Genomic DNA, 144,179 nt, shown 5'->3' on the forward strand with positions numbered 1-144,179 from the left:
AAAACCTAAATCCTATGATGGCGGGGCTCATATTTGTAAACAACGTCCATGATAGCGATTCGGTTCTGGGCCGAACCAGGGCCATGTAAGTGAAATATTCAAAATGGTTCCAGCAAAAGTTTCCCAATTATGACGGGTGATGGCGCTGATCGTCAAGATTTTTGGACGGGGATTTTGCTTACCGACAATACGACGTGAGCTACGACCGGGCCATGACCAATCAGAACGATCAGTCTTTCTTGGACATTTGCCGCGGAAGTGTGTGTTAATTTCTGTTGTGAAAAGTGTGGTTGTGTTTGCAGTTTGATTTTTCGGTTTTGATATTATGTTAAAATTAATTTTGAAGTATTGTATCACCTGTTTTTATGTAATAGTACTTTTTTTAGTTCTATGATCTGATATGTTATGATTTGTTAATGCTTGTTTAACAATGTTATACCAAAGAGGTTATTCTTAATATATCAATTTGCATAGCCTACCTATTTTTATCAATAAACTTTGTAGATTTTCAGATTATTTAATTCCTTTTGTTTCCGTTTGTAATTTTATTTTTAAGACATATTATGTGATTGTTTCAGATAATATGTTTTAAAAATAAAATAGCGAATAAAAATAATTAAAATAAAAAAGTGTATTTTACAATTCCCCCCGGCCCCGCACCCCTTTGGCTAACCTGCAAATGTCAGCTTTGTCGAGAGATGGCGTTACGAAAATGGAACCGATTTATTACAAGGAACTTGGGCTTCTTTTTCGATAGTATTTTCTGTGGGCCGAACGATACCGCGTAAACAGCATAGGATATCGCAAATCCGTTTGGTAAATATCATCCGTGATTCCAAATTTTAACTGCGTTGACTCTTCTTATAAACACCAGACGATATCGCGAAATTTATTAATGGGTTGCTCGTTGCTCGTAATCAGCATTCAGGATCGCAAATTTTGTTTTTCAACACGAATTAAACGAGCTAAAAATAAAAAAAGGTTTCAAGCGGCCACCCCTTCCAATAACAACCACGCATATTGCTGCTTAACTTTGGTGATCGTACGAAAAAATACACGTGATTGTTGATTTACAAATATTTCAATTATTATAGAGGACTATAAAGTAAAACTAGTAAATATTGTGTCGAGAAATCAACAGAAAATAGATTCCCAGATGACACTATTTTGTGTTTAACCAACTTACATACGTATGCAAATTACTTAAAATAAAATAGAGATATAATATATTTTCCACAGAACTCAATATAAATTTTTAATACCTATCTTTTCTTAAAAAAAGATGTGTCCTTAACTATAAAAAATATTCAAGAAGGAACTAAGTTACAATCTTCTTGATCTTCTTGTACTAGAAAAAATCAAATTTTACCTGCAAAGAAACCACACAAACTGGTCAAAGTGGCTGTTTAAAAGAGGAGTTAAGTTAGTTAAAATTTGGAATCACGGATGCTATTTACTAGACGGGTTTGCGATATCGTATGCTGTTTACGCGGCATCGTTCGGCCTAGAACTGAATCGCGATCATGGAAGTTGTTTACAAATATGCTGGCGGGACCAGGTCTAAGGGATGCGTGGTTAGATAGAACACTAGCCTTTACTGGTCTCAATTAGTGTTTTTAACACAGCCATGGCACTCTAGATTGAAATTGTCTTAAGCGAAAATGTCAAAAGTTGACATATAATATGTCATTATATTCAGAGTGTCATTTTCTACCGAATAAAGTAAAAAAAATACCGATGGTGCCATATAAAAATAAAAAGTTGTAGTCATTTCCGTTGAAACAGGAAGTGACAAAAAACTATTGAATACGTCAAATTTAAATTTAAACTACGCGACGCTAAATTGATTTACGTGGTGGATAGAAACTTCTTCTATTGGTTAGTATGAAATAAATGAACGAATCGCGAAAGCACTTCTCATGCTTGCGTAGTTTAAAGTTGTTGAATGAAAAGGACCGACTTATGTGGATTTTGTATGCTCCATCTCAAAGAATTGGCTTCAATTTCTTTTCCTTACTAGCAATATAATCTTATAATATATATTTGGTTGGCAACAATGAATTTAAAAATCGCGCCCCCGATTACGTCACTAAAAGTTTAATTGATATCAAATATAGTTATAGCATTGTTATAGATAAGGAAATACTAGGATATAATGGGTGGTTTGGTTGCAAGAGTTTTGGGTGGACAACAGAAGACGTCGACTGTAACTTGGGGACATCTATTGATAGAACTTCAAGAAAAAAAATATTAAGAGATATCTGTCAAGATAAATTCCTGTAAATTATTTTTGTAAGTTAGAAAGTTGAGCGCTATGGGGAGTAATAGTAACACAAAATCGATAACATCATTTGTTTTAATTTTCCTAATTGAAGTCTCTATATATTCTCTCGTCACTCTGATCATTTACAGATAAGTTCAATACGTAATTTCGGAGATCAAATGATTCATGTCTTATTTTTTTTCCAGTACGTAGTAACGATGCATATTAACGCTCCCGAAATTTCCATGAAACGCAATAATGAATGGATGTGACATTGGGTTCAAGTGCGTATTACGCATAATCATTTGAATACAGATCCGGCTGTTGTTTATCAAACCACATTGATTATGAAATCCAATGTGGTTTGACTTTTATATTATAATGAAAATACGCACCGGGTAACAATAGTTCTCAAGATTAGGTACATATCGATCTGTTTGAACATCAAAACAAAATTTATTTCTATTTTTTTATAGATCAGTAAAATCAGAAAATGGCTTTAAAGGTGTAATCAAATTTAATGAAATAGAACTGGAAAATTTGGTTTCATGGTAAATTCGACTTGCTTTCGAGCCCGTTTTAAAATATATAAAATAGGAAAGGTGGGAGCTGAACTTTAAAAAAGTCTAAAAAGTATATTATTTGTAAATTAACTTACGTTTTAATCAAATTTTCCTTTAAATTAAAAAAACTGAAAAATTGGTAAAATAATAAACGTCTTGTAGTTAATACAAATATTGTGTTAAGGAGATTCCGTGGGTTCTCTAATCCAAAAAAACACGATAAAGAACTATTTACGAATTTACGAACGAATTTATTTTCTAGAATTAGAAATATTCTAACTGTACAATAGAATAATTATCTAGGAACTTCGCCAATTTGTCACAATTTACTATTACAAAACTCCATTCAAAAACTAAACTGAACTGCCGAGCGCGAGGAGCAAATCATACGCAGTTGATCGTGGTAATTTCTATTCTAAAACTCTGTTGTATTTTTTTTGTGTCCAGAAAGTTCTTCAAAGCATCCGGGATTTCCCAAGTATAAGAGATGGCGCGTTACTCAATTCCCGAAAGATGTCGCCACGCTTCTTGACAATATAAACACCAATGACTAAAGAATACAAGGATACATTATAACACCCGAGACCAAACTGTGACCATTCTTCCCAACAGTCCCATGGCACATATTTTTCTTAACATAGCCGCTTGAAGCGATATTTATATTTTTGATAAATGTTTTGACTACGCCTATGGTATATGCGGTGGTATGATACTAATTAATTTAGTTTTACGAAAAAAACGTATTAAAATGTTAACAAAAGGTACAAAAACAGTATCGACATATAGCACATATTAAGTACATATTAGTGATGGGAAAAACCGATTAATTTCAATAATCGAGTACCCGAGTACTCGAGTTTCAAGCAATTGCAATAACCGAGTGATCGCTCGAGCGAAATATCACTCGTATTTAAAAATACGGGTTTTCACCCGTCGCTTGTGGTAAGTACTCGTTAACGCCAAGCGTCAAGCTGTAAGTTCCGTGCGCAGTGATGAATGGCAGGTAGCAAGCGGCGAGCGATTTGCTTGATCGCTTGGCTTGATTTAGTTTATTTCAAAGCATTGTCGATGTAGGTCGTAAAATTTTGTCACTCCGATACGCAATAGATACGGATAAATATATATACGTGTCGTATAAATTTGCTACCTGCAATGTATGTAGAAAATTCGCTTTTTATCGAGTATGTCACATTAAAATCGGATTTCAATTTATTTCATTCCAGGATCGCTTGCGTTCGTCGCTCGTAACTCGTCACTTGCATCGCTCGTTCATAATCGAGCAATGTCGGTTATTCAATAATCGAGTACTCGAGCGAATTTTCGCTCGAGTTATCCCATCACTAGTACATATAATATCAGAAAAATAATTATTATCGAATTCAATAAAAAAAGTCTAAAAAAGTGGAGTGGACTGTTTATTTACCTCTAAAACGTAACTCCTGGCTCTTTTTTTTATCATTGCACCTTATACACTTGGAAGCTGAACAAATTACCATTGTAATATAGTTTATACAAAGTTCACTACCACACAACCAACTCTTAAAAATTACTAAAATTGTCGTTGATGACCTTGAAAGCTGAACAACTAATCACCATTGTAATAAAGTTTATACAAAGTTCACTACACACAAACTATTAAAAATCGCTAAAATGGTCGCTGGTGACCAACTGATGACTCATTCGTTACTTCCAAAAAAATGGCGTCTAAGATCACAAATTCTGCTGCAGCCGTAATATGGGCGTTATATATGTCCTTGTATTTTTAAGTCTTTGATAGTGTGTTTTCGCTCTTCCGACAGATGTCGCCATACACCTTGACAGAATATATATTTCTGTACTTTTTTTCCGAAATACAATTTATGAGACATGATGATTTTAGAATATCTGACATATGTCTGAAAATCACATTTAATCACATAGTCATCAAATATGTAGATACGTACATAGTTTTTGGTTAATCATAACCCTAAATCATTTTTGGAAATAATAATTTCAAATTCTATTAGTCCTAGAGCTGGGAGTAAAATGAACTGCCTGATAATTCAAACCTTTGCGGTACCTTATCTTATTTTTTTGTTACTTTGGTTACCGGAATTGCAATAGCGTACTTACCATTTCCTATTATAAAACCGCTCGTCTGCCGAGTCTTCGCGGTCACCGTTGCTAGATACAGCTGTCAAAATTTTGAAAAAATTGATATTAACTTACCACATTATTACCAACGTTGGATGGTGTTTGCTACATCGTGTGGGACCGGTTTAAGCATAAGACATAACAAAATGATTTTCTACTTCGCTGATTAACTTGAATGCTCAGGATTGCTTGAATGCCTGATTAACTTGAATGCTCTGGAGTCAGAATAGGAAATATGAGAATCAAGATTCCTTTAAGTATCCTCACTTTGAAGAATGGAAAATAAGCGGACCAACATTTTTGAATGTTCAAATGATAATCGAAGAAGTTTGAGCAACGCCTGCAGTTTGCGAATAATCGTTAAGTCAAGTAATAAAAGTAAAACAAGTTAAGTCAAGTAATAATATAGGCTTGTTTACCTCTTTTTTGAAAATTGTTGCAAATATACCTGGAAAACTGTTATGTGCTTAAATAAGCACATTAAAATTAACAAGAAGGAGCTCGGTGGCGTAGAGGTACAGGCTCTCGTCTACCAATCTGAAGGTAGTGGGTTCGATTCCCACACCCGGCATTTCATCAGCCGACTATTTTTATTAAAATAAAAATAGTTTGGGTACCTAGGTCGACTCAGCCTTAAATGAGTACTTGGGATTCACAATCCCGAGGTAATAATAGGCGGTTGAAGCGTAGTGCTAGCCACATTACCTTCCTTGTATACCGAACGGCTCTAGTATGGCAAGCTGTACCTTGCTACTCCCAAGGCGTTAAACGCTATGTACGGGAGCTATTATTATTAAAATTAACAAGAATGAAGAATGCAATCTATTAAGTAGTAATTTTCATTTAAGATACATTTCAACATTTTGAATAACTCATACTCCAATTAATTGAACAAAAGGAAGCAACCAAAAATATCCGGAGACATGAGTAATCATTAATCAAACCGGTGGTTAGATGAACATTAATCACTCTTCTTCTAATGACAAACGTAACATCAAACCTGCGTCTGTGACATTGTCGACATTTACTTTACTTTACAGTATTGTCAACGTGTCGAAGTCGACAATAAAAGTGGACGCTTTGACGGCGAACTCTAAATTCACTGCTAAGTATTTTGTTTGGACCATAGACTTAAAATAAAATATTTGAACTCTAAATGAGTAATGTTTTTATTTTTTGGCTTTCTTCAGTTGCAAAATATCCAAATAGTTTCCAGAAATAATCCTGCCATAACTGTACATTTATATTTTTTATTGCCATTATTCTTAAAACTCTAATTTATTTATTTGTTTATTCATTCATTTCTATTTGACATGGTTACATGTATTGGAGTTGTCATATAAAAATTAAAGTAAAAATAGAATAAAATAAAATAAAGCCAAGCAGAATTATAAAAATAAAAAACAAAAAATATAAAATAAAACATAATATAAACATAAAATAATTTTAAAACAAACTTGTTAAATACTTTTACGTTAATGTAAACATATACGTTCAGCATGCTGATTATGTGATTGTGACTTAAATTAAAAAAAAAACGTTTTATTGACGGACCATAATTCCAAGAAACAATTTTCAAAAAAAAGTATTAAGTGCCCATTTTTAATTTTCAAATAATATTTCAACGAAGTATGCCTGAGAATATTACCCAGCGCATTCGTCATTTTATTTATTTTATATTTTGTGGAGGTAGGTTAGGTGACAGACTATAAGCGTTAACGTTAGTTTGTGGTAGGAGAGCTGGCCACTGTGGAGCCGTCTCAGATACTGGCTTTTGATAAAGCCCTGACACTGTATAATGAGTTATAACTCGTTATAACTCAAGAAAGGGGAGCACACAATAGATATCTGTAAGGTCGCGGTGATTAATTCCCCTTCTAAACATTCTACATTCTAGTTTGTGGTAATAACCTAGGATTATAATAACTGACCAGGAAGAAACCAAAAAATGCAATGCTATACAGGGTCCTCAAGTCAGCTTCACACTCATCCACTCATATTTTATTTGAGAAACATCCTGAGCAAGTGAACATATGTTCCTGAGATACGCTTTAGTACATAGCATAGGTACTCACGTAAAACTGTGTGTACACAGTTACAATAATTTTAAGGTGAATAGTTTGGAACAATCATATAAATTAAAGAACTTCATGTATAAAATAGAAGAATTGACATACATACACATTATTCTATGGTATATAATAATGTGTTTGTATGTAGTTGCTAAATAATTTTCTAACTATCCCATAACCCTATTCTATACACATTATAGCATAGATAGATACCTAACATAAAATATGTTTCCTGTGTATAAAAAAATGGAACAAATGAAAAAAAAATGGTAAGAATAATAAAACACCAATTGAAATATCTTTATTTTAATAGTCATATGAACATTTTTACATGTAAAAGGTTTAACAAAAATAGATCCGATTCAACTATGAACAAATAAAATAGCCTATCACTGGTTACTCAACAATTGAATAGTTTTAAGAAGTGTTCCTAATTAAATGCAACTGTTAAGGATTTTATTTAAAATCAAATAGAAAATTACTTAGCCATCATTATAAACAAGACAAAAAATAAGATTCAAAATTAACATTTGTACACAGTACATACTAAAATAAATAACAATGACAGTATACCGGTTTTTTGTCAACTAGGGGAGAAGTAAAAATTTAGTGTAAAAATGATTTATAACTATTAAACCCCACAACGCAGATTGGAAAAAATAATACCCACCACGGAATTACATGTCAGAGCTTTCATAGATATATGTATGTTTAAATAAATATTAGAGTTGCTTGCTACAGCGATAAATACCGAATTTGCAAAAACACTAGATGTTTTAACTAAAATTTATACTTAAAATCCAAGAATCCTTTTTGTAGTTTATTTTTATGTAAATGTTGTACAGGAATAGAAAAATGATGTGAATTTATTTTGGTTCCATTAAACTTCACTAAACATCAAGTGTTTTTGCATACGCAGTATGTGATGTGTAGAATGTTTTACCAATCTTCCTATTCTAGGCAACAAAACGAAAACAGATCGTTCACAGTTTGAGAATAAATAATCTTATATACAACGGGCAAGTTTTTTTGAAAAAAATATACAATTTACAAAAATTTACAGCGCTTTCATGTGTAGGTACCCGAACGAAAATATTTACAAAAATATAAACTATACAAAAATATAATTTGAGTAAAATTAATATTTAAAATAGATTTGAACCCATCTAATACTGTTTTATAGAACAGAAAACCTTCCAGTTGTGATATATTGCCTATGTATAGATAGAGTGTATTAATTTTTAATTTTTTAGCAAAATTAATTTAGGATGAAGACGTGAAATAATTTATATAAAAATATTTAGCCAGAACTGCGGCAAAATTATAGGCGTTTTATGTTTATCACACAACAAAATATAAGTATTTTATGCTTAAATTACAGACAACTACTCCAAATAAATTAGGAATACAATGATTAAAGTTACCGAATTGTTGTTTATTGTAATATCACTATAATAATGTCGATAGCTATACTTTTATACTGAGTGCGAGTACACATATAAAGTTATTTTTCACAAGCCTCTGTATTGTTTTTAAAATGTAAAGTTATATGTTCCTTAGAAAGATACACATCAAACCTATTTGGTAGGTACAAAATCTGCTAGAAATTTTCAAAAGTAGGATTATATCAAGTCTTAATTCTAAAACATTTAAATTTAACCAAACGAAAAGCCTAGACACAAGTTTAAAATATGAATCCAAGTCAATGGTTACTTAATATTGCTTTTCAGATATTCAGTCTAAAAGTGAAAAATTCGGCTACATTTTAAAATAAAGCTATCACCTAAACATAAATACTAAAAATAAATTAAACTAATCAACAAGTAATGAGTATCTTAAAGTATATCAGTTCGATTCACGGTGAAGACAGCCATCTTAAAATGTTTTACAAAATAGTCACCAAATTGTCACAACATTGTACACACAGATGCAAAAACAAAACGCAATGGAGAATTTTTTCGTTAAGTTTAAAGTGTAATATTTTTTTTTATTTTTAGCCATATTTTCATGATTTTTTTAGCAAACTATATATAAATCTATCAACTTTAATTTACAAACTCAGTTTTTTATTAATTTCAGTATTTGGTTTATTATACAGGGATAATTGAAGGGTTGTTTTTTACTTTAACTTTAAAATATCCTGTGCAATAATTTCGTAAGTAACCTTTCCTAAAACATTATTTTTTGATCAGAGCAACGTCTCCTGAGCATTTTTTTTTGGCTCATGTCAACACATGCCTTGGTTAATTTTTAAGAGCGAAATAAACTTGCCACCAACAATTTGCATTTTTTTTTCAACTGTCATTACTTTATGATGTTATTTCTATTTTTCTATATTAATTTCTATTATTCTCTTTTTATTTAAAGTCGATATATTTATATACAGTTTGCTAAAAAATCAAGGAAATAGAGATAAGAATAAAAAAAATACATTTTAAATTAGGCCAATACTTTTTCCGTTGCGCTTTTTGCATCTCAGTGTAGTTTCTTTTTGGTACTGACCTTTATCTTTATAAGTGTGTGTTATTTAATTTTTTAACTTATTTTTATGATTTTTTCTACAAGAAAAACAATAATTGTAACCTAATGCTATTAATTAATAATTAATGAATTTTAGTATATTTCTTGCAAAATAAAATAATACCTTCATTGATATGGAGCAAACATGAAACTAATATTTAAAACTTCATTTCACAATAATTGTTCAACTAAATTTGATGATTATTTTGAAACTTGAAACAGCGGCTGTAGCAATCCATCGTGAATTTGTTTGAAAAAAAAAACATTAAATAAACTTACAAAAACTTAACAGTATAGCAAACTAAGTTTCCGAAGATCAAAAGCCATTCATACTTTTCATTTCTCTCCAATGTTTCAATTACCGCGTACATTTTTAAACATGTTTCTATTTATCAATTTAAATTGTCATGTTCAATCTTCGGCCACTTAGTTACAGAAGATAATGAGCAGAAAATATCTTAGGTACATTCAATGATGTGGGGTTGAGATGATTCAATGACGCTGGGTCGCGTCTCCTTGCCAGGATGAATGCTTTGGGATGGTCTTTGGGTGGTGTTCTGGATGAATCCAGGGGATATTTGTCGACTTATGGCCCCCATAGACTGTGGAGGTGCCGCGTGGCTTATCGTTGGGTGGCCCATGTCGTATGAATCTTTCAATTCGTCGTGACCATCTTTCATTTCGATCGATCCTGAAAGTCGAATCACATTTTAAATAAATTTAATTTGTAAATAACAGAACTTAAAAGTTATTTCTGATCGAAAAAATGATAGATTACAATAAAAATGTTATTCAAAGACCTTGAATCATAATTAATAGATAATAATAAGTATCTAATGGCAGTTCAAAAAAGACTAAGAAAGTAGTCCAGTACTATTTTTTGTATACTATTGGCACAAATTTGAAACCTCTTGTTTTATCAGTTTTGTATGACAAGTTTGGTGCGCTTTTTTGTGTTCATTTTATAATGCTTATTTTGTTTTAATTGGTTTTATGCAAAGGGTAAAAATCTGGACTTCAATTACAATGATTAGGTATTGTGAATCATAAAAAAGTCATGACAGTCGAGATTCAAATTTAAAATAGAATTTGTTTTTGAGTGACTATGTCAAAAATTGACATATAATATGTCATTCGATTCAGAGTGTCGATTTCTATCGAATAAAGTAAAAAAAATACCGAGGGTGCCATTTAAAAATCAAAAGTTGTAGACATTTCCGGTGAAACCGGAAGTGACCGAAAACAATTGAGTACGTCAATCAATCCCAATTTATGTCATATACTAACATACCAAATCTAGTTGTTTTATCCGAAACAATAAAAAAGTTATAGAGGTGAGCCACTTTTGAGACGCACCTGGTATATACAACGGTATCTATCAATTTTAATTATCAACTAGAAAATTAAAAAGTGTACCTAATTTAATATTTTAACATCGAATGCTACTGAAAATAGGAAATCAAATCAGTCATATATCGAATGTTTCTCAAAAGGGGCACATTTTTAGTTTTTTTAGATAAAAAAAACATATTTGGTGTGTTTGAATATGACATAAATTAGGATTGATTGATGTATTCAATTGTTTTCGGTCACTTCCTGTTTCGCCGGAAATGATTACAACTACAACTTTTGATTTTTAAATGACACCCGTGGTATTTTTTACTTTATTTGATAGAAAATGATAATCTGAATAGAATGGCTCAACTATTGACATTTCAATCAATTAAAAAAAAATAGCATTTTAAATTTTAATTTAGGGTGCCCTGGCTATAAATATAATAGTAACGACAATTTGACATAAAATACTAAGTGTGTGGTACAAAATTGTTCGTAAAAACATGTTTTTCCAAATATGCCAACGAGTCATCCTCGTTCCATTTGAAAAAAAATGAGTTGTGATTAAAAATACGACTTGGACATCTTCTATCCAGCCAGGACAAGACACGAAAAACATTAGACGATCAAATATGTTTTTCCAAGGCTACTTGAATAACAATTAATGTTTTTGACATAGCCAGGACAATCTAGATTGAAATTTAACATACGATTTTTTTAAGCGAGAATGTCAAAAGTTGATATTATGATTGTCATTCATATTATGATTGTCATGTTGATATTATGATTGTATTGTATGTATTCTATTCTATTCTGAGTGTCATTTTCTATGGAATAAATAAAAAATATTGAAGGTGCCAATTCTGATTTATGTCAGATACCAACGTACCAAATCCGTTTTATTTATCTGAAAACTTTGGAAAACGAGTTTTGGGAAACACCCTGTAGAAATTATTTTACAGTACCACCAATTTTCTTGGTGTACTACTTACTTAATCATTTTTTAATATATGTAATATCAAATAAAATCTTACCCATGCTGCCATCTGATGGATATTCATAATATCCATTGGGTGATGTTTCGCCATGAAGCTCATCTTCAATGTTATTTGGTTTGCAGCTGGTGGTCTTCCAATGCGTCCTTAATCCAGATGCACTGATGTAGTTCTTCCCGCATTCCTGGCAAATATACGGTCGCTCGTTTGTATGAAGTCGTTTGTGTAGCTTCAAATGGACGAATTGCGTAAACTTAGCCGGGCAAAAATCACAAGCGTACGGTTTTTGCCCGCTATGCAGCCTAAGGTGCGTTTTCAGATTAGACGTCGACGAGAATCGTTTTTTGCATATTCCGCATTCGTGAGGTCGTTCGCCAGTATGCACTAGGTGGTGTTTTTGAAGATGAGCAAGTTGGGTAAAAGATTTAGTGCATACGTTGCATTTAAAGGGTCTTTCGCCACTGTGAGTGCGTAGATGAACTTTAAGATTGGACAACTGTCCAAACGTTTTACAGCACACGTTGCATTCGTAGTGCATTTTACCATCTTTTTTCTTTAGCGGATACGGTAAGCTCCTGTATCCTCTAGATTGTCCTGTTGGACTTGCGGGATTACTTGAAATCACGTTCATGTCGTATTTCATATCAGATCCTTTCGAATTGGGTGATCTATTTCCGCAATTCGTTTGAAGAGGGGTCAAAGGAGTCAGTAGATGATGGGTAATGTTCGAGTTGATTACATGACTTGTTGGTACGATTATACTCGACGGGTTTGAGTTATTATTATTGACATGATGGTTCCCACTAAAGGTAGTAATAGGAGGGCTGTAACTGTGAGTAGCAGTAGACGTAATTGTATTTTGAGCGATACTATTTGTAGGGGAATAAATATTGTAATAGTTCGGTTGTTGAAAGTTATCTGGCATATAGAGGTTTGCAATATGCCCGGGACTACTAGAATCGCCGCCAATCTTCATTGAAGGTGTAGGACTCGGTGGTAAAATATTCATTTGTACGTTAGAACTGGAATCTGGACTGCAAGGAACTGTTCCATATCTGTGACTCTTTTTATAAGAATATGCCATTTCAGTTGGAGAGCACGGTGGCGGTGTAGCGGCATTAGCTTGCCTTTGATTACTGTCGTTGTTGTTGTTGTTATCAATTCTGTTTCGTAAAAGAATGTTCTCCAGGATGCTTGACGATGGTGGTGTGTAGCGGGGAATCAAATGTGTTTGTTTGACATCGGATTCGTAAAAGGGTTTATTAGGAACTTCTTGAGGTGGAGAATCCATCACAATAACCGTCGACGGTGGGGATATTATCCTAGGGGTTAATGAATTTATTTCAGGTACTGCAGTATCCAGGGGTGGTGAGTCTTTACCCGTTTCAGGGTCACTGTCACCTAAAAGAAAAAAAATGATTAAATCTGAGGTATTCTAGAGTTAATTGAAATATGTTTTACTGTTTGCGATAAAAATTACCTGTAAATTTTTCAGTCATTAAATAAAGATTGGTTGATATTAATATATGTATAAATATTTTTTATGCAGATTTCTTTAACTGACTATATTATGTAACAGATCTTACCTTTCAGCGGCTTATAATTATAGGCTTTGGAGATCTTGATCTTCACTTTCCTGTATTCGTTTTTAGGGGTCTGCTGCACCACCGACTGAATTACAGGTATCTCTTTTGAGTTTTGTTTCTTACTGAAATCGAGAACGTAGTTATTTTCACTGTCGGAATCGCTGGAATCCTCTGGCGGTGTGAACGCGTCATCGTGGTATCCGTTACTATGGTAACCTTGATCCGACGCTTCCGATCTGACGCTTCCTTCTGTTGGTGTTAGCTGGTGTTCATACGGTGCATCTTTTACAGGTTCAGTGGTGGTTACAGTAATGACTTCAGATGATTGTTGTACTTGTTGTCCTAGTGAAAAGAGAGGAAAAATATATTTATTAAAAGATATGCTATATTAATTAATTAAAAATTAATAGCGTGCGAAGATTTTTATTGGGAAAATAAACAAAATATCGGTCTGAAAATAAAGACATATGGATATTTCTTAATATTAGTGGAAATTGTATGTTAGTAAAATAATTAGTAACGCAGTTATTATGTTGGTTTAAAATCCAAATATTAGATAATATATATTCAGAGTTGTGCGTCGTACTGTTATTTATTTTATGTTTTCTCACTGTCATCTGCTTTCTTGTTAAATTTTATATTTTTGTATTACCTAATGTGAAAAAGTACATTTATTTATTAAAATTTAGATAGCTTTAAAAAAACAGATAGCAGACACTACAGTTATTCCAAAACAAGCTATTAAATATTTAGGCGTATGGCTGGACACAAAAAGAACCATTGCCGAGCATATTAATAAAACTATACAAAAGGTCGAGGGCACCACACGTTTATTAAGCCGACTTTTACCAAACACCGGAGGACCAAAATCGTCTAGAGGGTTCTTATGGGTGTGGTGCACTCACAAATTTTGTATGCGGCTCCAGCGTGGCAGAAAGTGACAAAGATTGTGCAAAACCTAAGTAGGATTCAAAGAACTGCATGCATCGGAGTTGCATGTGCGTATCGGTCAATATCGAGAGAGGCCGTAAATATAATATGAAAAATTCCCCCCATAGAACTGCAAATAATAGTGAAGTTTATGAGAGTATTGCAAAAGGTGAAGCCCGAAAGAACTTAGTGAAACGCTGGCAGCAAAAATGGGACAACGGAAAGTACGGACGCTGGACATACAAGCTTATCCCAGACATTGAGACATGGTTAAACTCGAAAGGTGAAGTGGATTATTATTTAACGCAAGTACTTTCAGGAGACGGGTGTTTTAGACAGTATCTCTACAAACGGAAAAGATCTAGTACTGATCTGTGTAAATATTGTGGAACAGTGGACGACGTTGAACATACCCTATACTACTGTTTTCGATAGAGTCAACAAAGGCATCAATTCCAAATACGCACAGAACTTACATTTAATATTTCTAACATGATGGAAAGTCTAGTCAAGAGCGCATAATCTTGGAAAGGCGCCATATAGGAGTACCAGAGAAATAATAGAGACCAAAGAAAAAGAAGATGTTCTTTAGAAAACCTAATGCACTGAAGAAATGCGAGAGCGGTTACCGGTGCATAGAAGGCAAAACGATTGGAGAGGGTTTTTTAGTCGATAAGAATCCGAGACTACCAAATATCATACAACATCTTTGATATTGAAGGTGTCTATGGAAGATCTTTTCCCACCTCATCAAAAAAAAACAGCTTTAAAACAAACTATCTAGCTAGAAAAGAAGCGAACACTCCACTAACTGGACTAGAAACAAACTTAAAGCGGAATTCAAGAACCTAAAAGACTCTATCCATAGTCTGGAATGGAAATCCTACAACGATCTAAGATACTCGAAGAAATTTCTCAGAACTTCAAAATTTTCCTTGATATAAGTAAGAACAATCTTCGGATTGTCCCCATAAGTTTTTTGACAGAACACTGTCTCCTCAACGAAATTGTAGTAGATTGAAGCTTAGAAACAACGGCGAATGCAGTTCTGTGGGGAAAATGGGAAAATGTTAGAACCGAGGAATATAGAGTGCACCGGGACGACAACCATTCGTGCCATAAACTTTGGTTCAGCTGATATCGAAGATGGAAAGCTGGCCTCTGTGGAACCGTCTCAGATACTGGCTTTTGTCAAAGCCCTGAGACTGTATGACGAGTTACAAGAGTTATAGAAATCTTCTCAATCAAACATCCCAGTAGATTGAAGTTAAGAAACAACGGCGATTGCAGATTCTGTGGGGAAAATGGGGAAACACCAGAATACCTCATCACTGAGTGAGCCGAGACGACAAACATTCGAGCTATCAACTTTGGTACTACTAATATCAATACTGGGGAACTACCCTCTGTAAAACCGTCTCAGTATCGGCTTTCATTTTTTTATTGTTAAAAACATATAAAAAACACGATAATCAGTAATATTTGCTTGACATACGAATAAGTAAACCGTGTTGTTTTTGGTAAAACTTTTACAAACAAAAAATGTACCATAGAATGCATACTTGTGTCTAATATACAGGGACTGGTCAAAATATTTATTTTAAATATCGACAAAAAGCCGAAATTATTTTAGAGTGATATTACAGCAAATGAGATTTTTTTATACAACCAGTAGTATAAAAACTGAAGCTAAATAACTTCTTCGAGGTTAAATAACGGAAAATTTCAACACTTAAAAAGTTAAATGTAAAAAATATAACATGCTAAAAATACAGGTAAACCATTTTGGGCAGTAGTGACGGTATACTTATTTTTTTTTTTGTATTTGAGACAAGCAAAACGAACTGCACTACCTAATTTTACCTGTTTCTGAAAACAACAACAATATCACATTTTTAGCAGACATTTTTGACGACACTGTATGCATAAGTTGTCAAAATATTACTTTTTAATTACAATTTAAAAATTTACTTACTTATTCTTTGAAGCATTTGTTCTCCTGTTAGAGGGTAGTTTAGTCGTTCAGCAAATTCTTTACAGTACCATACTAGAAGTTCCTGATTTGGGAGGATAGGCTTGATAGTATAGAAGTAGATGTTCATTTTGTACTGACAAGCGATTAGGTTTTGAGATTCGCTTGAATACGCCGGATTTACGTATCTCATCCAGTTGGCCTTAGATGTATCATATCCGTCGATGTAGTAGAAAAGTTCATTATCTTTGTATATCTATAATAAATATAAAAAAAAGGAAATTAGGCCTGATAAAATCATTAAAACCGCGTTTTTATTTTTGTAAGTACTGCTTATCTAGTTATAAAATTTCCTTAACCCGCGAAAACTATCAGATGTTTTAAATAATATGAATAAGCTATATGCAATTTAAAACTAAATAAATGCATTTTAAGATAGTCAATTGGGCTTAAAATTTTAATATTCGACTTGAATTTTTAAGTAACACAATTCAAGATTCCCATTGACCTTTTTTGAATAAAACTCTTTTTTTGAATAACAAATTGCGAAAAAAATCGCTGCTTATATTTTTTAAGAACATCATGATCATCTTTTTTCTTTATAAATAAGAAAAAGGTAAAGTTGTGCTTTAAAATAACAGCAATAAGCACTGATTAATAATATTGATAATCGAAATTAGCAAAGCCTAAGATAATAAGATCAATAATATAAGATTCCAAGTAAGAAACACGACGTCAAAGTTACCGTTGGAAATGAAGAATGAAAATATATAAAATTATATGGAAAATGTAATCGATGGTCATTTCCAAGCCAACTTGACACCTCGATCATACAATATATACAGGGTGGTCCGAAGTGTATTTGAGACACTTCGGCAGCGTATTCTAAAGATAAAAATAAGTAAAGAAGTATGCCGGGTGTAGAATTTTCATTTTTATTTCGGTTTTTTCAAAATCATTTTTGAACTATAGACAATATTTGGATGAAAAGTGGTGTTTGGGTGTTTTTTCACACAGAAAATTTCGACGTCACTTCACTGAAAAAAATATTGTTCATAATATTAATGAAAATTGATTATTAACTGTTCTTTCATTGGGTACAATGATATTTTTCATTATATTAATGATTTGTTAATCATAGATTGATGCCTGATTTATTAATAGTATGAATCTAATTTCATCAATATAATGAAAATCTGGTTATTAAATTAATGTAAGATTTTCATTAATATAAAGAACGCGTTCATAGTCCAAATGAATGCTTTCTATATTTTAATGCTGAAACTTTAATGAACACATATTCATTATATTAATGTTCATTGATTAATCATTGATTAATGAGTTGTATATTGTGACAATGAACAATGTTATTAATACAAGGAACATACTACATTATATTAATGTACACGGTTATTAATATCAGGAATAAAATATTAGGACTTATATGGTGGCCATCTTGATCATTTACTTTGGCACCTTAATAACGTCTGTGTGGTTGTGTTATTCGGTGAAGCTTTAGTTTCATTAGAGCGGTAAGTGTTCTCTTCAATATTTTAAATATTTTAAATAAAAGTCCTATCGTATTGTAGTTAATTTATTGTGTTGTCACATCAAATTCCGCTGTGTGAGATCTCTGGTGCAGGTATACATTAAAACAGGGGTTTCCAAATATGTTTCAGAAGATAAAAAACAAAAAGAAGAAAAACATTCGAGATATGAAACTGATTATGGTAAATTCCAATGTTCTTTTAATATTCGGCATTTTAATTATTTTGATATACGTCGCTTTTAGAACCGGAACAAGATGCTGAGACCTGCCTTCAAACCCTCAAATTTAACAATTTAACATCGGACCCACTTGATGCAACTTGGAAGGCCTGTTGCAAATTCGTCTAGACGTTATCAAGTCTAACGATACATCTAATATAATGAAGAAATGGTGTTTTTATAGAAATCCCTCAGGATATCAACTGGTAAATTAATTTTCTTATTATAATTTACCCTAAAATTAATAATAGCATTACTATTTTTTCCGCCGATTCGATTTTTTTTTAATTTTTAACTTGTATATGCTATATGAAGTTTGAATAAAAAAAGAATTGAAATTATTTCATTGTATTAATGATACGGTTCATTAATATAAGGATTTAGGTACATTATATTAATGAAATCTGTTCATTGTACCAGTGAATGTGTTCTTTAAATTAATGAACACTGTTCATTGATTTAATGAACTTGAAGTTCATAAAGTTAATGAATTACTTTTCCTTGTGTCAATGAAATAGTTCATCGGCTCAAAATTAATGATTTAATTCATTATATTAATGCATTTTTTCCTTATATTTATGTCGACTTTTGGTTCAGTGTATGACTCCTACTTGTAGGAGGCTTGTGGATTTTAACTGTTTTGAGTAGTAAAAACTTTTCGTTCGTACCTGTATAATACTACTGAGTCAAAAAATATACATTTCCGTTAATTTTTACGTGAAAAAAGTATCTTGGTAAAAATCGCTATGACCAACCGTTTTCAAGATATTTGAAATGATGGAAATAATCGTCGATACATGTAATTATTGACAAAAAATAAATATGTTGACTAGATAGCTATATTTCATATCAATTAAACTTTTAGTTACGTAATCAAGGGCGCGATTTTTAAATTCATTGTTGCCAACCGTGGACATATTCGGCGCCGTGCTGACTAGCTGGAATTTAAATTTCGCGCTGGGTTTTCAGGTGGTAGCTCTGCTGTAAAAAATGTCATGTTATTTATTTATTTCCTGATATTGTCATTCGTTTTGACACTTTAGTATTGTATATTACGAGTTTTTGGTTTTAATAAATAGTGTTGTGATACTTTAGCTTGAAAATATTTACTAGCTAGTCAACAACAAATTCTTTTTTTTTTATAAGTAAATTTTGACAGATTTATTAAATTAAATACATACACTGTGTCAATTTTAAAACTTCTTACCCTTAATATCTTTCTTGCAGTTAAAAATATTAAAAATCGGAAAGACAATTTAAATTAATATTTTTAGCCTTTTTCTTTCAACCCCGTAGGAGGGGTAGATGTCACCCTTACAATCTCAAATGGGAATGGGGGTCAAATGGCACATCGTTTTAAAGGGCTTTTAATTCTCTTTTCAGGGTTCCTACTTTGTTGCCTTTTGTTCCAGAGGTTTCCGAATAATCGCGTTCCAAATTTTTTTGGCTAGTGTGTTTACTCAAAAATTATTGCAATTTCCTTGCAATACAAATGGTATGGTTAGAAGATTAGCTGGTAACATGGTCGTAGCCATTACATTTCTAGGGGGGTCGAAATACTAATAAACAGAAAACATCATAACCATTAACGTTTCTTTTCTCAAATTATTTATTATTTTTCTCAAACCTTCATATTTTTCGAGAAGGACATACACAATATTCCCAAAAGGTTAATGTTTGGGCTGGTGTTTATGGAAATGCTTGAATGGAATTGGTCCTTTCTTTATTGACTTGACTTAACTTGACAGATGATCTGCATCTTAATATGCTTCAAGAGACTATTGATCCTTTTATCACCCAAGTGCTAGCAACTCAAATTGATGCAGAGGGTAATCCAGTTTTACAGAAGAGAGGATTTGTTAACATTCCAGAAGGACGGTGCACCACCTCATTTTTTTCCGGTCCGACAGTGGTTAAATGAGAGGTTTCCGGGTACATGGATTGGCCGAAGTGGACCATTTAAATGGCCTCCAAGATCACCGGATTTAACACCCTTAGTCTTCTTTCTTTGGGGACATCTTAAATCCAATGTTTATAAAACAGAATCTACTGATATTGATGATCTTAAAAGGCGAATTAGCAGAATGCCGGTCAATTCCCGGTAAAGTTTACCGAAATGTTAGGGAGGAGTTTGAAAACAGACTCTATTATTGTTTACAGAAAAATGGACAACATTTTGAACAACTTATAAGAGTAAGTGATGTAACCTAATATTCTAATCATTTGTACTACAAGGAGATCCATTGCAATCATTTTTGTGTAAACACTGGACTGAAAACCAAAATCTCAATGCAGACATATTTAATTGTCTCTGCAACTTTGAAACACGATTATTCGGAAACCTCTGGAAAAAGAGGCAACAAAGATACCACTAAAAAGAGAATTAAACGCCCTTTAAAACGATGTGTCACTTGACCCCCATTCCCATTTAAGATTGTAAGGGTGAATCTACCCCTCCTAGGGGGTTGACAGAAAAAGGTTAAAAATATTCAATTAAAGTGTCCCCCTCACAAATAAAATTGAGGTGTCTTTCCGATTTTTCATAATTATAACTGCAAGAAAGATATTAAGGGTGGGAAGTTTTAAAATTGACACAGTGTATATATTTTTTTTAATAATATATACAAAAGAAAAGAAACATTTTAGATACAAGACAAGAAAACATGTTAATCCATTAAATTTAATTTATTGCAGAAATAGTCGATTGGACTATTTTTTTCTTGGTTGGACGTTTATTTCTTGGAGGAATATTGTAGCAAAATAAAAAATATTGAATAAAATTTATATAAACTCACCGGCAAAAAAACCGGTCACTAAAAACTAGACCCAATTTCAAAATTGGTTTTCTCGCGAACCACTTATTAGATTTTGATGATTTTTCTTTTAAATTGTAAATTAATTCCTTTTTAACGGATGCTCCGTCAGAAATTTTTATTCCGAATTTATTTTGAGCATATACAGGACACAAAAATAAGACGAAGTTTTTTGCCCGAATTATGTAACACCCTGTAGGGTGCATCAGCGGTATTAGCTATTATTGTTAAGTTAAATTACATTGTAGCCTCATCTTTTGTGAGCATTTTGTTTTTTTTAATCACCACATTATCTCTTTTTGTATTGGAGATATGCTGTTTTAAAACGAACGTCTCGGAAAAATTCAGAATTCATCTCGGAAAAGGCAGAAAGTTTTATGTGTAAATAATCAAGGCAATATAAGCGAAAACGGATTTATAAGTATTTACAATATGAGAAAAATGGTTGTCAAATTAAAAAATGTCATTATCTGTAATGGATATTGCTCTTATTGTGGCTTAAATTGGGGATGTGCCTTGGGTATATTTCGAACAACAGTCCAGGATGCCTGAAATCGGTATATGGAAACGGGAAATTTCACCAGGCGACTGTATACTAGATATTAGTCCCTTAAAATTTATTTATCTTTTTTTTTAATTCTCATACGTCCACGTTCTGACGTTTGATTTGATTTTAAAGCTTTTTTCGAGGCGTTTGTTTTAAAGCAGCGTATCACAATACAAACAGAGACAATGTCGTGATTAAAAAAATAAAATGCTCACAAAAGATGAGGCTACAATGTGATTTGATTTAGTAATAGCTACTATAGCTGCTGCACTCTACAGGGTGTTACAAAGTTTGGGCAAAAAACTTCGTCTTATTGTTGTGCCCTGTATATGCTCAAAATAAATTCGGAATAAAAATTGCCGACGTAGCATCCATTAACAAGGAATTAATTTACAATTTAAAAAAAATCATTAAAATCTAATGAGTGGTTCGCGAGAAATCCAACTTTGAAATTAGGACTAGTTTTTAGTGGCCGGTATTTTTTGCCGGTGAGTGTATAAACAGATTATGCTGCTAAATTAAGCCATCCTGTATATTAACGTACTTTTCTGTAATCATTTTTCTAAAATTAATTACACAAAACTTTCTACATTTAAAGGTTTTTACGCCTAATTTTATGAAAGCAATCCTTCCCCAAAGTCCCCACCTTAGGACAAGTGAAAGTTTTGCATTGAAATAAAATAGGTTTAGCTCTCGCTTTTCGCTCATTACTTTATAAATAACGGAAAGTTTGACAACAGAGTAGTACCTAAGATAATTTTATTTTATATACATATATGCTGCTATAAGTTGTGATAGTTTTGAAAACTTATAAACTTGTTTCTGTTTCCTTGGTATAAACCATTCAGTTAGAAAAACAAATAGTGATTGAAATAGTGAAAGTATTTATCTATGTATTTATAATGTTATAGTGAAGTGAAAATCAATAGTGGTCGTGGATAGTGATTATCAAAGTTATACTAAACGGATAATAAGTGGATAACAGTGTAAAGGTACAATTTAATCAGTTTTTTTTCTAATAACTGTTTTTGGAAGAGCATGATTTTTAAAAATAAATATTTTTTTACTTACAAAATTGATCAATATAAAAATTACAACTATTCAAAAAGCCTAATGAAACAAATAGTTACTGACATGATGAAAACAATTATCTTGTTATGTTGTATTATACAGGGTGTTTAAAAAACATTTATATCAACATAGGTCCGATTCTGTTTTGATTCGTAGCTACAGGGGATTAAAGTCTTATTTTTTTTTCGATTTATTATAATAATCTTCCAAGTGCTTTTAGCGATTCGAATGAAATTTTGAGGAAAAAAGTGATTATAACTGCCACATATTTTAATGCTAAAAAATGTTGACATATATTTACCAGGAACGTTCATTTGGGTGCATAACTTGAATGTTTTAAAAAAAAAAAAACATGTGCGGTACTGACTTTTTTATCTCTTCTTAGCAAAATTATGTAAGCCGTTCAATGCCGATTAAAATATGTCTCTTGATATTTTGTCGAATTCGGGGCCCTTGATGAGATAAACGCAATTTTATTAGTTTGCCTTAATCCAAATCTATAATACATAGTAACTTTGAAAATTTTCTAATGTCATTAATAATTGACTAAAGTATTAAATCAGAACTCATTGATTCCTCATCAAAAAATATGAAAAAGCTCTTATACAGGGTGGTCCGAACTGTATTCCGGAAACTTCGGCAGCATATTGTGCAGATAAAAATAAGTAAAAAAGTTCGTATAAATGTATATCCTAAAATGCTTAGTTTAGGAGATACAGAGTGTAGAAATTTCACTTTTATTTCGATTTTTTCAAATAATTTACGGAGTAACGTCCATAGTTCGATGAAAATTGATGCATGGGAGTTTTTTGACATGAGGAATTTGATTTTTATGTCAACATGACTCCTATTTGTAGGGGCCGCCACTTACATGTATTTTAACTGTTTTGAAGAGTGAAGTTTAATAGTTTGAAGCGAAATAGTTGAAATGTTTTGAAAAGTGAAGAGTAATAACTTTTCGTCCGTACCTGTATAAAACTACTGAGTAAAAAAATATACATTTACGACTTAATAATAAATAAGTAAAAATCGCTACGAGTAAGGGTTCTCGAGATATTTGGAATCGTAATTATCAATATCTGTCATTGACATAAATTAAACATGTTGACTAAATAGTTATTAGACTGAAATGTTTTTGTGCCAAAAGTTCAACTGTTTTAATTTAAAAAACTGTTTTATCATATCATTTTTTCGCAGAAAAATTTATGATTAATTAAAAAATAAAAAATTTCACAAATTTATTGTTTCAGTCAAGTAACTATCTACTCAACGTGTTTATTTTTTGTCAATAATGACATGTATTGACTATTTCCATTCTAAATATCTTGAGAACGGTTGCTTGTAGCGATTTTTACGAAGAGGCATTTTTAACGTAGAAAATCACGAAAATGTAAATTTTTTCACTCAGTTGTTTCATACAGGTACGGACGAAAAGTTATGACACTTCAAAACAGTTAAAACCCGTGTAGGTGGCGCCCTCTACAAGTAGGAGTCATATTGATATCAAAATCAAATTTCTCATGTCAAAAAACTCCCAGACACCAATTTTCATCCAAATATGGACGTTACTTCAGAAATTATTTAGAACAAATTGAAATAAAAATGAAACTTCTACACCCTGTATCTCCGAAACTAAGCATTTTAGGACATACATTTATACGAACTTTTTTACTTATTTTTGTCTGTAGAATATGCTGCCGAAGTTTCCGGAATACAATTCGGACCACCCTGTATACATGCGTACGGAAATTTACGTACGTTTTTTTTAAAGTTACAGGATGTCAAAACTTTTAATAAATTGGTCTATTGTAACTATCTTAAAACCCATATTTTTTGGAATTTGCTGTAGATAGCGCTAAACATCAGTGGTATACATTTTAATAAAATTTAAAAATATATTAGAATAAATAATTAATAAATTTATTAATTTTATTTTTAATTCATTTCTATTAATTGTGATTAATAAAATTACGTTTATTTCATGAAGGAGATCGAAATCGACAAAATTTGAAGATACAACTTATATAATTTTGCTTACAAAAGAAAAAAAGTCAGTGGCGTACATGTTTTTTTGAGAAAAATATTTCAGTGATAACCCATATGTACGTCTCTGGTGAATTTGTCGACACCTTTTAGTATTAAAATATGTCGCACCTTTAGCAACTTTCATCCTCAAAGTGTCATTCGAATTGCGAAAAGCACTTGGAAGGTAATTATAATAAATTGAAAAAAAATATAAGACTTCAGACTCTTGTAGCTACGAAACAAAGCTGAATGGGACCTATATTGATATGAAAAATAACTCTTATTTTTACGCAAAGAATCTCCCCACGAGAGATGGCACATGTTTTTTGAAACACCCTGTAGAGAAGTGAAAATCGATCGAAATATTAAATAAATATTTGAGTAATAAAAACTAACTTTTGCAACTACTAAAAAGCCAAATGATTTTCTCAGATTAAGTAAGAAATAAAGATGTTCTAAAAGTAATTCTATTTTGTTTTATTTTTATCTTATATGTTTTGTTATATTGTGAAAATTAAAGTATTGTGGATATAAAATATTTGAAACTATCGCAAATTCACATCTAACGTTCACTGATGACATTAGAACTGTTATTCATCAAAAGAAAAAAAACAGCTAGCTTAACAATAATTGTTTGAAAAAGTTTATTAACATGAACGCAATAATTATCTGAAAATATGTTCAATTATCCAAACTACTTGCTTCAAAAAAAAATTAAAAAACAATACAGGGTGAGTCTTAAATAAGTGTAAATATTTTTAGGGGTAGTATATTTCGACTTCAGAAACATGATTACGAGGTTGTTTTCGTGAAAAAATAATTTTGAAAATTTGGAATTTTTTGAAAAAAAATTGGATTTTGTAGGTTTTCGTTAAAATCCATAATTTCTTTATAATATGGCAACATAGGTAGTAGATTAAATTTACAAGAAAGAAAACCTACAAAATATCCAGTGGTTCTCAAGATTTAAGCAAAAAAAATTTTTTTTTGGGATATTTTCAAAGTAAGATAACTCAGTTATTTTGGACTTATTTGAAAAAGGGTAAAGAGAATATATGTTTCTTTTATCGGGATCTACCAGTCCTGAAAATATTTGCACTTATTTAAGACTCACCCTATATAAAATGAACAAGTTTATAACATGCCGCAAGTTTGTTTGGACCGAGAGCAAGGTATTCTTTATGAAATTCACGTATAAAAAAATCTTAATTATAACATATTTTTTTTATCAAATTACAGCAGTAAATAAATTATGAATGAAAAATAGGGGATGCAAATTTTATTATTTATACCTTTGAATCCAATGAATTGTGGCGGTAAGACCCTTCCCTAAGTTGAACCTGTACCAAAGAGAAGAAAAAGAAGTTAAGAGTTAACCAAACACCAATTTAGAATAACTGATTTAGTAATAAAATACCTAATATAGGCAAACTTACTGTCATTTTTTATTGTACAGCATTTTACCTTGTTTCACTTTTAACAGACTTTATTTTGTTATTTTTTGAGCAAGAAAATGTTTATCAAATTGTTTAAACGGAGTACTCTGTATATTAAAAGTATATTCAAATTAACATTTCTTCTCATTTAAGAAAATATTGCCTTTCTATTTCACAGTTTTAAAAAAGACAGGTCTGTGTAATACATTTTTGAGGTTGATACATATGTATTGTGACACATATTTTGTCTAATACGCTTTTAATATAACGAGTATTTCTAAAAGTGGCTCACCCTATAACTTTTTATTTTTTCAGACAAAAAAACGAGATTTGGTAAGTTAGTATATACCATAAATCAGGATTGATTGACGTATTCAATTGTTTCCATTCACTTCCTGTTTCACCGGAAATGACAACTTTTGATTTTTAAACGACACCTTCGGTAATTTATAATTTATTAGATAGAAAATGACACTCTGAATAGAATGACTCATACTGAACTTTTTGATAAATGAACATTTGAAATTGTAACATGCGTTTCAAAACGATAATTTGACTCGAAATGCCAAGTGTATGATACCAAATTATTGGTAAAAAATGCTTTTTACAAATATGGTAATGAGCCACCCCCGAGGCCACCCCCGTTCCATTTTTAAAGTTACGATTAGGGCGCCTGTTAACCGGCCAAGAACACATGAAAAACATTAAACGATCAATTCTAATTTTTCAAGGCTCCTTGATTAAAAATTAGTGTTTTTAACACAGCCATGGCACTCCAGATTGAAATTTAAAATACGATTTTTTAAGCAAAAATGTCAAAAGTTGACATATGATATGTCATTCTATTCAGTGTCATTTTCTATCGAATAAAATAAAAATACTGATGGGGCTATTTAAAAAGTTGTAGTCATTTCCGGTGAAACAGGATGTGACCGAAAACAATTGAATACGTCAATCAATCTTAATTTATATTATATACTAACATACAAAATCTGTTTTTTTATCTGAATAAAAAGAAGTTATAGGGATGATCCACTTTTGAGAAACACCAGGTATAGTGTGTCTCATTAAAAAAAAATAGATTAACTGCATAACTGCAAAATGTATCATTGTATGTCATTTTAAGTTAGTCATTTAGAAGCGGGACAAAATAAAATGCCAAAACCATAATATTATTATCATTCATTTTGAAATTTATTTCTGTTTGTACAAAGAAGACTTGGATTTTTCGTACACTTTATATTTTTGTTATATTTTTCTCATTTCCTTTTTGCAAAGTTTATTGTTATTATTAATAATTCATTATTTACCTATGGTGAATAACTTTTATTTTCTTAAAAAATGACAGTAATTATTATTCTAGCATTTTATATAAGAACATTCAATAAATATTTACAAGGAGAATAAATATTTTACAGATAATAATGTTGATTTTAATAATTACAGCAGATGTTATGACGATCAGATCTATCAACAAAAATTAATTTAATACTACGATTTGCAAAATTTGTTTGACTTGTTTGGAAGCTAATTTTTCTAATATTCAAGATACAAAGATTTTCTACTTAGAAATTGCTTTTCTATACTTGAATTCATTGTTTCTTTTCGACATGGTGCCTTATGCTTAAAATAAATGATTAGAAAAAGGATTTTTTTTTTGTGTAATAATTAGAAATTTTGTGTAAATATCAGAATTTTTAAAGATTCACAAAATATGAATCAAATATATACTTTTTTTAAATGGGAGACCATGTATATTATTTTTTTGATTTTATTTGCCTTGTTATGACCTTTCTATAAAATGCTCTATACTAATTTTCATACATAAGACAAAGAATGCATTATTTAATTTTTTAATCAACATAAATTAACCTAGTTTAAAAGAGTATTACTATTTTATTCCATTTAATTTAACCAGATAATTTTGCTTTCTATGTTAACAAAACTGAACTGAAAATTACTTCTGTGCAGCGTTTAGATAACAGGCTGTCAATCACAGATATTTATATTTTTGATACACTTCTGCAATAATTTCACACACAGAAATTAGTGAGGCCAATAACCAAAATTTGACGTCGAATAATTTATTCGATGGTGTTGATTACCTAATTTAAACCGGACGCATATATTAAAAAGTTAAATAATACATTTTTACGTCGTTTATTAAAAGAAGTATAGAGTATGTTATATTTTGAAAAAACTCATAACAAAGCAAATAAATTAAAAAAGCAATATACAGGGTGTCCCGTTAAAAAAAAACGTAAGTTTGCCTCATATTTCAAGAATAACAGTTTCTAGTGAAAAATTAGTTAAGCCACTGATAGCTATATGAAAAACTCTATGAGACTCATCAAATAATACAACAATTTCAAATTTGACCTGTATAAGTCATTACTTTGCTGATTGATGCGATTTTTACATTTTTTTTATTTTTACTTTAGAGCAACACTGCAAAACATACGAAAATAGTGCACGCTGTACATACAGGAGAAAATAAAAATAAAATATAAAAATAAGAGGTGTAATAAATAAAAGCAACATAAACAATCAGAGATTATATCTAGTTAGACATACCAGTATCTTAAAAGCGTTAATAAATGAGCGTATCTTAAATTCAAAAAGCGTCAATTAATAATATTATCAAAACTAATTCTGTTCCACTATACGGGTGACAATAATTTGAAAACGAACAGTATTTAATATTGCCTCTACCCATGATAGTATGAAAATTTGGCGAAACACGTCAGTTTACATATCAAGGGGAACAATTTTTGAGGCATTCGTTGTCGTGGTACTTTCAACCCTTTGACCCCCAGGGTACCTACCCCTAAAATTTAAAGAGCAACCCCTATTTCTTTTACTATTTTTGTGTTTCTTACAGAATTTGAGAATTTTATAAGGAACATAAAAATGGTAAAAGAAATAGGGGTTGCCATTTAAATTTTTAGGGGTAGGTGCCCTGGGGGTCAAAGGGTTGAAAGTAACACGACAATAAATGCCTCAAAAATTGCTCCCCTTGATATGTAAATTGACGTATTTCGCCAAATTTTCATACATATTATTTCAATCAAATTTGATACATATCATCGGCAGAAGTAATATTAAATACTGTTCGTTTTCAAATTGTCACCCTGTATAGTAAATATACAATAATACATTTATTGAGATAGATCTGATTGTTATAAACAGTTAGTATTCTCTATGCTTGTATCTATATACAAAAATAACTAATCTGAGTTTAAAGGCTTACCCTCCAAAAGTATTTCCGATTTGCGGAGCTCGGAACCGCATCTTTGGCGTATATTTCTCCCACGAGGGGGCCAAATCTTGTCCCTCGTGGGATATATCCCGTGCTCCACACTCCTTGTGCCTGCAACATTAAAAAAATATTTAAATATCAGTTACAAAATAGAAATGATTTTTTAAAGTAAAATATTCTTAAAACATATATTTACTCATTAAATTTGTGATAAATAATTTACAGTCTATCTAGTAAATCTACTTTTGACCCTCTGGTACTCGGCACACCTTTGATTTACTTAGATACACCGGGTGCGTCTCAAAAGTGGATCAGATCACACCTATAACTTTTTTAATTTTTTCAGATAACAACAAACGAGATCTGACATCCATACCAAATCTGATTGTGTTATTTGAAAAAATAAAAAGTGGTTGAGTCACTTTTGAGACGCACCCTGTATTGGTGAGAGAATGTCACAATAATTATCTTCCGCCACTTGTATTCTTTAACCGTAGTGTGTAGGTGTGTGTCCTAATAGATAGTCGCAATCACGTCACTAAAATTTAAGAAATACTTCTTTTGGATGTCGAGCAACCAACAATATTTACTAAATATAAGTACAGGGTGTTCCATTTTCGTGTGGTTTATGGGATTTCTCTTTTATGAGTAGAGATACAAAGATGCGGTTTTCAAATCACTGAGGTATTTTTTTTTTGAAACTAAAGATGCTACACACATATTGGGCTTAGACCTCTTAGTTCCTGAAATACAGGAAGAATTTAAAAATGTTGTATTTTTCACCTTTCCTTGTATCTCGGTTATCCTATATAACTTAGAAAAAAGGTGAAAACTGATTTTCATAGAGTTTTTAATGTAGAATCTATCGGCGTAACTGGTTTTTCGCTGAGAGCTGTCATTTTCGAAATATGACTCAAACTTATTTTTTTAAATGGGACACCCTGTATATTACTTTTTTAATTTATTTGGCTTATTATGAGGTTTGTAAAAATATGATACTCTATATACTTATTTTCATAAAGTAAAAATTGCGTTATTTAACTTTTTTTAATATAAACCAATCTAGCTTAAAAGAGTACCTATTATTATTTTATTTAATTTAATTTAACTTCATAATTTTGCTTATCGTCGTGTTTTATTAATAAACTGTTTAGCTAACACCAATTTATCAATCAGAGTTATTGATATTTTTGATGCACTTGTCCCATAATTCTACACACTGAAACTAGCGTGGAATACTCAATAACCAAAATTTTAGGTCATATAAATTATTTGATTGTTTTGATTACCCAATTTAAATCGGACGCCTATGTTACAAAAGTTAAATAATGCTTATTTATGAAAATAAGTATAGAGTATACTATATTTTTAGAAAGCTCATAATAAGACAAATAAAATAAAAAATAATATGTAGGTTATTCCATTTAAAAATACATATATATTCGGGTCATATTTTAAGATTGACAGTTCCCAGCGAAAATTTAGTTACGCCACTGGGTTCTGCGTGAAAAACTACATGGGACCCACAAATTATACGATAACTGACATACGACCGGGGTTAAAAAATGCAACATTTTCAAATTCGCCCTTTATTTCAGAAACCAAGGGGGCTAGGATAAATCTATGTTTAGCTTCTTTAGTTCCTTAAAAAAATAGTACAGTAAGGTAAAAACTGCATCTTTGTATATCTACTTATAGACGAGAAACCCCACAAAACACACGAAAATGGGACACCCTGTATATTATTTGAAAATATTGCATGTACAAAAAAGATCTAAAACTGGCGAAGGAAAGAAAGTAAACTGAATGGATAATATGTAACATCCAACAATACACTCCGTCACTGTTATATATAGTGTCCCAGTGTCCCTGTATATAAGCGATAATAAGAAATATCTCGATTAAACATATTTAATCAAAAAACATATCAAAACATATCGTATTTATTGAATATTTTTGTTGTTATATTCATACACTTTTAATTTTTGTATAGTTCACCTGCGTCTGCTTGCGACAAACTTTATTTTATAATACTTTTCAGATGGAGTAAAATTGATAAGCAATGCCGAGCTTATTTATACTTGGCTTGATCATAAGGACAAGAACTCAAAATTATTTGTATATCAAAAAATGTGTTCTTTATTAGATATTGATGAACCTTCCAGTCAAATGAGACACCACTTGTGCCTGGAAAAGCCAACTATGTTGGAGCGAAACGTCGCATAAAAAAAGTTTCCATCTTTCAATTTATTATAAAACCTCATACCCAAGAAAAGGAAAAAATAATATATGGATATGGTCTATTAAAGAGGTAACTATTAACATCCAAACCCCTCATACCAAGAAAAAGAACAGTAACAAGGCGAAAAAGTAACATATTAGAAAATGATGTACAGAAATATCTTATATGTGAGGATATTTCATCTACCTGTGATTTGGATACTATAAATTTGGAAGATTCTGTCAGCAGTGATTCTTCTGAATCAGAGTAGTTACGATCTATGCATTTTGTTGTCCTAAAGTAAATTTATAGTACCTTAATTTTTTTTTAATTAAATATAGCATTAATGTTTCTTTTTCATTAAAGAAAAACATTTTTATGTTATATTAGGCTTATATTGTAGGAATCATGTTCTAATGTTATTTCAATTCTTTTTTTATCACAGGGATGTATTTAATACTTACACCGTTTTCATACTATAAATTGTTATTTCCTTAGATGGACCACAGCTTCAACATTTTTATTATGTATAAGATTTTTTTTCATAAACGTGGGACTAAGAACCTCATCATTTAGTACAATGAGAGTACTCATCATTTGTGTTCAAATAAACCTAGTTTGAATAAATTGCCTACAATAAAAGAGAAGTTTTGCATTTTTGTCATCTAGAGCCATATGTTCGAAGCACTGTGCGGCAGTTGGTTATAATTATATGGCAGACCAATGACTAAAGAATTCAAGGACAAATAACACCCGAAAGCAAATCGTGACGATGTCACCAAACAGTGCCGTGGCACATATTTTTCTTCACCTAGCTGTTTGAAGAGATATTTATATTTTTTGATAAATGTTTTGACTACGCCTATGATGTATACGGTGGTATCGTACTAATTAATTACGAAAAAAAAAACGTATTAAAATGTTAAACAAATTAAAATGTTAAAAAAAACTAGTATCGACGTATAGCACACATCAAGTACATATAATATCAGAAAAATAATTATCGAATAATAAGAAAACTAAGAAAATTCTAAAAAGGTGGAGCGGACTGTTTTTAGCCTGTTTTATTTACCTGTTTATATTTTATTACTGTTTTCTTTACCTATGAAACGTAACTCCTGGCTCTTTCTTATCGCTGCTGCTTTTACACTTGAAAGCTGAACAACTAATCACCATTGTAATAAAGTTTATACAAAGTTCATTACACACAAACTATTAAAAATCGCTAAAATTGTCGCTGGTGACAAGATGACTCATTCGTTTCCATCAAAAGAAAGGCGTCTAAGATCACAAATTCTGCTGCAGCCCGTATATGGACGTTACATGTCCTTATATTCTTTAGTCATTGTGGCAGACATAGGCTATTGCTCTACTCTTCATTGTCACTGGCAGTCGCTTGGCAGTCAAATTATATTTTACGTTTTTTACCCAAGTGATTGTTATTACACTCCTAAATTTTTTAAAGACAATATTTTGCTACCAAAGCATTTTTTTTCAGAAGGGTTAATTTTAGATATAGACTATTTGATATCTAAATTCTTGAAATTCGTTAGAGAATTAAAATCTATAAAAATGAGATATCCATTTAAAATAAGAAAGCCGTTGATAACTTCTAGTATTTTCTAAAGTATCGCAATATTGAAAAAAATATATTTTTAACCAACCAAGAAATTTAATTAAATACCGATGTGTAAAAAATCCAGTATCCCAAGATATTGTAGTTTTCTTGAAGTTTCTAAAGTACTCACTTAGATATACGCTATACTTTCGCTGAACAAAATATATCCAATATACAGGGTGAGTTTTAAATAAGTGCAAATATTTTTAGGCGCGGTATATTTCGACCCCAGGAACACGTCTACGAGGTTTTTCTAAAGTTGAAAATCGTGTATTTTCTCTTAAATTTTCCTGTATATTTTAGAAAACCTTTTAGAACTGCCCACTCATCGCATTTTTCCGATGGTCAAATTTCTTAATCCCTGATATTACCATGGTTATGGCTTTACTCTTTATTCTATGGTTACGACACTAAAAGTAATGCAAATACAGAAAATAAATCTGGTGGCTCTCCTTTTTTTTAAATAAGTTTATTTCTTTTATCGAGATCTGCCAGCCCTGAAAATGTTTGCACATTTAAGACTCACCCTGTATTATACTCTTCAATAGTAATTAGTTAATAACTTACATCTGAAAGAGCATTAGAAGGTTTTAACACCAGGTTCCTAGGAAGGGTAGATTCCGCCCTGTTGGGGGTACCTTGCCCAACCGGCAGATCTGGCACTATGTAAGTAGTGTGCAGTTCAAATTCCTCCTCAGCTATTGCGCTAGGATCGAAATCGCTAGCGGAGGATACTGCTGCCTCTTCCATGATGTCCTGTAAAGAAACACAAGATTACATGTATTTTATCAAAGTATATAGAGTATGAATCAAGTATTTTTTATTCAAGAATTTTTTGAATAATGACATAAAGAATTCTTTCGGAAAACTGTATCATATTATTAATTTATTAGTATAAAAATGTGCTTAATTTTAAAACTTTTCGATTATCCGCTATAACTTAAAAGTATATAACTAATATTCTACGTTATTTTTCTTCCGGATTAGGTATAAAAATTACTTATTTTATTTTATCCGATAACTTTATACAATAATAATTACAATCGTATATATACAAGGTGTCCCAGAAATAAGTGCAAGTATTTTAAGGGCTGGTAAATCTCGATAAAAGAAACATATTTTGTCTTTATGGTTTTTTAAGTCCAAAATAACGAAGTTATTCTACTTTGAAAATTTCCAAAAAAAATGATTTTTTGCTAAAATTTTGAGAACCATTGGATCTTTTCTGGATTTTCTTTCTTGTAAATTTAATTTACTATCTATGTTGCCATATTATCAAGAAATTATGGTTTTTAAATAGAAACTAAAAACATTTCCAAAATTTTTTTCAAAAAATTCCGAATTTTCAAAATTTTTTTTCGCGAAAAAAACCTCACAGGCGTGTTTCTGGGGTTGAACTATACTACCAGTTAAAATACTTGCACTTGTTTATGGAACTCCTTGTATATACATATACAGGGTGTTTTTACGACTAGTGTCATTTCCCGCTCCTTGACTTCCATAAATTCCGGTCCCACCAGTCGCCATTTATCAGATGTGTTTCAAGCATGGCTTCCTGTATAGGGTGTCCCATTTTTGTTGAAATCATAAGGTATCTCCGTTTTTCGTGAAGATAGAAGGATGCGGTTATTTGGGACACCCACTGTTTGTTAAAGGTATTGAGACGTTGAAAACTGTTTTTTGTAGAATTTTTTTTTTAGAATTTAGAATGAGTGGGAGGGGGGTTAATCACTTCGACCTTACAGATCCATTGTGTCCCCCTTTCTTGAATCATAACTCATCATACAGTCCCAGGGCTTTGACAAAAGCCAGTATCTGGGACGGTTTTATAGAGGGTAGTTCTCCATCTCCAATATCAGTCGTACCAAAATTCATGGCACGAATGGTTGTCGTCTCGGCGCACTCAGTGATGAGGTGTACTGGTGTTTCACCATCTTCCCCACAGAATCTGCATTCGCCGTTTCTTCTTAGTTTCAATCTACTGAGGTGTTCATTGAGGAGACAGTGTCCTGTTAAAAACCCCGTGACAATCCGAAGATTGTTCTTACTCAGACCCAGGAAGATCTGTGATTTTTCTTGATCATAAGCCCTCAGAAACTTCTTCGAGTGTCCTAGACCATTGCTTTTTTTTTGTAGAAAGTTTTACGTAGAATACAGTGGCGTAGTCTGTTATTCTACGAAAAGAATATTTTAAAAAATATGAACTAAAGTTATGTTTTCTTAAATGGAACACCCTGTATATTTATAAATTATGTGATCTGGCTTGCCATAAGCTTCTCAAAAATATATAACACTCTATATTTATTTTCATTATTTAATGCAATATTTAAAAAATATATTAGAAGATCATATTTATTAGTAGGCCATGATTGATAATAAAAGAAACTAAAGAAAAATTAAAAGTAATACTGCTATCTGTCTTGTTTTATTTTGAGAGCCACTAATTAATTCTTTGTATATTAGAGAAACTTAAATCTCTACCGCTATTTGTAAATCTTGGAAGCTATCCTATCGGAACTTTTAAATATTTCATTAGCTAATTTACGTGAAATATACTTTCAGCAAGATGGGACTCCTCCTCAGAACTTAACTTACAACGAAAATATTAGAATTTTGTTAAATTATTATTTCTCAAATCAATGAATTGGAACCAGTGTACTCATATGATAGTCTCCCTGATTCCTGGATTTGTCCGTTCTCGATTTCTGATTTTGGAGATTTTTGAAATATGAAATATATCGTGGCCACTAATATGATGTCGAATACCTGGAAAATGCTTTAATAATGCAATCTTTCAGATATTTGCAAACCCATCCCATTATAATAAATTCCGTTATGTTATAAAAATGAGAAAAATATATTCAGAGGCAAGTAAAAGTAAAATGAAAGTAAAATATATCAATTCCAAATAAAATGTCATAATGTAAAAAAAAATGTAAAATTTTAATATGTGCATGTCCATATTTTAGTAAATATCATTCTGATTTTGTTATTTATCACGGCCTACTAATAAGAAAATGATATATTTAAAATATTGCAGTAAATAGTGAAAATAAATATAGAATAATATACATATTTCAGAAGCTCATAGCAAGGCGGATCATATGATTTACAAATATACAGGGTGTTCAATTTGAAAAATCCTAACTTTACCTAGTTCATATTTTCAAAAATATTTTTTTCGTAAAAAACAGACTATGCTACTGTATTCTAGATAAAACGTTCTATAGGATCAGTTTTCACCTTCTCGATATAATCCATAATAACGGAGATACGGGGGCTGTCCCAAATTGCAAAATTTTCGAACTATGGTATGGATATTGGTTCTGAAACACCCTGTATATTTCAAAATAATTTTAAATTGTGCACATTGTCTCCCCACACATACCCATATAATATTTTGTTTCTACATCTTTCCGTTTTCGTATAATCATCCGAGGCAATGAGGCACCTTGTATAATTCATTTAAAAAAAAAAAAAAAAAAGATCGTTTCAGCCATTCTGAAATACTTTTTAGTCAGACTAACTAGTCTGACGTTCTTCTTAATATTATCAAAATGTAAAATTATAAAATTAATTTCAATATTTTCTTGCGATACAAATGCGCAGTTTTGAAATTTATTTTTATAAACATTTACATTTAGTACTTTAGTAACGGGGTGTCTGAATCCCGTTATTTTATCGCACTTATACAATAATTTTATCAATTTTAAGTCACATGTAAGGAACGATTGTGGCATTCTTAGCACAACTCGTATCATAAAGATACGCCTTTAAAAATAGTTTATCGAAAAATCGAACAATTTTAGCGATAAATTTTCCTTTTATAAGCAAAAACCTTTTGTCCAGTCTTTTCAAGTGAAAGGATGTGGGTCAGTATGCATGTACCCCAACTATTGATTCCCTGCAGTCATCGCACTCCGCTTCGAATCCTTGTGCTGACGTCATAAAAAACGTCATAGTTGCAGTTAGAAAATAGACTTTTTTACCTAACAATTAAGGAAATAATATTTAAAATGTTCTTATTTAGTTCTTTTCTTGCGACGACATCTTATTTAATTAACTATTAGTTAGATATACATGGTGTCCCAGGCTGAGCGTATATTAGAATTTTCTAGAGAACTACAACATCTAGCTCGGAGATCTAGACACACACATAGTTTCACAACGAGATCTATCGATTAAAAATATTTTCTATATGGCGGCACTTCTGGAAATACCGGAAGTTGACAGTAACTTTCTTATTTTAAATGGGTGCCCCCATTTCTTATTACATACTTAAATTCCCTGTAAAATTTTATGAATTTTGATATTAAACACTCTATATCTAACATTGACCGTTTTTGAGAAAAAAAAATATTTGAATGAAAAAAAACTGCCTGTCAAAAATATGTGTATACCCTAAACGTCAAATTGAGTAATTACCACAGCCACTGTGCCATAAAGAGAAAACATGTGGCTATCTAATTCAAAAATTAAATTGTTCGAATGTCATATAATAATGGCTGCAGCTGTCATAGAATTGAGCGATTAAAAAATTATCATAAATCTTAATAATAAATAAATTTTTTCTAATGGAAACCGACTTTTTTTTATTTCGCTAGTGAAAAGGCTTTTCAATTCGTTACTTTTTGATTATACATCTTCCTACACCTAAAATAAATCGTTCTTAAGTTATTTAAGATTTAGTTTTAAAGCGTATATTTTTCTTGATTTTAACCAGTAGCCTATGACTTTAAACGTCAAGTGACGTAAAACAATAGATCTGGCCATATCATATTGTGACACTTTCTTCAAAAAGTAGCATCATTTCCGAGCCAACTTTGCGCCTGTTAATTAATGAATATTATTAATAATATACTATATAACTTTAGAAATCACTAAAGAGCGAAAATACGAGATACACTTTTTAGCAGGCAGGCGATATTTGTAATATAGGAAATTCAAATAGTTCGTTTTCTGACAGATGGAAATAAATTGTCTGACCGTTTGACACTTGTCACAATGTCAAAGGAAGCTAGATAAAATCAAGGAAAATATACGTTTTCAAATTAAATCTTAAATAACTTAAAAACGATTTATTTTAGGTATAGGAACATGTATAGTTGGTTTCCATTTGCAAAAAATGATTTTTGATAATTCTTTAATCGCACAATTCCATGACAGCTACTGTCATTATTATATGACATTTGAGTAATTTAATTATTAAAATAGATAGCCACATGTCTTCTCTTTAGTGGATGTGGTAGTCACTAAATCTGACTTTTAGGCTATACAAATTTTTTTGACAGGTGGTTTTTTTCGTCCAAAAATTTGAAATAACTTTTTCTCAAAAACGGTCAATGTTAGATATAGAGTGTTTAATATCAAAATTCATAAAATTCTACAGAGAATTTAAATATGTAATAAAAAATGGGGGCACCCATTTAAAATAAGAAAGTTGCTGTCAACTTCCGGTATTTTCGGAAGTGCCGCCATATTGAAAATATTTTTAATCGATAGATCTCGTTGTAAAACAATGATATGCAAAAAATCTCCGATCTAGATATTGTGGTTCTCTAGAAACTTGTAATGCACGTTCAGTCTGGGACACCCTGTATGCAGAAATAAATATAATGTAATTATTTTCTTCAAAAAGCATAGTGTTTTTTAAAGAGGGCTTTTTATAAGTTATATTTTTTCTTAAAAATGAAATACAATGGATCAGTTGTTAGAATTTAGAAGTACAGAGAATATATAGAGAAGCTGAATAAATTAGGCAAAGAAAACAAAGTCCTCTTACTCTAGTTGCCTTCTCACCAAGGGATAAAAGGCAATGAAAAAGCAAATGATTTAGCTAGAAAAGGAGACACTCCACTAACTGGACCAGAACCGTTCTGCTTCCCAAGTGGTAACCAACTAAAAGCGGAACTCAAGAACTTGGAAGACCCCATCCGTAACCTGGGAATGTTGCAATGGTCTAAGACACTCGAAGAAGTTTCTGAGGGCTTACGACCAAGAAAAATCAAAGATCTTCCTGAATTTAAGTAAGAACAATCTTCGGATTGTAGCGGGGTTTTTAACAGGACACTGTTTCCTCAATGAACACCTCAGTATATTGAAACTAAGAAGAAACGGCGATTGCGGGAAATTCTGTGGTGAAAATGGGGAAACACCTGAACACCTCATCACTGAGTGCGCCGAGACGACAACCATTCGTGCCATGAACTTTGGTACGACTGATATTGGAGATGGAGAACTACCCTCTGTAAAACCGTCCCAGATACTGGCTTTTGTCAAAGCCCTGGGACTGTTTGATGAGTTATAACTCAAGAAAGGGAGACACAATAGATCTGTAAGGTCGCAGTGATTAACCCCCCTCCCATTCATTCTGAATTCTAATTCTAATCTGTTGTTAACTTCTAAAATGTTTATTTAATTAATGAGAATGAAAATTGCTATATCACAAACCAATTATTAATTACTATCTTTTAGAAAATGATCTTCTAGATATAAAAAAGTGTGCATATATTTATATACTTTATAGTTAATAATATTGATTATGAATAGTGACAAGAAAATGCAAGACAAAGGCCTTCCTTGGTCTTGGTCTTGCGTAAAACTCTTGCAAGTATTGCATTTCTAATATATTTTAAGTAAATGTATTTCTTATTTTTTTATTTTTCAATAAATTATATTGAATCTAACCTGTTCTTTCTTTAAAATTTTATACAATAGGCGGGAAAACACTATTTATAATAAATTAAAAATATAATTATGAGCACTGAAAATAAAACATTCATAAATCAAATATATTTTTAGCATATTACTCCTATTTCTGTTTAAGTTATTTGAAAAATTCCTAAGTTTTGAGATTTTCAATATTCGAATGAGTACAGTAATATTTCTATAGTAGTCTTTTATTTTATTTAGATTTTTGTTTACTCTGCCTTGGATTTTCTTTCCTCAACTATGTTATTTTGTACAGATGATGCGCTATATTAGAAATATTAGTCTATGCACAGCCGAGATAATTTATGGAATTAAAATAAAACACTAGTTCAGCACAATACATCCAAAACAATTTACTTCAAGTCGACGCGTATTTTGCATACTGGGTCTTGGTCTTCGTCTTACGGATCTAACGCTAGTCTTGGCCCTTGGTTGGAATTAATCATGCTCTTGCTTCTTGAGGAAGACTAAAAATCAAGACGGCGAGACTAGAAGGTATAATGTATGCGAGGTTAATCACCGCGACCTTACAGAGTTACTGTGAGTCCCCATTTCTTGAGTAATAATGAGTTATAACTCATCATACAATCTCAGGGCTTTAGCAAAGTATCTAATACGAAACCGTCATACGAAAGGTTAGTTCTCCATCTTCGATATTATCGTACCAAACTTTATGGCACGAATGGTTGTCGTCTCGGTGTACTCGGTGAGAAGGTGTTCTGGTGTTTCACCATTTTTCTCACAGAATCTGCATTCGCCGTTGTTTCTTAGTTTCAATCTACCGAGGTGTTCGTTGAGGAGACAACGTTCTGTTAAAAATAATGAAACAATGACAATCCGAAGATTTTTCTTACTTAAATCAAGGAAAATCTTTGATTAGACTCTTTGGTGTTCCTCAGTCGTAAGATCTGAGAAATTTCTTCGAGTGTCTTAGACCGTTGGGGTATTTCCATTCCAGATTACGGATGGAGTCTTCCACATCCTTGAGTTTAAGTTGGTTACCACGTGGGAAGCAGAATAGTCCTACTCCATTTAGTGGAGTGATCGCTCCTTTTATAGCTGGATTGTTCGCTTTTTCATTGCTTTCTATCCCTTAGTGAACCGGCACTCAGAGTAGAAGGAGTTTATTATCTTTGCCTAATTTGTTCAGTTTCTCTAGACATTCTTTGACCAACTTCGCATAGATGGTTACTGAGTTTATCTCTTTTAATGCTTCATGCCTATCGGTTAAGATGGTTATTTCTTGTTTTTGATAGTTCCTATCTAAGATGAGTTGTACGCATCTTTCGATAGAGTAGATTTCTTCCTGAATAAGGATGCTGGGTTAAGTGCCCATTGGTTCTGAGTATTTAGTTTTCGGCTTAAATACTCCTATCCGTGTCCCTGCTTTGGTTTTGGAAGTATCAGTATACTTTGTTATTGTATGATCTTTTACTTGCTGAACAAACGCTTCTCTCTTCCAATCCTTTTTATTGCTTAATATTATAGTCAGGTGTTTCTCAAAGTTGTACATTCTTGGTATGTCATCCACTGGGAGGTGAAGGAGTGGAATTTTCTTTTTGAGGGGGTTCCAAGCTCTTGAGCTAACAAATTTTCCAGTAGTTCAGTACCGTCAGTGACCATTCTAATTATTGTCGCATAGGCATATCGCAAGACTAAGATCAGTCTCGCTCATCGAAGATATTTGATAATTTTTTTAAATTTTATTATTTGTTCTTAGTAAGATACAGATAGAGATAAGAAGGCATTTCTCGGATCATTCAAAATAAACAGGTTATAGGTTTTTAAATAGAAGAATCTGAACTTTAACATTATCTAATACATAATATGTCTTTTTTTTCAATCCTTAATCTTGATAAACTTACTTATAATTGAATTTGAAGTTTTGGATAAACATCGTTAATGAATATACATAATTGTGATAAATAAAAATTAATGTAACTGAAATAGAAACAAAACCACTAAACAGATCTTTAATGTTTACCTAATAATCATTGCAAATATCCTATTGATATCTATTTACTTTATTAATTGACATAAACCACTTTGTTGTCGAATTTCTCTAAATTATATAGCATTCAAAATTCAACTGATTTAGTTCGAGAATATGTAATGTTTGTTGCGGAAATTTTAGACTGGCTGTAAACAACACATGCAAATAACTTAAACAACTTTTACTTTCTTACCTCTCTCATTTCAGACTGTGACGAGGACCTTAACTTTTGATCAAGGCATTTAAAACCTGAAACAAAAATATCTAAGTTATCAAGTGCCTCAAATTTTATTACAACGCATCCTTAATCCATATCATTATATATTTTTAAACAGTAACTTTTATATTATGCTTTTAATAAAATATGATATTTTAGTATAATAAAATAACAAAAATTTATTGAAAAAAAATATATTCCTAAACTATAATACACATTTTGGTATATCTGTTTGAATAATATTCATATATTTCAATATAATGTAATATACTGAAATATACAATATAATTTGTGTATTGTTGGAAGCTTCCCATCCAGATTATGAAATATACTGATATATAATATTTCTAGAAATTTTCTACCAATATTAAGGTGGAACCAGTGATAAAATAATCTAAATCTTTAAATTATATAGACAAATAAATTTAAATTCGTATGCACTAATATTAGTGCAAGGTTGAATGCAGACTAGATGTGACGTCGTACACGTATATATCTCGTTCTCTATTCTACGTTGCAATTTTGCTAGCTTTCCTTATCCTTAATCATAACCTTGGCTACTGGCTAATTCGTTTGTTCGACTGATCTTGAAATAAATCATGCAATTATTATTCTTAGTAAAATATACAAATATTAAGTAATAACTATTATGCACTGTAGCTTTATTTAAAGTTGCATTAGCATTTAGTCGCAGTTTATTATTTGTAGTTAAAGGTTAAAAATATAACTACTTCATTGCAGTAATAGAAATTTTGATTTTCTTTTAATAAAATGTCTCGTTAAATTTACATGTTATTCTTGATTGTGGTTCTCTATTCTCGTAAACCAGGCTTATATTTGAAGGCTGATATTTAAAAGGAAAAACAGTGGTAGTAGGGTAATATTAATACGTTAGGTTTTCGACAATTATGCATTTTTGTAGTAGATAATGTGGCATAAGATTGTGAGCTATTTGAACTCTGATCTACCGTAAATATTGTTGAAATTAGTTAATTTTAGATTTATCCTCAAGCAGTAATTAACCTTGCCCAACCTTCACTCGCACGGTTCCTATGCAAAAACTAGTTCCAAACACTGAGCTTTTTTTCCAAAAAAACTTTTAAAAGCCGGTAAAGTTCCCGACTATTGTATAAACAAACACTGTTCTAATAATAAACACAGATACTTGCCATTCACCTTGCCGTGAACTTGAAATTCACTTATCTAATTGCACTAACAAAATGCATTTGCTCGATACATAGAATAAATTGTAGCCTTTACCTTCGACAACGTCCTGAGGAAAATAGATGACGAACATGGGCACGTTTTTTATGTGAACTGGAACATTTTTAACAAATTTGGTTGCACATTGTGAAGGGAACCCATTCTTTTTCGGCGCGCATAAAGGTCAGAGTTCAAAAACTGTTGATTTCGGCTTCCTGTCGAAAAAAAGCGTCGGATCACTACATCTTCACTATAACTGAACAAACTTTTACAAGAAATGACCAAATCGGCTCAAATCAACCAATATTTACTTTATTTTGACACACTAAAACTTGTATACCAACGAGGTCGGCATTTTCCGGTCGCCATATTGGATTTTCACTTTTGATGGTATTGAGCGTCGAAAATTTCTCTGATTTTTCACAAGGGAAACGGAAAAATTCGGGAAATATCAATGTTTAACCTAGAATATTAGACGACTAAACTATATTTAGATGTAGGTAATTGCATCTAATGCAGTTATTGCCAATTTGATAGTGAAAACATGCAGGTCTAAAAATAGAACAATCGATAGAGTTTCATTGTCACTTTTATTTTTTTTTTCTTGACTTAAACGTTTTAATTTTATTATTTTAATAAAGGTTTAATTAATATGTGTTTATTTTTAACGTTCTATCTGCATTCGAGGGATAAACCGATTAAAAAAATCAAAGGATTTAAAACGCAGTTATAGCATACATTTAAATAATTAATTGTTCACTGGGTAGTTAAAATATATTTTTTCTACGAAATATACAAGTGTTCTTTGAAATAATCAGATAATACATATATATATATATATATATATATATATATATATATATATATATATATATATATATATATATATATATATATATATATATATATATATATATATATATATATATATATATATATATATATATATACAAAGCGCCATTAGGTTCTTGGCTAGTAAAAAATAACTGATTTCATTAGTGCATAAGTAATAATTCATGTATTCCTTAATTATTTTAACTAACTCAGTTTCTTGTAACAATATACCTAATCAGTATAATAATTGTATTTTATTGTTTGTATAGAAAATAATAGTAAGTTTTCTTTTCGTAAAGGTCAATTTCTAAACGAATTTTATATTTTTCTTCAAATTATTATGACATTAAATGAGAAAAAAATTCGAATTCATAAAATAACTTTAAAATATCATCCTTATTTCACTTTATTTTATTCTAACATTTTGTTAAAGTATGACATCTTAGTTTCACTTATTTGACATTAAACTTAGGCAATTCCTATTAATCTTACTAAGCGTATAAACGACAACTATTTGAAGAAACCTACCAATAAAAAATTATTTTTGACCTAAAATGAATGTTTTGTTACTGAATTCACCCGTTAATAAATTTTGTTAACCACAAAGGTATTTTGCTTTTATTTCAGTTAATTATAGTACTAATCTGAATCATTTATATTAGTATACTAAATCAACAATTATTTAAAGATAAATGCTAATTTGATAATAGTTTGAGACTGTTTAACAGAAACTACATAATTCGACTACAAAAATACATCAAATTGTTTTATTTTCATATTGAGATTTTAGTTATTTTTTTAGTTAATAAACGTGGTTAATAAATGATATGAAATTTGCGCAGTTATGAAGACAAATTAAAAGAAAATCATTAAATTCCAACATGCAATAGGTATATCTTTTAGCATTTCATTTTGTCCCACATTCTAAATGGTTTTGATTAATTTATTTTTTGAACCTGAACATTCATTAAAGGGTTTCTACATATTTTTATCACACTTTCGATAAATTACTATAATTAGGAAGGACATGTGTGATATATTCTTAAAGATAGAACTGAAGTTTATATCAATAACTATAAACGTAGGACAAAACAAAATCCAAACACTGACCAAAGCGGCTCGACATCCGCCTAGAAAGCAAGCTATTCCTTAATTCAAGTTCAATTTCGCGCCATCGAGTCACGCTTGAACGTGCGTGCCACGCACTATACGCACCTCCTTAGGAAACGTGGACGCATCCGGTAACGGGGTGCGTGCGTAAGAAATGCGGCTACGCATCGGGCGCCGAGGAGATTTCGCGCGCTTTTCCGGGGTGGTCGAGACGCGGACGATTTGGGGGTTGCGTGTCGTCGCCGGCCACCGAATTTTCGAGTTGCCGCCGCCGGAAAATGTTGGCCATCCAAACGCCGACCTAGCTCAACGCGCTCTGCTTTGGAGAGGCGGGCTTGGGTGCATCGCGCGAATGCAACTCGGTGGCCCGCCTGCTGGCGGCCCGTTCCACGATATCTCTTGGCTCGTTCGCACACACACATGCAATCTACGCTTGTCGTGTCCTACGTCTATGCGATAACGGCGTATTGCGCAACTAAGTTAAGGGTACACATTTTTTATGTGTTATTATCAATTTTTTACGTTATTTTAACATTACCATTTGGAAGAAACTGTACTGATAATAGTTATTTTTTATACAAGACGATAAAATGGTATTTTATCGTCGACCAAAAAGATTAATTCACGAGCGATGAAATCGCGATTGAATTAATTTCGGGAAACGATAATGCGTTTTTTTCGTCGTGTATAAAACAATATTTTTTTCCATAGCAAGTTTAATAACGTTTTAAAAAATATTCAGAAATTATTATTTCAAGGAATTTATTACGAGTAGAAAAAATATTGTGCTGGGTTGGCGTTGGTTTCTATGTAATTTGACAAATAAATAAAGCTGTCTCTTTAGTTGAATTAGAAATGGCTCAAACCGAAATAAGTAAATTACCAACAGATATTCTGGCTGAGGCGACAAACCCCATATCCAAACTACTTCCATTTAAATCCCGAATAACTTATGAAAAGGAATACAAACATTTTTAAAAATGGAAGCAATTAAAAAACGTGCGTGAAGAAATTAAAGAAAGCGCGAAAGTTTTTAACCTATCCTCGCTGTTAAAGTATCATTTAATCTACCCTTGCGGTTAAAGTACTATTTTATCTACTATTTTTGATAGATATAAGACAATTTTAACAGTTGCTATGGAAACAAAATATATTGTTGAGTCAAAAGTATACAGTTGGTTTTTATGTCAATGTTTTGATATTTCGGTTGCATTTCTCTAACAAAGATAACGCTTATTTAATTTAAAAAAATGCTCTTAAATTGAGCAAAAATAATTTGTGTTCCTAGGTCATAGAGTTAGATTCTCATACTCTTCAAGAGATAAGTATTATAGTAGTAGCGATACAGTTCATACCAAATACACTTTTAGTCACGTGATTAAGCTTGACCGGCACAGCGTTGCCCATTTTTATATATTTTCTTTTAATCAAAATATTTTAGGAAACAAAAATAAATTAATTATAAATATATAAACAGTTATTTAGTTATTTACATCGACAAAATTCACCTTCTTAACAGCACTTAAGGGACATAAAGGCTAAGGCCATTACTACCGCTTTCCCGTTCAAAATATTCTAATAAAGATGCGATGAGTTTTTTACGGCTATTAAAAACTAACCACTTCGCACTAATAGAGGTTCTAAAAAGAACAATGTTCGACTGCAAGGTCTGCTAGTCAACATTTTCAAGCTTAAAGTATCATAACACTATTTATTTAAAGCAAAAACTCGTAATACAAAACTAAAGTGTCAAAACGAATGACAATGTCAGGAAATAAATAAATGCGGCAACTTGACATTTTATACAGCAGAGTTACCACCTGAATCCCCAGCGCGAAATTTAAATTCCAATTGGTCAGCACGAATGGCAACAATGAATTTAAAAATCACGCCCTCGGTTACGTAACTAAAATTTTAATTGATATGAAATATAGATATTAAGTATAGTATGTAGCACCTAAAAATCAAAAGGTGTTTCTATGGTAACAGTAAAATGGTAGAAGTCATATTTTTTTTGTTGTTAATATATCACATGTTCCGATTACTATTATCATCTAATCGAACTAAATAAATGTGTGTTCTGTAACATTTTAAAACAACAAAAAATATGACGTTAATTAAAATTCTTTCAATTATAATCTATCAAAAATGAAAACGAAATTATATTACCATAGACACACCTTTTGATTTCCAGGACTTTAGAAAAAATTAAATTATATTTTCATGTTTTTTTTAATTTTATCTAAACCGGTATGGAAATTTAGAAAATTATAAACGGAATTAACCAAATACAGGGCGAGTCTTAAATAAGTGCAAATACGATTCCAGAAACAGATCTATGAAGCTTTAAGCGCAAAAAAATTGAAATTGTTTAAATTTTATGTTAAAAACATATCTTCAGAATATGAAAACATAGGTAGTAGATTACATTTACAACAGAGAAATCCCAGAAAAGACACAGTGTTTCTCGAAATTTAACCAGAAATTATTTTTTTCTTATATTTTCAAAGTTAAATAACTCACTAATAAAAACAGTAAAGAGATAATATGTTTTTTTATCGAGATCTACCAGCCCTGAAAATATTTGCACTTATTTAAGACGCACCCTGTATAATACAAGCAAACATTTTCATGAAGAATGCATTTTTCTTTTAGGGATCGCTGAAGTGCGAAGTATAAATGAAATCTTTGTTTTTGTTTATTTTAAATTACTCTTTATGTTGGTTCGGTTGAATATGCTCATAATCACCGTTTATATAGCGAAGCCTTATGGAGTTATTGGTCTTTACGACAAACACCATACAAAAAATAGTACTTAGTAATAATGGAAACGAAGAGAGATTTTACGAACTAAAATATTAGTAATATACTTATTTGAAGGATCAAATATATTTAGTTTTGATTCGCCTTGTATGTATCATGAAATATAGAGTGTTTTAACAAGTTAAAAGAGATATACATAAGATAAAATAGGTATATTAATTATTAAGGAAATATGTAAAATATATTGTAAATTATATTTAGTTTTTGGGAATTATTCACAATAAACCAGTTGTATAATGAAAAATAAATTTGCATACAATTATCACTTAGAAATAAATGCATTAAGCATATGTAGCAATCTTAGAAACGAATATCAAAAATTCTTGCCAATTTGGTGAAAGCACATTTCGACGTTGCATAGATATGCACTAAGTTGCATTCATCTTTTTCTAAAATACTACTTTGAAAAATATATTTTATTAAATCTGCTATGTTTAATTATTTTGGAAATATGATTTTAAATTCATACATTATATAAATAATGCAGTAATATAATAAATTAATTATAATATGTAACTAACAATTTATTTTATTATTATTTTTCTTTGACAGTTAAAATTAAATTACGTTAATCTTAATAGAAAAATGGTACATTTTCTATGTATCGCATACTTTAGAATTATTTTAGATATAGGTACATACAGATAAAAAATGTTGCTTTTTTTAGCAAACATGGATGAATTTTTATTAATTTTAAATGAAAATGAATAACAGTTTTTATATATTTTTTATTACCATAAACGCTATTCTACGTAATAGTATAATGTTATAAACTATGGACAAATATTATTATTATTCTTAAATACTGTATAACAAATTTTTATTTTTGAAGGTTGAAGTGGATTTGTTTTTGAACTGGTTTACTGTAAAAGTTTTTGAATTGAAGAAAATCGGTTACGGCTTACGTTATTTAAGATATTCACAAAAAAAATAATTTTTAAGTTTAACATTCTGTGTCTATAAAACTATGCATTTTGATGATCCAAGTTTTTTTCATAATTCTTGATAAAAAAAGCGCCTCCTGAAGTTGCCCGTGTTTTCTCGAACTCACAATTTGCAACAAATTACTTTTTTAACTTCCTAAAATCACTTAAAATCACTTTTGTTGAGGACTATAACTGTCAAGAAATTCTGGATTGAAGACAAGAAAGTCGTAGTTAATATGTAATATCAACGCCATCTGTAATGTTGTTTTCATTTGGTTCCACGACATCTGTTCTGTGGATCACTTATGAAAGTTAAAGTAGTAGTATTTTAGAAAACGCAAAAAAATATGTAATAAATATTTTTATTTATTAAGTAACATTTAGAAGCAAATATCCTTGGAAATTACTCTTTTTGGATATAAAGAAATCGATTCGAAGAAATCTATCTATAATAATATTTTAGGCAGATGAAGCAGGTGTCTTTATATATAAATTCAAATTTTCAAAACAATAATATCATTATAACATCAATAAAAATTTGAAGTTTGTGGCACAAGAAGAAACGTAGAAGTACGAGGGTGGTCTGAAAAGTTTCCGACCTAACAAAGATACAAGACATTTTTTCTGAATATTTTATTTTATTTTTCAACATAGTCCTATTGTAACTCTACACACTTTTCCCAGCGATGCTCCTATCACTGTAACCCGTCCAAATAGTACTCCGCGTTTTTCTCTGCAAAATAGTGGTTCACGAAGGTGATTGCCTCTTCATTTGACGAAAATCTCTGTCCTCCGAGCGCAATTTTTAAATGAGGGAACAAAAAGAAGTCGCTAGAGGCTAGATCTGGTGAGTAAGGCGGATGGTTAAGCAGTTCAAACCGTAATTTGTGGATTTTCGCCATGACAACCGCTGAGGTGTGAGACGGTGCGTTATCTTGGTGAAATAGGATTTTCTTTTCCGTAAGTTCTGCTTTTAGCTTGTCAAGTAATGATACGTAGTATGCTCCTGGGATGGTTTTTTCTTTTTGAAGATAATCAATAATTAAAATAACTCCATGACTATCCCAAAAAACTGTCGCCATCACTTTCCGAGCCGAAACAACAGCTTTTGCTTTTTTTGGAGCCGGTTGCCTCCCTTTGCCGTCCACTGTTTGGACTGTATTTTTATTTCTGGTGTATAGTGGTGTATCCAAGTTTCATCTTCAGTAATTAATCGACGCCAAAACTCGGATTTATTGCGCCTAAACTGCGCTAACATAGCGTTGGAAATGTTCAGACGAACACGCTTTTGGTCTAACGTGAGCAAACGCGCGGACAGCTTTCTCATGCCTAATTCTTGATTTAATATGTGACAAACACGTTCTTTTGATATGTTCATAACCTCTGTTATCTCTCTCACTTTAATTCGGTGGTCGTCTAGCACCATTTGGTGAACTTTGGCGATGCTATCGTCGGTAGTTGCAGTTTTTGAACATCCCGAACGTTCATCGTCTCCCAAGCTCTTATGGCCACGTTTAAATTCAGCTGCCCAAAATTTCACTGTGGTAAATGATGGTGCAGAGTCCCCATACACAGAATCCAACTCATGTTAAATTTGTGTAGGCGTATTGCCTTTCAAAACCAGATATTTAATGACAGCTCGATACTCCATTTTGTCCATTTTCACAAAAATACTGACATCAACTCACTCAAACGACTGTTACATAACTCTTCATTTGACGAAAAAACTGCGATCCAAAATGGCTGAAACTTTGGTAAATAACTGTCAACAGATGAATAATGAAAATTCACTAGCTTTTATTTACGAGTGCTGATCGTGCTATCTTCACGTTGAGGTCGGAAACTTTTCAGACCATCCTCGTACCTTTGTAATACCTTAGATACGTACTAGACGTACCTTAGAATTTTGATGACGGTGAGTGAGTCACTGTCGAAGTTAAAGAAATTTGACAAGCGATAATTCATAAACAATGAGGTATAATTACTAGATAATTTTCGTAATTCACCCAGCTATAGTATGCCCTCATGTTTAGTAAAAATTAGTATTCTTGCTTTAGCCACAACGAAGTTACAGGGTGGTAAAAAGTGCCGCTAATACCTTCGAGAAATGGTACGGCTATGCTCGACTTGGAGATATCAAACATAAAACTATATGACAACTGCTGCGTTGCTTATTTTTAATTGATAAATAAATATTTAAATTATTTGAAAAATAAAATATTAGCTGTCTCGTTAAATCGTTTAGGCCAATTTTGCCTAATCAGTAAGCTTAAATGTAGTTTTACAAATTCTTTTTTGAAATTTCTTTTTTCAAATTTGCTTAATATTACTTTAGAATAACTCCATTATTTAAATTTAATACTATCTTTATCCATACATTTAAATTATATTTTAATAACAACAAATTTTCGAGTTAAAATTCAACATTGTACGAAGTTCAAAATATTTCCAACATTCAAAATAAAAGTGAAACTGGAGAAAATCAATATCAGTTCAACGAACTCGCTATGCACTCTGACCGGAGAATCCCAGATCCCCGGAAAACTATCCTACAGGATGATACCACAAATTGCAGTATGCCATCCATAAGGAAAAATATATACAAATCCAGCTAAATTTATTCCAATTAAATTTCTCGATTAACGATTATAAAATCTTGCTACAGTTAAACAAAACAAGTTTTCAAGATAATCGTATGTTTGTTAATTATACGATAGAAAAAGAAGCGTAAAGTTTGTCTTGAAATGGCGATCGATGATATTTACCATAAAATATATAAGTATATGTTTGTTTTATCAAATAAGAGTAATTCACAACTTTTGAATGTATGATACGCAGGTATTTGTTTCTTATTTCCTATAGAGTAGTGAAAAGATAGGACTGGAGAATGTAACTTAACGATAAAAAGAAGAATACATATATATTCCTGATATATACTGGTATATTCTTGGTATTACACAAAGTATTTACAATGCGGTCGTCGGAAACTCCCTTTATAAAATTAGGGTGTTTTTTCGTCTAAATCTACAGATATATATCCAGATTTTAATTATAAACCCGTTGGGTATTTACTGCGTTTAAGACAGAGTTTATTGTTAATTAGTTCCTCGATAAAGAATGAATAAATATGTATATGAAGTTTAATTTAATATTAATAAAGTATTTTATTACATATGAAACGCGTTTATTTATTTTAAACAAATGGACGGAAAATATGAGAGGTCACTGGAAATACGGTTTATTAACATCTTTATTTGTGCACGTAAAATTTAGATAATTCTAAGAAATCTTAATATTATTTTAATACTCTCTATTATAACTCTTTATAATTAAACTGGTTCGGCTTAATTATCCTATTTTTGAGAATAGTGTGATCCTTTGAATCATTAGATATCATTTTTGAATGACCCAGGGAATTGTACTACGTATTTGGGAAATTCTTTGACGTAGGGTCATTGTAACAAACAAATAATAATATATTTTAATGTATTTTTAACAAATACTCATTTATTGACGATTATTAAATTCGATTTATTTTTAACAATTTCAAAACTTAATGCATAGGTTTTGTAATTATTAGTTTTAATTCTAAATTTCTTTTTTATTTTTTTGTTACAAATGAAAAATAAATATAAATTGGATTAAATAATAATATAAATTGAATTAAACAATCGTATTATATTATTTATATAAATAAGAATTAATTACAGAAATTCAAATTAATAGAAGAATAGTATCAAAGTTAAATAATATAATGTAATGTAAAAAAATTGTACTGTATGAATATAATAACATTTATAGGTAATAATATGCAGATACAGTACGTCTACCCGTTCTGTAGCTACGGGGAATCCGTAAGGGGGGAAACGATATTACTTCGATGTTTTTCGTAAAAAACTGACGACGCGTCCCATCAATAAATAATCGACAAATTTGCAGGTAGCCAGTGAAATAAGTGGGCGGAGTGTTTTGCGGTGACATACTCGTCAAATCCACGTGGACCCGGCCGCTTCTATTTAGGTAGCGATTCACTAATGCTAATACGTCCGGATTAACCTTATTAGCAAAAAGGAGACCGTTGGGTTAAAATACTTTACTTTTCCATATTATAAATTTTATGGTATCATATCATCAAGGAACTTAACTTATCAACCTCTAGAATAGCCTATTATGCTCTTTTTGAGTCACATCTTCGTTATGCCCTTCCGTATTTTCAAATTTCAAAAGAGAGCAGTTCGATATTTATTGGGACTGAACAGTAGAACTCACTGCCAGAATTTCTTTAAAAATTTCAAAATACTGACTCTTCATTCTTTATTCATTTTTGTGAATACGTTTACTTAATCCGCAAGCACATATCTGCTATTCCCGAAAGGCCATCTCACAACTATCCACTTAGGAATGCGGAGCACGATCTTTATCTGCTAACCCCGAGCTCAGAACTAGTTAAAGGCTCAATACCGTACAATGCCAAAAAATGTACAATTATCTGCCTGTGAATCAAGTCGCTTTCATTCTTTGCCGCATTTCGCAAAGCTCTGAAATCATACTTACTGGAGAGAGCCCTATATGCAGTAAACGACTTTTTTGTTGATGTTTAATCATGAACAAATTTGAATTTTAAAATTTTGATCATCTCACACATACTGGTTAAAAGTCTAGTATCTAATATTTTATAACTTTTACATGATTATATCCATTTACAATTTTCCTATACTAAAATTTAATTGATACGCCTTTTTTGTATTCTACAATGCCGATGTATGTTTTATTTGTAAATTTAATGACGTAAATTTTTTTGAATTAATTTGATTGTATGATATTTTTTATTATTTGTATATTTTTTGTGCTTTTGTTTGTTTTGTAAATGCTTTGTCGATGAAGCTACTTTGGCTTTTTGTACAATAAAGCGTTATTTATTTTAACTTCTTTAATCTTCTTTGTGCAATTCCTAAATACCGTATGATCGAAAAAAAATGGCGTCCAGTTGGCTGGGAAATGACGATCGATGACATTTCCCATATAAATTTACATACATATAAAATGACAGCGATCTTCATTTCATAGCCATCGTTGACGCCGTTTTTTCTCGTTCATACGGTACTTTTGGCCATAAAGAAATATATTTTTTTATTACGCACTCTTTTACTGGTTTTAGGAAGATTATGAAACTACACCAATTACGTAGTACAATCTTGAAAAAGAGATTATATTAAGCCTTTGGTCAAATAAAATTTTAAATAAATAATTGCTAGCAAAAAAAATTAAGTTAAAAGTTTCATTTTGGTTCCGTACTATGTGATTTAATCGAAGAAATCATAAATTTAAATTAGATTATAGCCAGCTATTTTTGATGCTTTTTTCCATGTATTATAATTTACACAGAGATGATGTCTTTATATGCAATTAAATATGAACAAAGTAACAATAATTAAAAATTACAAAAAAAGGAAAATTCTTCGAAATGCATATTCTAACAGGAACACAAACGGCTGATGAGAAGCCATTAATATTTTATCGTTCGATATGATATGATTTAATGGCGAAAAACACGCATTTGAGACTAGCTCTAGCGAAACCCGCCTTTTGTTGGTAAACATACGAATTTCAGCGGGGTGAACGACACCGCGAACGTCCGGATTTGACCGCTCATGACCTGCCTAACACTTTCCATGGTAACCCGTACGCAGGTCAGGAATTCGGATCGATTTTCTTCGGGAAGCTCCTCCGAAACGAAACGGAACCATTGGGGAAAACGGCCTAGATCCAGCATCGATCACTGGCTAATTAGAAAGTAAATTGTTTAGGGATGATTTGTCTTTAATAATTTCCAAAATCGAGAAGCTATGGTATGTTATCAGTCTATTAAGATCAGCAGAGCCGCGTTAAGGTGATTTGTTACCCTAGGCACCATTTATTTTGCCGCCCCCTTCAACTAATAAAAATTCAAGTAAAATTCCTTATATCTAATATTGTCAACAAATGGAAATATTTCATGGAATTTTAAAAAAGTTGATGCTTTTTTAAAAAAAATTGACATATGTTAAGAAATAACTGTCATTCAAATTCAAAAAGTCCCCATTAGTCAAATATATTACTATATGTATTTTCATACAGTGTTTTAAAAACTTTGAAACTAGAAATTCATATATATTTTTGAATTTACAGTTAGGGGGGACAGTAAAGTAAAATTACTGCATTAGAATATAATTTATTGAATTCACTTGTGTCATTCATACGAAAAAAAAATTATTTTATTTTCGTAAATTAATTGAAAATGTGTCATTTCTTTGAAACCTCTATATACACTTGATAAATAGATATCAAATCAAATTCTGAACAATTTTTATCTTTCACTTTTTTGGCTATTTAGTAAATCATGATTAGTACATCATTAGATATTTGTAGTACACGACATCTTGATATGATTAATATAATGAAACTAGCGTCTCCAGCGACTTCGTTCGCGTCGAATTAATCATTTGTAATAGTGATGATAAAGCAAAGCAAGAATTTCCATTAACATACAAACTGGATAAAAATCTTCTCACATTAATGTCAGCATGAGAAAATACAATATGGCGATATTATTATATAACTTGGAAATATTTGAGAGGTAGTTTCATCTCGTTGGAATTTGACTTTCGAAAAATCCGTTTGCCAAAAATAAGCTTTTTACGTCAAGCAGTTTAAGCAGAATCGTGGTTAAGAAATTACCCAAGTTTTTGGAAAACTCTGTGTGATTTTTTAAAAAATTTCAAAATATGCTAAAAAAACAAATAAATTATGCTTGTCCAAGCGTTTTCCCGAAAGACTAACCGTCTTTTAAATAACAAATATTGTAATATATGAGGGGCATATTCGCCCTCTTGGAATTTGAGATTCGAGAAACCCCTCTTTATCGAACCTCTACACCCCACAGTTAATCTATTTGCCAAAAATCAGCTTTAAATGTCAAGCAGTTTAAGCAGAATGGTGATTTTAATGGTCATATTTTATGCAACACCCTGCATAAATTTGTAAAAAATTTTAAAATATGTAAAACAACAAAATAAAATATATGTGTTTAAGAGTTTTTCCGAAAAACTCACCGGTTTTTAAATAAAAATATTTTAATATTTGAGAGATAGTTTCACCCCCTTAGAATTCGAGTTTCGAAAAATCCCTTCTTATCGAACCTCTACACCCTAAAGTCAATCTGTTTTCCAAAAATCAGCTTTTTACGTCAAGCGCTTTAAGCAGGATCGTGACTAATCAATGACCAGATTTTTCGAAACACCCTGTATAGCATTTTTAAAAAAATCTTAAAAAATGTAAAAAAACAAAATAAAATATACGTGTTTAAGCGTTTTTTCGGAAACTTGACCGTTTTTTAAATAAAAAATATTGTAATATTTGAGGGGTGGTTTCACCCTCTTGGAACTGGAATTTCGAAAAATCCCTTCTTATCGAACCTCTACACCCTAGAATCAACCTGTATGCCAAAATTGAGCTTCTTACGTTGAGTGGTTTGAGCAGGATCGTGATTAATCAGTATGTCAGTCACTTAAGGATTTTATATATTAGTATAGATTGAACATACTGAAGAAAATCTGTAGAAACAGTTTTTTCAATAACTAAATATAAAATATTTTCCATTTGTTAGGATTTTTTTTACTACCTGTATTTGTATTTTAAAGGGATTAACGCAAACTCCATAAAAACAACTAGCAGCTTGCAGCTAATAATACTTCCAAAAAAATAAAGTGATGTTAACCAAATGTTAACGCTTAGTTTAAAATTGATATTTTTTCATACAACATAGTTTTAGGTCTTTCAATATTAATTAATGATAGCTATCTTCATAAGAAACAATGATAAAATTTTCTTGTGATACTTATTTCATTTTTATTTCTAATTTCTATTACAGAAAATAGATTAAAATTTACTCATATAATTCTAAAATTTTAATATGGATGAACACCTAATAGAATATTAGAATTGAACTCTTCGATAATACTCCAGATTATATCAAAGTCCACAGTTTAAACTGGGTTTTTTTCATTGAGATATAGTGAGTCTTAAATAAGTGCAAATATTATAAAAGAAACATATTTTCTTTTTACCATTTTTCAAATAAGTTCGAAATGATATAGAGATATTTTAATTTGAAATTTAAAAAAAATATATTTTTCAGTTAAAATTGTGAACTGAAACGAGAAACTGGATCTTTTCTGGGTTTTCTTTCTTGTAAATTCAATCTCCTATCTATGTTGCCATGTTATGAAGATATTATATTTTTTAACTAAAAATTAAATAACTTCCAAAACATTTTTCAAAAAATTTCGACAAATAATATGCTTTTAAGTATCTTTAAGGTTGAATTATACTACCCCTAAAATATTTGCACTTATATAACGCTCGTCCTGTATAAACGTCATGAAACAAATGGAATACCCAATAGGTAAAAATAAAGATTTTAAAGTTAAACATAAGCTGCGCAAATTCAAATATTCATATGCAGTTTACTGCAACTTTTGTTTGTGAAACTTAATGTGAAAGTATTTTATTTTTTTATTAACACTAAACTGCCGTTACAAGTACCACAAAGTGCTATCAAGTTGTTTTTTTATAAGCTTGGGGCAGTTCAGTTGATTTTTGATATTTCGACAGAAGCTCTCGATATAGCAGAAATCAAAACTTTTTTTTACACAGTCCCGGTTACTTTTTGTGTTGATCGGATTGAAATGATATTGAAATGGTGGCTCTGATAATTCTTAAGTTTTCTAGAAAAGTTTAAAGAAAATATATTATTCTATTTTTAGATTTTTCTTTCAATGCCGAACTTTTTTCGAACATAATCTTGTTATTTGTTTGTGTCCATATTATGTATGTAGATGTAGGATAACATTTCCACGCAGAATGCAATTATTTTCAGTCCTAATAGGATTAAAGAACTTAATACTTTCAAGTTAGTATGAGAGTACAAAAGACATATGGATAACTACCGTATGATCGAATAAAAACGGCGTCAGCGATGGCTATGAAATGAATATCGCTGTCATTTTATATGTAAAATTATATGGGAAATGTCATCGATCGTCATTTCCAAGCCAACTAGACGCCGTTTTTTTTTCGATCATACGGTATATTATATAAAATATACAAAATGTGATAACAAATCATACCTGTCATTTTATATGTAAATTTATATGGAAAATTTCATTGATTGTCATTTCATAGCCATCGCTGACGCCGTTTTTATTCGATCATACGGTATAATTAAAATGCATCTCTGTACGCTAGAAGCAAATTATGTTAAATCCAAAATCGGCATATTTCAGATATATGCGTCAAGTTACTTAGCTTTTTATATTCTACCATCTGATCTTTCTTGTTTTACATTATCTGTAACAATAAATAGAATAGTCAGTTTAAAATCAAACTAACTCTGATGTCAGCCCTGGGCAAATTAGGTTAAGTCACGGAAACGCAGTTTGGCTCAAACATCTTTGGAAACTTTAGTATGTTATATCCACGGGTCCAGAGTGATGACAATTGATTTTGACAGTTTTGCTATTATAGGGTAGTCATACCGGTTTTACAATTCTCTATTTCCTATTAAATCATTTCTTATTATATCTTTGGGTACATTTAACTTAATTTTGTCTATTTGTTGGTTGGCTCCTTTTAAATACGTAAAATCCATGTGTGTTCCGTAAGTGAAGCACAGAAGGCCGGCCTTTATCTAGTAATATTATTTTATTTGGACTTAAACTGGTTTAGCTTTATTAATTTTTTCATAAATAGGGACTTAAAATAAGTCCTGTAAATGTTTTTTTCTCTAATATACAAATTATGTTAAGGTGCTCAAAAAAAATGTTGGTATTTGTAATTGTATTGGTAACTTATTTAAAAAACTGTTTTGAAATTTGATTTAAGTTCAAAAAAAGTTGTTCATATACCAAATATTACAATCATAAGTTAAAAAATACCTGAGTAATTGGAAAATAACTTCAAAAAAGAACTTTTTTCAAAACTATGTTTTAGTTTTGGTTAAATAAAGTTATTTGTAACAAAACGTTCATGATAATCTTCCAGTAAATTGCAAAGAACTAAGATTTTAAGTTTTAAAATACACCAAAATACATCAGCTTATTGGAAACATAAACTTAAATTTTTTTAGTAAAATTATTAATGTTTTGAGAATGTTTTCTTCATTTGTACCTTTCATTTATTAGCTATAATTATGGCTATAGTACCTACATCTTCTCAAACTGAAGAAACTGTCTAAGACAGAATCTAGTTGAATAGGTAACTTGGTGTCAATAACCTTGTCGCTGTTATGTACTACTGTTAGAAACTGAACACGGTGTGTAGGTCAATACTACGTTTTTAGGTCAAAAGGCCAGCAGGCGTAATCGCCGCATACTAGTGCGAAAGCTCGGCGATTTCTGATTGGCCGCGGCTCAGCGCTGACCTGCTTTAAGTCATTCTCGACGCGAAGTCATTCACCTAGACCGTCTTATACGAAGGAGGTGGTTACTTTGCGCGGTGTACATTTTCTTTTGCCAATTACTTCCTCTGCTATCGTATGACTTAATTTTGGATATAGTTTTGTACTGGAAACACCGTATGATGAGTAGCAAATATGGTTAAGTAAATGCTGACCAAAATAAAATGGCTAACAAATATTTATTTCAGATATTTCTGTATTTGTCCTGAAATGTCAAGCGATGAGGATATTATAATATTATTTCTTCCTACACTTTTGTTTTCATGAATCTTCCGTACAATAAAAATATTTTCTGGCCCGCATGATCATAAAACTTTTTCAATATATTATATTATTCGTCAACATTTTTATGTAAGTTCATTGGGGCTCTTTATTTATAACAAATATCTATCCAATATATATAACCCATTCAACATAGCACTACTTGTTAAGAGTCAATTTCACTAGTCCGGAAAAGTAGCAAAATAAGCGTTCGGCATTTAACGTTTTATATAAAATAAGGTAGGTATTTTTACACAAATGAAGAAGGAAATTAAAGATAAAGGATTATACTATATCCGTATTGTAGCACATTTTTAGAACTTCTTTATTTTTAATATTTTGATGGTCACACACCAACAAAATATTTCTTATGTTTGGACTAAATTTTCTCGAAAATAAAGAAATACTTTAAAATTCCGTTACAATACGGAAATAGATTGAAGTTTTGTGATTAAAGAGATATATAACTTATATGGTTTTGTAACAAAGTGCTTGCTATTTTATGGCAAATGCTGAAGCTCTGCAAATTTTAATCAAGCCTTAATCAAAGCACGTGTGTTTGGAATTTTAGATGTGGTTTAACACGACAGGATCGGGCTCAACCTTAGGCAGATTTCTGAAATATAATATATGTTTCCTTCGGCCACACACCCGCTTTACCCGACCCCTGAGAGCAACCCGAACAGTACAGAGTAATAGACTCTTAAGCAGATGTATTTCCCTTTTCATCAGAATTAAAAAAGGCAAACATATCAAAGCGGGTGTTATACACCGGAGTGAGAGGAAATCAGCAACCAGCAACATGCGATATTATCCCCTATTGACAATGTAATTTTGTCTTCGAACAGACAATATTGCTTTGATGCCGTGCGCAAGACAACATTTGATCTTTAGTAGGTATATGTTGTCAGTAGGCGATAATATCTGCTGATTTCATATAGCCTATTGCCTGTTATTCCAATGTGCAACCTCGTTTACAATTTTAGTAATGAAATAGCTGCAAAGGTATATACAGTATGTCCCCGGATTGTTTTTACAAGAGAAAAAGCTTTTTTATTATTGACATTTTGAAAAAAATGCATCCTTTATAAAAAAAATGTTTATTCTAAAATGGTCAATCCCGTTTATACTCTTTCAAATTTCTAAACCGCTTTAGATAAAATTAAAAAAAAAACATGAAAATGCAGTTGAATTTTTTCCAAGTTCTAAATATTAAAAAGCGTTCCTAGGGTAATATGATTTAGTTTTTATTCTTTGGTAGATTGTTATTGATAGATTTTAAGGAACGTCATATTTTTTGCCGTTTTAAAATGTTAAAGGAACACAAAATATATTTAGTTCAATGCTACGGAAAGGGTGACAATAATTATCGAAAAATGTGATATTGTAACAACAGCAAAAGTATGACGTTAATCAAAATTAATAATAACAAATAATCGTCTATTAAAAAAATATATTAGGTACCATAGAAACGCCATTTGAATTTTAGAACTTACAAAAAATTCAACCATATTTTCATGTTTTTTTTGTAATTTTCTCTAAAACGGTATGGAAATTTCGAAAAGTATAAACGGGGTTGACTATTTTAGAACAAGCAAAAATTTTTATGAAGAATTTATTTTTCTCCAACTTTCAATAACACAAGTTTACAAATTCGGGTCAACTTTTCGACCCGAGCAGATGAGAACGATTCTTAACGTTATTTGATGGCCCTGAACTCGGATCTTCAATCCGTTTGTCAAGATTGGCTCTAGTTTTCGGTGTGGCCGAGTCGTACACACTATGATCCAGAACAACAAAATGTGTCCTCTGTACCACTTCTAAATCCACAGGACGTTTTACTGCCACCTCTGCACATTAAACTTGGCCTTATTAAGAACTTTGTCAAAGCGCTCAATCGCGAAGGACCGGCTTTCCAGTACTTAACCAAGTTGTTTCCAAAACTGCCATACGCAAAAATCAAAGAAGGAATACTTGTCGGACTTGATATTCGAAAACTAATGGCTGACGCAACGTTTACAAAATGTCTAACGCTTGATGAGGGCAGCATGGGCATCGTTTCAAAGTGTTGTTCACAACTTTCTCGGTAATCATAAATCACCGGATTACAAGCAAGTAATCGACAATTTGTTGCAAAATTACCACACGATTGGAGCTCGATTGTCTCTCAAGATACATTTTCTGCATTCACATCTTGATTTTTTTTCCACAAAACTTGGGCGACACGAGCGACGGGCAAGGAGAGCGACTACACCAAGATATAACGAAAATCGAATGGCGATACCAAGGATTTTGGGACGAAGGCATGATGAGCGATTACTGTTGGACCCTAATCCGTGAAACAGATCCCAAGCAGTATAAAAGACTCAGTTCAACCTCTGTTCATTTCTGATTTATATTGTTTAATTCAATAAATGACCGTTAACGGTCAAAAATAGTAAAATAATGAATTTATTGAATATTTCGAAAACTAGAACCAATCTTAAAAAATGGACTGCTAATTTGGATTCAGCTCGAAAAATGATCTCAGAAATTGCTTTTAGTTGATCAGGTCCAAAACCGTGTATACTTGTGTAATTAAAAAGGTTTCCACTTTATACAGACAATCCGGAGACATACTCTAGATGTGTCAACTAATACAATAAACAACAATTTTTATAAACATTCCTCACTTATGACTACATAGAAAGAAAAAATGTTCACTTTCAAGTGAATAACTAATAATAACTAATCTTATAACGAATATTGTACGTTTCTGTATCTAGATCTAGAACATAGTTTTTGTATTCAAGGCATTTTCATTATTAAACGTATATTTTTTGAACTCGATAATAATAGCGAATAAATAGCTACACTATAATAAATATAATATAATTATTCAATTATGTAAAGATTGTAGCTTTGATGTATTATTTTTAACTTAAGACACTTCGACACATAAGACACTTCGAGACACTGTGCGTTTTTTTAGAGAAAAATATATGATATTTTTAATAATTCATTAAAAAAAGCAATTTCTTCGTTATGGTTAGTATTCAAGAAATACGACTTTTGCTATAAAAATATTACCAATTTACTATACAGGGTGAGTCTTAAATAAGTGCAAATATTTTCAGGGCTTGTAGATCTCGATAACAGGAACATATTTTCTCTTAACCGTTTTTCAAATAAACCCAAAATAACCGAGTTGTTTTACTTTGAAAATTCCACACCTGTAATTTTTAACCAATCAAAACGTGTTTTTTGACAAATCACCATGGCAACGGCTAAATTTTAGTGAACATTTTTTCCTTGTGGGCAGCCAACAGCGAATTATACTGGAAATTTTTTGACGTTTATAATGACAGAATATCTTTTTGAGAGTCTGGTTTTTATTTGTTTAATGATAATTTTGATACATTTCAATTACAAAGCTGAGATGAAAGTTTGTAAACTGCTTCCATATGCTTGACTTCGATTTCCTAGTATTCGCGGGTGTCAACTGCTTAATCTCCTGGCGATTTTTTTTTGCTTTCATGACCGAAGCAAAACATTTTTTTTAAGCCGTGACAGCTTCAAAACTGAAATAGTTTTTAGGTTTGGGTGACACTTAGTTGTCATAGTAACTAAATAATCAATTCGACCAAAAATCGAAAAATACATTTTAATTATTTGATTTTCAAACACCACTTGGTGTGGACTTTTCTTACCGAATACCACTCGTTATTTTAAATATATATAATATTATAATACTCGTCTTCGACTCGGGATAATTTTCAAAATATTCATGAGCTCGAAAAAATTTCCGGAAATAATTTGACCTCTAGTGGTATTACTAGTGAAAATTAAAAAATATATATATTTTATGCTTTAATTTTGAGAACCACTGGATCTTTTCTGTTTTTTTTTCTTGTAAATTTAATCTACTACCTATGTTGCCATATTATTAAGAAGTTATGTTTTTAACTTAAAAGTAAAACATTTTCCCAAATTTTTTTCAAAAATTCCAAATTTTAAATTTTTTTTTCGCGAAAAAAACCATATAGACATTTTTCAGGGGACGAAATAAACTACCCCTAAAAATATTTGCACTTATTTAAGACTCACCCTGTATATCTCAAAAAAATAATAGGGTCCAAAAATAAAAATAAACACAAGCACTCATGTCTCATTATAAGATATATTATTATTATTATTTTCTTCTTATTTTTCGATTTTATCGTTGAATATTCTAGAATGAATATTCTTAGAGTTATTGACTGCAAAAATTATATATTAATTTTGAAGCATCCCTTTGAATATGCAAATAATGCTCTAAATTCAAATTATTGTAAAACTAGTAATATAATAATTATAAAATATATAAAGTGTAATTATAGTGGAACATAGAACCATTACTAATCTAAAATTATTTAAAAAAAAACAAACAAAAGCGACAGTCTGCGTAATAAAACAATATACCACGAATATTTTAAATAATTAGAGTTTACCGATAACATCAATTTAAATAAAGTAAATTTAAAATATTATATAAAAAATTAAAATAAACGTCTAAAAAGGACCACTTTTGTTGCAATTTATATCAGCCAATTACTCTTCACTGTAATATTTGTAGTTTTTTTCTAGCAATATCTAGCACCTTTCTTCTTTCGGATTAGTAGCACACTGGGGCAAGTTCAATAAACTCGCAAGTTCAATGCCTGGTAAATGTTATAAACTTGGAGAACAGTATACGCATTGCCGGTTGCGTTTCGTTCTTTCATTTTATTTTAATAGATTGTTTATTATTATTTAAATGTAATCGAATTTTAACCATTTAATAATACGACTTTAATTCTGAAATAAGACGGAATTTTACTTTATCAGAATGCGTTGTGTTGGTCAATGACTTAAGAATATTATATTTGTTTAATTAATTGTTAACAAGTTATTGTAGTATAAAACTATAAGTTATTCTTATAAATATCGTAACTGTAATATACACGGTGGTCCGAACTGTATTCCGGAAATTTTGGCAGCATATTCTGCAGATAAAAATAAGTAAAAAAGTTCGTATAAATGTATGTCCTAAAATGGACGAAATGGAGATGAAGAAGGTGAGCATTAGGGGATGTCGAATGGCGTAATGTATATTGGCATCTGGGAGTTTTTTGACATGAGAAATTTGATTTTTATGTCAATATGACTCCTACTTGTAGAGGGCACCACCTACATATTTTTAAACTGGTTTGAAGAGTTATAACTTTTCGTACGTACCTGTATTAAACTACTGAGTAAAAAATACACATTTGAGACGTTTTTTACGTAAAAAATGTCTGGTAAAAATCGCTACGAGCAACCGTTCTGAAGATATTTAGAATGAAAATAGTCAATACATGTCATTATTGACAAAAAATATGTTGAGAAGATATTTTTTTTTTTATTTTTATCATATTTTTTCACGGAAACATGATGATAAAACAGTTTCTGTTGAACTTTTGATACAAAAACATTTCTACGTTACTTCGAAAATGTATATTTTTTTCCTCAGTAGTTTTATACGGATGAAAGGTTATTAGTCTTCAAACCAGTTAAAAATATGTAGGTGGTACCCTCTACAAGTAAGAGTCATATTGACATCAAAATCAAATTTCTCATGCCAAAAAACTCCCAGATACCAATTTTCATCCAAATATTGACGTTACTTGGAAAATATCGAAATAAAAATGAAACTTACAATCCATATCTCTGAAACTAAGCATTTTAGGACATACATTTATACGAACTTTTTTACGTATTTTTATCTGCAGAATATGCTGCTGAAGTTTCCGGAATACAGTTCGGGCCATCCTGTATAATATTAAATATTTGAATTTTGGGAATTGACTGACCATTTTTTGGATCACTCATTCAAGAACTGTCGGAAAAAGAAAATATCTGGATTTAGAATAAATTAAGGATAATTGTTATTAGAATTAACGTACCTAATTTTCTTACAATTATTCTTAAAATGTTACTATACAAAAAAGCAAACAATCTAAAGAGAAATTAAAACAACTTTCGGTGCACGTCATCAGTAACACCAGGCGTCGCGCGTCGTCTTATGGAGTTTGATGGTGGTCGTATTATGATGTGCAACGAAAGATATTTTAATTTTTCTATAGCTACAAAAAGAGCTAACACTCCACTAATGGATCCGAACCGTTCCCAAGTGGAAACCAACTCCAAGCGGAACTCAAGAACCTGGAAGACTTCATCCGCAACATGGAACGGTCTAAGACACTCGAAGAAATTTCGCAGAACTTACGATCGAGAAAAATCAAATATTTTCCATGATTGAAGTAAGTACAATCTTCGGATTGTCATGGGTTTTTTAAAAGGCCGGTGTCTCATAAACGAGCAGTAGATTGAATCAGTAGATTGTAGGTAAGAAACAAAGGTTCAAGATGTTTTATCTGTTCCACCAAAAGGTCATCAAGTCCTGGCGCCTTGCCAGTTTTGCACTTTTTAATAGCAGCTTTCAGTTCTTCCAAAATAAACTTAGCGGATAGAACATTCGTTGTCAGGTGTTATCTGACTATCTTTATTTTACCCTTTCTTCTATCAGTTTTCCCATTCAGCAGCATCTGATGAACGCCTTCATTTGCTGTAACACTTGGTCTTACTATGGGTGTAGTTGTCGCTCCATCGTTTTCGTGGCAGACGTCCTAAGCTTCTGCGACCTAGCGGTGATTTGTAGCGTGCAACTCTCACTATCCTTCTGTTGTCCATTCTGCTGATTCCATTCTTCCTTTCTGCTGAGTACCCACTCATTTACATTTTCCACCTTGCATGCTCTTCTTATGCTTTCAGTTCTCTCCCTATCTAGAAGCGTCTTTCCAGCTATTCTGCGTAGTACTCTCATTTCGGTTGTCTCTAGTAGTTGTTTAGTTTTCGCTGTATCAGGTCGAGTTTCTGCAGTGTATGTCATTATTGGTCGTACCGTTGCCGTGTAAATTCTCGCTTTAGTTTCCACCTCAATGTTTTTATTTCGCCATATTGTGTCATTCAGGTATCCTGCTATTGTGGTTGCCTTCGTTGTCCGTTTTCGCACCTCCGCTTCTACATCACCGTATCCTTTTAAAATCCCCTACGATAAAATTGGTATTCTGATTTTGGAAATTTTCTGGGGGAGCAAAACTAAATTCTTCATTAGGAGGCTTGTATTTGATGTTACTATGCAACTACTTAGCTCTATGGTTAAAATTTCACTGTTGATCTTCTCTGTTAGAGATACAGAGAGCACCGCTAGACCGGGCCTAACAAAGATGGCACTAACGTACTGTCTTTGAGATCTCTCAATAGCTACCTGCTAAATTTGGTCTTCGTTGACAAATATCTCTGTGCCTTTCTTGCATGCAAGAAACGTCAAAATTTATATCGCTACACATAGTTTGAAGAAGTTCTTTTTTACGGCTAATAAGTCTTTAGTATTTATACTCATTATTGGCAGTTTTGGTCTTAAAAAGGACCTGTTGTTTTTCCTATAGGACATCACAACGCTTTTGTGATTGGGATGTGACGAATTAGAATACGTTCTATGTTAGTGCATTAACATTGGTAGTATTACCGTCTCCATTCTAAATTAGATTGGCAATACCTTATTAGGCTCATATTTATAGTTGCGCCTGCAATCACTCTCAAGACCTGGTCTCGTCCAAGATATAAGGATTAAGCGTAATTAATTTACAAATAAATAAGTAAACCACCAAAAGTTTTTAATCGTTTTTGAACCGTTAGGTATGTCTTGTTTTGTAATTTTAAAAGTAATGTATAAACGCTATTCATCGTATGTAGGTCACAGAGTTTGTAATGTTAATAAAACTTTTTTGATAATATATTTTCCATAAGCAATAACAACCTATTCAGGGACTATAGGTGGAAAAATAATTGAGTTGACGTTTTCCTACAATGATATTTTTGTAATCGTAAATACAATATCGATCTAAATCTCAATTTGCACTAATACGTTAACCTGGCAAAAAGTTTAATATCATGGATGATATTACTACAGTGATTTTTTACGAATTTAGTCTGCACTTAAACGGGAACCCTAATAGGTGATATACTTATTATACGAATGTGTAGAAATGAAGCAATCTCTAAGTAGACTTAACAGTCAATCTCTGACTTAGGCAGATGATTAAAAAGTTATAGAAAAATATTTCAATAGGGGCAGTTGTTTGTAACAACCTGTATACGCCATATATACAGATAATCAAGCCGAATAAAAACGCGGCATGACATACAGGGCGAGTCATAAATAAGTGCAAATATTTTAGAGGTGGCATTTTTCGTAACATTTATGAGCTTTTTTTTCGCGAAAAAAATGTGTTGAAAATTTTGAAATTTTTGAAAAAAAAATTGAAAAACTTGCAATTTTCAGTTAAAAAATATAATATCTTGATAATATGGCAACATAAGTAGTAGATTACATTAATGGATTGAAAACCCAAAAAAAATCTAGTGGTTCTCTAAATATCAAAATATAAGCACAACATATATTTTTTTATTTTTCAAAGTAAAATAACTTACCTATTTTGGACTTTTTTTTATTTAAAAGCGGTAAAGAGGAAATATGATTTTTTATTCAGTCCTGAAAATATTTGCTCTTATATACAATATCCACTTATTAAATACCAACTATTTAGTGTGCACCATATTTTACAAAAGTCAATAATATTGGGCTTTTTGTTCATAATGTCGAACCATGTAAATATTTTTGAAGGGAAACTACAAATTATATGCACCAAAAAAACGTTTACTTTTGAAAACTTAAAACTCCGAAACTTGAAACTCCGCTCTTTTTGTAAATAAAACATATGAAAAATGGTGTCCAACTGTATTTTCTCCAATAATATTCAAGTGCACCATTGTTCATTGAAATTGTGCAAATAATTATTTCTACCTTTTTTATTCATACATTTTGACTTAATTAGTGACCTAAATTAATTTACGTCATGTTTACGTTTAAAGAATGTAATAAACAACTTTCTAAACGGCCTTATTTCTAGACACCATGATTCATATCTTGTTTACACTTCAAGAATTTTCTTCCGAAATAACTTTCAGAGGCAGCTTCCATAAAGTGCCCTACTACAACTTAAAGTCTACCTTCTGTAAGGAAAAAAATAATCATAGCGGTCACTTTACTTCAGCTCTTTGTATTGGGTGTTTATTGTTCAACGGGTAAACATTTCTCTACTTTCAGGTACTTTTACGCTTTTACTACCTGACCTAAAGCTGCATCTTTAACAAGCTTCCTAATCCGTTATAGGGTTAGAAGCACCTAAACGCCGCATTTAGGTTATAACGGTACTGTTTTTGACCTGGTATGGGTGTCTGATTATAGTTTTGTATGCTTAGAGTTTACCGGAGCTCATAAAACCTATTTTATTTCTAGCGATATAAAGAAATAACGGTACCAAAACATTTGCAGAAGACCTTGCTTGATTTTTTTAATTGTTTGATTGAACAGAAAATAACATTTTACAGATTTTCCAGTTAGTCATTTTCTAAATTTATATTATTTCCAAATTTTTCAAGTTGCCAAGTTTTTTTTTGTTTCTATATTCTTAAATTCTGATTTATATATTTTTATTGCCATACCGTAATAGTCGGGGAGCGGAAGAGTTTTCGGAAGAGTAATATTATCAAAATGTATTACAATTTTGGGAATAGAAAGCTATTGTAGAGTTAGCACATTCCATGCTGGACACCCGCAAAGACATAATATTTATTAACATCTGTAAATTGATATCTCAAAGCTTAAAATTTATATATTCAATTATTAAACGGATCGGAGTCATTAACATGGAACATTGTCCTAAATTAGCCCAGCTTGTACCTCTATTGTTTTTCAAACTTTGAAATTCGTTTGAAGTTAACGTCTTTTTTTGCCGATAAGGCTAATCTGGACGAGGCCTACTTTGTTTACGCATAATCCCAATTGCAGCCCTCGGCCATATGATTGTTAATGACCTATCGACTTGGCGATTATCTAAATTGACTTTTACTCACGAGATATCCGGACTTGAACCGGTATGAATGAACAGCGTGTGTCAATAGATGTCAATACACCCTTACCATGGAACAACAACACGACGAGTTTTCAGACGGCCAACCGTTCCTCCACTCGCATCGTCTAACGTCGCTTATGTGTGATCTATCAGGTGATCTATTAGGAACCGTAGGAAATTAAACAATTTTAAATAATAATTAATGTATTAATAGTGATGATATTTTAGTTAAAACAGTAAGGAATATCCTTATACTTTAGAAATTATTATTTTAGATGAAAAGTCCATACTGCAATTTTGAAAAGTACCTACTTTTGCAAGCTTTTTAAATGGAAAGCAATAAAAATTCATTTATACCTAAAAAGTATTGATAAGACTTTTACATAACTACTAATTACTTGATATTAAATACCTAAACGTTAAAATTTCGTGAATATGTAGGTTGGTAAAAATCGAAAATTATATAAAAATATCGTTCTTTTTCTTATTCAACTTTTAGGTAAAACTAATGTTTTAACTGACTAATATTTAATCACATTTATGATTTTGATGATCAGTTTTCCAACCCTCCATTAAGTGTCGCCCTCATAACTTCGTCTCTGCAAGTTTCTCATCTTTTGCAATCATTGGTTCCAGCATTTTCTTCTTCATCCCCATCTTCTATCATCTTGCTGTATTTTAGATATTTCAAATTTGCCATATACTTGCCTAGCTTCTTACTTAAATCTATGTAGCCAATCCTAGTAGTGATGTTAATCTTTTCATCTCAGCTGTTTTTAGTGTTATATTCTTTTGGTATCAGTTCTGGGTTCGCTCGTATATATGTAATTATTAATCGTATGACATGTTTTGCTTTCCTTACCTGGCTGTTTCCAGAAAAATGCACCAATTGGAATTTATGATTTTTCTTGAGTCTCTAATTTACTTCTATTGAACCCTGGAATACAAATCTGCATTCCGTGTTTTTTGTTTACATAACCATGTAGTATTCTTATGAGATCTTGTTAAACATATGAAACATTTTATGTAGATATCACATCATCTGCGTAACAGAATATAATGGTGATACTCTTTGCCCGTCTTATAACCTGTTAGTGTCTTTACTTTCTTTATTACTGCATACATTAACAAGTCGTCAATAGAAAAGGGTGTAAGCTTCATCATGCCATATTCTTGCATCTCTCTTTAACATTCATTATTACTTCCCCTCAGCAACTATATTAGTTAAGAAGTCCAAATTTCTTCCATAATCTTTATTAGATTAGGAGTTACATTTTTCTCTTTTTGGACATATCTAGTATGTATTAATGTTATTTTAGAGAATAGCTATTTTAAGTACTTGAATTATAAAAATGAGTCTTAAATCATCATCAGCATTATCCTCAGTTTATTTAACCATTTCCAATTATGGTGTAGCCTCCCTCAGATACTCTCTTTGTAGTTCTTGCTAATTTCTCTTGCTAATTTCCTAATATCATGGTCCCATCTCAGGTTCGGTATTCTTCTAGGTTTCTTATTTCCTTATGGGTATCATGCTGTCCGTTCTTCTTGCCAGGTGTCCTGCCCATTGTCATTTGAGGGACTTGATTCTGCGAATGACATCTTTTTTTTTTTTTGAGGGGGGAAAGATCTTGCATAAGACACCCCGAAAGGGTAGTGCCGGAGTCCTACCGGCTAAAAAAAACTCTCCTCTGCCCTGCCACAGAACCGCATTGAAATCCGCTTTCGAATTTCTTCAATCCGGCCGTTGTCCTTAATCTTCTTCTATCAGACTTTGCATCATCTGGGACTCCCTCTCTTTATCTTCCATAATATGTCTTATAATCATTGTAATTTTGTCCCAGGCATTTTCCCCGTCAACTAAGCTATTTGCTACATTTCCTATGTTGAAAACTTTTTTTGTATCTTGCAAATATTGACCTCTAATTTGATCCCATCTAAGGCATTCAAATAAAGTATGTTCTGCGTCATCTTCGGCATGACAAAATATACACTGAGGTGTGGTCTTTTTTTTTTCGAACAAACAGATATTTACCAAAGCACCCATGACCCGACAACGCTTGCGATATATAGTAGTCTACTTCTCCGTAGCCTCTAGTAATCCACTTTTCAATATTCGGGATAAGTTTATATGTCCATCTGCCATGTTTTCCATTTTCCCATTTATTTTGCACTCAGTAATCATTTTATTTCGAGCTTCTTGCCTTGGCAACCCGCAGTAAGTTGCATGTCTTTCTTTTATTAGAAGCTCTATTGGAGGAATTCCAGCTACAACGCAAGCACCTTCACCAGATATTGTTCTATATGCACAGCAAACTCTGATGCATATTGTTCTCTGCACTCTTATAAGTTTCTGCAGTTGTTTTTTTTTCTGCGTTATAGTATGCCATGCCGGTGCTGCATACAGTAATTACGAATGTACCACACTTGCCAGAATACGCCTTTTGGAGGGTTTAGGATCCCTGATATTCGGCATGAGAGTAGTCAATGGTTATCGTCTTCTGCGCTTTAACAACAGTTTTGTCAATATCTACCCCGAACGTCAGTTTTGAGTCCAGCCATACACCAAGATACTTAATGGCACTACTGGGATTACCTAGTGTTTGCTCTACATTAAAATATAGTCTAGCTATTTTTCTCTTGGTCGTTAGTAGAACTGCTTCAGTTTTATGAGGTGCAAGTTGAAGGTTTTGCCTCCTCATCCACTTTGTTACTCGCATTAGTCCGGTGTCGGCCAAATTCATCAAGGATTCCTCACTACTAGCTGTTATAACCATGGCGATGTCGTCTGCAAAACCAACGAGTGTAACTCCATCTGGCATGCGGGTCTCTAGCAAACTAACATACAGAATGTTCCACAAGGTTGGGCCAAGGACGGATCCTTGAGGAACACAAGCATAAATTGACACAATCTTAGTGGTCTCACACGATTCAAGTTTTATTTTTCTTTCACTCAGATATGATGATATTAATTGTACAAGATGCCCATCGATATATCTAGTTCTCAACTCATTTAAGATTTTATTCCACGGTGTACTATTAAAATTAAATTAATTAGTTTTCTGTTTGCATGTGCAAAACCTGCAGCGCACTTGGCAATTTCTATTACTTTTTTAATTGCATCTGTTGTCTGTAGACCTCTTCTAAATCCATATTGTCTTCGTGAAAGGCCACGAAGACAATATGGATCTAGAATGGCATCTATTATAGTTTATCTGAAGTTAGTTAGAATGGATTGGGACTCTTAATTTCGGCACTGTTTTTGTCTGTTAGGTTAAATAGTATACCTGGGTCTTTGGTTGTATCCCACTCTATTAGAAAAAAGAAAATGTCAAATTACTCGTTAACGGTTTGTATTTTCAGTTTTTATATTCACCATAATAAAATATAATGTTTTAAAGTATCATTAATGGAAGGTTATGTTAGTTTAGGATGCTGGGGTTTGGGATCATGTTTGATCCCTCACTCGGAGGCCTTGGGCCCATTGCGATACCCCTGTTATTATGGTACCAAACATTCCTCTCATTCTTTCTTTGCGTTAAAACATTTCCAGCTCTTTTCAAAGTTTCCGATGTTGCTGATGTTGGCTTCTGCTGGTCCCTCTGCTCTAGTCCCCTCTGGTCCCTCTGCTCTAGTCCCTCCAAAAAATCTTGTCCTAAAGTTTTAAAGCGTCGGTATTCCAGTGCCGGATAGTGGCACAGCAGATGCTCAATTGGAAATCTTCCATTTCACGAGTTTACCCTCGTGGGGCAGTTTCCTCTGATGACACCTACAATTATGCGTACTAGGTTCTTTTTGTGCTCTAGTAGTTGTTTTATCATTAATGGAGTAACCCACTTTTTGAAAATTTTTGGGTTAGGCCTATTCACGTGCAAGCCGATGATTTGGTATTCTTAGATTTCAATATTTTCAATCAAGTTTGATTTGGTGCAATTTTTTTTTTCGTTTAAATAAAAATGATTTTAAATTTATTGTCAGAAAAATTATAAATTTGGTTATTGTTCAATTATTTTTAAGCCTATCAAATATTTAATGATGTATTTATAAATATCAATTATCACGTTTATGCTTCCAAAATATATTTCTAGGCAAGCATGTCCCGATAACTCTTCGAAATTCAAACGTTTAAATGTAAAAGTATTCTACATCAACGGTGTGCGCTGACCGCGTACCAAAGAAAGCCGTCTAGAATATTCGATAATAAGTAACGGTACAGGAAAACACTAGACTCACCTAGTCAAACCGCATTCTGATCTTTTTTCACACCAACAACAAAAGGGCCTTGCGTTACAGTTTTACTGGCTCTATTTGGTTTCAATATAGAGCTCCATAGAATTTTCAAACGAGGGCCAATGGCACACTGAATTAATTATATAAGTAATTTAAATTTATCCTCATTTTGATATCATTCGATTTTATTAGTTGACTAGAATATTAATTTACATACAAAATAGAGTTAGAAGTATAACCTTTTTTATTTAATAACTTGCCAATCACGTTAATAAGCCGGATAAAACCCATTTTCCAGAGATTTGAAATGGTTTTTTGATATAATGTGGTAAATTCGTGTAATTTGTTATAGTTCTATATGTTTTGTCAAAAATCATTAGTTCTGATTCCTTTTTGTACCTTTTGTTACTATACAGGGTGTCCCAGAAATAAGTGCAAGAATTTTAACTGGTAGTATAGTTCAACCCCAGAAACATGAGTTCAACCCCAGAAACATTTTTTTGAAAATTTTTTTAGTTTTTATTAAAAAAAAAATAATTTCTTGATAATATGGCAACATAGGTAGTAGATTAAATTTACAAGAAAGAAAATCCAGAAAAGATCCAGTGGTTCTCAAAATTTTAGCAAAAAATCATTTTTTTTGAAAATTTTCAAAGTAAAATAACTCCGTTATTTTGGACTTATTTGAATAACGATAAAGAGAAAATGTGTTTCTTTTATCCAGATCTACCACTCCTTAAAATACTTGCACTTATTTCTGGGACACCCTGTATAATCTACTGTAGCCCATTATAAGACATAAAGACCTATACATATACCTGATTTTTTTTAAAATCATGAACGAATTGTATATAATTGCTACATATTCCTTCTTTGGTTACTGAATAGTTAATGTTATACCAACTAATTACAAAAGTCCTTTTAAATCTATTTATCTACCATTTTGTCCACCAAAAATGCTTCCTTAGTGTAGTAAAATGCAGTGCAGTAAAATTTGCATTTAGTAAAACAGATAAAATTTAATTCCGTTAGTACTTGATGGAAGACTGACATATTTGACCTACTAAAGTGTCTTAGAAAAGTTATGATATTAACAATGTCAAAACGTATTAAAATGCAATTGAGCGAATGTATTATATGTTTACTGAAAAATATACTGTGCAGTTATACGTGTTATTATATACAGGGTCGCTGATATGTATGGGAACGGTCGATTATTGGGTGCAATATGCAAGGTACCGCAAAAAGTTAAATACCAAAGTACACTTAAGTATACAGGGTCGGTTAAAAAGTTGTGGCACATCAAAATTTACTTTTTTTAAATGCAGCCTCCTGTATATTATTGCATATTTAAATTCTTCCTTCATTTTAGGCAATAATCGTAATACACATTATGTACCTAAATTCAACCATTTCCGACTTATGAAGTTTTGATTTTGAAATGTTAAGTGAACATTTTGTAATTTCCACACTTGATATCTCATTTTATACTTTTATACATCTATAAAATGCTAACTTGAATTATCACAATTTCTGCAGAATGACATCGCTAAATAAATCACACACATCTAAATTAATTAAGTCGAATTGTTTAAGTGATATTTTCAAAAGTCAATAACTCGGAAACTTTTGGTTTGTGGTACATTGTGTGTATCTCGATTTTAGCTTAGAATTAAAGAAATAATTGAAATATGCAATAATATACAAGGGGCTGCATTTAAAAAAAAAAGTATATTCTGATGTGCCACGACTTTATGATCGACCCTGTATACTAAAATTTATTACCCTCTAATAGACATTTAAAAACCCTATAACTTTTATGTTGAACTTTTTGCGGTATCTCTTATATTTCACCTAATAATCGACCGTTCTCATGCATATCAGCGACCCTGTATAATTGGGTGTTGATTTCATATACGTATTCATCCTAAGTAGTTCCTATTTATACAATAGTATGCTATTATATAAATAAACTATTTCTATCATCTAATTAACTATTCATTATTAATAATAACTATTCAAAAAGAATTAGTATTTAAAAGGACATTATCGGCAATATATATAGTCTGTCCAACGTGCCAGGGAAGATTTTGACAGATGAAATTCTTAAAATAACAGGTAATATAATTTACTTGGTAAATCAAATGACAAACATAAATGTCACTGTCACGGATCCTCTCGGTGGGTAGATTATATCAATAACATTGCCAATTTAAAAAACAAATCTTTTGATCCCTGAAGTATTTTGCTGAAAACTTTTTATTTATTATAGTTTATAATACGTATTCATTCTGATTTTTCTGAAAATTAAACAGTGTATTACAGTAACGTAATTATACCATGTGATCCAAAAGTTTCATGATCAGTCCTGATTCGGACGTTCCCCCAATTTATTATAGTTTATAATACGTATTCATTCTGATTTTTCTGAAAATTAAACAGTGTATTACAGTAACGTAATTATACCATGTGATCCAAAAGTTTCATGATCAGTCCTGATTCGGACGTTCCCTGATAATCAATTCTTATGATATATCACTTTAACTGCCAGTCTTCGATCGCTAGATCAAAAAACTTTTTGACCATGTTTTTTTGATTTCAGAGAATATGGTTTTTATAATAAACACGAACTGGTTGTATATTTATAGTGCGTACTAGTTGTATATTATAGCACTACTAAGTAACATCACATCAGTAAAGTCATGCATTGTATTTTTAATGTATTCAAAACAAAATAAAACATTTTGCGAATATTAGCAAAATCTCTCAAATTAGCTGTCATGAGAATGACCGTTGATTGTTTTTATCCAAAACAACACTTACCTTAAAATAAAACATATTCCTGGATTGACATTGTTTATAGTGCTGTAATTTTACCTGACATTTCGACGTTTATTCATTACTGGTTGTTATCAAATAAATACTAGATAATTTAATAATAAGTAATAGTTATATGCCTATAAAATTCTATTATGAGAAGTTATAGTATTTACTTAATAACAACTAGTGTTTCACTAGACTAGTGTGTAATACAATGTCAAAGAAGATGTTTTCTTTTATAATTATTCATATTTTCTACCACTTTAAACAACTTACCTTCTTCAGATTCTTTTGGAGGAATATAAGGTATCCAAGGTATCCAAAAAATCTTGACAGATTCACTTAAACCGGCTTACGAAAAAAAATACTGTCATCCGCGACACTTCCTCAAATCTTACTTTATGAGATCTAACACAACTATTCAATAACAGTCTTTGAGTCACTCGTTGATAATTATTCTAAGTCTTTTTCCACAGCACGACATCGACAATTGCAACACGGTCCAAAAATAAACGTATTTTTGGTCAATTATTATACTTAAAACGTTCGAGAGTTTCAGTCGTTATGTTATTATCACCTCGCAAAATTAGTGTTTTGAGCGATCGACAACTGCCACATGACGTGCAAACGCCGAGCAGCTCCGTTTCTTCAGCCTTTTGGTATCTTTCAGAAACTAACCATCATCGACTGTAAACTTGACCGTGGCGGTACCAAGGCAGCGCCATCGATGGTACAAGAGCGAAGCTCGCCTAACGGAACCATCGGGTCGAAGACCTCCGAAAAGTTTCAGGTTTACCGGTGCTGCTCGCCGCCTTAGATATTCGGTCGGTTTGAGGAAGTATGTTCACTGTTTTCTTATGGACACTGTTGAAAATGAATTTGAGAAGGCGAATGACTTGATGTCTCATCATTTCGCTTGCTGGTCGATTTGCCTACCCAGATTGGGAGAACGAATTTATTAAATAATTGTTTTTGTTCTTAGGAGATTTACCGTAAGAAGTGAAAGACAACAGCTTTTTGTGGGAGTTTTAACATTTATATTAGACAGTTTTTTCGTGTCTAATAGATATATTATATAATAAATCTAATAAGTAATAATACATCTGAGAATTTGGTCATTTATATAAAAAATATTGGCCTAATAGATTTGAGATAAACAAGGGATTGTATGTTTTTCAATACTATGATAAAGATGATAACTACTTTAACAACATTTTTAATAAGATATTTTTTTTAATATGTTCTGGAGAATATGAAAAAAGTCCCTTGCATAGTTCAAGAACGCTAAGATTATTAAGAACATTATGAAAAGTCCAGGATACCTCAAAAATAAGGTAAGGATTATAATTTTAAAATTATATAAAACATTGGGAGAATACTTCATAAGGTTGCTTTGCTGGACTCAGCCTACACGGATTCATATTTTGATTTTGCCTCAGAAACAACCAGTTAATTTGGTCATACTTCTTGTTCCAGGCGAGTTGTTAGGCGAGCTTCGCTTGTACCACATTTGATTCTTTAGGTTCGTGATGAACCAGAACAGATAAATCAAATATTCGGTTGGTTTGTGGAAGTATATTTACTATTTTTTTATGGACACTGTTGAAAATGAATTTGAGAAGGCGAATGGCTCGATAGCTCATCATTTCGTTTGCTGGTCGATTTGCCTACCCAGTTTTTGTTCTTAGGCGATTTACCGTAAGGAGTGAAAGACAACTGCCTTTTGTGGGAGTTTTAACATTTATATAGACAGTTTTTTCGTGTCTAATAGATATATTATATAATCAATCTAATAAGTAATAATATATCTGAGAATTTAATTATTTAATCAAAATATTGGCCTAATAAATTTGACATAAGCAAGGTATTGGATGTTTTTGGACACTATGATAAACATGATAACTCCTTCAACGACAAAGATTTAATCAATGTAATATTTTTTTTAATATGTATTGGAAAATATGATCCCATCAAAAACATAGAATGTAAAAAAATGCCAAGTCTCGCAAGACAATTATTCTTCCACTTACAAAGTTGTGAGATCTCATTCAAGTGTGTTTATTTTATTAATTTCTTTAAGCACCTATCCAACAATTTTGTTAAAAATTATTAATATCAATATTAGTCATCTTTATTTCTGAAATAATCATAATCACTTGTCAATATTAAAGAAGTTTGATTAGTAATAATTCATAAACTTTGAATTATCGTATAAAGTCAGATAATATTAAATGGATTAATTCTAGTTTTCTAACGACTTACTTACTCTTGTTTCCGACTGATAACCTAAATATCGACTTTAAAAATCTTCAATTCATGATTTTACCATTGCTTATTCAAAATCATGTTTTTGTCAATTTTACACATATCTTATTTCTTATCTCGAAAACTATAAGAGACAGGTATAAGTGAGGGTATCTCTCTATCTATCTATCTATTTAGCCTCTTCGGTCCATCGTTGGGCATAGGCCTCCTCCAATCTCTTCCACTCTTCTTTCTTTGTCGCCGTGAGGGTATAAGGTTAGTATAATAAACAAAAATATGAGATATGAGATTAGTTTCCAAAAATATAATAATATACTGAGTGTTCCATTTAAAATAACAAAGTTGCTACCACTTACGTAAAATAATCCGGCAACACTCTAACGCTGATAATATTTTAGATAGATGGAGCAGGTATCTTTATATAAAAATCCAAATTTTCAAAACAATCCTATCACCGGTTCTTCTATTAACATCGCTATCGTATCTTAGAATCTTGATGACGGCGAGTGAGTCACTGGTGAAGTTAAAGAAATTTGACAAGCGACAATTTATAAACTATGAGGTATATTAGTTACTAGATATTTTGTTAACTTAGCCAGCTATAGTATGACTTCATGTTTTGCTTTATCCACAACGAAGTTACCGGGTGGTCAAAAGTGCCGCTAATACCACCGTACATAAAACTATAGCTAATACCTTCGAGAAAAGGATGGTACGGCTGTGCTCGACTTGGCGGGGGCACTGCCGTGCCTCTAAATAAAAGCTACTTTCATAGTTTAGAAACTTTAAGAACATTATAAAAACGAAAGGATACCTCAAAAATAAGGTAAGTATTATCATTTTAAAATGACATTAAAGATTGAGAGAATACCTATACTTCAAGAGCCAAACCAAACCAAACCAAACCAAACCAAATCCATATTTTGATTTTGCCTCAGAAACAACCAATTAATTTGGTCATACTTCTTGTTCCAAGTACCAAATTTGATTCTTTAGATTCGTGATGAGCCAGAACACGATAAATTAAATATTCGGTTTGTTTGTGGAAGTATATTTACTGTTTTATTATGGACACTGTAGAAAATGAATTTGAGAAGGCGAATGACTCGATGGCTTATCATTTCGCTTGCTGGTCGATTTGCCTACCCAGATTGGGGGAACGGATTTATTAAATAATTGTTGTTTTTGTCTTAGGCGATTTACCGTAAGGAGTGAAGGACAGCAGCTTTTTGTGGGAGTTTTAACATTTATATAGACCGTTTTTTCGTGTCTAATAGATATATTATATAATAAATCTAATAAGTAATAATATATCTGATAATTGGTCACTTATATAGAAAAATATTGGCCTGATAGATTTGAATTAAACAAGAGATTGTATGTTTTTCATTTTTCAATACTATGATAAAGATGATAACTGTTTTAACTTTATTTTAATCAACTAATCAGTTGCGTGGAAGTGTATTATCGCCCAGTCTGTTTGCTAAGCTTATTTCTATGCGCGTCTTGGCTATTTAACCAATCATTGGTTGAATATTCGACCAGTAAGCATTGAGGACCCTGATTTCGCTGGGTATCATATAGGTAATAATTGTCGTCTAAGCATTTTCTATGCAAATTTCGTGCGATAAAAATTTAAAAATATAGACACAAGTGTATCTGTGACGTTTATTTATTTTTACTTAGTGCACAAAATTTACGACTCGAATGATATTTTCGAAAATCGTTAACATATCCTGTATATTTTTGACCATTTCTGATGGAAGGAAGGATTTTCTTGATATGGGCATATTCTTGAGCAGAGAGCTAGTAGAGATAATCAAAATGAACATACTATTTTTTTCTTACATTGAATGATACACATACAATTTATACATTATATATAATAGATCATTACATATTATCTATTTGCTTTTACAGTGTTTGGTTGAAAAATCGACCACTACCCCCCACTCCTTTATTTGTTAACTTCTTGAAAAATGTTATTAAGAAGATTGTGCTACAATGTTATTAAGAAGATTGTTATTAAGAAGATTGTGCTCCCTTTGTGCTAGTTTATATGTTTATTTTTGAAGTAAATTTAATCTAACTAGAAAATAATTAGTATTGCCCTATAAAGGGTTAACGGCAAAATTTTTAGAAGATATTTTTTTAATATGTTTTGCAGAATATGAAAAAAGTCCCATTCATAGTTGTTCATAGAACATTATGAGAAGTAAAGGATACCTCAAAAATAAGATAGGTATTATAATTTTAAAATGACATTCAACATTGAGAGAATACTTCAAATGATTGTTTTTCTGGACTAAGCCTATACGGATTCATATTTTGATTTTACCACAGAAACAATCAATTAATTTGATCATACTTTTTGTTCCAGAGAAGTACCAAATTTGAATCTTTAGGTTCGTGATGAACCGGAACACGATATATTAAATATATCGTGTAATATACACGATATATTAAATATAAAGTAGATATATAGTAAGTAATATATAGTAAATATACACGATATATTAAATATATACGGTTGGTTTGTAGAAATATGTTACAGTGTTTTTTTATGGACACCGTTGAAAACGAATTTGAGAAGGCGAATAACTTGATAGCTCATCATTTCACGGGCAACGGCCCAGCTACGTCGAAACACCGGTTTCCATTAGAACACCGAAGTTAAGCGACGTAAGGCGATACTCGTGGATGGACGGGTGACCGGTTTGTCACTTTGTCACATTTTCACTCGATTTTTCCTCCACTTGACTTCAAAAGACACAAAACACGTAATAACACGAATCAAAATGCATCATCTTCCAAAACGCAGGGTATTTATCAAAAGTTGTCACAAAATTATAACCTATAATTTGGCAAGACTTTGACAAACGTCAAAAATCTAAAGGCGAGTTCATACGCATCGGCGTCCGTTTGTCGTTTATCGTTCCGTCAAACCAATAAAATTGAAATACGATCTGTCATTTTTGAAATAAACCAATAAAACTGGTTAAAAACAACAAGTGACGACGCATGACGAATTTATATTTAAACCCATCCATAGTTAACTTAAAAATTATTAGAAACTTTTTATAGTAAAATAAATAGATTGGTATGGGACGTCATCTGCTTTTCTTCTGTCATCGTCTGTCGAAATCTTACCTGAGAAAAAAAAAGAGTATACAAGTGAACACTAATATAATACGTATTTTCTGTCTAAGGACTTTTCATCTTTTGCTCTTTTTTAATATATTTTACTGAAGTAATTAATTAATTAAATTATCGACATTGTTATTGTGACTGTGAATTATGGTGAAGAATAGTAGGGAGGGTAGCAATTTAAGATTTGCGCATTTTAATTTTCGACCAACGGGTTTTGATTTGTTTTGTGAGCAATTGTTGTATGATTCTTTCGAAATAATAGGTCTTTCAGAGACATGGCTAACTTCTAATATACCCAGTAGTAGCTTCAGCATTCCACACTATAAACTTATTAGAAAAGATAGAGAATCAAGAGGAGGTGGAGTTGCATTCTACATTAAGGATAATATAAAATTTAAAATTTTAACACATGCGGCAGTACAAAGCGGCTTGGAGAGTATTTGGGTGTCGATCTCTTTGTCAGGTAAGAGAATGTGTTTGGGAGCGTTATACAGGCCTCCTGATGTGAATGTTATGGCAGCACTGGATGACTTAGAGAATATAAATTTTACTTATGTTTCAGAATTTAATTATATCGTGTTTGGTGGCGATCTAAATTTAAACATTTCTAACACCACTGACTCTTATAGTATAAGGTTTGGTTCATTTTTGGAGAAACTTGGCTTAAGCCAGATAATCGGGTCAGCCACTCGGCCTTCCACCGGGACTTTATTAGATGTTATCGTTACAAATAATACTGATATTGTGACTAGTTCATACTTTATTGATATGACTGATATATCCGATCACTCTATGGTTGTGGCTGAACTGAAAATCGGTTATTCTAAAAAGGAACCTCGTTTCATAACTTATCGTGACTTTTCTAAACTTAACTATGATTTGTTTAAACGGGATATGTTAGCGATTGATTGGAATTGTCTAAAATATATGAGTCATGTTAATGATATGCTAATGTTCTGGAATGTTCAGCTTTTAGATTTGTTTAATATTTATGCCCCTTTGAAAACAATTAGAATTACGAAACAAGCAGCTCCGTGGCTTACTGATAACTTAAAATTAATGATTAAACTTAAAAAGAAGGCATATCAAAAATTAAAAACTAAAAAGACAGATAACTCTTACATCGAATATAAAAATCTTAGAAATTTTATTAATACTTCCATAAAATGTGAAAAAAAAGCATATCTTACTTACAAGTTCAATACAGATCGTGGCAACTTTTGGAAAACATTAAAAAAATTGAAGTTTACATCGGGAGTGAATACAGTTAGTGAGGGAAATCCAAACGAATTTATGATTTTTTTTTGTTAATTACTGTTCCACAATGTAATACAGTGTATAATAATGTAAATTCTGACGTAATTTATATATCAATAAAGACACTTTATTTTTTTTTGTCACGTTACACGGTAAGTAAATCTATTGTCGGCCCCAAGGGGCAAGACAATAGTTTTTAGCTATCTTCTCAAGTTTAACACTTTTCTCATTCTGTTGCATGTTGCGAGAATAACTGACTTCTGAAGTTGTATGTAAAGATTTTGGTTAAGTTCCAGTTTTTTTCAGATTGTGAAGGAGCTGCTTGGGGATTTCTCCAGTTGATCCAATCACTATAGGCACCACTGACACCCTATCCACTCCCCAGACTTCTTTCATATCCTGTGCTAGTAAGGTATATTTGTCGATCTTTTCTTGATGTTTTCGGTTGACATTTGTAGGGGCAGGGACAGCGATATCAATAAGATAGATTTCTTTTTTGAGTTTGTCCAGCAGACATATGTCTGGTCTGTTGTGTTGCACTGTCCGATCTGTTAATATTTCTCTATCCCAGTATAATTTACACTTTATTATTATTATTATTATTATTAAAAGGTTCAGAAAGGCAAAACAAGCATCCTGGAAAGAGTTAACACCGATGCGAAGAAGTTAACACCGATACCTGGGGTAAAGGCTACCAAATAGTTATGAAAAGGACTTGTGGATATCTCTCACAGCCTATACTATCTGCATACATGATGGACAAAGTGGTTGCGTACCTTTTCCCAGGTAAGGTGTGCTTTGGCATTGTTGAAACCCCTCACTTCGTAGATTTCACTATTGATGAGCTATAGATCTGCCTTGCAGAAAACTCAAAAATAGCATTGCGCCAGGACCCGGAAACATTCCACCAGAGATTTTAAAATATCTTGTCGAGGAAAGGCTCAATACGTCCTAAATGTGTATTTTTAGTTTAGCGGTTTCTAAGGATGCTTACACTCAGTTTGAACCGAATGCACCGAATATAGCACCTAAAATATAGCAGAAAAAAATTCACTTATCTGCTTTTTCTCCGTGACTCTTCATCTGAGAATGATGGTTCAATTATATCAAATATTTACGAAAATATTGGCCTAATACCTTTGACATAAACAAGATTTTATGGTTTTGTATACCCTGATAGGGATGATAGGACAAAATGTTTAATCAATGTAATATTTTTTAATCTGTTTTGTAGAATATGAAAAAAATACTTTCATACTTTAAGAACTTTAGAAACATTAAGAAAAGTCCCTTAAAAATAAGGCAATATAATTTTAAAATTACAGAATATTTTGAGTATATAAAAATAATTCAAAAGTTTGTTTTTCTGGACTCATACATACACGGATCAATATTTTTATTCTGCCTCAGAAACAACCAAGTTAATTTTGTCATGTTTATTGTACCAGAAAAGTAGAATGTAGAATGAGTGGAAGGGGAGTTAATCATCGCGATCATAAAGATCTATTGTATCCCCATTTTTTCAGTTAAAACTTATCATACAGTCTGTAACTCATCATACATGGGAATTTTTGTGGGGGTAGGGTATTTCTCATTCTCTGACAACAACTGTTCAACCTCCGAGTGGATATCTACCTCCTACGAGGGTGTACACCCTTCCACGGTTGGGGTTTAGCCCTCCGTGCCTTTCACAGTCGAGGAGTTGTCTGCGGCTCACATATCCTTGAGGTGGAGGCTGGAGGATCTATCTCCACCTCTTTAACTTGGTCTCTTCTTAGACCCGATACCGGTGTTGTCATGGATCTACAGGGTGTCATTGAAATGGTGTAAAAAAATCGGGGGGTGATAGTACTCCTAAAAATAGTAAAAAAAGTTCCTATAAGTATAGGGCGTAAAATACATATTAAGGGAGTTAGGGGCACTGAAAGGGTGAATTTAAAAAACGGATGTTTTAAAATTGTAGGCTTAAAAAACGAGATAAAGCTTCGAAAAAAATCCTCTGCCATTAATTTTGACCCTAAATCAAATGGTGATACTGAAAAATTATTTGGAAAAGCGGAAAGGGTAGTTTTTGCAAGGGTAGGGGTTGTTTCGTGAATAACTTTTTTGAAGTTATTTTTTTTGTAACGTGAGTTCATTTTTTGAGAACTCCATACTTTTTTCTACAAAAAAGATACTCTTGTTGCACATCGCCCAGAACGATGGTTTTCGAGAAAATTGAAGATAAAGAGTTTGCTCTGATGGGTTGCTAACTGCTTAATCAACATAAACTTATGAAAGTTATGGCGGTTCAAAATTAACCAAATAGTTATCAAATAATTAATTGAAAAATCAAAATTTCATGATTTTTAAAACAACTTATTGCTTTAAAAAACGAAATAATCAAATTACCAAAATTCCTTATTAAAATAATGCATTCCTTAATTCATTCATAGTAAATGTTCAAAGTGACCACCATTCATTTCATTGTAGACATCATCTTCTCCACGATCTGCGTAGGTACCCTGTGGAATATCCTTGGTGTTTTTTTCCGAATTTGATTGGAACAGTCAATAATGCGTTGCCGTAGTTGCTCTTCACTATTAATCGGCACTGAGTAAACCAAATTTTTTTAAAACTAAAAAAGTTTATTTCGATTTTAAAGCAGTAAGATGTTTTAAAAGTCATGAAATTTTGATTTTCCAATTAATTATTTAATAACTACTTGGTTACTTTTGAACCGCCATAACTTTCATAAGTTTATGTTGATTAACCAGTTAGCAACCTATCAGAGCAATCTCTTTGCTTTCAATTTTTTCGAAAACCATCGCCGATGTGCAACAAGAGTGCCTTTTTTGTAGGAAAAAGTATGTAGTTTTCAAAAAATGAACCCACGTTGCAAAAAACATAACCTCAAAAAAGTTATTCACGAAATAACCACCTACCCTTGCAAAAACTACCCTTTCCGCTTTTCCAAATGATTTTTCAGTATCACCATTTCATTTAGGGTCAAAATTTATTGTAGAAGTTTTATCTCGTTTTTTAAGCCTACAATTTCAAAACAACCGTTTTTTAAATTCACCCTTTCAGTGCCCCTAACTCCCTTAATATGCATTTTCCGCCCTATAACTTATAGGAACTTTTTTTTACTATTTTTAGGAGTACTATCACCTCCCGATTTTTTACACCATTTCAATGACACCCTGTATAATAGAAGACTGTATAATTCGCTTCCTTGGATTTGAGGTCAATTCTTATTGTGTTGAATCTAAGAACAAAAAACGACACTAATTATACAAACGATAAATAGTGACTGATTTCATTACCATCTGTTAGTCAAAGCAAATTTTACATTAAAAATAATTTCAAAAACTGTGAAATTTATGTCGCAGTAAACCTTAATCCTAACAATTATTTTAAACTGTAGATTATAAAATATAGTGTGTTCTATTAAAAAGCAAAACTTTATAATTTTATTCCTTGAAAGAGTCTGCACTTTAAGAAAATAATACTAAATTGTAGTTCTAATTTTTCTTAACCCTAATACAATTATTGCTAAAAATTTAAATCATTAACCTATAATTTTTTCTTGGATTAGCGTAAAAAAACATATTAATATTGATGTATTTTTTTATTAGATTTGACATAAAATTATGCAATATTTTTATACATTTGACATCCTGACAACAAATACTTAGGTCATATACTTTTTATATTCATTACCATCTTCTTATATTGCCATTAGATAGATTCGGTCTCGATCAGTTTAAAGGAAGTGAAGTTGTTTACATATCAGTACTGTCGAAAAAGAATTTTTGAAGGCGAATGAACTCGATAGATAATCATTTCGCTTCTTTGCCAACTCGTTTATCAAGATTGGCAGAACGAATTTATAAATAATTGTTTTCTTTGTTTTTAGTGTTGACCATTTATCAAAAGAAATAAAATCCGTCAGATTTATGTGGCATTTTAATACGATTATAAAAATATTATATTATGAATATTTAAAATATTTATGCATAATTATTGCATAGGAAGATACGTAACAATTCTCAAAAACATTATTTATTCTACTCAAAATTGACCAAATTGGTCTGATATACTCCTTTTAGCATTTAGAAAACTTTAGAAAAAATTACAAAAGCTGAATGCATTTGCTTAAAGTTGCCAAGATGAAACTTTACGGTACTTTATGCCAAGTGCAATATTATATTTTTTTAATGCGTAATAAAATATATTTATTAGTTATTTTGTTAAAATAAAATTGGTCATAAAGTTTATGATAAACAAGTTTAACGTAACCTAACATATACCGTATTATCGAAAAAAAAGGCGTCAGCGATTACTATGAAATTATTATATGAGGAATATCATCCATGTTCATTCCAAGCCATCTAGACGCCGTTTTTTCGATCATATGGTATATTTGTTATATATTAACTTGCGCGGATCTTTTATTTCAATCTTTGTTGTAATGTTGCAGAAAAAAAGTTTTAATCACCAAAACAATGTTTCTGTAGCAAGGTTTCATTAATCACGACACAACGATTAGACATCAAAATTACAAAGCCAGCTGTTTCGGGATTGACTGCAATATTGCAAATATAATATGAGGTTTTTTTTGCTTGGTGGGAATGTGGACCCATAGTAGGTATCTATACAACTTTGGATATTTATTTAGACATCTTTTCACTATTTATTAAGACATCTTAATATTATGCAAATATTTTAAAATAAGATTGATACTTCTTGATGTATTACAAACAAGAATCTCCCTGAGTGTCTGTGTTCCTCTTCTGATCCTTAGGTTAGGTTAGGTTAGGTTTAGGCTTTTTGGGAAAAAAAACTTTGAAAATTTGGAATTTTTTGAAAAAAAAATGGATTTTTTGGAAAAATTGGATTGTTTTAAGTAAAAAAACATAATTTATTGATAATATGGCAACATGAGAAGTAGATTAAATTTACATGAAAGAAAATCCAGAAAAGATACAGTGGTTCTCAAAATTTAAGCAAAAAGGCATTTTTTTGTTTAAATTTTCAAAGTAAAATAACTTGGTTATTTTGGACTTATTAGAAAAATGGTAAAGAGAAAAAGTGCTTCTTTTGACCAGACCTACGACCCCCTAAAATACTTGCACTTATTTCTGAGACACCCTGTATATACATGCTGGTGATTTTACGACTAGTGTCGTTTCCCGCTCCAAGACTTCCAAAAATTCCGGTCCCACCAGTCGCCATTTCTCAGGTGTCTTTCAAGCATGGCTTCCTGTACAGGGTGTCCCACTAAGAATAGCTCTCGGCTGTATCTCGGAAACTATTAGCCGTAACGTTTATACTATTACGGGAAAAGCGGTAAGGGGTGTAAGGGGTATTGGGGGTGTAAGGGGTATTGAAGCGATACATATAGCCTAGCTTAGCCAAAAGTCAACCTCATCTTCACGTGGTGGTTTCACAAACGAGGCTCTGACGTCCGAGTATAACGGCTCTGACGGCGGTATAACGCTATACAACCCTCAGACCTACCATCGTTCTGGGGAAGAGGAGAAGTAGACGACTCCTACCCGGCCGAGAACGTGGCACAAGGGAACTATCGTCTCAGTCCTCACTGTGCCATAGTCATCTCGTGCTACAGTTGCAGCCAAACTTTGTGGCAGTGTAACCGTCACAGTTTAACCCTTTTACGCAGCTAACACTCATCAAAGATGGAACATTCGAGTGGGACAAAATCATCGTCCGGAGGTAAAATACCCCCTCGATCGGATCTCCGGGAGGGGGTGCCTACTCGAGCGTATCATCGGAGAATTAAGCAGCGTCAATGTTTCACGTTTGCGGCGTGGAACGTCCGCACTCTCCTGGACAGAACAAACTCTAATCGACCAGAAAGAAGAACTGCTCTGGTCTCACAGGAACTCCACCGGCTAAGTATAGATGTTGCCGCTCTTAGCGAAACCCGCTTTGCAGATGAAGGTAGTCTGACTGAGGAGCATTACACCTTCTTTTGGAAGGGCCACCCTGCCACACACAGTAGAATTCATGGCGTATGTATTGCTGTCAAAAACGAAATCGCCACCAGTTTAACAGAAGTATCCATTGGAGTCTCCGAACGTCTCATGACCCCATATAAGATAAAACTTACGTTAATATAATTAGTGCCTACGCTCCCACCCTAGCCGCTAAGGTTGAGGATAAGGATAAATTTTACCATATTATATATAATATATAATATATAATTATTTTAACATATTTTTTATGTTTTTTTTATAAAGATCTACAAAATGCTCTCCAACGAATTCCAAAGCAGGAGCGAATCATCTTGCTAGGTGACTTTAATACACGTGTCGGCAATCAGCAAGAAATATGGCCAGACGTATTGGGAAAACATGGAATAGGAAACGTAAATAGCAATGGTGAACGCTTGCTAACAACATGCACAGAGTACCACCTTTGCATCACCAATACATTGTTCAAGCTGAAAGACAAGTTTAAAGGTACCTGGAAACATCCCAGATCAGGCCACTGGCATCAATTGGACCACGTCATCGTTCGAAGGAAGCATCTGAAAGATGTCAGACTTACAAAAGCCAGAATAGATGCCGAATGTGGTACTGACCACCGACTTGTAGTTTCGAAAATGACACTTCAATTAAAACCCAAACATCAATACTGCAAAAAGCAAAACAACATGACCAGATTAAACGTACGGAGTCTAGCGAACAACGACACCGCCAACGCCCTCCAGGAAGCCATCAGAGAAGCACTTCCACCGATAACCTCAATCTCCGAAGCTGAACAAGGCTGGACACAATTGAGGGATGCGATTTATAATACCAGCGAAGAAATACTGGGAAAATCCAACAAAAAGAAACAACCAGACTGGTTTAACGAAAATCAACCACATATACAGGCTTTGTTGGAACAAAAGCATAGAGCACATCAAGCAGTCACTGCAAATCCACACAATCCAAGGCTGGTGGACAACTTTAAAGCGGCCAACAACACGCTTCGAAGAAACCTGCGCCAACTAAAGGATAACTGATGGTCACAAAAAGCAAATAAGATTCAAGAGTACGCCGCGCATCACGACTATCGTAAATTCTTCGAGGCTGTAAAAGAAGTATACGGCCCAACTAAGAACGTAAGCTGCCCAATCAAGGCACAAAACGGTGAACTTCTAAAAGAGGAAGAGCAAATCAGAAATCGCTGGAAAGAGCATTACAGCCATATTCTTAACCAAGACAATATTCCCAATATGCCAGCACTAAACACAGTACCTCAGTATAACAGCATTGATGTATTAGATATCCCAATAACGGAACAGGAAATAAAGGCCTCCATAAAACAACTTAAAAACAACAAATCGGCTGGCTGTGACGCGATTCCAGGGGAAATCTATAAGTGTACAAGCAAAGAACTTATTGGTCATCTTAAGGCTCTCTTCGATGTCATATGGGAAAGCGGAGAGGTACCTCAGGACTTTCGCAACGCGAATATAGTAAATATATTTAAGAACAAAGGAAGTGCATCAGATTGCGGAAACTACAGAGGAATTTCACTACTGGTTATCGGAGGTAAAGTTCTCGCAAAAATTATGTCAAATCGCCTTCACCCACATATAGAAAAAATCCTCCCAGAATCGCAAACGGGCTTTCGCACCAACCGCGGTACCGTTGATTCCATATTCTCCGTCCGCCCACTCCAGGAAAAAGTAAAGGAACAGCAGAGTTAACTTTATGTTGCATTCATCGACCTAACGAAAGCCTTCGACTCTGTAAACAGAGATGCACTTTGGGCAATTACGCAAAAGTTCGGAGTGCCCAACAAATTTCTTAGTGTGTGTAAAAGCCTCCATAACAATAACAAGTCGAGAGTGTCACATCATGGATCACTGAGCGATCCCTTCCTGACAAATACAGGAGTTAGGCAGGGATGTGTCCTAGCTCCTCTCCTATTCAACATGTTCATGGCAGCGCTCTCTATTATAGTGGATAGCAAACTGCAGGAAAGAGGAATGGGTGTTAGATACAGGTATGACGGAGGTCTGTTCAACATAAAAAGACTCAGGGCAAAAACACGAATAAAATTCATCACAGAATTCCAATAGGCTGATGACTGCTCTCTAGTTGCAAATACGTTACAGCAATTACAGGAAATGCTGAACACATGTAACCTTAAACTGAGCATCGATAAAACAAAAATCATGTGCACTCCCCAGGAAAATCATAACAGCGCTATAAAAATCGGAGAAGAACTATTGGAATATTTATCGGAATTGAATTACCTCGGCAGTTTGATTTCGGAAAAGGCAAATATCGACTCTGAAATTCAGCACAGAATCAGCAGCGCCTCAAGAGCATTCTGGAAATTAAAAGACAGTGTTTTCTACAATCATGACTTGAGCACAAAAACAAAACTTGCAGTGTATCGAGCAGTAATAATCCCCACCATGTTATATGGAAGCGAAACCTGGGTGCCGTACCGCCGGCACACGAGCACATTAAACAAGTTGCAACAGAGACACCTTAGACAACTTTTAAGAATCAAATGGTACCACCATGTCTCAAATGTATCAGTCCTTAAAAAAGCAAGCTGCGAGATTCCTTAAGTCATGATTACTAAATCTCGCTTAAGATGGGCTGGCCACGTATGCAGGATGCAAGAAAACCGCCTACCGAAATATAATTAATAAATCCGTAGAGAGTAAGAGAAAACCGGGTGGACAACTCAAAAGATACAAGGATGCTGTTCATGAAAACTTAAAGGGGATAAGCATGCAGCATCAGTGGGAGGAAGCAGCGCACAATAGAACGCAATGGAGGAGAATTGTAAATTCAGTTAATAACGACAACCAAAAAGTAAAGAGGCAACAAAGTAATGAGATTTTTGAATGTCCGGAGTGCGGAAGAGAGATAACATCACGTATCGGGCTTTTCAGTCACAGAAAAGCTCATGACAGGAAACGCCCTGCGTAACCATCTTTTGATGCGTGTCAAATACTCGTTAGCGAGTAATGGCAGTAGTAGTAATAGTAGTAGTACGCGAAAAGCAACTTTTTTCCAAAGCCTACCATGACTTCAGTGAATCATCGTTCCTTGTTCACTATTATTAATATCTTAATTATTAGATATTAATACATCTGGTATTATGGTATTCTGGTATTTCGTGGATTTTAAAATAAACTAACTGTTTCTATCTTATTTTTTTTGTTAGAATGAGCCTAATCAAGAGGGCTACTGATACTGTATTGTAAAAATAAGGTAATTAAGCGCTTATTTTTTGCTATTTATTATAATTTTGCTAATATCTTCGGTTTGAAAGAAGATATCCAGATGCGGTTTTCGCTGACTTTTTAAGCTCTTACTACTCTTTACTATCAGCTAAAATAACACATACTATCGTATTTAATTTTTTTGAAAAAACGCGCTATGTTTGTTAAATTGTAAGAAAGCGCCCCCTAGCGTCTACGTTCAAAACCTTATTGTTGTTATTCTTATGGTATAATATAGAGTAAGAAACGCTCTTTTAAACGAGCCCTCGTTTGTTGGATTCTGATCATCCAGTCCGGGGTTATTAACATTTGGGCAATTCCATGATTACCCACAGAACATTTAGAATAACAACAAAATTTTAAGAAAGTGTATTTTGTCATTCATATGGGCTCGGTAAAGTTTTAGGTTATTATTTTCACAGACAATGATTTAAATTACTGTTGTGATACAGAACAAGATATTGAAATGTAGTGATTAAAACATTAATAAAAATCTATGATTACTCACGGGACATCAAAAAATTTAGATTTTTAAAATTTTGTTTTTAATAGCTTTTTTCTCTGAACCTATACAAAATAAAATACATTAAGTGGAATTAGGAACTTACATGTGCTGAACTTAAAATTAATTTGCTATAACTGTATTACAAGATACAGATATATTTGGGATATAAATAATTTGTTGATTACTCACGGGACATTACTCACGGGACACTACGATTTTAATATAAATTTTTATTTAGATTCAAAAAAAGAACATAATATTTGATAACTAAATAGAATAACATTGAACAATATTTGAGTGTTTGGAATTAAACACCTTTCTAACCTCAATTTGATAATTACTAAAATTCCTAAAACTATGAAAACTTGTTGTATTTGGTACTCTTTTAACTAGATTCCATTTTTCATCTAATTTAATTTTAGCTGCTTCAATTTCATCGGAATTTATTAGGATTATATTAATTTTTAATTCTATTAATTTATAATTTTTAATTTTCAATTATATTAATTTTCAATTTTTAATTTTTTAATTCTCGGCATGTTTTTTTTCATTAATTTTGTCTCGATACTTTTTAACGCGACTCCTAACTCGTGCTTGCCTGTCATGGTTCTTAATTTTTGCCATCCTTAAATAAAAAGAAACTATGACCGTTATTTTGTATTGATGTTTTCAACAATTATTTAAAAAAAGACGATATTAAGTAATAAGAAATAAAACTGGCGATAAGTCTTGTAATGTTACTAAAATTATGTTCTTTGATATATTTGGTAAAATAATAAACGCATTTCTTTAAAAAAACATGCTTACAGCAAAATGTTCTGCTATAACTTTTAACTGATTACTCATGGGACAGTTTAAACAAATTTAAAAAGAATATATTTCCAAGAATCTTAAAAAACTAAGTTATATTGACAATACATGTTAGCCAATATACTATAAGTTTGATTCCCTTTATACGGGTTTTCTATAGAAATAACGACAAAAATTTAAAAACTTTTCTTTTTTGATCACTCACGGGACAAAAAGTCGAGCTGTATTTGTAATTAAATTAAAGTAATTTTTACTTACATTTGACACAAAAATACACCAGTACACAAACGCTTGACAACAACAGTAAATGACGCGCACCAGGCCCAGAGCTAGCGTTCTTTTGTTTTTCCATAGCAACTCTTCATATAAAATGCAATTATTAAATATTTTTTGCAAATTAATTCTAATAATTTATCCCTAAATTTTTTCGCAAAATCTGGCTAACTTAGATAATATAAGATAATTTTTTAAGAAATTTGATTCTTTTTGAGCCATATGATGAGACTTTTTTCAGTAACATTTTTTCAGTAACTTAATCACTTAAAATATATAAGAAAATTAACGTCGCACATGGAATTGCCCATTTATATACAGATAGATCTAACCTTCCCCCACCACTTTATTTTAGCAGATAGGGGAAAATGGTTCTAACAAAAAAAATCCAAAATTTACTGAAGATTATGAAACTATTATTTATAGTACCCATTATCTAGGCAAAATTCTGTAAAAAATCTATTTTCTTATTTTCAGTAGCAGTTGCGCCACCTAGCGGCCGTTTTACAAACTTGAAAATAATTTCCAGCAATTTCTCATAGCCCTTTTAGTTATTAATATTTTTCTCCGTAAGCCCTACGGCTAATACTTTCCGAGATTCAGCCGAGAGCTATTCTTAGTGGGACACCCGGTACATCATCTTGCCATGTTCTTGCTGGTCTTCCACGTTTTCTTCTCTATACTGACTCTGGACAGACCATAATCAATGTAATTATTATCAGTGAATTCGTTTACATTTTTTGTCAACGCCTATATCTGTCAAAAAACACTTCATATTTTAAAAATATAAAAAGTATTTGAGTACCTACTTATTGTTATATTAAAATTAAATGGGTTAATAAAGACCATTATAATATCCATTTATTTTTAATGTAAATATTTTTAAAATAAATGGACGGACATTTAAACTATATAAAAATCTTAATAACAAAATTTCTTAAGAGAACCAAAGATTTATTATGTTACTTAATATGATAATACGTCACTTATATTTTTTTTTGGTTACATACCCATCCAATCAAAAATCCATGGGAAGATATACCATTGTTAATTTTCGTTTATATCGTATACCATTCTCCATTTCAACGTCTTGTTTTGTTGTGTCAGTACAGTGAACGTGTTATATAAGGAAACATTGTATAACTTTTACTACACACATCTTTAAAAGTATTTTTGTTTAAAAAATTAAATAATTTGTTTTTTATACTGTACTACATGAAAATTGAATAAAAAAAACTGAATGAAAATATAAAAAAATTCCGTGAAAGAACCAGCTATCTTTCTTCTTTTTGAAGCCTCTGTGTCAATGAGCGGGTCGTCGATGTAGTTACCATCTCTATCCTCAGGAAGAACACTAAATGGACCTATACTATCTGGATTGGTGAAACGCGTTTGCCTCTAGCTCTGGATTTGTCAGGAATTTCGCGAGATAAAATAAGTCCCTATATTTGAGTTCCAATACCTCTAATGGATCTTGAGGTTTGAGGTTGCTTTTTCTTAGATATTTGCTGGTTGCTTTGAAAATTGATAAGAATAGTAGGCCTCAAAGTATGAAGGTTTAAAATATATTATTTTTAACGGAGATTTTACGAACTACAATGGGATTCTTCGCCGGTATTGCAAATATTTAATCTAACTTTTGAATGCAATGTTGGATTTTACCCCAAAATAAGATCGGATTTGGATTCTAGTGCCTTGTGTAGTTTATTTTTGCCAAAAAATACAATGACTGTGTTTTTCCCCGTACCCTTTAATTGGTTTTGAACATTTAATTACATTTAATAACAATGTTAATTTTTTTGACCTGTCTAATAATTTTAGAAATGACTTAAGATTTAAGTCTTTTTAAATTGACTTGTTGCTGCTCTGTGTGTAGTTAGGTTAGTTACATTTTTGCAGCTTTTTGATCAAAAATTTTATATCACAAGATAAAAATGCCTTGTAACTAGTAGATTTATAAAAGTATATTTATATATTGTTTAAATAAAAAGCACTAATAATTTACACAGACTGAGAATTTAATAGTTTTTAATCTCTATTATCCTTTGTTGTAATTTTATGAAAGCTTTACTCACACTGGGTAAAAGAATTGAACTTATATATTTCTTGTCCGTTAATTCGTTAGTTTGACGGAATAGACTTAAACCGCCGTACATAAAGCTCACGCCGTACATGAAACTCTGAGATTCATGTACGGTACTTAAACCTTTCCTTTTTAGAGAAAGTTCATATTTCAGAATATCCATCATCCCTTTTTCGAACTTTCGACTTAATTTTAAAATTCTCAGAAAGTTGTAAATCTCAATACAAGTCATAGTAAACCAGATCTGGTTGAAGCGACAATTGGAACTATGGGGGCGCGGTTTTACGGTACCGCTACAATGGTACTTTATTTTGATTTACGACCTTTCTAAGGGCTACCAAGGAAGAAAGCATATTGCTGCTTTTGTTGACCAGTACTTTTCATATTTGACAAGTTACCAACAAAAAGCGTATCTTTATTGTTAGTTACACATTTTGAAGGTATGATAAATCATAAAACTGAGATTCGTACATTAAATTTATGGCTTTAAAAATTTTAACATAGAGATATTTCAAGAATGTTATATTATTAAGACTAAAATATAAATATCAATCCATTAAAATTATTTTTTGAAATTAAGTTTTTATTAAACTGAGCTTTAAAAGTACCGCATGATCGAAAAAACGGCATTAAAGACGGCTAGAGAATGTCAATCGATGATAATTTTGGCGAGGTCAATCTCTAGACATTATTTCCTAAAAATTGACATAAAAGTTGTCAAAGATTAACTAATCGTAGAAATATTAAAAAAGGGCCGTTTCCAGACACACAAATCTACAGGGTTGTTCACCACATACGACACGGTGTATTCTAGCTAAACGATTAGATTTTTACAAATTTTAAGTTTTGGGTTCGTTGAAGGACTATTAGAGGTACAATTTAAAATTATTTTTACAAGATACAGAGTGTCCCAAATAAGTAAAAAATATTATAGTTGTATTTTTTTAAATGGAACACCCTGTATATTATTCTATTTTTGGATTCTACGATTGAAATAAAGGTAAATTTGATTATGGTTTATCACACTTAAACTTTTACCGTTTTTGAAATATTTTCAATTTTATGAAATTGCAGTAAACATTTTAAGGCTTCATTTCTCCAAGAGTATCAAAGTTTTTAATACTAAATTTTTACTGAAGATTATTTATTGATCAGATATTGTGTTGCTATAATAAACATTTTACTACCTTATACAGAGTGTCCAAAAATTTGTATTAAATAATTACTAGCTTTAAACGGCAATAACTTGTCTAATTTACACCCCCTTATAAAACACCCTATATATTTTACGTAAATCAGATCCACAACACCCTGTATATTATTCTATTTTGGGATTCTAGATTCTAGATTCTCTTTAGGTAAATTTGATTAAGGTTTATCACACTTATACCTTACCGTTTCTGAAATATTTTCAATTTTATGAAATTGCAGTAAAAATTTTAAGGCTTAATTTCTCCAAGGGTATCAAAGTTTTTAATACTAAATATTTACTGAAGATTATTTATTGATCAGATATTGTGTTGCAATAATAAACATTTTACTACCTTATACAGAGTATCCAAAAATTTATATTAAATAATTACTAGCTTTAAACGGCTATAACTTGTTTATTTTAAATGGAACACCCTATCTATTTTACGTGAATCAGATGCACAATGTAATTGTCTATCAAATTGTATTATACCGTTTTTACCCATCCCTTCAAGTTTTTGTAGAAAATGCGTTTCCTTATAATTTAGACCTCATTTATCAATATACCCATGGAATATTGACATTTCAGATTTTTTTATAGCACCATATATGTACAAAATATACAGGTGGTAAATATTGCAACCCATTGGCATGTAAAAAAAAACTATTTAAATCTTTGTAAAAGAGTATACCAATTAAATATCCCACCATTATCATTTTTCGGACCAAAAACACCAAAAATTTTAGTTAATTACATACTTTTAAATTGTTTTAATTAATAAGCTGTTCTAAATAAATATGCATTTGGCTCAGAAATCAATATAATAATAAGTTATGAAAATGAACGTCGTCATTCGTCAAAAAATGAAATACAATATATAAAGTTTACTTTTTACAACACTGTCTAATACACACACAAAATACAGTTTTTTTGTATTTGGAGCAATTATTATTAATCAACGTAAACAGTCAATTAATGTAGTTTGAATACTGGGATCATATTAATTGGTCCTCTTTAACAAAAAATATTTAAACAGTTTTTTTTTTATTTTTTAATTAAATAAGCGAACTATAGCGACAATATTAGTATCTGTATCCTTTGAAAATTTGTTACATCTTTAAAAATAAGCTAAAATGTCAATTCCATGGGTATAGTGATAAATGAAGTCTAAATTATAAGAAAATGCATTTTATACGAAAACTTGAAGAGATGGGTAAAAAATGGTCTATTACAATTTCATAGACAATTACATTGTGGATCTGATTTACGTAAAATATATAGGGTGTTTTATAAGGGGGTGTAAATTAGACAAGTTATTGCCGTTTAAAGCTAGTAATTATTTAATACAAATTTTTGGACACTCTGTATAAGGTAGTAAAATGTTTATTATAGCAACACAATATCTGATCAATAAATAATCTTCAGTAAAAATTTAGTATTAAAAACTTTGATACTCTTGGAGAAATGAAGCCTTAAAATGTTTACTGCAATTTCATAAAATTGAAAATATTTCAAAAACGGTAAAGTTTAAGTGTGATAAACCATAATCAAATTTACCTTTATTTCAATCGTAGAATCCAAAAATAGAATAATATACAGGGTGTTCCATTTAAAAAAATACAACTATAATATTTTTTACTTATTTGGGACACTCTGTATCTTGTAAAAATAATTTTAAATTGTAGCTCTAATAGTCCTTCAACCAACCCAAAACTTAAAATTTGTAAAAATCTAATCGTTTAGCTACAATACTCCGTGTCGTATGTGGTGAACAACCCTGTATTTCGTAAAAATTATTTTTTTCCAAACGTCATAAAAGTATTAATTTTTGCGACGTGATTGACAATATAAAATATTTATTTATGGTACTAGTGTGTTATCTTACATATAAGTCACGCTGGGAAATGTTTAGCTTAAAAGTCTTCTGGCGTATATGATAGGGAATTCAAGGCGTTTGAAGAGCGGATGAAAGTAAAACATATCAAAGGTATAAACGAAACTATCTTGCTTGCTTATTACTTCTTTGAACTACAGAAGAAATTTGTTCCATCATCCTTATGAACTAAGTATTAAATTATTATTTTTTTAGTATTAATTTCATTTAATATTAATGTTAATATAAATAAATAATTGAATTAGTAATTTATGAATAAATCTTAATAATTTTTATAAAATGGCGTGGCTTTGAAGTTATCAAATGAAATGACTTTTATCCAACAGCTACTTATACAGACATTACTCACATGTATACATGCATATAAAATAAATAATAACACACGCGTGAGTTTTTGAAGTTATAACAAACTAGTGTATAACTGGGATATTTGGATGGGATATTTTAGATTAAAAGGATAATGCTTTAGTAAAATCATGAATGGATATTCAGATTTTTGAATTGGATGTTGTCAGACAGGTCATCTTTTACCCCATGTCAAATATTAAGAGTTTAATAAGATCAAAAATTTGAGTTTGTATGTATTTTTGGCTGATGGTTCCTTTTGAATAAATATCCAATCATAAATTTTAGGTGTTTGGATAGAATCAAACGCCAGAAAGCATCTTTTTCTATGTAAAAATGTGTTATAGTCGAATAATGATTCTCTTTATATAATCTTCTGCTTTTTAAAATTATTGGGTTGTTCCAGTGCTTGCTGTAAAATTCGCTTGGATACTTCACTCGTTTAATATTTTATATAATTTATTCTATTCTTAAGACACGAGAAACCATCAAAACAACTATAACACATATACACCGTATAAACAACACATTTATAAGATTGATAAAGTGTAAAGGGATCCAAATAACGATTCGAACTATGTAAACAGAATAATTATACTCCTGGTTCCCTTTATAGAAATTTGGAGTTTGTAATTTTCTAACATGTCATTTAGTTCATTGGCTAAAAGATGATTTTCTGTAGCAAGCAATTGGATATTTTTAGACAATGTAAATCAAACCATTCTCTTAATTTACCAACATAATTTTGTCAATTTGTCGCCTTGGTCTCTTTTGAATCATATACCAACTATGCCAGAAATGTGCTGACAATATCCAAAACAGAAATTAGATTGTGTACATTTGTTTGATACACCTTAGTCTTGGTTTTGATCTTGCTGTAGGACTCTTGCCAGTACTATTTTAATATTTTTAACTAGAGGTCCAGGTTTTTACCACAGTCTTGGAAAACACACCGCAATTTTCTAAGCTAAGTAATATGCTATTGAAACCTGTGTTCATCTGTTGGTAGAACGACAATGCACCGGGAAAACAATAAACATATTTTCGTATAGTCAAGCGGAGTTGAAATGGCTTGAGGCAATGAAAAGGACGTCTATGATTATTCTGCATTGTAAAAAACTACTCAGTTTATTAGGAGATAGGAACAAAATGTCGCTAATATGGATACAGAGCTATGTCGGCTTAGAGGGAAACAAACGTACTGACTTCCTTGCCAAAACAGGTGCAGGTTCGCCATTCGTGGGTCCAGAACAGACACTTTGCGTTCCAAAAAATCTCACAAGAGGTTGGTTCTGTGAATGGGTTAGCGGTACGACGTTTCGGGACTGAAATGTCAGTCCCCAAATAGAACATGCCAAGAAAATCCTAGTAGGGCCATCCAAACGCAAAATAGGAGAACTCTTCCGACGCCGGATGCCGGCAGACGCCGAATGTCGACTCTGTATGGAAGATGACAAAACCATGAAGGCACGTTATGTGTATCTGCCCCTGTGAAGCAGGGCCAGGTTTAAGATGATTGGCAAAACAATGATAAACCTATCAAACCTGCTAGGAGATATGTCACCCTAGACGTAACAATCTATGTTAAAAGCTTGGGTCTTGAGGTTGAACTTTAATACTTTTTTTCTTTTAAAAAGTTTGTAGAACTGAGGGCAATAACAATAGGCCCTCGTAGCCGCAGTGGAGAGTCCCATGTTAAATACAATATAGTACAACACTAGATGTACTTTTTACACATTTTTTTAATACTGTTTGTTTGTTTAATAAGTAATTTGAAAGAAATTAAATAAGGAAAATAAGTTATCAAAAAGTAATGACAGTACGTAAGTAATAACATTACATTAGATAATTTATATTTGCAAATTAACAACAATTATCATTCCCAATATTAGTCACGTCAAAATGGTGTCAAATACGGTGCAAAGCGTTTATGTAAACTGCAAGTTATAAATAGATGCCTAGACCCAGTTGCGAATATTACCGTTATTAAATATGAAATTGTGTTATGCAAAAAGTAATAATGCTGTAGGTTATTCGATTTTGTTTATGGAAAATAAAATAGAATAACTTTTAGAAATCAATCGTTTAGTTTCTTCGTATTTATGAAAACAGAATAAAAATATAGGTAAAAACTAATGCACCTAATATTATAATTGGTTTTGTGCACATTTAGGCGATCTCGCAACTTGAAAAACCGTGAGGTTATCCTGAATCGTAGAAAAGAGACTTCAAAAATTTACTTGTACCATCGTAGAAAAAAAGAACATGGAAAATAAAAATAATTGAACATTTTTTCAGTAGTATCTAAATCATTTTATATTATATTATGTTACGAGTAGTATACCAATAAATTATTTATAACTAAACGTTCTCCAACCCAGTGTGAGTACATATCAATATGAAACCTCTGACGAGGGGTAGGGGACTCAAAAACTCACAATCTTTTAGGATGTTTATTTCAAAATTTAATTTGATTTAAAATTGGGGCGACATGTTTCGGAATTCATTTAATTCCCGTCCTCAGGCCCTGAAAGACAAAAGTCACACCAGGAAGCCATACCACTCGGTAAAAAATATAAAAAATGAATTTTAACAATCCAATTGTTTTTTTTTGAGTGGTATGGCTTCCTGGTGTGACTTTTGTCTTTGTGCCTGAGGATGGGAATTAAATGACTCCCGAAACATGTCGCCCCAATTTTAAATCAAATTAAATTTTGAAATAAACATCCTAAAAAATTTTTGAGAGTTTTTTGAGTCCCCTCTGGTTAGAGGTTTTACAAATTATTTACAAAGCTAATTAATTAATTAATTAAGTTATAATTTATTAGAATAAACTGATCAGTATATTTTTACTTCCTTCTTTGTCAAAAATAATTAGTATTCTTCAATTTTACTGAGTTGTTTCAGAGCGTATCTGTTTTTTTGTTCTTAAATATTTATATTTATATTAATAATAGTTATAATATATTTGTTTAATAACTAATATCATATACTGAATGTAAGAGTAATAACTAATATCATATACTGAATGTAAGAGAAAATCATCAAAATTCGGATTATAGACATATTTATTTTTTAATATCAATAGCTCCCGTATACCGATTTGGCCATCGAAACTGCGCGGTCTGGATATTAACCTGTAAGACAGTCGTGTAGACAGCTTAATGGAAAATCAAATGTATTAAAAAGAGATAGAAATTGGATCGATACATTTCTTCTATGCGGTGTTCCCGGATTTTGCATCAAAACCAAATAAAATAAAATAAACCAAACCGCACAAGTAAGGGTTAAGGGTTTACGAAAAAATCTAGCATCTAGGGTTGGAAATGAGGGGGCAACCGCGGTGGCAATATGGTGTACAAATCCGTGGCATTAGTGGCAATAATTGGCATTACTTTTACATACTTACGTGTATTTTTGGCATTAGTATTGGCAGTACTATGGCACTTTTGGCACTAGTTTGGCATTAGTTTACCATTAGTTTGGAATTAGTTAAATATATTTGCTGCATTAAAAATCAATTTTCAGATAAGTTCGTTTGTAAAAACGGATTTTAATACATAATTATAATTAATATATTAAATATACTTGTGTAAGATGAAAGGTTAATCAAAAATAAAATTAATAATCGTGTGCACGTGAAACATAATCAAAGTAAAGGCGAGAGTAATGGAAACTTTGGTAAAGGTAAGTCGGTGAAATAATAAGTAGGTGTGTATACAGAGTGTTCCAGGCTGAGTGTACATTAGAAGTTCCTAAAGAACTAGAGATTAACAATATCTAGATCGGAGTGTTTGTACATTATTGTTTCACAACAGATCTATCGATTAAAAATATTTTCAAAATGGCGGAACTTCCGGAAATGTCGGAAGTTGGCGGTAACTTTCGTATTTTAAATGGGTACCTCCATTTTTTATTATATACTTAAATTCTCTGTAAAATTTTATGAATTTTGGTATTAAACTTTATACCTAGCATCTAGCATTAACCGTTTTAGAGAAAAAAAAATATTTAAAATTTTTAGACGAAAAAAACTGCCTGTCAAAAATATGTGTATAGCCTAAACGTCAAATTTACTGATTACCACAGCCACTGTCCCATAAAGAGAAGACATGTGGCTATCTATTGCAAAGATTAAATTGTTTGAATGTCATATAATAATGGCCATGCAGCTATCATGGAATTGAGCGATTAAAAAATTATCATAAATCATTTTTTTCAAATAGAAACCCATTTCTTTATTTCACTAGTGATTTTTCAATTCGTTTACATGTTCTTATACCTAAAATAAATCGTTTTTAAATTGTTTAAGATTTATATACTTTTAAAGCGTATATTTTTCTTGATTTTAACCAGTAGTCTATGACTTTAAACGTAATCAATAGATTAGGCCATGTCATAATGTGACACTTTTTTAAAAAATCAGTATGTTATCGATTATCATTTCTAGGCCAACTTTGCAATGATTTTTTTTCGATCATACAGTATATTATTAATAATATCAACTATTAGATATCACTAAAGAGCGAAAATACGAGATATATTTTTATAAATACACTTTTTTCCATAGCAACTGTTAAAATTGCCTTATATCTATCAAAAATAGTAGGTAGATATAATAGTACTTTAACAGCAAGGGTAGATTTAAATGATACTTTAACAGCGAGGATAGGTTAAAAACTTTATTTCTTCTCGCACGTTTTTTTAATTGCTTCCATTCTTGAAAATTTTTGTATTCCTTTTCAAAAGTTATTCGGGATTTAAATGGAAGTAGTTTGGATATGGTGTTTGTCGCCTCAGCCTGAATACCTGTTGGTAATTTACTTATTTCGTTTTGAGCCATTTCTGGCTCCAATTCAATCAGCAATCGACACGAAAAAGAATTAAAAAATATTGACTCTAAACTTACAACTAAAGAGACAGCTTTATTTATTTGTCAAATTACATAGAAACCAACGCCAACCCAGCACAATATTTTTTCTTCTCGTAATAAATTCCTTGAAATAATAATTTCTGAATATTTTTTAAAACGTAACTCGCTATGGAAAAAAATATTATTTTATACACGACGATAAAATTGCATTATGGTCTCCCGAAATTAATTCACTCGCGATTTCATCGCTCGTGAACTCGCTCGTGAATTAATCTTTTCGGTCGACGATAAAATACCATTTTATCGTCTTGTATAAAAAATAACTATTTTAAACTTTTAAGCAGCAGTATTTATAAAATAGAAAATTCAAATAATTCGTTTTCTGACAGATGGAAATAAATTATATGACTGTTTGACACTTAATGTCAAAGCTCGTGTCAAAGGAAGCTAGATAAAATCAAGAAAAATATACGTTTTCAAATTAAATCTTAAATAACTTAAAAAAGATTTATTTTAGATATAGGAACATGCACAGTTAAAAAGTAACGAATTGAAAACCCTTCTCACTAGTGAAATAAAAAACGTAGATTTCCATTTAAAAAAAATGATTTATGATAATTTTTAATCGCTCAATTCCATGACAGCTACCGCCATTATTATATGACATTTAAACAATTAAATTTTTGAAATACATTTATTTAAATAAAAATATTATTATATTTATCTAAATAGAGCGACCAGCAAGCCGCCATGCGCCACCTCAAGGAAGGCAATGGCAAACCACCTTGAGTATGTTTGCCATGTACAGCCTCTCAAATAGTGCCGTTCGGATTCGGCGATAAACTGTAGGCCCCGTATACTTGTAAAATACGTTGTAAAACAATGACGTGCAAACAATCTCCGATCTAGATATTGTGGTTCTCTAGAAACTTCTAATGCACGCTCAGCCTGGGACACCCTGTATATAAAATATGGATAAATGTATATGGCCTAAAAAGGATGATATCGATACAGTCCAAAAAAACTTATTTTTTACGGCTCAGTTGAAATGACGGGTGTTGCACCATTTATTAAAAGACATGACCTTGTTAACATAAAGAAAATATTTAAATCAATTGTAAATAGTTTCTATACGTTTTATTTGTTTTTAAAATTTTATATCGGCTATGCTTCGTTGAAGTAAAACAATGTAGATCAACAATGTAACAATGTAGTAAAACAATAGATGGCATTATTTGGCAATAGATGGCATTATTTGACATTAGTTGGCAAGAGTTGGCATTAGTTGGCATTAGTTGGCAATTTTTGGCATTAATTTGGCAATGGTGTACAAAATTTTAGCCGCGGTTGCCCCCTCGGTTGGAACTGTATTTTTCACTATTAGTTACTCATTTTACTACAACAGCTGTAATAGATGCTATTTAACTTAGATATATTATCTTCATTTCAGTAGTTTACATGAAAGTTTTTTGAAAATACTTTATATTTTTCTACAAACATTTTTCTACAAACGTAAAAAAAATCCGGCAACACTGTATGTCGCTTTTGACTTTGTCTCACTGTTTGTCAACCGGTCAGTTATATTATTCTCTGGCACACGCATTAATGTCAAAATTCAGATGACATAGTTAGGCTGACCAGCAGAATTTAGCGTTTAAAATCTTGGGAGTAGCAAGGTACATCTTGCTATGCTGGAGCTGTTCGGTATACAAAAAAAGCAATGTGGCTAAGACTGTGAATCTCAAGTACTCATGTAAGGCTGAGTTGGCCTGGATACACAAACTATTTTTATTAAAATAGTTGGTTAATGAAATGTTGGATGTCTGTAAGATTCGAACCCAAAACCTTTAGATCGGTAGACAACAGCTGCACCTCTACCCTGAAGATTTTAAGATATTATTTTAGAAACCAAAAATAACACTAGCCTGAAAAAACTTTTTTTCTTGAGCTCTGGCATCATTCCTCCCAATTTCTATGTAAAAATACATCCTAAATCCAAATATTGCTGCCGTGTTCTTCCCCAAGCGACCGTTTTTCGCGAACCACATCTTAATTTTACAAGAAATATCGTCTTAAAAACAAAAAATTTCAAAGATTAAAATTTCTATTTTATGTATAAAGCCATTTTTTATTTAAATAATTATATTAATTTTACCAGTTTAGTATTTTACTAGAAGCAACAATACAATTTTAAGTTTGCAGTGTTCTACGAACACAAGGTAATGCAAACAGATTGATATCAAATATTCTACTATTATTATATTTTTGGTTTATTGTATTATTTTATCTATGTCCTATCAAAAAGGAATTGATTGTTGATTCTATTATCATCATCATCATTTTCAGTTTATTCAACCTGAATAAGCTGATTTTTTTTTGATTAAGCTTGTTGTCTATTGTTGGCTATATGGGCCCAAGTTATCCCTGCTAATTTCCTAATATCGTGGTCCACCTCGCTTTCCTCTAGATCTCTTGATTCATCGTGGGTACCATGCTGTAATTTTTGTGGTCCATTTGTTGTCTGTCCTTCTTGCCAGATGTCTTGCCCATTGTCACTTGAGGGATTTGATTCTGTGGATGAAATCTATTACCTGGGTCTTTTGTCGTATTCACTCTATTCTTTTACGGTCTCTCTTGGTTATTTCCAGTATACTTTGTTCCACTGAGCGTTATGCGACCTGCAGTTTCTTTATAATGTCCGTTTTAAGGTTGATTCTCACAATACATTCCATATCAGCTCTCTTCCGTTTCCCTTCCGTTTACATAAAATATTATATCATGTAAATGAAGAGGACAATGCACACTATCCCTTCCGTTTCCCTTCCGTTCCATATCCTTTCCATACATTCCTTCCATATATTTTTTGGCTGACGGACTGAAGCGTATCGGAAACAGCGTTATCAAGTTCTTACATTTCTACCAGCTCTGTTAAAATTTTGCTGATATTTATTTATTCTTTCACCTCTTAATTAAATCTATTACCTTTCTCAAAAGATGCAAATTTTTAAAATAGATATTTCGTTATGATATAAATTGTACAATAAAAAGTATGGAACTGATACGAAACGGAAGCTTACGTACAGCGTCAATACAATAAAAATACGGAACAGGTATGGAATGGATATGGAATGGAAACGGAAGGTATAGTGAGAATCAACCTTTAATTCCGGGTTTTTTAAGTGTCCGGGTTTTGCACGCATATGTTATGACTGGTAGTACACATTACACATTGGTCCAATGTTCCCTTCTTTAGATAAAATCGCATTCTAGATTTGAATATGATTGAGTTTCTTTCACAAGTACTCCATGCTAACTTAATTCTTCTGTTAATTTCTGGCAGTAAAGATCCCGAGCTGTGTACGCCCCAAATATATATATGTTCTTCTACTATTTACAGTGTTGTGTTATTTACTACAATGTCTTTTCTGTCTACCAGTTTGTTGTACATTACTTTAGTTTTTGCTAAATTTGTTTTGAGACCTTCTTTATTGCTGGTTGTATTTAGTTCATTAATTTGTGCTTGTATTTCTTCAGGGCTATTGGCAATTAGGACTATGTCATCAGCGAATATTAGATGGTTAAGATATTCTCCATCTATACTTAATTCTTTGTTGGTCCAGTCGAGTTGACAGAAGACTTCTTCTAGTGTTGCTGTAAACAGCTTTGGGGATATTGCCTCTCCTTGTCGTACGCCTTTGGCAGTTGGAAACTCTGGAGTTTTATATATCATTACTCTTGCTTCGGCTTCCCTGTATACGTTGTCGAGAGTTTCTATACAATAAGTAAATATTAATTTTATACATTTGATATTTAAAACTGTATCTCAAATAATGTAACAATGAATTTGCTGTAGTTATTATAATTTGATTTTTTAAATTTCAAGTACAATATATCTTGCTTTTCAATTTATACACCAATATATTATTTGATAATTGTATAACAAAACTATATTATTTATTTCAAAAATCATAATTATATGAAGAAATTTTGAAAACGAAGGGAGTACTCAAGCTCTTACGAATATTTGAAAGGTCATTGATGGTGGAGCGGAATATCGTGTTAGGTAAGGTCTACCGCAGTGTCAGTGAACTGATCTTTCTCATTCACTTTTAAGCCATTATTGACTTTATTAAAGCCTAACTTAAGACTCATTTTTCGTTTGCGGTGTTAGGACGAGAGCAATAATGTTACATTAGTACGAACCGGTCTATAATTTTTTTAACAATCTAATCAGGTTCGTTGTATTATCTACTTCACTTACCCAAGCTCTATTCGATTTGGTGGTTGTTCAAGGTCTAGACAGAGCAACTTTTTGTGTGCCTACTTAACCTCCAGTTCTGAAGGTGAAATGAAAAAAGATGAAGATGAAAAATTTAATAATATTACCATAATATATTATTATTATATATTTAATAACGTAAGATATAATTTTTAATTTTGATTTATAAATATAATTTATTTATCCTGTAAACGTCAGTTTTAGATAAGAACTGAATATTATACCGTACGATTGAAAAGAAACGGCATCAGATGCCTTGGATATGAAGATCGCTGTCATTTTGCATGTTAAATTATATTGGGAATGTCATCGACTTTCATTTTCAAGTAAACTCAGTTTTTTTTTCATCATCTATATAGGAGAAGTAATAATTTCACTTTGAATTATTTTTATACATTTTGGCTGAAACCCTCTGAAACTTTAGTATTTTAGGAGATGTATAATATATTAAGTGTTTGGCTAGTTTATAGCTTAACTAGAGGGTATACAAATTAATCACTTCTATTTATTTTTGACGGAAAATCATATTTCATTTAAAATAGATAAATATATTGGTTGATTGGTATAACAACAAAGAACATCAATTTTTCAATATTTTCGAACATAAATACGAATATGCCTCTGATATTCTCGATTGAGAAAGCGAATGCAAATATTAGATTATTCAAAAAATAGTATACTCTTTCATTAGGAGTAAAAATGATACTTGTGGCGAGACAAAAGGTCATTTTTACCCTGAATGGAACATGCTATTTTTTTCAAACTTTACAAATATTTTTTAAATAATTTCAAACGGTGTAAATAAGATAAAAACATTTAAAAGTAATACCTTGTAAGTAATTGTATATCGAGAAACTATGGTTACACTCGTTGAATTTGACACTTTATACCAGCTTAATAATATACTTACGTACTTTTGTGCTTAGGCGTAAAAGTGCTTTACTTTTATGCCTAGGCATTAAAATGACTCTTTATAAAGTCTAACATACGCTATACATACTGAACCTAAAAGAACTTGCATTGTTTTTTTTTGTTTAACACACGTTTCAGTCAGAAGGATCACTGCTGAGAAAGTAATAGTTAAAACTTAGTGTTATCAAGGAAACACCATATGGCAGTGACCAAGCATCAGTTAATGTTGAAGTAAATAATATTAAAACGGATTTGCTGATTTGCTCCAGAATGGTTGTTCTGAGAAGTCCGTAGACCAAATTATACCAAATTGTAAAACTGACTCACTGATTCATCGATCTGAGGAGGATCTCTCTCTTTCTCTCTCTTAACTATTCCATATGCAAAAGAAATGTCAGAAAAAATCAGACTGATAGCCAAAAAGTATAAAACTGTTTTCAAATCTGGATTGACTGAAATACCGGGTCCAGACCCAGCAGACAAAACAACGACAAGACAGAAACATTTATGTTTTACGACAAAATTGCGACAAATCCAATACATTTCTGTGACATTTTTGTCTCATTTTTGTTTTGTTTCAAAATTCGGAGACTTTTCAGTGTCCCGCCTCGAGTCGGTGTCAAAGTGTCGATGTTTTGTTCGTATTTTTTACAAATTGTCGGGACAGTGTTGATGGCGTGTGCAAATAGCAGGAGACCAGTGAAATCACACATGGTTAATAAAACTCACTCGCAACAACTAAACTTTTGACTTTGTTGTACTTTTGTCCTTGCGGTGTGGACAATTCTTCTTAAGTTTATCTTGTCAAAATTCCCCATTTTTTGTCGCAAGTTTGTCTTGTTTTTGTCTCAAAATCGCGTTTACTTTTTGTCGCCTTGGTCTGAACCCAGTTGAGTCTTCTGTCTCTGTGTATTAGGTCTACCGTGAATTATGACTATTTCAACGCTCTACTTTGGACTCTATCGCCTGTTTCTGCTCTGGTGGGATTTCTCCATTACTCTTCATTTATCCCATAGAGTAGAAGTTTTAATTTCTAAGTCTCTGTTTAATTTCTTTTTTGGGATGTTCTTTAGCTTTGAGTATTAACACTTGATTTTTCTGGGTGGGTGAAAATTCTCAATTTTTATATCAGTATTTAAATAGAGTTGGATGTTCTTTAGTTATAAATTATATTTTTTTCTGGCATTTCTACTAAGGATCCTGTTTGTCTTTAATTTTTGACCTCTGTTAATATATATATGGTAATATCTTCCAAGGTCACTGTTGGTGTGTCTTCTTCATTAATAATTATATCCTGCGTCCAAAACGTACAGTAGGTTTTTTGAAACGTCGATATATCTTACAAATTCGTACGATTTGTCCAATGATATTTACAGCCCTGTTTGCTGTAAACTTAACATGCGATCTGGATGAGTTGTAAATAGTAAACTAATTTGAGATGTTACCTTATAGGCTTCAACTCAACAGTCATTGCGTAGGTCCACGCATAGATTGTGCCAGCATATGTTTCTAGCCAGCATAAGAGGCGTCTTAATAAAAACAATTCCGGAATTATTGAAACAAGGAAAAGAGTGTATTTATCAGGTACATTACAAATGCTGTAACTGGTATATTGGGTAGACTTAACGTCCTCTAAGCACGACTTAGCGGGTACAAAAAACATGTGCAAAAAGGCGAAACAATGAAGCCAGGTATTGAAGTACACCACAATATTGGAGTACAGCACAATATGAAGTGGTTGAAATTCCTGGAATATTAGGTCTGATCACAGTTAGTGTATAAGATGGAAACATGGAGGCTGGAAGCACAAATAATAAAAATATTCGAAGCCTTTGAACTTTTGATATACAAGCATATGGATTTTTGATATATAGCAAAAGTACAATGGACAGCGCGAATCACCAACGAGGAAGTTTTAACCATTAGCTGATTTGGTAACATCATAAGTAGTGAAATGCGCGTCCAGCGCAAAAATAACTTTACGCTGAAATTGACTTAAGATTTAATTCTTTCTGATTTTACATTATGACTTAAGACTTAAAATTTAAGTCTTTTTGAAACTGACTTGTTGCAGATCTGTGTATAGATTATGATATAGACGACTCCACTAAATAGGAGACTCTCATCCAAATCTTGCGGGATTCCGCGTCTCTTAAAACTATTATTACGCCTTTCAAGTATCTGAAATCCACTGCGATCTTTTCAGATATTTTCTGATCCTTAGGTTACATTCTCCAGTCTTATACTTTCCAAAAATTCTAGCAACTTGGAGACTGAACCCTCCATTTAGCTCTCTGACAATGGCCTATCATTGCCTATTACAGAGCACTGCTAATTTGCCAAGCTATCGCACTGCTATGTGTTCTGTTGTTTCTTCTTTAGACTTAGAGAAGCACATGGCTTCGTTCGTCAATTCCATTAGCTTTAAATGTCTATTCAGCTTACAATATCCTGTTAGTAGACCCACTACAACTTTGACTGTCTTCTGTCTCTGTGTATTAGGTCTACCGTGAATTATGACTATTTCAACGCTCTACTTTGGACTCTATCGCCTGTTTCTGCTCTGGTGGGATTTCTCCATTACTCTTCATTTATCCCATAGAGTAGAAGTTTTAATTTCTAAGTCTCTGTTTAATTTCTTTTTTGGGATGTTCTTTAGCTTTAGTATTAACACTTGATTTTTCTAGGTGGGTGAAAATTCTCAATTTTTATATCAGTATTTAAATAGAGTTGGATGTTCTTTAGTTATAAATTATATTTTTTCTGGCATTTCTACTAAGGATCCTGTTTGTCTTTAATTTTTGACCTCTGTTAATATATATATGGTAATATCTTCCAAGGTCACTGTTGGTGTGTCTTCTTCATTAATAATTATATCCTGCGTCCAAAACGTACAGTAGGTTTTTGAAACGTCGATATATCTTACAAATTCGTACGATTTGTCCAATGATATTTACAGCCCTGTTTGCTGTAAACTTAACATGCGATCTGGATGAGTTGTAAATAGTAAACTAATTTGAGATGTTACCTTATAGGCTTCAACTCAACAGTCATTGCGTAGGTCCACGCATAGATTGTGCCAGCATATGTTTCTAGCTGTTAATCTGCTGTGTGAGGGCAAGAACTTGTAGATGTCCCTCATTAGCCAGCTGAAAGATTTGACACACTGATTTCAAGTGTCAAATCATTCAACATAGTCCGGTGACTCCAATTACTATTTAAGGGCTAGCTTTGAAGACACTAGTTTAGTATTTCCGAAGACCAAGGTTTGGAATCCGTGTAAGCGAAGTCGGTTTCCTCACCACTTGTAAGGATCAACACTAAAGAAAGATATAGGAACTGCTATCAAGACCAAGAGGCAAGACACCTGGCAACATCGTGAGGACTGCGGTAGATCTCGATGTTACCAGTGGCAGATACCAAAAAGGCAAAACAACTACTCGAGTACAAAAAGAAGCTAGTACGCATGATTGTAGGCGTCGTCAATGGAAACAGCCCCACGGGGGTTAAGCTCGTGACATGGAAGATTTCCAACGACGATTACTGCAGAGAATGCGGAGAGGAAGAAGAAACTGTAGAACACCTGCTGTTCCACTGTCCCGCACTGGAAAACCCACAGTTCAAAACTTTAGGGTACGGTTTTTTGGAGGTACCAGAGTAAAAAGCAGAAGCCAACATCAGCAACATCGGGAACTTGCTGGAAGAGCTGGAATACATACATACATACTGCCATTACTCGCTGACGAGTATTGACACGCATCAGAAGATGGTCACGCAAGGCGTCTTCTTTCATAAGCTTTTCTGTGACTGAAAAGCCCGATACGTGATGTTCTACCGCATTCCCGACATTCAAAAATCTCATTGCTTCGTTGCCTCTTAACTTTTTGGTTGTCGCTGTTAACTAAGTGTACAATTCTTCTCCATAGAGTTCTATTGTGAGTTGCTTCTTCCCACTCATTCTATACATGTTAATCCCCTTTAGATTTTCGTTGAAAATGTCCTTCTACCTTTTGAGTTGTCCACCCGGCCTCCTCTTGCCGTCTGCAAGCTTACCGTAAAGCAGAGATTTTGGTATGCGGATTCCTTGCATTCTGCATACGTGACCGGCCCATCTTAGTGGGGATTTTGTGACCATGACTTCAATACTCTCGCAGTCAGCTTTTTCAAGGACCGATAAGTTTGAGACATGATGGAATCATTTGATTCTTAAGAGTTGTCTAAGGTGTGTCTGTTGTAACTTGTTTAATGCGTTTATGTGTCGGCGGTACAGCACTCAGGTTTCGTTCCCATATAGCATGGTGGGGATTATTATTGCTCGGTACACTACAAGTTTCGTTTTAGTGCTCAAGTCATGATTGTAGGAAACCCTGTCTTTTAATTTCCAGAATGCTCTTGAGGCGCTGCTAATCCTGTGCTGAATTTCAGAGTCGATATTGGTCTTTTCCACTATAATGGAGAGCGCTGACATGAATATGTTGAATAGGAGAGACGTTAAGACACATCCCTACCTAACTCCTGTATTTGTCAGAAAGGGATCGCTCAGTGATCCATGATGTGACACTCTTGATTTGTTGTTACGGAGGCTTTTACACACTGTAAGAAATTTGTTGGGTACTCCGAACTTTTTCATAATTGCCCAAAGTGTATCTCTGTTCACAGGCTCGAAGGCTTTTGTTAGGTCGATGAATGCAACATAAAGTTTAGACTGCTGCTCTTTTACTTTTTCCTGTAGTTGGCGGATGGAAAATATGGAATCGACGGTGCCGCGGTTAGTGCGAAAACCGTTTTGCGATTCTGGAAGGATTTTTTCTAAATGTGGGTGCAGGCGGTTTGATAAAATTTGTGCAAGAATTTTTCCTCCGATAGCCAATAGTGAACTTCCCCGGTAATTTCTGCAGTCTGATTCACTTCCTTTATTCTTAAATATATTCACTATATTCGCGTTGCAAAAGTTCTGAGGTACATCTCCGCTTTCCCATATGACATCGAAGAGATCCTTAAGATGACCAATAAGTTCTTTACTTGTACACTTATAGATTTCCGCCGGAATCGCGTCGCAGCCAGCTGATTTATTGTTTTTAAGCTGTTTTATGGAGGCATTTATTTCCTCCTTTATTATTGGGATATCTAATACATCAAGGTTGTTATACTGAGGTATTGTGTTTAGCGCTTCCATATTGGAGTTGTTTTCTTGGTTAAGGATATGGCTGTAATGCTCTTTCCAGCGGTTTCTGATTTGCTCTTCCTCTTTTAGAAGTTCTCCATTTTGTGCCATTATTGGGTAGTATACTTCTTTTACAGCCTCTAAGAATTTATGATAATCGTGATGCGTGGCGTACTCTTGAATCTGATTAGCCTTTTGTGACTACCAGTTATCCTTTAGTTGGCGCAGATTTCTTCGAAGCGTGTTGTTGGCTGCTTTAAAGTTGTCTACTAGCATTGGATTGTGTGGATTTGCTGTGACTGCTTGATGTGCTCTACGCTTTTGTTCCAACAAAGCTTGCATATGCGGTTGATTTTCGTTAAACCAGTCTGGTTGTTTCTTTTTGTTGGACTTTCCCAGTATTGCTTTGCTGGTTTTATGAATCGCATACCTTAATTGTGTCCAGCCTTGCTCAGCTTCCAAGATTGAGATTGAAGTTATCGGTGGAAGAGATTCTTTGATGGCTTCCCTGAGGGCATCGGCGGTATCGTTGTTCTCTAGACCCCGTACGTTCAATCTGGTCATGTTGTTTTGCTTTTTACAGTGTGAATGTTTGGGTTTTAACTGGAATTTCATTTTTGAAATTAAAAGTCGGTGGTCAGTGCCGCATTCGGCATCTATTCTGGCTTTTGTGAGTCTGACATCTTTTAGATACGTCCTTCGAACGATTACGTGGTCCAATTGATGCCAGTGGCCTGATCTCGGATGTTTCCAGGTACCTTTAAACTTGTCCTTCAACATGAACCACGTATTGGTGATGGAAAGATTATACTCCGTGCATGTTGTTAATAAGCGTTCACCATTGCTATTTACATTTCCCATACCATGTTTTCCAAATACGTCAAGCTATATTTTCTGTTGTTTACCGACATGGGCATTAAAGTCACCTAGAAGGATGATTCGTTCGTGCTTTGGAATTCGTTGGAGAGTATTTTGTAGAGTTTGGTAAAGTTTATCCTTATCCTCAATTTTAGCGTCTAAGGTGGGAGCGTAGGCACTGATGATGTTGACGTAAGAGAAGGAAGAGCTGGAAACGCTTTAACGCAAAGACATAATGAGAGGAATGTTTGGTATAGAGTAATACAGAGGTATCGCAATGAGTCTAAGGCCTCCAAGTGAGGGATCAAACAGGATCCAAACCCCAGCAAGCTAACCTAACCTAACCCAATTTAAAGTCGCAGTCAATTTCGTCCATATTACCTTTAGCAGCAAACAAAAAAAGCGCCAATTTCTAAAACAATCTCTTAATAATTTTAAACAGTAAAAATTAATAAGCATTAATCCACCACTTATTTTAGAGATCTGTTCCTATTATTATTTAATAGGAATTTGCCCATTCTATTCCTTTAAGCATAATAAATAATTTACGTTTAGTTTATAATATATTTATTATTATTTAAGAAAATATTAAAACTGATATAACTGAGCGATGAAGTATAAAAATCTTCCTATTGTTTCAAACAACGGTACTATTAATTAGATTATCATATCACAAAAATTGCACTCAAGTATCTAAAATGGAAGCCAACCACATTTTAAATTGGCAACGGTTTTGCTTTTACCATACACACAAACACACGCACACCTTACGGTTTACCTTTCGCCCTCATTTCGCATCTTTTTTACACCTACCTTCTTAACAAGCTGCGACGTACGTACCGGCATCTATCTTTGTCTTAAACGCAAACGTACCGGCGAGAGGTACGACTCTGCTGAATTGTTGTAAAGATAGCGTAACACATTATCGTAAAAGGCCGTTGACCGCCGTTTCATATAGGAGGCCGTGAATGTTGCAATATTACTCTTTACACTCGGTGACCATTTTGGCGGTCAGTGCCACCAAACGGCGAAGAAGGTCAGCGCGAATTCTTATAGATGATGGTTGGGAATGCTTGTTTACCGTACCATAGCAATAGAAATATTACTTTTATCTTGAAATTGCTATTTCATTTTATTTCCTTAGGTCACATTAGGAACATCTGTTGTCAGAGGAGGATGGAAAATATTCTATCCCGCCTACAACAGTAAGATACCCATGTATGATGAGTTATAGATTCTATGATGAGTTCTAACGCAAGAAAAGGGGACACAACAGATCTTTAAAGTTGCGGTGATTAACCCCTCTTCCACTCATACTATATTCTATATACCGACCTGGTCATTTGATTACTGTGTATAGGATTTTAACGTGTAAGACAGAGAATAATATAAATGACCGGTTGACAGACAGAGAGACAGCATCAAAAGGGGCCGGCGAGAAGCCGGTGCGACCGATACAGTGTTGCCGGTTTTTACGGGTGTGGGCAAGGTAAAGCATAAGCATGGTGGGAGAACGCTTCCCCTTCCTTGAGTTATAACGAGTTATTAGAGGTGTGTAGTTCGTGAACAAACTAGTTCCAATGAACTATTCCGACCCCGGAATGAAAGGAACTAGTTCCTTGTTTCTCAAAGAACTAGTTCCTTAAGACCTATTCTAGATAATACAGGTTCTTAACTGAACAGTTACTTATAGGAGAACAGAATGGCAACACTGCCTATTGAGAACGCATGCACTAGGGTTTTGTGTCGACTCGTCCTGTCGCGTCGTCTATCGAGCAGGCCGAGGTTGCCATATTTATACCATAAAGCTCTTTTTGCGAGTAATAAACAAATTAACAACCTGTATATAATATGCGACGGCGACGGATCGGCCAGCGCGCATAGCCCGATGCTAGGGAGGAGTGCCAGCCGTATGTTATTGGATCCGGACCAAGAGGAACTAAATAAAAGACTAGTTTGAGTACGGATAGGCCAGCGCGCTTGATGCTAGGCAGGAGTGGGGAGTGCCAGCCGTATGTTATCGGATCCGGACCTAAAAGAACTAGAGGAACTAAATAAAAGACTAGTTTACGTACGGATCGGCCAGCGCGATTGATGCTAGGCAGGAGTGTGGAGTGCCAGCCGTATGTTATCGGATCCGGACCTAAAGGAACTAGAGAAACTAAATAAAAGACTAGTTTACGTACGGATCGCCCAGCGCGATTGATGTTATGCAGGCGTGGGGAGTGCCAGCCGTATGTTATCGGATCCTGACCTAGAGGAACTAATTAAAAGACTAGTTCACGGGAATCTATTCAGTCGGCAGATCCGATTATAATACAAGGCGACGACGATGGATTCGGCCTTGTCTATTGCCACAGCCGGCGTAATAACCACAGAAAATTGTCGTGGATACTGTTTTTGATTTCTAGTTTGTTCTTCAAATCTTTTATGGGAATATTTCACTTTAGGTCACTAAAATTAAGAAATATCTAACAAAAACAAAAAGCTTGAAGTGAGGAAAAATGCAGTTTTTCGTAAAATTTTCGTTATATTCGCTCCAATTGATTTGTGATATAAAACTTACCTGTGTGTTTTTAACACACACAATTACACGTCTCATTATATTTCGTACATTATAAAAATTATACGATCATGCTGTGAATAGTTCTGACCGACAACGAAACCCATTAGCAAGCAACGCGGATGTCAATGTTAGTCGGGAACGATTGTGAACTGAATACCTAGTTCAAGGAACTATTTCTCTGGTGGATCTATAACTAAGGAACTAGTTCCTCCGAAGGAACTAGAATTCCCACCTCTACGAGTTATAACTTATCATACAGTCTCAGTGCTTGCCAGTATCTGAGACGGCTCCACAGAGGCCGTCTTTCCATCTTTGACATCAGCCGTACCAAAGTTTATGGCGCGAACGGTTGTCGTCTCGGCGCACTCAGTGATAAGGTACTCTGGTGTTTCCCCATTTTCCCCACAGAACTTGCATTCGCCGTTTCTTCTCAGCTTCCATCTACTGAGGTGTTTGTTGAGGAGACAGTGTTCTGTAAGAAACCTCGTGACAATCAGACGTTTGTTCTCACTTAAATCAAAGAAAATATTTAATTTTTCTCGGTCGTAAATTCTGAGAACTTCGCCTGGGGCAGCTGTGGCTGAACTGAGTAGCCTATTCGTTGTCACTGCCGATGCCGGTCCCAAGCCCGGATAAAGAAGGAGGGTTGTAGCGGTAGGCTAGCTCCCAACCCTACGTAAAAAACAGTTCTGCTAAAAGACGCGGAACAGGACGGAAAAAACACGAAGACGGAGCAAGCAAAGGAAAAGGACAATGATATTTGGTTTATGGAATATACAGGGCCTTTCCAAGAAAATAAATGAAGTCGTAAACGAATTAAAACATCTTCGAGCGGATATCACAGTGTTTCACCAAACCAAATCAAACCAAACAGAAACTAAGAAAAGAGGAAAGGGCTCTGAAAGCTGGGGAAATTATAATCATTTCTATAGTGGAGTGTCAAAAGAAAACAGTGCTAAACAGGGAGTCTCCATAGTAATTCACAGAAAATCTCGAGAAATAATACTTTTAGGAGATTTGAATGGTAGGGTAGGGAAAGAGGAAAATGACAAAATGGTAGGAAAATATGGTGAGGAAGTCGTTAACGACAATGGAAGGCCACTGGACACATATGTGAACAAAATCGACTAACAATTCTAAATAGATAATTTCAACATAAGGAAATACATAAATATACATGGATACAAATAACAAGAAAATTAAAGAGTATTATTGACTATATAATAACAAGACAGAAATCCAGGCTAGCGATTCTGTAAACATATTTTCTGTCTAGTGACTCATCAATCGTATACAAATAGCATACGCTAGACAGGAAATTTCTTGCTACGGGGCTTACAGAATCCCACTGCAGATTTATGTTCCTAGATATAAGAGTTCAAAAAAGTGCCTCATGTGGAAGTGACCATTACTTCTTAAAAGGAAAGATGACGGCGGCAATACGACCGAAAGAAAAGGGAGATTAAGTTATAGGAAAAGAACAAACTATAAATGAAGAAATGCAACAGAAAAGAAAACAGCTAGAAAAGAAAACAGCATTAGATCAGGAAGTTCACATTCTATTTGTTGATTTGAAGAAAGCTTATGACAGTATACCTTTAGGGAGACTTTGGGAGACGCTGCAACAAAGTAATATGAACACAGAAATAATAAAGGTTGTTAAATCCTTATACCGTGACTCACAATATAGAATTAAAACAAATCATGGCTTAACACCGGGATTTACAGTCACTAAAGGCCTCAGACAAGGATGTTGCTTATCGCCCACGTTATTTAAGATTTACTTGGAAAATACACCGTAAACATGGAAGCGAAAATGTAGTTATATGGGATTACCAGTAGATGTTGATATTACAGTGTACACCTTGTCATTCGCAGATGATTAGGCTGTTGTAGCACAAGATATAGACAACTTGGAATACATGACCCGAAAACTTATTGAGGAGTATGTGAAGGGGTATAAGGGGTATATAAGGGGTGTAAGGGGTATATAAGCGATACATATAGCCTAGCTTACCCAAAAGTCAAGCTCACCTTCACGTGGTGCACCCTGTTTTCACAAACGAGGCTCTGACGCCGAGTATAGGCTGTATAACGCTATACAACCCTCAGACCTACCATCGTTCTGGGGAAGAGGAGAAGTAGACTACTCCTACCAGGCCGAGAACGTAGCACAAGGGAACTATCGTCTCAGTCCTCACTGTGCCATAGTCATCCCGTGCTACAGTTGCAGCCAGCGGCAGCGTAACCGTGCTACAGTTGCGGCAGCGTAACCGTCACAGTTTAACCCTTTTACGCAGCTAACACTCATCAAAGATGGAACGTTCGAGTGGGACAAATTCATCGTCCGCAGGTAAAATACCCCCTCGATCGGATCTCCGGGAAGGGGTGCCTACTCGAGCCTATCATCGGACAATTAAGCAGCGTCAATGTTTCACGTTTGCGGCGTGGAACGTTCGCACTCTCCGGACAGGACAAACTCTAATCGACCAGAAAGAAGAACTGCTCTGGTCTCACAGGAACTCCACCGACTAAGTATAGATGTTACCGCCCATAGCGAAACCCACTTTGCAGATGAAGGTAGTCTGACTGAGGAGCATTACACCTTATTTTGGAAGGGTCACCCTGCCACACACAGTAGAATTCATGGCGTAGGCATCGTTGTCAAAAACGAAATCGCCACCAGTTTAACAGAAGTGCCCATTGGAGGCTCAGAACGTCTCATGACCCTAAGGTACCCCATATCAGATAAAACTTACGTCAATGCCTACGTTCAATGCCTACGTCAATACTTACGTCAATGCCTATATCAGTGTCTATGCTCCCACCCTAGCCGCTAAGGTTGAGGATAAAGGATAAATTTTACCAAGATCTACAAAATGTTCTCCAACGAAATTAATAACCTCAATCTCCGAAGCTGAACAAGGCTGGACACAATTGAGGGATACGATTTATAATACCAGCGAAGAAATACTGGCAAAATCCAACAAAAAGATACAACCAGACTGGTTTAACGAAAATCAACCACATATACAGGCTTTGTTGGAATAAAAGCATAGAGCACATCAAGCAGTCACTGCAAATCCACACAATCCAAGGTTGGGGGAAAACTTTAAAGCAGCCAACAACACTCTTCAAAGAAACCTGCGCCAACTAAAGGATAACTGGTGGTCACAAAAAGCAAATCAGATTCAAGAGTACGCCGCGCATCACGACTATTGTAAATTCTTCGAGGCTGTAAAAGAAGTATACGGCCCAACTAAGAACGTAAGCTGCCCAATCAAGGCACAAAACGGTGAACTTCTAAAAAAGGAACAGCAAATGAGAAATCGCTGGAAAGAGCATACGAAAGAGCACAATATTCCCAATATGCAAGCACTAAACACAGTACCTCAGTATAACAGCATTGATGTATTAGATATCCCAATAACGGAACAGGAAATAAAGGCCTCCATAAAACAACTTAACAACAACAAATCGGCTGGCTGTGACGCGATTCCAGCGGAAATCTATACATACATACATACATACATACCGCCATTACTCGCTGACGAGTATTTGACACGCATCAGAAGATGGTCCCGCAAGGCGTTTTCTTTCATGAGCTTTTCTGTAACTGAAAAGCGGAAATCTATAAGTGTGCAAGCAAAGAACTTATTGGTCATCTTAAGGCTCTCTTCGATGTCATATGGGAAAGCGGAGAGGTACCTCAGGACTTTCGCAACGCGAATATAGTAAATATATTTAAGAACAAAGGAAGTGCATCAGATTGCGGAATCTACCGAGGAATTGCACTACTGGATATTGGAGGTAAAGTTCTCGCAAAAATTATGTCAAACCGCCTTCACCCACATATAGAAAAAATCCTCCCAGAATCGCAAACAGGCTTTCGCACCAACCGCGGTACCGTTGATTCCATATTCTCTGTCCGCCAACTACAGGAAAAAGTAAAGGAACAGCAGAGTAAGCTTTAGGTTACATTCATTGACCTAACGAAAACTTTCGACTCTGTAAACAAAGATGCACTTTGGACAATTATGCAAAAGTTCGGAGTGCCCAACAAATTTCTTAGTATGTGTAAGAGCCTCCATAACAACAACAAGTCGAGAGTGTCACATCATGGATCACTGAGCGATCCCTTCCTGACAAATACAGGAGTTAGGCAGGGATGTGTCCTAGCTCCTCTCCTATTCAACATATTCATGACAGCGCTCTCTATTATAGTGGACAGTAAACTGCAGGAAAGAGGAATGGGTGTTAGATACATGTATGACGGCGGTCTGTTCAACATAAAAAGACTCAGGGCAAAAACACGTATAAATTCATCACAGAACTCCAATACGCTGATGACTGTACTCTTGTTGCAAATACGTTACAGCAATTACAGGAAATGTTGAACACATATACCTGGGCATACGAGACTTTGGGAATTAAACTGAACATCGATAAAACAAAAATCATGTGCACTCCCCCGGAAAATCATAACAGCGCTATAAAAATCGGAGAAGAACTATTGGAATATGTATCGGAATTTAATTACCTCGGCAGTTTGATTTCGGAAAAGGCAAATATCGACTCTGAAATTCAGCACAGAATCAGCAGCGCCTCAGAGCATTCTGGAAATTAAAAGACAGGGTCTTCTACAATCATGACTTGAGCACAAAAACGAAACTTGCAGTGTATCGAGCAGTAATAATCCCCACCATGTCATATGGAAGCGAAACCTGGGTGCCGTACCGCCGGCACACGGGCGCATTAAACAAGTTGCAACAGAGACACCTTAGACAACTTTTAAGAATCAAATGGTACCACTATGTCTCAAACGTATCAGTCCTTAAAAAAGCAACCTGCGAGAGCGCTTAAGTCATGATTACTAAATCTCGCTTAAGATGGGCTGGCCACGTAGGCAGGATGCAAGAAAACCGCCTACCGAAATCACTTCTTTACGGTGAACTTGTAGAAGGTAAGAGGAAACGGGGTGGACAACTCAAAAGATACAAGGATGTTCTTCATGAAAACTTAAAGGGGATAAGTATGCAGCATCAGTGGAAGGAAGCAGCGCACAATAGAACGCAATGGAGGAGAATTGTAAATTCAGTTAATAACGACAACCAAAAAGTAAAGAGGCAACAAAGTAATGAGATTTTTGAATGTCCGGAGTGCGGAAGAGAGATAACATCACGTATCGGGCTTTTCAGTCACAGAAAAGCTCATGACAGGAAACGTCTTGCGTAACCATCTTTTGATGTGTGTCAAATACTCGTCAGCGAGTAAAGGCAGTTGTAGTAGTAGGAACTGAATATTAAAAAACTGAATACATGTGCATTGGTGGACAACAACAAGACCTACGACTAGCAACAGTACAAGTCATCAGACATTGCAACACCTACAAATATCTCGGAATGAAAATATCCAAAAACGGAACACTGGATGAAGCGATATTGAAAAGAATGCAATGCAATATGCAAGGCAAAAAAGCATTTCGATGCTAAATGGAATACTATGGGATACGAATATAACTATTGAAAACAAAAAAAAAAGAATTTACCATTCCATCGTAAAAAGCATAATTACCTACAGCTCTGAAGTATGGTCCTTAAAAGAGAAAACTGAAAGAACGCTAAATGACGCCATCAAGATGGATTCTATTCAAGTTTTTCAGACTTCGTTTTCTGGTGAATGGCACTACCGCGGTGTTGTCTGAGTTGATGCTCAGCCCGACAGTCCTGCACCATCTCTCAGCAATACGGAGTCCTCTTTGGATAATATCACACAGGGTACCTTTATGTTTCTCCCGTGCGATTATGACATGGTATGATATGATCTTTTACATGCGGCATACACTATGCAGTGTATTCCCGCTAGAGTTGATTTGTTTAGTAGTTAATCCAGTACCAAGTTCCATACTCCAGAGATCGCTTGACCACCTTGTAAAAATAGATATAAGACAATTGCAGGAAAAATTCTGGAAATTCAACCGGGACGCCCACCACCTTTATGACGACTTTAAAAAAACATTCCACAATATATAGACATATTGCCTGTAGTAATACAGTAAATGAATGTGAATAAATATCTACAGAATGTGTAATATCTACGGAATGTGTATAAAGAACTCTCATTAAATGGAGTAACTTTCCGATATTTGTGAGATAAACAGCAGCCTTAAGTAGGGAGATGGGCCATATCCCTAATTTTATTCGTCATTGTCTGGAAGAAAGTGATAAGGACAGAGCTGACATAAGCGTCAAATGTTTTGGTTGGGATGGCTCAAAACCCAACATCATTACTGGCTTTTGCCGATGATATTGACGTAGTGGATAACTCGGTACTGACAATGAAAGACCCCTTTACAAGGTAGAAACGCAAGCTAAGCAAAGGGCTCAAAATAAACGAAGATAATACCAAGTATATGCACATTAGCAGAAAATGACACAGAAACAGAGGAGCCAAACTGTTACTATGAGAGAGTACAATTTCGGGAGAGTTGAGAGTACAATTATTTCGAGGTGTTTTCCAGAATAGCTATTTATGTAACTAGTACCTAAAATGATGTTTTTTAGGACGAATCATTACTGTTTGCGGACGAGGCGTTAGCCGAGTCCGAAATAGTAGATGAGTCCTAAAAAACATAATTTAGGTACGTGTTACATACACTATTTTTTGTCATACGCTTTTTACAGTTTTTTAGAACGCATATTTGCAAATTTTCCATATTTGAAATTATAATGTTTGAAAAAGTTGGCTTATAAATTCATATCTTAGTAACGAGTTTGTTTATTTCATCGCATTTTGACATGTCATTCGAAATTTGTCACAAAATCACACAAATTCATCAACAATTTTAAAATGTTCCAAAATCCCGAACATATTGCTAATAAGGCCAAAGAAATCGTGTTGGATTTACTTCCTGTGAAGTCTCGTGCCATTTACCAGAAAGAATATGATGTTTTTAATGAATGGAAAGACAAAAATGGCGTATTCGTTGTAAATGAAGATGTATTGCTAAATTATTTCCACGAAAAAGTAAGTACCTAGGTACCTATTTAAAAGAGGCTTTTAAATTAAAAATATTCTTAAATTACAGTCACAAACATTCAAACCATCGTCAATTTGGTCGAAATATTCCATGCTGAGAGCAGTGTTAAGTGTTAAAGAAGATATTTATATTGACAAATTTCCAAAACTTATTGCTTTTTTGAAGAGGAATTCGGTTGGTTACGAGCCTAAAAAGTCTAAGGTTTTGTCCATAAAAGAGATCGGTGATTTTTTGGCCACGGCTAGTGATGAAACTTATTTACTTACTAAGGTAAGTTTGCGATAATGATTTTTAAAATATATAGATGGTTTCTTATTCCATTGTATTTGATTTTTAGGTAGCTCTTGTCATTGGCCTTTGTGGAGCTGTAGAAGAGAAGAATTGTACTCTCTACGAGTGCAAGACATCATAGAAAAAGACAACAGCTGCCTTTTAGTTACCCTTGCGGATACAAAAACTAATATCAAAAGAGTGTTTCCGGTGGTGAACGAAGGGAACGTTGTCAATCCAGTTGAGTTGTATAGAAAATATGCTTGTCTTAGGCCAAAAAATGTACCACATGATTATGTCTTCATCTCTTATCGTAAAGGAAAATGCACCGTGCAACGAGTCGGCATTCATTCATTTGGGAAGATGCCATCGATTGTAGCAGCATTTTTAAAGTTGTCGAACCCAAACGAATATACAGGTCATTGTTTCCGACGTAGTTCTGCTACTCTTGCTGCAGATGCAGATGTGGATTTTACATCGCTGAAACGCCTAGGAGGTTGGAGGTAAAAATTTTAATATTTTCCGATCTTGTTCTAAACAACAATAATTATTTAGGTCGTCCACAGTGGCCGAAGGTTACATAGAAGAATCTATTGAGAAAAAGAAGAAAGTTTGCAAACTGCTAATGGGGGAAAAGAAAATCGCGACCACTTCCACGGATGTATTACCAAGTACATCATCGTTCGCATTTACTCCACCTCATCAGAAAGTAAATTTACCTGCCAATGGAGGAGTCGTTTCGATTGCAGATGCAAGTTTTCAAAATGCACAAAATTGTTCATTTCATTTTTATTTTTCCAAATAACTTAGCTTTTGATATTGTTAGTATTTAATAATTTAAAAATCAAATACAATGGAATAAGAAACCATCTATATATTTTAAAAATCATTATCGCAAACTTACCTTAGTAAGTAAATAAGTTTCATCACTAGCCGTGGCCAAAAAATCACCGATCTCTTTTATGGACAAAACCTTAGACTTTTTAGGCTCGTAACCAACCGAATTCCTCTTCAAAAAAGCAATAAGTTTTGGAAATTTGTCAATATAAATATCTTCTTTAACACTTAACACTGCTCTCAGCATGGAATATTTCGACCAAATTGACGATGGTTTGAATGTTTGTGACTGTAATTTAAGAATATTTTAATTTAAAAGCCTCTTTTAAATAGGTACCTAGGTACTTACTTTAAACAAATAACTTAGCTTTTGATATTGTTAGTATTTAATAATTTAATTATAAATATATGTATAATTTTATGTGATTTTGTGACAAATTTCGAATGACAAAATAAAACAATCAAATAACGAATTTAGACATTTTAGTCCATAAAGGTTGCCATGACGACCTTTACGGCCTAGGCCGAAAAAGAAACATTTTACGGACTGAAATGAGTCCGTAAAATAGCTGTTTTTGGGAGCGTATGACAAAAATATATTTATCACGTAAAGTTATTCGTCAAAATGGGGAGGCAAAATTCAAAATCTAGTATTGTGGAATGTTGAAACTAGGTAATTGTAAAAAAATTGTTATCACTTCAAATCACCCTGTGTTATATGATAATATATTTTTTTTTAGTTATTGCGTTATGCCTAGTTTCACTCCAACAAACCAAGACGCTGGAATTTATGCCCAATTGGTTTTGTAAAGTATGAGTTTTATTTCTCTTATGAGACAAATTTCAAAAAAAAAAATATTGACAAAAAACAATTAAATGGTGTTTATATAACAAGTTTGTTGTCACATGGGGTAAAGTGACAAAATATTTAAATAAACATTCAAATTCTCGTTAAAAAAGGATTTTACAAATTATCAAAACAATAATTAGACTTAAGCATCATAGCCCTAGTAGAATGTTGAAAGGTTAATATCCACTTCACTCAATTATTTCCCTCGGTATCTAACAATAGTCGAATGTTGCAATATTGTTTTTTACATCCGATGATTATTTTGGAGGGCATTGCCACCGAGCGGTGAAGGTCACCGAGAGGTAATTGATTTATAAGTGTTAAGCATTCGTCATTCGGCAAATCATAAGAACTCTACATTATTCTTTTGGTCGAAATAAACCAAATATTATTATAATTAACTCAACATGATGTTATATTAATTATATGAATAATAGATAAAGTTCAATTAAACATTTTCAGTTGTCAAATATGTCAATTTGAGCAAAAAAAGCTAGTTATTTTGCCTCTACAAGAGAAATATAAAAGGGAAAATGTATTTTTTTATAAAATGCCATTGGGTTAGAATCCAAACGGAAGCTTATCCTCAGTAGCCAGTAGCTTATTACATACTTGTAAACATGGACATTGTTAGCAGCCCACAGCCGACGCATTGACGCCTTCGAGATGTGTTGCTGGAGGAGGATGTTGTGAATATCATGGACAACACATCGCACCAATGTGTCTACGCACCAATCTTTAACGAAATCCAATTACCAGAAAGATTTCCCAGCACTGTCTATAAACGTTGCCTTTCCTTTTCCGGGCATATCAACAGGAGCGTGCACAAGGAGAGCTGGTAGTACAAGGAAGACCTGCAGCATCCCGACGCCGAGGCAGATCACCGAAAAGGTGGATGGACATGGTTGAAAAACTTATGAATAAAAACCTGGAGAGAGCCGTTCGAAGGACAAAGAACAGGGAAAATTGGACACGGGCGGCGCGTGTGGCTTTCAGGTCCTTAGAGCCAGAACTAGAGCCACTACGCGTCGTACGCGACGTATGGACGTAGACGACGACGAAACAAATTTGCTTAACCAACACAAGATAGCAGTTATAACACCAAAGTTTCCAACCCCTCAACTGTAATTAACAAAAGAAAATCATTAGTTTTCTATCCATCTTCGGAATCAAAAATTAAGTAAATATTTAAAGCACAGTTAAATATTTACTGTGAATACTTTAGTTTCCTATAGTACAGACGTCTGCCCAAACCATTGATATTATAATTAGATTCACCAATTACTACCTAATGACAGTTGTACATTGTAGATTATAATTGAGGGAAGTTAATCACTGCGACCTTAAAGATCTATCGTATCCCCCTTTCTTGAGTTATAACTCATCATACAGTCTTAGGGATTTGACAAGAGCCAGTATCTGACGGTTTTACAGAGGTTAGTTCTCCAATATCAGCCGTATCAAAGTTTCGAATGGAGAAAAGCACAGAATCTGCAATCGCGATTGTTTGTTAACTTCAATCTACTGAGGTGTTCATTGTGGAGAAAGTGTCATATTAAAAACCCCGTGACAATCCGAAGATTGTTCTTATGTAAATCTAGGAAAATTGTTTATTTTTCTCTATCGTAAGTCCTGAGAAATTTCTTCGAGTGTCTTCCAGGTTATGGATTAAGACTCTCATTCCTCTCATTCCAGGTTATGGATGAAGTCTTACAGGTTCTTGATTTCTGTTTTTGGCTTCTACATGTGAAGCAGATTGGTTCTGATCCAGTTCGTGGAGTGTTCCTTCCTTTTCTAGCTAGATCGTTAGCATTTTCATTATCTTCTGTCCCTTGGTGGGCTAGTTACAGTTACTTATAATCTAAAACAAAAAAATATGGAAAAATTAAAGATGTAATAGATATTTGTGTTTGAGAGAATTAGGTTCCTTTAAATGTTTTTGCGTTACTAAAGTCTACTATATGATCACAATAAGTCAACAATTTATTTTGGGAATATCAAATTTTGTCTTTCTAATAATATATATTGAAAACTACAGTGTTAATAATAGTTCTACCTTTAATCAGTTAACAACAGTTAATAGCAAAAATCAGCAAGGTACAGCTCATAGAAATTGCCAATATAGAATATAGAAATGTTGCACCAAGACTTTTTGCTACTGAGATTTGGCTTTTGGTTTAACATTTTTGATAATGTTCCAAAAATAGTTTCATTAAAGGGTCTATACCCTTATTAGTCAAAATAAATGTACGTGTAAAACACGGTCATTACCTTTTAAATAATAATTTATGTCCATTAAGTATTAATCATTAATCGCCAAATTATGAGAACCTAAATATCATTAGTAATGACTACTTACTACGTAAACCAGTTAACTTAGTTGAGAATTAGACATTTGATACAAGATTTTCAAAGCACAACGATATATTTGACAATTAATATTAATAAAACTAGTCATGCCTATTTAATATTAAAAAATATCTACTAAATGATGAGAAATATTTTTAACATTGAAAATGTTTCTGTTATCCTATTTAAGGGAGCCCAAATCGAATTAAAATGCTACATTTGCCACACCATGACGTCATATATACAAGGGGATAGGAAATCTCGGCGCAGCGGCGGCAGTCGGCCAGCGCGCGCAAAAACCATTACATCGCTAATTGTTTATTGATATATCTTTATTAGTTTAAAAGCAAAAAATATGGGGTTTGCTTTGATACCTTATCAAGACATAAGCGAAACTTTTAAATTGTTTCTTTTTTTCATTTAGGCCTTCGTTTTTCGTTAAATGAAAGTTATATTAAAAAATCTATTTTTAAAACCAAATTTTCGCATGATTGAAATGATTATTCATGTTTAAAAGTTTTTTGGTCATAAGCGCTAATGGAAATGTTTTTTGTAAATAATTATAAAAATTACTCCCTACGAAGACTTTATTTATTGTACTGGATCAAAAATAAGTATTTGTTTTCTCTATACGGTGGTATTAATATATCGATTTTTGATGATAGTGCCCTTTTACCCTGTCTAATTTTGTACTACTTTCGGAATAAGGGTCCCGAAAAAGGCCTTTGAATAAAAACATTAAAAAGGGTTATAATACTATCAATATATTCATGCATTAGAAATGGAATCAACATCAATTAATACAACTGAATTTGATCCAAAATTTTGCAGAATTTTTTCCGAGCTTTTTCTGACTCTTACGATGTAGAACATCGAATAGAGTTCCCGTTCCCGTTCCCGTTCCCGTTCCCGTTCCCGTTCCCGTTCCCGTTCCCGTTCCAGTTCCAGTTCCAGTTCTAGTTCTAGTTCTAGTTCCAGATCCAGATCCAGATCCAGTTCCTGTTCTAGTTCCAGTTAAAGAAATAGTTACAGTTATATTATTTTTATAATAATAGTAAGAATAGTAAAATTTATATTTATGTTATAGCGTCCATACATGTTTATTGAATGTACTTATTTTAGTGTAATATTGTTTTGTTTTAAATCTCACAATAAGAAATGTTTTATAGTATTTATTATTAATAACACTAAATTATTAATTTAACTTTAATCTTAATTTTTTCTGTAAGGGGTGTAACCAGAGTATATTACGTAACCTCTTACGATATAAGAGGGCACAAACTTTTTTATTACTTAATGCTTAAAATTTAATAATATATTTGTACATAAAATAAAATAGACTAGAAAGTCAATTAATTAATATTGACGTAATTACTAAATAAGTACAAGATTTTTTTGGCATTGTATTTCTTTTGCAGTATAAATCCAACGATTAATTTATCGTGTACATGTCGATATTTTACAACTACTCCAGATATTTTAGTATGTGTTTAAGTATGGTCCTTCTACCATATTCGAGATGCACTTATCTACCCAGAGTCTGGTATAAAAATTTAATGGTAACTTTATTGGTGTATAAGACTCTGCATGGGCAGCAAATTATTAACCATAAACTGTGCTCTGGGTCAACAGTTAATTTTCACTGATTTTTCCTCCACTTGACTTCAAAAGCCAAAAATACACACGTAATAACACGAATCAAAATGCATCATCTTCCAAATGCAGGGTATTTGACAAAACTGACAAAAAATCTAATATATATCGGCGTCCGTTTGTCGTTCACGTTTTAACAAACCAATAAAACTGTAAATACGATCTGTCATTTTTTGAAATAAAACTTAAAACTCGTTAAAAACTGTCTTATTATATTTAAAAAACAACAAGAGGTGACGCATGACGGATTTATTATTTAAAGCCAATAATGCACAAGTAATACCATTAAAATCCATAGTTAACTTAAAATTATTAGAAACTTTTTTAGTAAAATAAATTGATTGGTACTGGGACGTCTGAAGTGTTCATTATTAAAAGTAGATCGTCTGTCGAAATCTTACCTGAGAAAAAAACAGAGTATATTACAAATTACCATAATTAATACAACTGAATTTGATTCGAAATTTTAAAAGATTTGTTCTATTTTCTGAGAGTTTTTCTGACTCTTACAAAATAGAACATCAAATTGAGTCTCCCGTTCCAGTTCCCGTTCTGTTTCGTTTTTCCAGTTAAATGTTATAGTTCCCCGTTTCAGTTAAAGTTAAAAAATCACCAGTTGGAGGAAAGTTCCAGTTCCAGTTGAATTCCAGTTCCATACAAATCCAGTTCCAGTTCCATAACAAAAAAGTTCCAAAACAGTTCAGTTCCAGTTCCATATTCAGTTCAGTTCCATTTCACACATTTATCTAGTTAAAATCGAGAGTTAAAATAAAGTTCCTGCGTAACATGTTCCTGTTCCTGTTCCTGTTCCTGTTCCTGTTAATACAGTTAAATGTTACGCAGTCAACTTATTCCTATGCGCAGATGAGCGTCTTCAAGACTCTTCCTTCGGCCAGGGTCACGCCGCCGCCGAGAGAGGAATATTCTTTTTTAAATGAAAGATATATATATGTAGATTTGTTATGAAGTATTGTTATAGTGCTTAATGGCTATTTCTTTGTGTAAAACGACTAAATACTAAAACATACCTGAAAAACACCTACACGTAGTAAGACTCAGAAAATTTTCATTTGTCATTGTCTGCCGTGTTTAGTCAAGATTATTAAGTTATTACATTAAAGATATTTTAAGTGATTTTAACTATTGCCGCCATTGAAATACATAAATATTAGCACAAACGTTCTTTAAACGACATTAGTGAATTAGCTACAGCAAGCGATTTTAGGAAATTCATCCTTGTAGAAAAATGAAAAATATTAAATAAAATAATATAAGTTTGTGTGTATGAATTATAGTATACTATTTGGTCTAATTAGGAAAACAACGAAAAACGCATATTGGATTAATATTTAAACCCATCATCCAAATTAACTTAAAATTATTAGAAACTTTTTTAGTAAAATAAATTGATTGGTATGGGACGTCATCTGCTTTTCTTCTGTCATCGTCTGTCGAAATCTTACCTGAGAAAAAAACAGAGTATATTACAAATTACCATAATTAATACAACTGAATTTGATTCGAAATTTTGCAGATAAAATGTTATTACAAGAGCTTATTTCTGACTCACATCATAACGAGAAATATATTTTCCATCAATGCATAAACGATTCGAGGTGTAACGCGAACGTAGTCACTTGAGAAAAAAGCTATTAATTTATTAAATTATTTTATTTAACTCATTAATTTTCATTGAAAAGGAATTTTTTGTAATTCGCCACTATATTAGTTAAAAACCAGAAACTCATATCAAATTTAAGTTTTGCGATTTTTGACTTCCAGTTTACAAAATCTTCCCGTTCCCATTTTAAAGAAAAAGTTCCAGATAATCCATTTCCAGATCCAGATCCAGATACAGATCCAGATCCACATAAATTTCTAGATCCGATCTACCCAGATCCAGGTCTGCAGCATCGCCTTGTGATGCAAACAGATCCAGGGCCTGATTAATCTGTGATCCAGATCCACAACAGATCCAAGAAAAAAAACAGATCCAGTCAGATCCAGATTTAGTAAGATAAAAAAAATCCAATTTAGATACAGTACAGTATTAAAAGTTTCCTGTTTAAATGGGGTTTGCCAGATCCAGATCCAGTTCCTGTTCCTGTTCCTGTTCCTGTTCCTGTTCCTGTTCCTGTTCCTGTTCCTGTTCCTGTTCCTGTTCCTGTTCCTGTTCCTGTTCCTGTTCCAGTTATAAGGTTACTTACACGTAGTAAGACCGTTAAAATTTTCATTTTATTAGCAGCGCCTGCCGTGTTTATTCAACAATTCAAGTTTTAAGTATAAACATAAAAAAAAATAATCGATTTTTAACTATTATTTTATTGAAATGAATATGTAAATAACTAAACGTTACCCGACTCATTAACATTATCACAGCACCAGACTTAGACTTTGATCCTTGTCGAAAAATGAAAAATATTAAATAAAATAATATAAGACTGTGTTTAAGAATTATAGTATAAGCCTTTATTAATTAGGAAAACAACGAAGGGTTTTCTTTTGAGAAATTGGATTGGTTTGTAATTATAATGAGAACAATTATTATTATTGTTCATTGATTTTAACAATCCAATTGTTTTATTTTTTCCGAGTGGTATGGCTTCCTGGGAATTAAATGAATCCCGAAACATATCGCCCCAATTTTAAATCAAATTAAATTTTGAAATAAACATCTTAAAAGATTGTGAGTTTTTTGAGTCCCCTACCCCTCGAGGTTTTACAGATGTAAATAATATTAAATCCCAAAAAATATCCCAGGTTAAGAACATAAAATGTGGAATGAGAATCAATCCAACGGTCTAAGAGTCTTCCCCAGAACTTACGACTGAGAAAAATCAAAGATTTTTCTTGATTTAAGTAAAAACAATCTTGTTACGGGGTTTCTAACAGGACACTGTCTCCTCAACGAACACATCAGTAGATTGAAGCTGAGAAACAACAGCAAATGCAGAATCTGTGGAGAAAATGGGGAAACGCCAGAACATCTTATCACTGAGGGCACCGAAACGACAATCGTTCGTGCACTTTGGAACGGTTGATGTCGAAGATGGAGAGCTGACCTCTGTGGAGCCGTCTCAGATTATGGCTTTTGTCAAAACCCTAAGACTGTATGATGACTTACAACCCGCTATAACTTAAGAAAGGGAAACGCACAATAGATCTGTAAGGTAGCGGTGATTAAGCCCCCTCCTAAACATTCTATATTCCACAAGAACATGAAAACGAAACTGGGTAACCCGTTATTTCAAAAAAACACATACATCATGACCTCAATCATGACATAATTTATACCAGATAGTTTTTTAGATATAACCATTTTTAGATTAAATTTTCTATGGCATCTAAAGCATTTTCAAAATACTAATCTCCAAAATTATTGGTGCTTTTTAAATGGAATTATTTTTTGAGTGAAATTCGCTGAAATTAATTACACTCAAACTGACTAAATCGATCCTTATACCTATATAGCTTTTGCATTTAGCTTATTATACAGGGTTACTGGAAGATTTGTTTTTACCTTAACTTTAAAATACCCTGTGCAATAATTTCGTAATTAAATTTTTCTAAAAAGTTATTTTTCGGTCAGAACGATGCCTGTCAATACATGTCTTTGTTCACTTTTAAGAGCGAAATGAACCTGCCATCAAAAATTTGCAATTTTTTCAATCATTACTCTTTGATATTATTTTTCAATATTAATAGGTGGCAGTGTGTGTCACACAACACCTAGAAGAAGTTGGTATCAACAAGATAAAGTGGCGAGTGTGTACGCGCGACCATAACCTTATAGAACATCTTTAGGACAAGCTTCGCAGGATGGTCAGGAGACGCTTAGTGGTCACCAGCCTCAATAAATGAACTTCGCTAGGTTTTGAGGAAGAAAGGGAAAACGTAACACAATAAGATATTTGCTGTCCCATTAACACTGTGAACCGACATCTGCAGGCAGTTATAGCAGCCAGGGGAGACAATCTTCAAATCAGGGAGGTTTCATAGTGTTATTGTTTGTATTAGGTTAATTTTTTTTCTGTTCGTATACCTAATTATATATTAAACTGTGGGTGTCAACTTCATTTTGTTCTTAAAAATTAACCAAGGCATTGACCTGAGCCAAGAAACAAAATGCTCAAATGGCATGGTTCTGACCGAAAAATAATGTTTTAGGAAAATTTGCTTACAAAATTATTTCACAGGGTTTTTTAATGTGAAGATGAAAAAAAAAAAACTCTTCGATTAACCCTGTATAATAAAACAAATACTAAATTTTATAAAAAACTGTTTGCTAGAAGATCATAAAAGTAGGGCTGAAATTAAAAAAATATACTTAACACTTTAGATTTGACCAAATATTTTTCCTTTACATTTTTTTGCATCTGAGTGTATTGAAAGATCGCCAATAAAATTGCAAATAAATAGCAATAAACTTAATGTAAATAACAATATTATTATGTTAGGTACTGACTTAATAACCTACTAATTAAACTAATTTTCCCACGCATAATTACCTCATTTTTACGTACAGATTTCCGTTTAAGTCATTTAATAATTCTCACTTTGTGATAGCTTATCTTGAATATATGGCTGCTACATAAATGTGTCAATATTGTGTTTATTACCTCTGCCCTAATTAGAGCAATATATTATTTTAAAGTATTTCTGACAGCTTATTTTCAGGTTAAGAAATATATTTATATTGTGTTATGCGAGGGGTTACGTTCATAAAATAATTAACTAGAAAGAAGTGTCAACTATGTCTTAAATCGTGGAAACACGATACGCCACCGAAAGCCTTCGTTGTCGTCTGGAGAACTAATTTTCCAATTGACAGGTTGACATGATAAGGACATGATGGCATAATTTTCATTTCCGTTTCCGGTTATTCAATGGCGGGCCCTCTTTCAGTTCAAATGTATTTTGTATTTTTTCTTTTCATAAATAAAACCAAAAAATAATTTATTCACATATATTTATTTCAAATATGGAACAACGTGACTAAATAAATATAAAAATATAGAGGATTGTATTGTTTCAATACCAATTAGTTAATTATATGCACTTTTAACGTAAATTAGTTAAGGTATAAGCATAACTTACAGTAATTTGTAAATAAACACACGTATTCGCAGACTTCAAGGACAGAAAACGGACACAGGAACATGAAAACAGAGCTTTATACAAAAACCTGAAAACAGAAAAACCATTTTTTTATACTAAAATTAACAATGTAAAAATATCAATAGGTATAAAATATAAATATACAGTTTAAAAAAAAGCGTCCATTATTCCCAAAGAGACCTGGCTTATAAATCAAAAAGAAGCAAAAAGAGACTTTTAGTCGGATAACATAATCAGATTATCAGTCCGATTTATTGCATTATTGACAATAAATCGCACATACTGGAGATAACTAATGTTGGCTATAGTTAAAAATGATCTTACCTTGCTGTAAATTGTTTCCATTTTCAAAAAATCGCCGATCAAAGAGATTATCTAATGTTGGCTATAGTTAAAAATGATCTTACCTTGCTGTAAATTGTTTCCATTTTCAAAAAATCGCCGATCAAAGAGATTATAACACCATTTTCTTGCATCTAAAAAATGTAAAAACAGTGTTTATTTACTACCTATTTTTCATATACATGGGACATACCTACTACTGCAGAAACGTCATTTTCTCCAGGATTCTTCATGTAATATATATTTTATATACTTTATTACCTTTATATTTATAAATTTCAGACGAAATATTAAATTGAACTTCCAAAACGAAACTAAACGGAATGAATTAAAATGGCGTCGAATATTTTCTAATTTGTTCTAGAACAAATCTGAAGTTGTCTCTGAAACTGAAATCTGTCAATTCTAAACTGTGAAGTTAGACAATAGTTAGACAAAAACAATGCTGTCCTTGTCTAGGCGGCCATACTTGTCGTGAGGAGAATGACAGGAATGACACTAATGACTGTTTCCAATTTTCCTATTTTACTGTCACCCCCCTGGGTTACGTTATTTGGCATATTTTAATAAAGCTACACTCATCGGCACGAAAAACGGACACCTTAAAATTCTGATGAATTTACAAGTTTAATATATTTTGTTCTAATCGGCCGATTTTGAATCATCAAAATCGTCAAAATCCGTAATTTTGAATCATCAAAATAATTTAGCTAGAAATTGCTAAAAAAAATTCAGCAATTTGGAGCTAAATTATTTGACATTTTAGTATATCTTTCTAAATTAATAATAACAGTTTCCATCTGTTAATTATACGAGGGAAGACAAAATGTTATTTTGGTGAAAGTTTATGGTTATTCCACAGCTCTGTGGAATATGTTAAGACAATAAGGAATTTATAAATCATTCTATCATCGAATTACATCCTTTCCCGATAATTTTTTGGTTCATCTTAATAGCTTTATTTTTGTTGGAGATATTCGCTTTTAAAAAAGACACTAACATTTTTTTGTATTTTACATTAAAACAATGCCATTACTTTTAGTCCCAGACAATAGATCTATGAAATAGTGTTTATGATTTATGCTCGGATTTATGTAATGTTACTGTTATTGAAAAATCGTATTATTATTGTTGGCTGCTGGGCAGTTACTCTAGTAGAGTTGGTTTTAAGTCCAGAAATTGTATTCCTCGTTGTATCCGTTATAGCTGCTTTGATTGAAGATGATAGAGATCAAAATTATGTCGCTAACAGTTGTGCACGAAGTAAGTGCAGTCGCTTAACCGAGACAGGTTCATTTGCTAGACATCCAGGAACCTTCATATGAGAATTTGGAATCGAGACTTAGTGTACCTAAATTTATCGATAAGGAACCGCCGTTTATCAGCCTTACAAATTTATAATGCCTAAGGAACGCACATGTAAGTGAACAGACTGTGAGAATAAGATTAAACAAAGCGAATCTTATGTTTTATGTTAAGAAGGCCTGCTTCGGGACCAAAAGCAAAGGCATGCATTTAATGTAAAAATTACGAAAACATGTTAGTGTCTTTTTTAAAAGCGAACATCTCCAACAAAAATAAAGCTATTGAGATAGACCAAAAAACAAACTATCGAGAAAGGACCTTTGTACTTCAAAAGTTCTAAATGTTTTTTAAATCCCTTGCTGTCTTAACATATTCCACAAGGTGTTTCAAACATTTACCAAAATACTAACATTTTGTTTTCCCTCGTACAATTGAAGATGGGAACTTTCATTTTTAATTTAGAAAGAGATACTTAAAAAATCTTAAAAACGGCGTATAGAACAAAATATATTAAACTTTAAGCAGCAAAATTTTAAGGGGCATTTCGTGCCAGTGAGTATATTTATTTATTTAAACTGAATATTTTAAGTTATATTTTAAAAAGAAACAGCATATTCTGTCAGAATAATTAAGTCGTTCCGTGAATAAAACCGGATAAGTGTGAGTCGGGCTCACCCTCCGAGGGTTCCGTCCAAATTTGTAGGTACATATTATAAATAGTTCAGGAATGAAGTTAAAAACAACTGAAAATCTGTTTAAGCTTGTGCCAATAATGCTCTTTCATACTATACCCCACATGACACAGCGAACTCACTTCAAAATTTGGACCGCGCGCCGTTCTGTGTTTCTTGTGATTTAAATTAATATACGACTTTCTGATTTTTTTTTGTACAGATTAGTAAAAGTTTACAAAAATCGAGGGGCAAACACTTGTGGATTTCTGGTTTACCTACACCTATATGGATTTCCGTGCATATCCATGGATGTCTGTGATTTCTGAGGATTTCCATGGATGTCTGTGGATTTCCGTAGATTTCCGTGGATTTCTGTGGATGTCTGTTAGATATCTGTGGATTTCTCTAGATGTCGTTAGTAGATTTCCTGACCAAAATGTGTACACCAGAAATCCACTTTTGATAAATAAATCCAAGGAAATCCACAGAAATCCAAGGAAATCCACAGAAATCCAAAGAAATCCAAAAAAATCCATAGAAATCCACAGAAATACACAGAAATCCAAAGAAATCTAAAGAAATCCAAGGAAATCCACAGAAATGCACAGAAATTCAAAGAAATCTAAAGAAATCCACAAAAATCCACCGAAATCCAAAAAATATTAGACTGCATTTTAAATAGTAATATAATAATATAAAATCGATATAGTATATTTCAGGAGATTTCTATATGACATATGCCCAAAGTAATAAAAAAAATTGAGAGTAGGTTTTTTATGTGAATAAACGTCTATTTCACTTACTATTAATATTATGCGGTGATTAGTATTAGTTTAAACGACAAAATGAAATAAAAAGTAATAGACTTGGGACCATTTAAGCTGCAGTTTGACAGAATTTGTTATTTAGTAAGTCATTAATACAAAGGTCTCTTTGAATGAACAAATCGGCAACATTAATAAAATTGTTCCTAATTATACTTTATACTGTATACTGAAATAGTTTTATTTCATATTTAACAAATAAGGATATTTTTATAGTATACTAGGAGGACACAACAAATATAATAACAAAAAAAAGAAGAACAAAAACAACAGGACCTTTGTATTAATGACTTACTATATAACAAATTCTGTCAAACTGCAGCTTAAATGGTCCCAAGTCTATTACTTTTTATTTCATTTTGACGTTTAAACTAATACTAATCACCGCATAATACTAATAGTAAGTGAAATAGACGTTTATTCACATCACTCTCGATTTTTTTATTACTTTGGTCATATGTCATATAGAAATCTCCTGAAATATACTATATCGACTTTATATTATTATATTATTATTTAAAATGCAGTCTAATATTTTTTGGATTTCGGTGGATTTTTGTGGATTTCTTTAGATTTCTTTGAATTACTGTGGATTTCTGTGGATTTCCTTGGATTTCTTTAGATTTCTTTGGATTTCTGTGTATTTCTGTGGATTTCTATGGATTTTTTAGATTTCTTTGGATTTCTGTGGATTTCCTTGGATTTCTGTGGATTTCTTTGGATTTATTTATCAAAAGTGGATTTCTGGTGTACACATTTTGGTCAGGTGTTTACCCCTCGACAAAAATCTACAAAAATGTTTGGTCAGCCATGTAGAATAAGTGAGAGGGGAGTTAATCACCGTGATCTTTAAGATCTATTGTGTCAACTGGAACAGATATTCTTCCTTCACGGATTGGGCATCTACCTCCTACGAGGATATATACCCTTCCACGTTTGGGGTTTGGCCCTCCGTACCCTTCACAGTTGAGGAGCTTGAGCATCCTACTGAGGTACCCGTAGGTCGAAACTGGCAGATCTATCTCTCTCCAATTTTCTCTACCTCTTTCACTATGTCTCTCCTTAGACCTGATACCGATGTTGTCTCGAGTCTATAATAAAGGATTGGATATGATATATATTCCTATTGTGAAGACTTGAGCGTGGCCTCCCTCCCTCGAATTGATTACTCCCCAACTAATAATATTAGGTTTTTAATATATAGGGTTACCAACATTCATAAGTGGGATGAGTAACAAATGACACAGATTAACAATTATTTAAAGCATTGTGGCGGTAGACGTATATTTTTTAGATTTTAAGTTTGGTATGTCAAAAAGAGAACTTTTTCAATACGCGAGAGAATAGAGGACCGTGAGATCAAAAAGAGAACTGTTCCCTATAGAATAGAGGACGGTTGGCAACCCTATTTTAACAGAACATTGGCTCTTCAATGAACACATCAATAGATTGAAGCTAAGAAACAACGGCAAATGAAACGCCAGAACACCTTATCACTGAGTGCGCCGAAGCGAAAACCAGTCGTACTATAAATTTTAGTGGGACTAATATTGGAGATGGGAACTATAAGCTCTATAAAACCGCAAATCTCACATACTGGCTTTTGTCAAAGCGTTGGGTCTGCATGATGAGTTATAACTGAAGAAGGAGGGACACAATAGATATATAAGATCTCGGTGATTACTTTTTTCCTCCTTTTTCCCATACCAATTCACCATACCATTTACAAATTATTATCCTCTATATAATAGGTTTCTTTTAACGTCCATTGTAGGTAATATATTATACAATATTTTTGGATAGAGATGGTATTGTAGGCGTCACACAAACGGTATTATTATTCATTTTACTAACATTAATAATAATTTTGTATATTTCTGTCTTCTAAATTATAGTCGTATATTCAATTTTATGGATCTTAAGTCTAGAGTGCTATTTAGACCTTAGCTTCTATTTTCTTCCTATACACAATAGATAAATAACAGTATCCTATTTCTTCGTTCGAGGTCAACAACCGAGCAAATGCGCAATAGAAATAAATTTTGCAGAAAGTCAACGAAGATGAACTCATTTCTTCGCGCTTCTTCGTCTTCATGGCCATTGAGGACAAGGTTGACGAACTCTTATGGCTGTGTTGCCAAATTCGCATAATATTCTGTAAGTTAAATATATTGCTTCTTTGTAACAAAACAGTATTACAGTTCTATTGTCTGAATTGAGTAAATAAATGGTTATTCCTCTCTTAACTGGAATTATCTATCGTTCTTTCTAGTTTGTGTAATTACCATATTGTTGATAATTGACACAGTTTTTTTCAACTCGCAGTTTTAGAACATTTTTTTTTTGAACTTTGTTAGTAATAATTTATATAACAACAAATATAATACATGTTGTGTATTTTAAAATTAAAGTGTTTACTTAGATAACCTAACAGGAGAATTTACAAACAATCTAATTTTGATAGAAATTAATATTTTATCTGAAATTAGTTACGAATATTGGTTAGTTATACACAGTACAGCTAGATCCAAAACTATACCGGGTGTGTCTCAAAAGTGACTCACCCCTATAACTTTTTTTTTTCAGATAAATAAACAAGATTTGGTATGTTAGTATAAGACATAAATTAGGATTGATTGACGTATTCAATTGTTTGCAATTTTCGCATGTGGTTTATTTGAAATTGTAACATGCGGTTCATAAAGACAATTTGACTCGAAATCTCAATTGTATGGTACCAAATTATTCGTAATTTTTTTTTCCAAATATGCAATGAGTCACCCTCGTTCCATTTGAAAAAATTGAGATATGATTAATAATATGATTTTGGCATCTTTTAACCGGCCAGGACAAGACACGAAAAACATTAGACGATCAAAACCATTTTCCAAGGTTCCTTGATTAAAAATTAGTGTTTTTAACACAATAATGGCATTCTAGATGGAAATTTAAAATATGATTTTCTTTTAAGCGAAAATGTCAAAAGTTGACATAAAATATATAATTCTATTCAGAGTGTCATTTTCTATCGAATAAAGTAGAAATATACCGAGGGTGCCATTTAAAAATCAAAAGTTGTAGTCATTTCCGGTGAAACGAGAGTTCGAGACGCACCTGGAATAGGGTTTGCAGTACAAAAGTACAAACTACATAGAAATCATACAAACCAATCCAGTTTGTTGGGGAGTTTACTCGACTGGCCACAGTATTGTATTTTTCTTTAGGAACAGCAGAATAAAACACTAATTTACCGCAATACACCAAAACACTTTACTTTTAATACTGGACGCGCGTTTCAGTGTGTTAGCATCATCAGCAGATGATTAACAGTTACACACGTTAAACGTGAGTTTTCTGCTAATGACTTTACCAAGTAATCTTTTTATCTGTAAGATATATAAGTATACTTTTCTTTAACCAGGAATTAACAGATCTAAAACCAGTAAGATAGGGTATTGCGTGTCCATTTGGCGGAAGAACTCAAAGTATAATAGTAGTCATGAAGTGAAGGCAATCGACTTAAAACTTGAGTTTTTGAGTTGACAACTTTTTGAGATGATCAAAAGCCATACTGTGCAAATGTTATTCAGTGTACCATATAATAGTCTATACTGTAAACGGCCTACAGAATTGTTCAAGGATACAGGGATATATGGTACAATAATTTTTAATGCAGCGTTTCGCCGTTAGGGGGCATTAAACTTTAAAAAAACTACCAGTTTTTTAAGATATTTTAAGAACTATAATTATGATTTGTATGAGATTTAGTTTAAATGTGTTTTGCTAAGTCCTTTAATATTTGATTTTCACTAAAAACTAAAAAAGACTACTAAAAAGTACAGAAACTTATTACACTAAAAAGTACTCAAAATACTCTCAAAATATCTTAAAAATGTGTTTATTTGTTTAAATTTTGATGCCCTTTAACGAACAAACGAAGCACTTTTATATAGATGAGTTATAATAAATGAAAATCAACTTAGTTAGAATTAATTAATTTTATTCTTCTTCTTCTTCTGCTGCTATCCATTAATGGATGTTTGCGATCAGTTCTGACCATCTTTCTCTCTCTCCGGTGGCGTGAATTAATTCTCCTGTAGTTCTTATTCCCGTCCAATGTTTAACATTTCGGAGCCACGACATCCTCTTCCTGCCCAATCCCCTTCTTCCTTCTATCTTTCCTTCTATTATTAGTTGGAGTAAATGGTATCTCTCATTGCGCATAACATGTCCCAGGTACGCTGTTTTTCTGCGTTTTATTGTGCTTAGCAGTTCACGCTCTCTCCCCATCCTCCTCAGGATTTCCTCGTTGGTCTCTCTTGCTGTCCATGGGATTTTCAAGATTCTTCTGTAGACCCACATCTCGAACGCTTCCAGCCTGTTCATGTTTCTGACTTTCAATGTCCAGCCTTCCATACCATATAGTAACACGGACCATACGTAACATTTTGTAAATCTTACTCTAAGGTCAAGGTCAAAGTCA

The 144,179-nt window shown here is 32.6% G+C and overlaps 1 protein-coding gene across 6 annotated transcripts; it reads right to left on the minus strand.

The window, feature by feature from the left end:
• Positions 1-9,372: 9,372 nt before the first annotated feature.
• LOC115878009 (PR domain zinc finger protein 1) lies at positions 9,373-77,429 on the minus strand. 6 transcript variants are annotated; one of them, XM_030894375.1, is made up of 10 exons: positions 43,562-43,800; positions 43,308-43,465; positions 42,024-42,079; positions 33,694-33,882; positions 29,279-29,398; positions 25,885-25,932; positions 16,373-16,625; positions 13,468-13,809; positions 11,921-13,282; positions 9,373-10,242 (listed from the first exon to the last, which is right to left on the minus strand). In XM_030894375.1, the coding sequence occupies exons 2-10, from the start codon at positions 43,342-43,344 to the stop codon at positions 10,010-10,012; spliced, it is 2,640 nt and encodes an 879-aa protein (XP_030750235.1). In that variant the 5' UTR covers positions 43,345-43,465; positions 43,562-43,800; the 3' UTR covers positions 9,373-10,009. The 6 variants fall into 6 exon arrangements, with proteins under 6 accessions (XP_030750235.1, XP_030750226.1, XP_030750247.1 ...); XM_030894366.1 differs by having other exon boundaries at positions 43,308-43,515; XM_030894387.1 differs by lacking the exons at positions 43,308-43,465; positions 43,562-43,800 and adding an exon at positions 77,042-77,429.
• Positions 77,430-144,179: the final 66,750 nt, after the last annotated feature.

The sequence above is a fragment of the Sitophilus oryzae genome, unplaced genomic scaffold (genome assembly GCF_002938485.1).
Source record: "Sitophilus oryzae breed Bouriz unplaced genomic scaffold, Soryzae_2.0 scaffold_1062_pilon_pilon, whole genome shotgun sequence".
Lineage (NCBI taxonomy): Eukaryota > Metazoa > Arthropoda > Insecta > Coleoptera > Curculionidae > Sitophilus > Sitophilus oryzae.

Excerpts from the sequence above, each read along its gene's own strand:
- LOC115878009 (XM_030894375.1), bottom strand. The coding sequence starts at position 43,344 with ATGTTCGTCATCTATTTTCCTCAGGACGTTGTCGAAG. Across the intron at positions 29,399-33,693 it reads CTTCTAATGCTCTTTCAGAT|GCACAAGGAGTGTGGAGCAC; the intron begins GTAAGTTATTAA and ends TTAATGTTGCAG. Across the intron at positions 16,626-25,884 it reads ACAATTCATTGGATTCAAAG|ATATACAAAGATAATGAACT; the intron begins GTATAAATAATA and ends TATTTATTATAG.